A 144179-nucleotide genomic window follows, 5' to 3' on the forward strand; every position below is an offset into this window, starting at 1 on the left:
CACTAGCTTTTTAGTTGTTTTTCTAGGATTCTCTAAGCAGACCATCATATCATCTGCAAAGAGAGATAGTTTAGTTTCCTCATTGCCTAGTTTAATTCTTTCAATTTCTTTTTCCTCTCTAATTACTACCACTAACATTTCTAGTACAATATTAAATAATAGTAGTGATACTGGGCATCCTTGCTTATGAATACAATGACAAGATAATCTTTGCAGTAATAAAAATAGGCCTAAATAATTAGAAAAATATTAATTACCCACAATATAATACCCAATACGATAGAAATGACAACACTAACTAAATTGATTTACAATGAGTGCAATAACAATCATACTACCATGGAAGTACTTTATATATCTAGAAAAATAATATCAAAATTCATCTGGAGAAACAAAAGGTTAAGAATCTCAAGAGAAATAGTGAAAAAAAAGTGGGAAGGGAGGGTGTCCAGCAAGTAACAAGTCTCAAACTTTACAACAAAGCAGTAATTGCCATTCAGAAGTAGTTTAAAAAAATCTGGGGGTTAAACAAGGAATTAGGTTCACAACATTCAGAAGCAAAGACATAATAGCATAGTTTTTGATAAACCCAGAGACCCCCCCTTATTGAGTAAGGACATTATTTGACAAAAACTTCTTAGAAAGCTGTATAGAAATTTGGTTTAGACTAATACCTCACATACTATGCTCCAAATGGATACATGACATAGCTAAGAAAGGTCACATCATGAATAAATTAGAAGAACAAAAGGGAAAAAATTACCTTTTGTATTTATGGAGAGGGGAAGCATGTGTGACTAAACAGAATATACAGAGTATTGTAAAAGAAAAAAATGACAGTTTTGAATACATGAAATTTAAAAAGAAGTTTTACACAGAAAACAAATCTAGTGCAGCTAATCTTAGAAGGGAAATAGCTTAAATGGGGAAAAATCTAAAAAATTTCTTTGATAAAAATCTAATTTCGGGGGCAGCTGGGTAGCTCAGTGGATTGAGAGCCAGGCCTAGAGATGGGAGGTCCTGGGTTCAAATCTGTCCTCAGACACTTCCCAGCTGTGTGACTCTGGGCAAGTCACTTGACCCCCATTGCCTAGCCCTTACCACTCTTCTGCCTTGGAACCAAACAGTATTGGTTCCAAGACAGAATGTAAGGGCTTAAAAAAATCTAATTTCCTCAATATATAAGATATTCATTCAAATTTATAATAAAAGACATTCCTCAATTACTAAATCGTCAAAGGATATGAACAGGTAATTCTCAAAGGACAAAATGTGAGCTTTCTATAGCCATATTTTAAAAGTTATAAATTACTAATAATTAGAGAAATTCAAATTAAGACAATTTTGAAGTTTCATTTCATACCCATTAGATTGTCATAGCTGGCAAAAAAAAAAAGGAAAATGGGAACCACTGAAGGAAAATTTTGTAGGAAAGCAAGAATATTGATGCATTGTCCATGTCAGAAATATCGATTCATTGTCCTTGGAGCTATGAATTGGTCTCCTACTCCAAAAAGCATTTTAGTACCATGCCTTCCAAATTATTAAACTGTGTATGCCCTTTGAGTCATCAATACTATTATTAGGCCAGTGCCTTAGAAAACTCAAAGAAAGAAGAAAAATTACATGTACATGCACACACAAATAACCTTTATTTTTATTTGTGACATTTAAATCAGCTCTTTTTATAATAGCAAAGAACTGGAAACTAAGGTGGGGGAGTCCCATGAATTGGTTAATGGCCAAACAAATTATGCTATATGAATATAATGGGAAAAGTATATGCTATAGTAAATGAAGAAAGTTAGAGTTCAGAGAACTGTGAGAAGACATATGAACAGATGCAGTGTGAGATGAACAGAACCAGAACAACTTGTGTCACAATATTATAAAAATAAAAATTTTGAAAGATTTAAGCTATCTGATCAATACAGTGAACAACCATGATTACAGAGGACTGATGATAAAGAATGCTAGCCACCTTCTGATCAAGAGCTATTGGACTAAATACATTTAGAATGAGATTTGCATTTTTGGTATGGCCAATACCAATATGGGAATTTGTTTTGCTTGACTATACATATTTGTTACAAAGGCTTTGTTTTTCTTTTTTCCTTTTCTAGCAGACCAGGAACATGAGATAGAGAGAAAAATAAATGCTTATTAATTTTTTAAAACAATCTAATTTTTTTTTAAAGCGTTTGGTTGTGAAAGGGAGAAACAGTAATTGCTGGAAGGGCTGGCAGAGTAAGACAAAGTTATGCCTTTTTTTTTTTAAGGATTGGGTTTACTTGTACATACCTGGAGGCAGCAAAGAAAGAACTGATAAATAAGGAAAAGCTGAAGATGGCAGAAAGAGGGAATGAATATTGGAAGAATCTGGAGGGAAAGGGAACCAGAACACTGTTGACCATAAAAGTGCCACCTTTTCCTTTGAGAGAGTAGATTGAGGGAAGCCTTATGGGCTTGAGGAAAACAGACATCTGGAATAATTGCAGGAGTGCAACTGAGAGCCAACCAAGGAAGATATAAAAGCTGATCAGTGGCAGTCAGTGAAGGCTCAGCTGAGATCAGGTAACATGAATTTATAGTTGATCACACAGGAAGGAAGATGCTTGATCCCCAGATATTTTCCTTGTCTAGCTGGTAAATTTGTTTGGCAAGACTGTTTGGTGTTTCTGTCTTCTGGAATCCACTTCCTGAAACTTCAGCTCCAGGTGTCGAATCCCAAGGTCATTGGTAGCTATTTCTTTCCTATATGCTCCCACATGTAAAATCTTTCTTTTGTACCTCCTCACTAATTGCCAAAACTTGGCATTGTCTATATTACCTCAAGCTTGCGGGCCATTGACCTGGGGAAGCAATGTCTTTGCCCTCAGTTCCTCATAATGAGAACAACATATCTTTATACGAATTCCTAAGCTATGTAGGCCTTCCCATCCTCCCTTGTGCTTCTAGTACAATTTTGTGGATGGAATAGTAGAATTGGAGTCAGAAAGACCCGAGTTCAAATTATAACTTGGGACATTTAATGGCTGAATGGCCATGAGAAAATCATGTAACATCTCTGAGCTCTACATTTTCATTTTTAAAAATGGGCACAATCATACCTGTGGTATGTACCTCACAGAGCTATTATACGTATCAAAAGAGAAAATCTAGTATGGGTGTGATATCATACGTGAAGCATTTTGCTCTTAGTTCTGGTTCTGCTATGGAACGCCCCCACCTTCAAGATTTGACTCTCACTCTGTTATTGCTGGCTGAGCTGAGCTGACACATATCTTCCAGAGTCACAGGGCATCAGTCCTTGCTCTCAGCTACTGGTGCCAGCTGCTTCTCTGTCTTGGTCTGCCTCACTCAATTCTTCCTCTTCCCACCTCCTTCCGGAAGAGTATAATAAAGGATAATGATGATTTTTGTTGTTCAGCCATTTTCAGTCATGTCTGAGTTTTGGGGGATTTTCAGGATTTTCTTAGCAAAGATACTAGAATGGTTTGCCATTTCTTTCTCTATCTTATTTTACATATGAGGAAACTGAGGCAAACAGGGTCAAGTGACTTGTCCATGGTCACACAGCTATTAAGTGTCTGAGGCTAAACTTGAAATGCAGCTCTTTCTGACTCCAAGTTCAACACTTTCTCTACTGTGTCCCCTAGCTGACCATGATGATAATAGTTAACATTTATATGATGCCTTAATGTTTGCAAAACACAATGTAAATATTATCTCATTTGATCCTCACAACTCTGAGAGGTAGGTGCTATTCTCTTCAATTTAGAGATGAGAAATTTGAGGCAGAGAAAGGTTGAATGATTTTCCCAGAGCTCCACAGCTAGTAAGTGTCTGAGGCCAGATCTGAACTCAAGTCTTCTTGACTCCAGCCAAGAGAGATTGGAGGTCCTAGGTTCAAATTTGACCTCAGATACTTCCCAGTTGTGTGACCTTGGGCAAGTCCCATTGCCTAGCCCTTACTGCTCTTCTGCTTTGGAACCTATAAATAGTATTGATTCTAAGATGGAAGAGAAGGGTTTTTTAAAAAAAAGAGTTAAAAACAAGGGTATTATGGAAAGTTCTGAGTTAAAGCTTCAGAGGTAGATTCATAAACGAAGCAACACTGAACCTGAGCCTTAAAGGATGACTAGAATTTTAATAAATTGAAATGGAAGAGTGGAGGTTTTCATTAAACAGAGAATCTGTATGGACAAAATCACCTATGTGAGATAACAGGATGGTTAATTTTCATGATTAAATGGATCAAAGAGTTAACCTGTTTGCACAATCCCAAAATGGATTCTGGGAGTTAATTACTGATCCCTTGCTTCAGTAGTTTTCAATGGTGAATGCACTGGGAATATAGGGCAATGAGGAGAGTCCTGTCCTTGGACAGCCAGGCTTCCTCAAGCACATGACACTGAGACTCTGGAAACCTGGGCAAGATGGAACAGATCTGCAGAGAGCAGTCCTACTGTCTGAGAACAGGGCCTCCGTCTATTGTGTCACAGATCCAGTCTTAATCCCCCGAGAAATGCAGGGAGCAGAGACAAGACTCCAGGCTTTTTATTTTGTTATTTACAAAGCTTAGCTAAAGGTGCTGCTTAATGCTCGGCTTCAAACGCTTGAAAGAAGAGAAGTTTGAATCAGTTGTCAGGGCTGGTGCTTCTGGCAGGCTGCAGGTTCTCTCCGTCTCTGGAGCAGAGAACTTAGGGGAAGGAGACTTACTCTACATTCCCAGTGGAGCTTAACTTGCAGAGAGATAGCTGGGTTTTGAGTGAGAAGACCTAGGTTCTAATCCCAATGCAGAGACCCTGGGTAAATCTCCTCCTCTCTCTGGACCTCAGTTTCCTCACCTGTAAAACTAATCGGCCAGTCAAGAAGCATTCTCTAAGATGCCTTCTCACTTAAAATCTAAGGTCCTGTAACTGATGAATGAGTAACAGGTCAGTGATCTCAGAGGGGATTATGAAAGATGAGTCAAGAAAAAAGCCTAGGAATCAGAGTACCATGGTATAGTGGGAAGAGGATTAGATTTCCCAAGACCTGGATTCAGGTCCTGACTTTTTACTACCTGGGGCATGTAGGTAGCTCAGTGAATAGAGTGCCAGACCTGGAGTTGGGAGGACCTGGGTTCAGATCTAGCCTCAGACACTTCCTGACTGTCACTTCATTCCAATTGCCTAGCCTTTAATATTCTTCCATCTTAGCACTGATACTAAGACAAAAGGAAAGCGTTTTTTAAAAAAGAAAAAAAGTGTAAGTCTGAGAATCCTCAATTATAATATAGGGATAATATTCACTGACCTCCATGGCTGTCTACTTCACAAGGTTGTTGTGAGCCTATAAAATGTTTTGCTGAAATAAGGCACATAAAAGTAATGGACTATATTCTATCAATCCTGTTCCCCTGCTACCTGCCACTACCAGTTAAAGATTAGAATAATGCTCTCCCAACTTTTATATTGGGGGGAAGGCAAGGAAGGTTGCCCTTTTCCCTTTCTAGAAGCAGATCCAATCAAGGGGAATATCTGAAGCCCTGAAGATATTCTTTGACCTCCACATTCCAGCTCTGTCCCACCTAGAGAGAGATGAAGGTTTTTGGCTAGGTTTGTACTTGCTCAGAATAATGGGAAATTGACCCATTTCAGACAAGGCAATAATCCATGTACTGGAGATTTTCATATACATTAAGAACAATCTATAAAATTGTAGGTATTAGGGTAAGATGGTGAGGGTATGTGGAAAAGGGTAAGCCTTTTCCCTATGAAAGTGGGGTCTAAGGATAATACTCATTTGACAGATAGAAACACTGTAGGGGGGAAAAGGGTTAATTATATTAAAAGGTTGGAGTGGATTATATTTAAAATAGGGTCACCAGGAATTTAATTTATTCTGAAGAGATTTATTTACAATTTATTTACAAAAAATAGAAAGTAAGAGAATAAGAGAGAGAATAGGGTAAGATAACTAGCCTAAGCACTAAGTAATTTACTCCTGGCCCCTGGCTCAACCCAGGCAGGAAGAGTTAGTCCTTAGGCCTCAGAAAAGCTGAGGACCTCCAGAAGTCTTTCTCAAGAGGCTAGTCTCTTCAGAAAAACCAATATGGAAGGAGTCAGCCTTTCACTCACCACATCTCAGGTCCAGTCAGCAGATTCTCCACCAACCTCCACTCCAAAGAAAGAACTCCACTAGAACTCCACTCAGGAAGTTTGTCACTCCCTTTTAAAGACACTTTCTCTTGCATCACTTCCTGCACTTTCCCCTAATTCTACGTTTACCAATCACAGTTGAAGTCCTGCTTTAGGACTGCCCAGGAGGCAGTCAGTCGATTCTGATTTGTTGATCCACTATCACACATGTGGGTCACAGACCTTTCCCACTCAAGTGTAAATGGGGTGTTTACTTCTTTGATGATTAAATTTTAAAATGGGCAGATCTTCCCACTCAATTTTAAGTAGGGTGTTTACACTTTTGGTGATTAAATCTAAAAATAGGCAGGGGTTACAATTTAATCTTCACAATCAGGGGAGAGTTAATTATTTTCATTTTCACAATCAGGGAAGAGTTAAATTTAATCTTCACAACACTGAGGCATGCAGCAGAAAAGTGAGGCCAAAAGAGCAAAGCCTGGGTTTTTTCATGTTTTATACTTTGAATTTGCTATGTAGGTAACTGAACTTGAGGAAATAGAAGGAGGAGATGCGAAAAGCACTAGATGAGTTCTATTTGACCAAATGAGGATTTACAAACTCATCACCATTCTTTTCATTGACAAGCTCTTTCTATATTGAAGAGTCTTTGACAAAACAAAGGAAAAACTGGATGCATGTAAAGAGTTCATTAAGGATGCCAAGATATTCTCATACATCACTTTTAAGGAACTATGAGTGCTTAGCCTTGAGGGGAAGGAGGAAGAGACAATTTAAAAAACAAATTCTAAAAATTCTTTTATGTGTAATTGGAAAAAATAAAACATTTTTAAATTAAAGAAAAGTGTTTAAAAAGATGCTTTGTTCTGCTTAGCCCCATAGGCAGAACTAGTAGCAATGGGTTATACCTTCAATGTCAGTTTAATATTATGAATAATTTCTTAACAATCAATACTATCCAAAGCTTAATGGATCACCTTGGGAATAGTAGATTCCCTCTTACCAGAAGTCTTCAAGCAAAGGCTGGTTGTATGTTGTATGAAGGAAACTCTTTCCCAGGAATGAGTTAGAATATATGGCCACCAAGGTCCCATACAACTTTGAAATTCTGTGATTCTGTGATAAAAATTGTCCTCTGAAATCAAATCTCTGATCCTTCTCTTCAACAAGTCTGGCTGGCAAAGGTGCCATGAATATTCATGAAAGAATATATTTATGTTTCTTGACATCATCATCAAAGATTAGGAATATATTGAAATTTTATTTTAACTTTTTGAAGAGACTATTAATATCTCTAGCATATAGGGAAAGAACTAAATCTGAGGCTTCATTGGTTTAGGTATAAATTTACCATGACTTACAGTCTTTAGAGAATGCCTAGAGAACTGTGAGGTTAAGTAAATGTTGAGCATAGTAAACACTCAGTTACATAAATAGTATGTGTCAGAAAAAGGAACGTATACCATCATTGATTTCCAGGAGGTAGTGAGTTCCATAAGGTTGCTATTCCTTGAATGAAAGAATAATTCCTTTTACTTGACACATATTTCTAAAGTTTTAAGGGGTGCTTCCTTCTAATGTTCTGGGATTTGGGGAACAAGTTCACTCTGTTTTATACATCTTATTATTTTATAGGTTTTGTTTGATATTGAATAAGAAGGCAAAATATGGAGTATCTTTTATTGTGGCTGTTTTTGTTTACTATTTTTACTCTTTTATATTTTACATTTTTACTTTGAACTTAATAAACACATAAAATGAACATTTCCATATACAAATTTGGATAGACCATGAATCTCTATTATGTATAATTTGCTTTTAAAAAAAGTATAAAATAAACTCAAAATGGAACTTTCAAGGTTGTCCTGTTTTTCTGTTTCCTTCTGAAGTTCCTTCTGTTCTCTTTTTGCATTTAATAAATAGCCTTGATGGGGGATGTGGCAAAATTGGGACACTAATGCATTGCCAGTGGAGTTGTGAATTGATCCAACCATTCTGGAAGACAACTTGGAATTATGCCCAAAGGGTTTTAAAATAATGCAACAATACCACTACTAGGTTTGTATCCAAAAGAAATTTTAAAAATGGGAAAGGATCTGTTTGTACAAAAACATTTATAACTGTGCTCTTTGTGGTGGCCAAAAATTGGAAAATGAGGGAATGCCCTTCAATTGGGGAATGGCTGAGCAAATTGTGGTATATGTTGGTGATGGAATACTATTGTGCTCAAAGGAATAATGAACTGGAGGAATTCCATGCAAACTGGAATGACCTCCAGGAAGTGATGCAGAGTGAAAGGAGCAGAACCAGGAGAACATTGTACATAGAGACTGAAACATTGTAGGATAATCAAATATATTTGACTGCTACAAAAAGCAATGCAATGATCTAGGACAATTCTGAGGGACTTATGAGAAAGCGCGCTATCCACATCCACATCCAGAGAAAGAACTGTGGGAGTAGAAATGCAAGAGAAAAACATGATTTGCTTGTTTATATGGGTATAGGATTTGGGGTTTTGGTTTTAAAAGATCACTCTATTACAAAAATGAATAATGTAGAAATAGGATTTGAGTGATAGTATATGTATAACCCAGTGAAATTGCTTGCCAACTTTGGTAGGGGGGAGGGGAGAGGGGAGAGAGACAAGAAGAATCATGTAACACATGGAAAAAATTAAAATATAAAACCTAAAAAATAATAATAAATAAACAAACAAATAGCTTTCCTTTCTTTCTTTTTGGCAACATTAAGCTAGCTCCCCTGTTCCCACCAAATTTAAAAGAAGAGAAAAACACACTTCTTGTAACAAATTTACATAGTCAAGCAAAACAAATACATATATTTGAGAAATCTATGTTTGAAAATGGACCCTGAAGTTGATCAATGATACCTCTGTCAGGAGGGGGGGGCAACATGATTCACCACTGCTCCCGGTTGTTCATTGCCTTGGTCAGAGGTTTTAACACTTTCAAGGTTGTTCATCTTTACAGTGTTATTACTGAATTACTTTTCTCTCCATCAATGGATGTCTTCCTAGGTTTTTCTCAATCTTTTGTCACTTAAAGAAACCCAAACTCTTACCTTCTGTCCTAGAGTTGATAGTAAGTATTGGTTCCAAGGAAGAAGAGCTGTAAGGAGTAGGATTGGGGGTTAAGTGACTTGCCCAGGGTCACATAGCTAGAAAGTATCCCAGGTCAGATCTGAACCAAGAACGTCCCAACTTCAGACTCCATTCTCTATTCAATGAACCACATACCTGTCCCCTTTGTCATTTTTATGTTTTGATAATGTGCCATGACATTCATATACTATTTTGTTCACTCATTTTCCAACTCTCTTGCTATTGTTGGTTGACATGTTAGCTTGATTCCAGGTCAGATTTATTTTTTTCCCTTCCTAACATAGAGGAGGGGTGGGAAGGAACAGGACTCAATTGACCATCTTTACCCTATGTTTATTTTCAAATGGAAAAATCTCATTTTATTGTTGTCATTACTACTGAACTTTTCTTGTCTTTAAACTTTTACTTACATAATTTTAGTGTCCCTGTGGGCTTGTACACAGCATCTCCCATGTATATGTCAAAATTAGGCTGAAGGCCATGAAAGAAGTAACAATAGAAATATAGCAAGTGTTTATAGTGATAGGTTTTTTTTTCTTTTTTGTTAAATGAGCATTTGATTATTAAGATCAAATGAGAGGGACAGCTGGATGGCTCAGTGGATTGAGAGTCAGGCCTACAGATGGGAGAAATCTGTCCTCAGACACTTCCCAGCTGTGTGACCCTGGGCAAGTCACTTAACCCCCATTGCCTAGCCCTTAGCACTCTTCTGTCTTGGAACTAATACACAGTATTGATTCCAAGATGGAAGGTAAGGGTTTAAAAAAAATGAGACATAAAATGGGTAGATAGGTGCTTAGCGATAGTGTTTACTACTGTCATGTCTTTTTAACACAGCCATTCTTCTGATGATGCTCTTCTGGGAATGGCCGTAAGTCATGGAATACTATAGTACCCATACTTCTAGTATTCTTTTTTTTAATTTCCTTTCTCCCTAATTACATATAAAAACAATTTTTAGCATTCATTAAAAACATTTTTGAGGGGGCAGCTGGGTAGCTGGGTGGATTGAAAGCCAGACCTAGAGATGGGACCTAGGTTCAAATGTGGCCTCAGACACTTTCTAGCTATGTGACCCTGGGCAAGTCACTTAACACCCAATGCCTAGCCCTTACTATTCTTCTGTCTTGGAACCAATTGATTCCAAGATGGAAGGTAAGGGTTTTAAATAAAACAAACAAAAAACATTTTTGAGTTTTAAATTCTCTTCCTTTTTCCTTCCCTCCCTCCCACTTCTCCCTCTTCTTTGAGACAGTAAGTGAAGTGGTGCACTTCACAAAATGAGTCCAGACACCAGAAATTTAAATTAATGGAACCAATATTTATTTGTTAATCTATTGATTAATAAACATACTTACTGGCCAGGGCAACCTTCCTAGTGAAGGCTGCACCAGACTGAAATTACAAGGCAGTTTTTATAGGGTCCAAGATACAAAGCAAACAATGTTCATTAATGAGACATAACCTTGATGAAGCAAGCAAACCTTATCATCTAGAAACCATAATCATTAATAGTGTGGGGTACAGGGCATTCCATTATATATCTTATCCTAGATTGGCTACTTGTTACTAAGGTAGTTACTTTCTCATGGATTCTGACTGTATGTTGTTTGGGGTCTGAGCTGACTGACCTTCACAGGAAAGCTCATTTCTGATTTCTACTTTCCTCAGGGAAAAATGGATTTTCTGGTCAATGACTCAGTTTACCTTATTTCATAAAGAATCTCATATAGATTTAAATGTGTAATCATCTAAAACATTTTTCCATATTGGTCATTTTGTGGAAGAGATCTCAAACACAAAAAAGGAAAGAAAGAAGAAGAAAGAAAGTGAAATATAGTATATTTTGGTCTGCTTTCAGACTCTATCAGTTCTTTCTCTGAAGGCAGATGGCATTTTTCATTGCTGAGAATTGCTGAGTATTGCTGAGAATAACTAGATCATTCACAGTTATTTATCAAAAGCTATTGCTATTATTGAGTATAATGTTCCTCTGGTTCTGCTCACCTCACTTTACATCAGTTCATGTAAATCTTTCTAGGTTTTTCAAAAATCATCCTGCTCATCATTTCTTATAGCACAATAGTATTCCATTGTAAGCATATACCTCAATTTGTTTAGCCATTCTCCAATTGACTCACAATCTCTCAACTTTCAATTCTTTGCTACCATAAAAAGAGCTTCAATAAATATTTTTGTATGAATAGGTCTTTTCTTTTTTCTTTTCTTTCTTTCTTTCTTTTTTTTTTTTTTTTTTTACTCTTTTTGGTTCACTAGTATTCTTGCAATGTTAGGAAAACTCCTCCCCCAAATACTGATCATTTCCCCATCCTATTCTCCCTGATGTGGATATATGGGATATGGGAGAATATGGATGAGAATAGGCAAGCATAAATGGGTTGCAATCTCCTTGTTGAAGGGGATGCCCATATCAATAAGATCACTTGCCCCCTAAAATATTGGAGTGGATATTGGCTTCTATATTGGCTATTTTTAAAAATCTGAGGCATATTTATATCTCTCCACACATAGACACACACATAATTGTGTGTGTATATGTATTTCCTTTTGCAACTAGCATAGTTTGTGCACAGATTAGAAATTTAACAAAGTTTACTAATGTCTTTAGTAGTGTGACTGAATCTGGAGAGGGCTAAGTGACTTGGGACCATTTCAGCATGTAGGTATAGAACAAAGGGCTAGGAACAAAAGTGGCCATTATAAAAGACTAGAATTATGGAAAAATGGGCTGAGGAATGGGTCTTCCCATATAACTTGTATTGTGCTTCTTGATCTTGGACTGACCTCTCCACTCCAAACCGATTTTCCTTCTTCTCTCAGCCCCTGGGAATTCAGTCCTACAAAGGAATCCTAGGACCAGCCTTTCCTGACCTTTTATGTTCTCAGGAACCCCAATTTGGCTTTAATGGGGGACTATTATCTTCCTTTAGGGTAGAAGCCTTATCCAATGGAGCTTCAAGGATCTCTGGTAGCTAACGACAGCTGACTCCACTTCACATGACAAATCTTTTCCCTTCCCAGATTTAGAACAAGAAGAAGGCAAATGGTGAGAAGGAACCAGCCATTGCTTATTATTCCCCCAAGGCAGTGGACTGAGGCTTTGGGAAAGAATCCACAATAAAAAAAGTTTGGCCTAAATAACTGGGAGTCTGCTCCCATGCTAGGGCCACTTCTGAGAGCTCAGCAGCTGTGCTCTTCCTTCCAGGAAGGATGCTCTGGGGCAGGGGAACATGGGGCTGTGAATGGCCCTTTGTTAATTGCCAATGTCAGTTTGGTTTGAAGGATCTACAATCCTCTGGGGCTCAGAAAGTCAAGGATTGTTCCATTTTTTCAGCATGGCTCTCTGGATGAGGCAGGCAGAGACTTGCCTTGTCTATTCAAACATCCGCCAAGCACCCAGGAAGGGAGGAAGATGCCACTTTATTTAGAGCTTGCCTTTCTGCTGTCAGTGATAGAGTGAATCAGTTGGAAGCACCTCCCTGTCACCTCTAGGGCAGACTCTGGGAACTCTCAATATTTGGCCCTGGGTGTGTCCTGCAGACTTTCTGGTCCTGCTGGGAAGATTTGCCTTAGTTACAACCCAATTTGCATTTTTATGGCTTTTTACTCTTACAAAACACTTTCACATACATTATTCCAGCACTGAAAGTGGAGGCAGAAGACACAAGTTTCACAGTTTAAAAAATAACTTTCCTCCAGATACTGGACTTACTCAGTATCCAGAAACTCAGACTCTTCACCTACTAGATCCCTAGTTAGGTATATTTAAGTGATACAGTGGCTAGAAGATTGGACTTAGAATTAGGAAGAATTGATTTCAAATCTTGTTCTAGATATTTGACTAGCAGGATGACCCTGGAAAAGTCACTTAACATCTTCAAGCCTGTCTCCTCATCTGTAAAATGGGGATAATAATAAACAACCATCTCCTAAGAATGTTGGGAGGACCAAGTGAGGTGACATGAAAAGCTATTTGCATATCATAAAGCACTATATTGTTTTTGTCATCATCATCGTTATTGTTCTGTGCTTTGAAGAAGGAAAGAAAGTAGCCTGGCCAATCCTTTCCAAGGATAAGACTCTCCTGCCTTCCAACCCTGAGCAAATAACAATAGCTAGCATTTATATAGTGTATTATGATTGGAAAGTACTTTATAAATATCTCATTTGATTCCTAAAACAACTCTGGAAGGTAGTTACTATCCCCCATTTTATAGATGGGGCAACTGGTTTAGAGTAAGGTTCAGTGACTTGCCAGGGTCACACAGCTAGTATCTGAGGCCAGATTTGAAGTCAGGTCTTCTTGACCCCAGGTTCAGTCCTGTACTGTATTTGCATTACCCAAGGACAGAGGTTTCAGGATCCATAGATCTCAGAGAAATGATTATGCTATAGTAGCTCAAAAAAACCCTGAGGAAGCAAGTCATGAAATTCACTTGTAAATCAATAACTAGTCTTAAAAATCAATCATAGAATTCTAGTGACGCATGTTTAAATGACATTTTAATGACCCAAAAAGTAACAAAAATATAAAAGATCGGGGAACAAGGACAAACTGTCAGTGACCTTCCTCTTCTAGGTATAGGGACATGCTGGTTATGCAGCAACTCACCAAGGAGGAGAGAGTCAGGCAGTTCTAAGGAAGGGTTCTAGGCAAAAAAATATTGGAAGTAGAAATTGTTGTTCAACCATTTTCCAGTCAAGTCTGGCTCTTTGTGACCCCATTTGGAATTTTCTAGGCAAAGATACCCTAGTGGCTTGCCATTTCCTTCACCAGTTTATTTTATAGACAAAGAAACTGAGGAGTGAGGGTGGAGTGACTTGTCCAGGGTCACACAGCTAGTAAGCATCTGCAATCAGATTTGAATTCAGGAAGAGGAGAGTCTTCTTGACTTCAGGTCTGGCACTCTACCCACTGTGCCAACTAGCTGCACCCCAAATGGAAATAAATATGTATAATTCCATGTCTATTAACTACACACAAAATCCTACCTCAGACATGTGTTACCTCTGTGACTTAGGACAAGTAATTTTTCTTCTTCAGGCCTTAGATTCCTCAATCGACAAAATGAGGGTGTTGGTCTTTGAGGTTCCTTCTACCTCTAGAGGTATGATTCCCCTATGGCCCTTTTGGTGACCATGCTTCTCCCCTTTTTATGCTTTAATTGATAATGATAATCAGGGCATAGCTTATTTCCATCTATCAAAGATGCCTCATTACCTAAGGCTACAGTTTGCTTTACTCAGTCAACTGTTGTTGTTATTCTTATTTTTTTAAATCAATGAATCAGAAGAAATAGAATAAAAATCCCAGATGACCAAGGGATAATGAAGAAATGTTTGGCAGTGTTGAGAAGGCTGAGGGAGATACCTAGGAACTTTAATGTAACAAAGAGAGAAAAAAAGTAATTAAGAAACAAAATATAAGATACCTTGTAGTAAATGTAACAAAGAAAAAAGATAGAAAGAAACTAAGGAAATAAAATACAAGATATCTTATAATGTAATCAATGTAACAAAGAAAAAAGACAGAAATTAAAGAAATAAAATACGAGATATCTTGTAATAAATGTAACAGACAGAAAGAAATTAAAATATATATCATATTTTATTTCTTTAATTTTTTCTATCTTTCTTCATTACATTTATATGTGCAATATATATATATATATATATATATATATACATGAATGTGTGTGTATGTGTGTGTGGGGGGTATCCCTTCCATATTGCAGCTTTCCTCATGCTGATTTCAATATATATTGGTTTGGCATAAGAAATTAAATGGGAATTTGGGGGGAGTTCTGTGGAGACCACAGGCAGCATGATGACACGTAAAAAATTTAGAAACTCAAAAATGCATGAAATATATGTATAGTATTGTATAATATCAATATATTTTATGTTTTAATGCCATAGACATAGTAAACAGTAAAAGAAAAAGAAAAATGTTTTTGTGGATTTTCCAGATCACCATGGCAATGTACCCTTAACCCATGTGATATGGAAGGGATATTTTTTATACATATTTCTTTTATATATATATAGTTTTGAAATATTTGTGCATATATAAATATAATATTAATAAATATATAAATAATGTTATATATATCTTTCAAAACTAAAAAAAAAGTGGTATAAAAAGTATTATCCAGGAAATGAATGCTCCCAAAAGGAGGCTGGTCAGCCCTGTAGGAAGAGGAGGGATAAGAGATGCAATGTGTCAGGACCCACAGAATGCCAGAAGATGCAGAAGAAGGCCTCTATCACGTTGGGGTGATACTCTATGGAGTTTTTGTGGAGAAGGATGAATGGGTCTCCATGGGCTGCAATATGACCTGGCGGAGGGGTGATAAATTAGATTCATTGAAGTAGAATCTGACCTTCTACTCACATTGCACCTGCACCAGAATTAGGGGACAATCACAGGGATTACCCAGTTGGGCTTCATCAGAGGCCTAGATGCCTGCCATCATTCTATTCATTTTTTTTAACTCAGGAAGGATCTGTGACTTTATTGATCTGGGTCTCCTTTTCATCAGTACGGATTGCTACCCCTCACTTAGATGAAATTTTTTGGTCTCAGTATTCTTTCACATTTTTTTTTAATTTACTCTTTTCTGTCTTAGAAACAGCTCTAAGATAGAAGGGCAAGGGCTAGGCAAATGGAAGTTAAGTGACTTGCCCAGGGTCACACAAGTAGGAAGTGTCTGAGGCTAGATTTGAAGCCAGGTCCTCCTGCCTCCAGGTCTGGCACTCTATCCACTGTATCACCTAGCTGCCCCTCCTTTACATTCTTAAAAATGATTGAGGACTCTTCCATAAAAAATTTTGTTTAGGTGGATGATACCTATTGATGTCTACCATATCAGAAATTAAAACATCTTAGTTTTATACCTTAGTAGTATACCTTAGTATACTAAGGATGGCTAGGTGATGCAGTGGAGAGAGTGCTGGGCCTGAAATCAGTTAGAATCCTGAAATTCAAATATGGTCTCAGACACTTCACAGCTGTGTGACCCTGGGTGAGTCACTTAACCCCCACTGCCCAGCCCTTACCACTCTTCTGTCTTAGAACCAATATACAGTATGGATTCTAAGATGGAAGGTAAGGGTTTTAAAAAATTATTTTGTATCTCTTTCATATATTCTTACCTATGTATTTCTTGTCCAACCAACTGGACAGTAAGCTCTTTGAGGGTAGGGTTGGCCTTTTTCACTTTCTTTGTATTCCCCATGCCTAGCACAGTGCTTGGCAAATGGCAGACATTTAATATATGCTTACCGATTTATTGATTGTTGGAAAAATTCATCAGCCTGGAGATGAGTCTCACTAAGTTTGCCTAGGTTAGTCTTAGAAGAAGCAGCTAGGTGGTATAGTGGATGGTGCTGGACTGGGAATTGGGAAGATGGGAGTTCAAATCAAGCCACAGAAACTTACTAGCTTTGTGTTCCTGGGCAAGTCATTTATCCTCTGTCTCCCTGTTTCCCCAACTACAAAATGGAGATAATAACAACATCTCTCTCCCAGGAGTGTGGTAAGGCTCCAAGGAGATATTTGTAAAGTGCTTAGTCTCATTCCTGGCACATAGCAGGCACTGAAAAATGCCCGTTTCCTTCATCAGACACCAAATAGGGAGGCTATCCCTGGGATATGAATGATTTTCTACTCTCCACTTTAGTGAAGCTCTGCCTACATATAATTAATTCCAGTGCAGATGAGATTATTGTAGAGTATTGTTTGCACAGATCTTGAAAACATCCAAGACCTTGTTGGACCTACAAGAGCTTGTGTTTTGACTTTGCTTAGAAGACTTTAGAAAATGAAGGTGTTCTCCACCCCAGGAGGAGGCATCAGAGTTCGACTTGAGGAGACACTGCTTTATTTACTCCTTTTTAAATGAATATCCACTCACGCAGACATATTGGCACGGAGATGGATGGCCTCGAAGGCCAGGCTCTAGTGCCTTTCTGCCCTATGTCTCTGAGCAGATCTTTTGACTTTTCTGCTCCTCACTTCCTTCACTCATAGAATGGGTTCAATTCAGCTATCCTAACTACTTTTATCAGTGTTGTGAAGACCTCAATTCCTGTTCGTGAGAGAGTTTCTAAACACAAAGCCCTCTTCAAATGAAAGGGATTATTATTAATTAAAAATAGGGCTATTCACTACTTCACTAATTTTCCCTCTTCTGCCATGTTGGCTTTCTCATTCCCACACTGGGGCTCAGTAAGCTAATTCAGTTTTTTAAAAGAATATAATTGAATTTCTGTGGCTTTGGTTTAGTATTCAGTCTGTGCTGTAAAATATAACTTGACTATGACAAAATAACTATATTTTTCATTGATGTGGGAATTTCCTCCATTAAGATCTCCCTGAAAATGAACATGGTATAGTAGAGAGGGAAATAGTTTTATAATCAGGAAGGTCTGGGTTCAAATCCTGCCTCTCACACAAGAGGTGTTTGACCCCGAGCAAGTCTATTAACCTCATAGACTCTCTGGGTATGCCAAGACTCTCAGTTATAGATCTGTTGCTTCTCTGACTTAGGTGGATGGTTCCCCTAGAAGGTGGGAGTGTTGAGGAGTTCCCCCAAAAAGATGAAATCATGGATCCATATAAAAATTACTCAACACTTTTCTACCTTGGTAAATTTTGTGAATTGTTGTTACTAGCACAGTCATTGCCCAGGGGCGACCCTTTTGATGAAATGTCTCTCTAAAAAAGCTAGTAGGGGTCCTAAGAGGATTTTTGTCCATGACTTCATCTTGCCGGAGAACTAGGGTCAACTCTGCCACAAGGAGGTACCACAGGAGGACTCTCGTGGAAATAGGAACCTACTAATTCTGAGAGCAACAGACATGTGCCATCTAATAATACAAAATTATTTATTAGTAAAAAAAAAAACAACCTGAAAATATGTTATACAGAAGAGTAAGATAAGTGAAAGCTTTTCTTCAAGGGATCTTAACTGTAAGTGTACAAGGCAGGAGTGTGGCTATGGTAAGATTAAGAGGGCTTATTGCCGATGGCTAAGTTAACATTAGGATATTTTTTAAAAATCCAAAACATCAAGAAAAAAAAAACTGAAGTAGTGATGGTGTGAACTGTACTCTTGTGACATCCATTCTTAGACGGTATTTTTTGAGGTGTTACCTAATGAGTAGAAAAATGTGCATGTACAGTACTCCAAAGAAATCCTGATCCCATTAACTGTAGCAGATGTCACAATCTGCTTCCCTTCTATAGAAATCATCAGCCACAGCTGTTGGCAGGGAATGGGAATAGTCTATATAGTCTGTATCTGGATATGAGAAGTACTCTGAAACTTTGATGGTATCCAAGTGCTCTGTCTCACATGATGTGCAGTAACAAATGGAGGAAGAGGAGGAGGAGGTGCAACGGCTGTATTGCAGGTGAGAGTGGAAATGATGATAAGAATACTCTTCTGAGGGATACCCACAGTTCCTGGTGTCCAGGGAGGAGGAATAGCTGTAAGTCACTGGAGCCAGTGAAGGCTGCTGAGGTGGGGAGTAACTGTAGTCCAAAGGGCTGGACAGAGTTGATGAATCTGAAGGTGATCCCGGTACCTGGAGAAATATAAGACCCCAGGGAACAAAACACTTGTTAACTCAGCCACTATGAAACAGGTTGGCCACAGTGGGCTTTATATAGCTTAGAAAACAAAAGTCAGGGGAACAGAGGAAAGGGATAAAAATCACAAAAATGATTTTCCTTGTTAGCTATATACTTTCATTACATCATAGTCTAAATGTGTTTGTCCCACCCCTGACAAGGAATTGGTTTCCAGATAATTTTCGCTTCACTGGCTTCCTTTGTTATAACCGTGTTTCATGTGACACTTTGTTCTTTAACCACAAACCCCCATCGTGTTTCAGTTTACCTGCAGAATGAAGTCTCAATTCTGTCAGGCAATAAGTTGCATATATTGCTGCTGGCTTGCTGGATATCACAGAAAATTTGATGCACAGAGAGTGCCACTTCCCTTACTGGTCATCTTTCAAACTCCTAGAGGATAGGATGGCAGACCCAATGGCCCCATGGGGTAGTATTTAGCTCACCAACTGCAAATGCTCAGAGTAAAACGAAAATTGCCACACACATCCTAGCTCAACCAAAAGCTTGGCCCCCATTGGCTATGCAAAAAGTGTCTTCTGAAGACTAAGAGGCTAAGTGCAGTTTGTTATCAATAACTTTCCAAAATGGAAGGTGAACAGATAACATGTTTTTCAACAATACAATTCAATATGAATTTCAGGGCTTCACAGAGCTTCAAACTCCCATGGTCAATAATTTGATTCCAAATCCTGAAATAGTAAATACCTCTTTTTTTTTAATTGAAGAATATGTTTTTTTAAATCTAAAAGTCTGAAAAAATGGATTTCTCACCCTGTTCTGAGACTGATTGTATTTACTACCTTTTTCCTTATCTGTAAAAGGATAGGGCAGACTAGGCTTCTAAAGTACTCTCCAGCTATAACACTATGATCCTCTAGCCCCACACTTAGGTTATATATATCTTAAAATATCAGATATTCTTCAAGTCATAGAATCCTAGCCAAAGTTTCATTATTCCCACTATCGGTCTTTCCAGAATTAATCAATTCTCATGAGAATTGTTGAGCATTGCATGTCTCGAATAAAGAGTAAAAGTTTAGTAAATGAACAAAAAATTGGTGATTCCAATGATGAAAAAGTTGGGTAAAATGACAGTCCATCCTTAATGTAGACATAGCCTACATCTTAATTTCCAGGAAGTATGGTGTAAGTATGAGCTCAACAGCCTGTGCTGGGTTTCCTAGGAATCAGTGTACATTCATTTAGTCAACATGTTATGGTGAAAAAAGATTGCCTTAAATACCCATTTTAATGCCACTTCTCAATTTGGACACTAACTTCACTGGGATGCAACTAGCTGGATTAGGCTTGAGAACCAAGTGATTACTTATGCATTCAAGATTCTAAAACCGTGTGTGTGTGTGTGTGTGTGTGTGTGTGTGTGTGTGTGTGTGTGTGTGTGTGTGTGTGTGTGTTTTTCCTCCACTGGTTTTAGATTGTTTTTTGCTACTTTCCTCTTTGAATTTCCTTGTTGAAAGTATTAACATGATTTTTCAGGAGATGATGCCAATTGTTCCATTACTATTGAAAAGACAGCATCAATCAAGTGAAGGAAAGAATAGAGATAAATTACCAGGCTCTGGTTAAAGCAGAATGGGGTAGCTTGAAAGCTGTCTGGGAAACATGGTGGGACGCCTTGTGTGGAGCTGAGTGAGTGGTCCTGGAGTGTCTCTGGTGGAAGGTAGGATTCAAAGATCTGGTCAAGGCAGTTGGAGTTTTCTTCACAGGACACACAACTGGAAAATTGTTGGGGCTGAAAATAGTTGGGAGCAGAAGAAATAGGCTCTGGTTCAAAATGTGGAGCTAGGAGGAAAAGAGACAGAAACTTAATTCAAGGTGACATTTGTAGACTCTAGTGGGATTTGGTTGTGTGTTTGTAAAGTTTATAGAAGGGTCAATTGGCTGAAAAACAGCAGACTGAAGAATAGTTTTTCTGCTGTTTGTAGGCTGTTTTTACAGACAGTGCAGATCTCAGAAAAGTGTCACTCTAAAGAGGTAGCATTGCATTGTGAAAAAGCACTGTATATAGGGTCAAAGGATCTGGGTTTGACTCCCAGGTATTATTACCCATATCGAATGAGATAATATCTGTAGAATCAAGGAATTGAACAAGATGACCTTCCAGGTCCCTTCTAGGTTTAAATCCTTCATCCTATAATTGATTTGACTGAAAACATGAATGGACACACCCCATCTGATTGTCTTACAGGAATGGCTCAATTTTCCCTTCACTGTGCCTTTGCAGAAAGAATTTCACAGTCCTAGTTACAGTAAATGTAGTTCTAGAACTCAAGCCAATTTTTGAAAATAACTTAAGAGAATTGTCTATGGTTTCAAGAAACTTCTAACACTGTTAAACAATGAGCAATGGTGAAGTCACAACGTTACTACATTTTTCATACCTAGCTACAATATGGAATATCAAATGGATTTTTATACTCCTTCAAATGAAAGAAATTGAAAACATAAATGGGTATTGCTTATCTTAAGTCACTAAACATGAAAATGGAAATATTTTCTGAAGGAACATAGCATTCCTACAATTGTGTAATTAGAATGAGAACTTCTAACTTGACAAAGTGCCAAGGAGAAAATAACACTGTAAAGCTTTAAAATTGCTGCATTTTCATCGCCAAATGGATTCATCAAATAGCAATTATAAATCTTAAAATTCTCTGAAAGGAAAGGATTAAGCTGTCAATCAAACTGATCTCAAAACACAAGTTGGATTTAAAAAAAAAACATCTTGAGATTTGTCAACATTATTTCATGTGACATTCAGACCCAGGAAACTATGAACAGAGGTTTCTGCATATATGACCTACTACAACTCTTGAATGTGGAGTGGAATAAGTAGGAGTGTTTATGTAATAGTTATTCGGATTGGGCTGAGAAGACTTCCAGCTCTTTGAACTCCCTGCTGTGGAAGAGAGAGGAGAGGTAAAAGAGGAGAGAGAGAGAGAGAGAGAGACAGACAGACAGAGAGAGAGAGAGAGAGAGAGAGAGAGAGAGAGAGAGAGAGAGAGAGAGAGAGAGAGAGGAGAAGAGGAGGAAGCCTCTGTTGGGTAAAAACTAAATGAACAGCAGAAAGAGCATTATCCTAGAGCCTGAGGATGTCCTGTATTCCACTTAGTGCACTGAAAAAGATAACAAGATTGCGAATACCAAAACAATGCTATATCTTAACTAGCTTTAGTTACTCCCAGCTGAGAATCTGGAATAAATGGGGGAGAACAAACTGTTTTTGACGCAAAGCCTGAACTGTCCCTAGATGGGGACAAAAATATGTACTTGTTTGCTTGTTGCATGCTCACAAGGATTCTTTGTGCCCTTTTCTAGTTCTGATTGGTTGAATTCTAGTTAAATGGCAGTGCCTACCTTAACCTCGAATCCAGCATTAAAAGATCTGTGAGGTGGACTCTGGAAATAGGCTGGGGAAAATGGGATGCTGTTTGAACTGACCTGCAGAAGAAGGTGAGACGGCTTCTGAAAACTGGACGCTGCTGCTCCGGGACAACTGCCAAATCGAGAATAGAGTCATTAACTAAAATGAAATAAATTGTTTTGATAAGGGGAAAGATAAGACATTAATAAATGAGGTTTTCCCCCTGTAATAAGGTAAGTCCTATTTTTTCTCTCTGACTTTATAGTAGAGAACTAGGGACAATGATTGTGTTATTTGATTTAATTTTCACTTTACTATTCTTAAGCCCTATGATTAGCCCATAATAATTCTCTTTGGGATATAGCTGATAACTAAGTTTTGTTTTTTTTAAGGACTGAAACAATTTAAGTTATGAAGACACAGTAATTGGTGAAAATCCAAAACAGAGACTCTTACATTCAAGTGTTTAATTGAAAATGTTTCATGAATGGGATTCATTTGTTTCAGAAAGTAGATGACTTATGAAACACTGATTTTGTCCTTTTAAAGAATCTTCTCATATTTAATGTATTGTTTGAATGCTTTTGAGCTTTTATTGGAAGAGGGGGAAACCCTACTAATTCTGTTCTCTCTTTAAGAGTTACAAAAATTCGCACTTTTCTCAATATTCATCCATTTCTTCATCTATTCAATTAAAAAGCATTTCTTAAGTATCTACTGTTTATAGGTCCCAGTGCTAGGTTCTGGGGGGAGATATCTATGAAATGTCCCCAGATTGCTGATTTTGATTTACTTAAGGCAGCATGCAGCTGAAGAGGCTGTTAAGAAGGTATATAAATCTTAATTAATTGGAGAGAAACATGACAACTCTTGGTAGGTTCTGCCGTTTTCCATTAAAGCTGCGGCACTATCAAAATGATTCTGTGGTCATCCCACTGTTCTTTCTAACCCATTTAAGGACAAATGAATTCAGAAATTTCCAGCTGGATTAGTAATTTAGCACTAATTCTCTTCTGGTTTCAGGTGATAGCTTTAAATTTTAAAGGGACCAGCACAGTTTTGGGTTTCAGGAAGGGAATTCAGGCTGTAGCCACTACTCCAACACACTCAGCTTCCCGGGAGGTTGTGCAATCAGCCGAGGCTGAGAACAGGAGGTGGTACAAACTTTGAAAATGATCCATGTCGTAATGTCATGAACCAGGAAGCTGGAAAGATTTATCAGCTCTTTATGCAAATATTTGGCTGCTGCTGGAGGTCTCACAAGGAGTGGGTTTAAAAAAAAAAAATCTCCTTCATTGTAGAGTTCTGATTAACCCCTTTCCTGTCCCACTGATTACCCCATTTGTCTATTTTTCTACAGTTTTATCTCACTGAGGTCAAATAACAGTACTCTATTTGATATTACCTTCCTCTTCTTGGTTTACCTCCTCCTTTGCTCACCTCTTTAAAAAAAAGTCAAAGAGGGGCAGTTGGATAGCTCAGGATTGAGAGCCAGGCCCAAAGACATGAAGTCCTGGGTTCAAATCTGACTGCAGACACTTCCTAGCTGTGTGACCCTGGGCAAGTTACTTAACTCCTATTGCCTGGCCCTTCTCACTCTTCTACTTTGGAACCAATACATAGTACTGATTCTAAGGTGGAAGGTAAAGGTTTAATAAAAGAACCCCTCTTTTCTCTTCCAAAATGACACCTGTGACAAAGAAATCTCATTGTAAATCTCATTGATTTTGAGCTGGAAGGGACCTTGGGAAACATCTAGTTTAACCCTCTCATTTTACAGACAATGAAACTGAGGCTTGGGGCTGAAACGGCATGCTTCTTGTTGATAAAATAAATGAAAACTCTCCCCAAAAACTGGACAGGGAAAAAATAAAGATAAAAATACATCTTTGGATAGATAACAACTAAAGTTTCCTCTGTGTGTGTGTGTGTGTGTGTGTGTGTGTGTGTGTGTGAGGCACCTCTGCTTTGCTGCAAATATCTATTTCACAATCCTGACGTGTTCATGGGTTTCATCTGGTGTTCTCTGGTTCTAAGATATTAGACTCAAGCTTGTTATTCCATTCCTAGCAAGCTTCCTCAAACTTTAAAACATAACTATGATTAAGTCTACTTTTAAAAATTAAGACATTTTCCCATTGATTTATAAGCATTAATAGTTATAATGCCACACAAATGGCTAGCAACAAAATATGTTCTATATTGTTACTATTCAGTTTTGTCCAACTCTTCCTGACCTCATTTGGGGTTTTCTTGGTAAAGACAATGGACTGGTTTGCCATTTCTTTCTCCAGGTCATTTACAGATGAGGAAACTGAGCCAAAATGAATTATGGGTCTTACCCAAGGTCACCCAGCTAGTAAGTATCAGAGGTTGAATTTGAGAAAAAATGCTAGCCTATATCATAGAACTCAGGAAGATGAATCTTCCTCACTTCCTGTCCAGCAGTATTCACTGTGCTACTTAGATGCTCAAGTGCCACCTAGTTGCCCCCAGGGCTTTCTATAGAATTTGACAAATGCAGCTCTAATAGGTCCTAAATTCTGAGGAGACATTCAGAAATAATTCTGTGAAAATTGCCTCTCTAAAACCACAGAGCCCTATATTGCTGCATAAAGTCCTTAGAACTCTGATTTCTGCCAGCTGTACCAAAGGGCAGGTGCCTCTGTGGGAGCTGTCCCTCTTCTCCAATCTCTTTGCCTCAGGGGATGGATTTTTTCTAGCTGGAGATCATAGATGGAAGAAGTGTTTCTGCCCCATAGCTGCAGGGGCATGAACTGATGTCATCCTTCAGGGAGTAACCTGGGAGGAGTAGTTACTGTTCTGTAAGCACTTAATTAGAAGCATATTTATACTCTGGCACTTTAGAAGTCTAATAATAAATAGACAGATAAGCTAAGCAGCTGAGGAGATGAGAGGATAAGTGATACAAGAGCAACAGTATGAAAATGGCTACATAGACAGGCTAGACCTTCCATCCTCCCTTTCATGGGTAGGGACTGGGCAAATTATTTCACTGCTCAACCTGTTTCCACATGGGTAAAATAGGGACAATGATACTGACAAAAATCTTCTTCAGAGGAATTCTTAGGCAAAAGGGCCTGGTAACTTTAAAGTGCTCTAGAGTATCATTATCATTATTATTCCTGAAGCAGGATAGAATAGCTAGTATTTATTTTGTGTTTTGAGATTTGCAAATCATTTTACAAATATCTCATTTGAGCCTTAAGACAACCCTGGGAGAAAAGTGCTGTTGTTATCCCTATTTTACAAATAAGGAAATGAAGGCAGATAGAGATGAAATGTCTTGCCCAGGGTCACATTGCTAGTAAATATCTGAGGCAGAATTTGAAATCAGACTTTGATGACTGTTCAGGTGCTCAAGGCACCACAACCTTTAGCTGCTTCTAATCAACAAACCACATAAAGCTCATCATTCTGTCCTCCCATGTACATTGGTACCTTAGATGGGCCAAACAACAGGAAAAAAGAAAAGAAACAAACAAACTTGAAAAACTCAGCTGCTCTACTTCTCTGAATCCTTTCTGTCCTTTATAATATAGAGGATTTCAAGTAGAACTGGGCCCTATTTATTAAATCCATGGAATAGTGAAAAAACAAAAACAAAACCAACTTGATTTAGTTAGATGACTTACATTTAAATCCCAGCTCTGCCACTGACTCTGCTCAAGTCACTTAAGTTCTCTGGGCCTCAGTTCCTTGTCTTGTGAAATGAGGTATTTGTTCTAGTCAATCTCAGACAAACCGTCTATATCCAAATTTAACACACTATGAAATCCCCTAAATAGCAGTATTTATCAACCCTTTAATTCCTGCCTACCTAATTCTTTATTCTTCTACAACCATCTCTGAACTAGTGGTGACATCATATATTAATGGCAAACAGTTAAGTGCCCTGGTGTGTCCCCAGGACACACCAATTTGCACAGACTTAGACAAGACTTTTGAAGTGACTGGTCAAAAAGTCTCGGTGTAAGCAGCAAGAGCTCTGGTCTTAGGGTCCAGTATATTAGTTCTGTGACCTTGGACAAGTCACTTAACTTTTCTGGGTGTCAATTTCCTAATCTGCAAAATGGGAATCATAATCTCTGCCTCACCTACCTCATGTGGTTGTTGTAAGGGAAAATGCTTTGAAAAAAAACATGAGTACTCTGCCAATGAAAGGTATTATTATTGTGTTGGCTGAGGTCCTGCATACAGAGGCAGAGCTTCCCAGTGTCAGGTGTTGCCTTCAAACAAATTAAATAAATAATTATATTTCAGCAAAACATAGGAGCCACTCTATGCTGGATGCTCTCCAAATATTTCACTGGCACTCACTCCTACCTAAACCTTGTACTCAATGTTGTTCCAGTGAGCACTACTTAACTGCTGTCTAGGCTCTCTTAGAATCAACTCCCAGATTTAATTGTTATTCCCAGAAGCCAATGTCTAGAAAGAGACAGAAAGTTGTTGTCTGTGCCCTATGGACATTCCGAAGAGGGGGGAAAAAAAAGATAGAGTAGTTGCAAAGCTCTTGTTGGGAAGGGTTAATGGGTCAGAGAAGGATTAGGGCCTAGGCTAAGCTAACCATAGCCCAGGTTGTAGACTGCTCCCCACAAACAACCCTCCACTTCCCTCACCACACATACCACAAGCCACTTTTTCCCCATGTGGTTTTAGAAAAGCCAAGTGGTCTCACAGGGCTAGTTTCTCATTTCCCACTGAGGATTCTGGGTGCCACTGCTCTCTTCTGTTAGAATCACACAGTTTTACCAAGACTCATTCTCTTAACTATCCAAATCCAATATTCCCAAATGCTGGACTGCCCAAGGTATCATCCTCATTTCCTAAAAGGAGTTACTTTTCAAATGAGATATGGACATTCTGAGTTGGCTAGTCTCTGTTAATGTGGTTTCTTCCGGACCTGAGGGCTCAAAGAACTGATGGTTGAAAAGTGAATGACCTCAAAGATCATATTGTAGGAGAATCAGAGGAGAGCTAGCAATTGTTCTTGGCAAATTACTGTTTTTTGAAGGATGATTCTTGAAGGAAATAATAGGTAATAGAAAGAACTCTGGATCTGGAGATAGTGGGACTTGAGTGTAAATCCTAGATCTGTTATATAACTTGTGTGTGACTTTGGCCAATTACATAGTTTAGGAATTTAAGATAATAGTATTTGAACTGGAAGGAACCTAAGAGATTATCTAGTCCAATCCTTGCATTTTACAGATAGAGAAACTGAAGTGAGATTAAATTGCTCAGAATCCCACAGTGACAGAAAATGGATTTGTACAAAGGTAGTCTAATTTTAAATACCTAAATTCTTTCCATTTAATCTGTTTCCTCTTTTGCCTAATGAGAGTGTGAAGGAAGACTGGGTAGTGTAGTGGAAATTGTTCTGGATTTGGAATCAGAGGATATGGATTTGAATCTGAACTCTGAACCTTAAACCCTTTGTGACTTCTGGCCCTTGGCTTCCTTATCCATGAAAATTTGAGGAGTTTAGACTAGATGACCATTAAGAGGGTATTCAATTCCAGATTTTTGATCCCTTGAACCTAGATAGTTCTGATGCTCCCTTACAGCTATAAATTCAAATTGGTTAGTTTTGGGGAAAGACTCCTTGGCAATATTACTTGGCCAGAAACTGTGGCAGAGAATGAGTACAGACTGTCTTATAAATATCCTCACTCAAGTAGATTAACTTGTTAGCTGCTGAATTAACTAAAAAGAACCAGGACTAACCCTAAAACACCAATATTGGCTCAACCCCTGGGAAACAGAAGAGCAACATTTTCTGCTGCTTTCTATTGCCTCCTTCCGGTGAGTATGGTAGATAGCAGGGTGTGGGGAAGATCCAGCATGAGTAGTAGCCAGGAACTCTACATACCCTTCTAGAAGGAAGGGCAACTAGGGCAAAGGATGTTCTGTTGCTAGAATCAAGACAAATTCTGAATTGAAATCCCTGGTCTAAGTGATATAACACAATTGTTGGACTGGGGACCAGAGAGTCTGTTTCAAAGTGAAGTGAAGAATTTGTGCTTACGGTTCCCCCTGATGCTGCTTGGTGTGCCCTCCTCTGTTGCAGCAGCTCCTTCACTGTGATCTTCACCCGGACCCCTTGATACACCTTTGGTTTTTCTGAAGGAAAGTTCATTAATCAGTGCCGAGGAAAGCCTCTTCGTGATTAAGGGCAGATTTGGAGATGGGGGTAGAGCAGGAGGGAGAATCTAAATATGATAGAAGATATCTAAAAAATGTTATTCTTAGGCTAGGTAGGCTAAAGAGACTAGTTTTTGCACCTACGATTAGATAGGCTACAGAGGAATCAAACCAAACAGGTGATGTATCTCTCCAGCCATTCCTTCTCTTCTCTTCCCCCTCATCATTTCCCCTCTAGCCACTTTCTGTACTAGGAGAGTTTGACTTTTCCTGTGCTTTTTCAGAACTGGAGCCCTAGGTCTAGTTCCTAGGTCTTGATCTCCTCAGGGGGAAAATCCACTAATCTAGAGAAGAGGGATTTAGCACATCTGCAGATAAGGCTGACCTTTGACCTCACCCTAGAGTGATGCTCCAATTTTGTGTCATACTCTGGACTCCAGTCTTGCCCTAGGGGGCTGGGCACAGTCCAAGGAGCCTCCAGCTCTCTGACCTAGGCTGTTTGTGGTGAGCCAGCCCTGGGGCAGAGCAACACCCAGATGGGGTTATATCAACTCTGCTCTAAGGCCGGCTTGGGAACTGGACCTACACGGAACCCTGGAAAAAAAAGCCTTGGGTGCTCCCTCCCTTCTTTGATGATTCTTTCCTCCCTCCTCTCTTAATTGTTTTTCAAATTTCGCTCTCCTTTATGCGGTTGCTATGCCTTCCCGACTCTTCAGCTCTTCCTCCTCCCTCCTTCTTGTCCTCTCTCCTCCTTCTCTTTTTGCCCTCTCTTCCTCCCCCTCCCTTCCTCTTGCAGGCTTGTCTCCACCGCCGCCACCTCCACCGCGCCCGGGAGCCTAGAGGTGAGCTTCGCGGACCCGAGTCCCTGCCGTGGCCCGAGAGGACCGGGGACATCGGGCGGGTGTCAGTCTTCCAGACTGGGTGCAGGGAGCAACGGGGAAAGAGCCTGGGAACTGGGCGCCGGGGAAGGCAGGAGCTGGGACCAAGTCCATCCCCTCTGCTGACCGGGAAAAGCCGCGGCCCCGCGGGAGCCGCTGCTGGGGCCGCAGCCCCAGCCGCAGCTTCAGTGAGTAGTTGGACTCTGTGCCTGGGCGGGAAAAGGCAGGGTGGACGAAAGGCTTAGCCACGGCACTAGTTAATTCCCCTAGGAAGTCCTGGGCCCCAGGGCTCTGCGCTAGTTAGGATCGGGCTCCAGGGGCCTCCAGGCTCCCGAGCGGGCCGAGCGCTTCGGCCCCTTGACTAGGGAGTACGGGCTTGCAGCGCCTCGCCTGGTCATTACGGGGACCACAGCTGGACAAAGCGGACCCCCAAGTTCGGCCCAATCGCGGGGGCAGTTTCCCAATAAGGGAGGAAAGGGCAGCATCCGCTGGAGGAATGAATGAGGGCTCCCAGGTTGCTGACTGTTATCCACTCTTCCGCCCTGCGCCTTCCTTCCCTTCCCTGCGCTGCTCTGCTCTGCGCTCGCTGCGCTGCCCTGCCCTGCCCTTCGCTGCCCTCCTCAGCTCGGCCCGGCACCTCGGCGGATCCATCGGCACAGCGCGGCGAGGCGAGAGGGGACCACCTAGGAGGTAGTCTGGACTCGCAGTTTAGTTTAGCTCAGCTCAGCTCAGCTCAGCTCGGGCTGCTCTGCGCTGCGAGTCTCTAGCTCCCCCCCGCCGCAGGTTCAGGGCAAGCAGGTCTGGAGCTGGAAAGTCCCCGGGGAACGAGCCCGGAGAAGCTCGGGGGCGGGAGTGGGGTGGGGGCGCAGAGGTCGTAGTCAGAGAGGTACGTCTGCCCCACTCCGCCCCCAGTCTCTTCGAGGCGGCCCCCGAGAGTGGGCGCCCGGGAAAGCAGCCCCGGCAAGAGGCATGACCTTACTTCCCCGCTGTCCCTGACATGCACTGACTACTTTCTCCCTTTCTGTCCTACCTAGGTAAAACCAAAGAAATGTGACGGGGTCCCAGCACCCCGGGTCCCCTCGACCTTTCCCCCCGGAGCAGCTGCCCCAGGTTACCCGACATCCTGTGGAAGCAGCTGGGACTGTGGCTGGATGCTGCAGCTGCAGGAAACTCAGCTTCGAGGCAGGCTCCTGTGCTGGGAGAGAAGGAGAAGATGCAACATTTTTAAAGTTTCACAAACCCTCTGGCTGCACTGGCCCCCCTGGAGCTGGAGACAAACCGAATTAATGTTTTATACCTTCGGGTATAGGTTTGAGTTTTCCCCCCCTCATGCCAAGTATTTAAAACCTCTAGAAACCCATGATTTGACAATCAATGATTGCGCGATACTTTCAATTTGAATATTCAAAGGCTTAACAAAATGGACTATCTTCTGCAGAAATCCTGCACACAGAAACCCTATGGAGGGTCCCGAGAAACAGAGGGTGACATTCTGGAGGGTCCTGCACCCTCCTTTTACTTCATTTTGAGTGTTTTGCCCAACTTCCCACAAATAGAGCCTATGTCCTCAAATATACTCCATAATTCGGTCTGGGAGACAGGGCCTGGGCCCCAAGTGTCCTAGCCTGCCACCCAGGACCACACTGAGTCAGGCTGTCTGGGTAGGGGCCTGCTAAAATTCACTACCCCAGTTAAAGGGCAAATCACAAGACTGGGGGGAGTCAACATGGTTGCTAGTGAGTAGAGTAGGTGAGGGAGGCACTTTGGGTCACTCTCAAAGGCCTCAGGTCCAGCCCAGGCCACATCTTTGGTCCTCGTCTCCTTCCTGCTCCTCCTGGCCCACGTGTGGGCTTCCCTCCCCTTTCCACCCCCACTCTCAGCCTGGGCCTCAAATGCCATAGTTTCAGCACAGATTGCTGGCCCATTAAGACCCTTTGCTCCTCCCCATGGAGCTAGGGATGTAGTCTGGCCTCGCCCTCTTGTGATTTGCTGAGATTGGTGTTTCTGGATTATAAAGTGTTCTCTCTTTTAGCCATAACTCTCTGAGCTTTGTCCTCCTAGCTTCATGTGTCTTATATACCAAGGAACATTAGATAAATTTGGCTCCCGTTTACTTCATCTGGGGGAAAAGTGACAAAGATTTCTATTTCTATCCTTATTTTTCCAGTGTGAGCTAAAGGCAGCTTTCTCAGAATTTTCTAAGCCACCAGCTGACAGTTGTTGGTCTCCTCCATGAGATTTAGATCAACTTGACTCAACCACACAAGAAGACTTGAGAGGCAGTAATGGCCCCAGGCCACAGGGCTTAAACAAAGAAGTGATGAGGTTAGCCTTGGGCTAAATTCTACCAGTCTTAGGGAGGTTAGGAGGGTGAGAGACCGCAGGGGTGGAGGATGAAGGATAAGAAGGGACAGGGTGGAGTTATCCTTGTAAACAAGCCTGACAAATTCCCACCAAGAATCCAGGAGTTGTAGGCCACAATTAACCTCTCCACTCTGGTAAAAGCGTAAGCACTGGTTGCTGAATGTCTGCTAAGCAAATCAAATGTAGATAGCAGAATGTGGAGATGGAGATGGAGAAATTCTGGGTATGCCACCAACATGGCACTTAAGGACTTGGGCCTTAATTTGAGGTTTGCCCCCCTTGGATTTATGTCATAGGAATAGGGACCAAACTAACAGAGATAAGGTAGGAGCTGGGAAGGAGTGTGACACTTTTTAGCAGTGGGGACTTTGTGTAGTGAGTTCAGCCTGGCTCATCCATAGCTAGAAGGTACCTCTCTTCCTAAATGCTTTCTTATCTCAGGCTTCATCAGTGTTGAGCACTGTGGACCAGATCTCTTAGTTGGAGGAGTGAGCACTGAGAGTCCAGGTAATCAAGTTCTAGTCAGGTTTCCCCTCATCCAAATTGTAACTTGGGGCTATTCTCTGAATTTGCCAATAGAAACATCAGCATCTTCTCAACAAAAAGAGCCTTTGCCTTTCTTGTAATTTCTCTGCTTTTCCTATTGGTTTCTTCATTTGTAAAATGAAGAAGTTGGATGAGAGCATCCTTCAGGAATCTTCTAAGAACATAAATACAAAACTGGAAGGGACAAATTCTCAAATCCAGCCCTCTCATTTTACAGTAGTGAAATCTTGGACCCATAGAGGCTCAAGAATGGAGTTGTCCCAGAGTATAAGATTCTCTGACTGCAAGATCAGCAAGTTTCCTCCTGCTCAATCCAATTTCTGTCTCTCTCTTTCTCTCTCTTCTCTCATTAAACTTTTATCTCCATTTCTTCCTACTTTTTCTTGTTTTCTTTTTTCTGCCTTTATTCCTGTCTCTGTTAGCATCTAATCTTTCTCTGTCCTTGACATGAGATGCTGCTTTGGGACTGATTGCTGGGTGATCTGAAAACCTATTGCTCTTTTATGATGTGGGCTCTGAGCTTCAAGGAAGAAATTGGTGTGTCTATGCTATTTCCTTAAAAAAAAAAACCTGACATGTTGCATGGAAGTTATACATTCTATTGAAGAGAAATCACTAGGTCTTGCTTGAAACCTATTCAGGGAGCTATTGGCCCTTGCCTGGCCTGAATCTGTGACAACTGTAATTAAAACAGTCAAATGATGTCCTATCCCTGTGACCTTTGTGGCATAGGGACTTACTGACCAGTTAGCTTATCTGCTGTTGGTTCAGAAAACAAGATATCCAGGCGTGAGACCAGGATAGAAGGGGATTTTCCCCCTTAGCATGTCTGGGAATTTGTTTGGCTGTAATTGTTTCTATAATTGGTTACATAGTCATCCCAATGTTACTAGAATGATAAATAAGCCTTTAGGTGTGAGAGAGGTGTTAGTGCAGGGGAAGGAAAAGCCTTTCTGCTGGAGCAGAAGCCCCAATATTGAGGTATCCTAGAGAAGCAAGCAGTCACTGGCTTAATATTGCCATTGGAGAGGTCCTTAAAAGACCAGAAGTGAAGTATCCAGGATGCTGGTTCTATACTTGGTTCAAATCCTGCCCCATTGTTTATTATTGGTGTAACTTTGGGCATGTCCATGGGGCCTCAGTTTCCTTATCTGTAAAAGGAAGCACTTGGACTAGCTGGTTTCTAAAGTCTCTTCCAGTTCTGGATTGATAGATTTATAATACTGTGTTCCAGTCATATACTTAGGGAAGTTTTTCTTCATTTCTTATCTGTTAGTCATAAAATCTGTGAAGGTGTGTGGAGATAAAAAAACAAACAAACAACATATGCTGAAATGGAGAGGGAGCGTGCTGTTAATAAATGTGGGTGACAGGAAGATTGCCAGAAGTGTGCTCAAGCTGCAGATTCTGCTCTGAGTAGTAGGGCTAACTCAAAGTACTTCGAGGCACACTTACTCATCTGTGAGTGTACGGCTACCTCTAGTGTCCACAAAGAGTCCCTGTTACAATAGACCTCTCAGCCCTTAAGGCTGTTTTTAAAAGATTTCAGAAGACTTCATGGAGAGAGTTACACTTTATTTCTCCAGCTTGCTTTGAAAAAAAAACTTAAAAAAGTAGAACCTTGGAGTCTGGAGATCATTTGGCCCAACTTCTTTCAATGCAAGAGTCCCTTCTGTGACATCTGTGATGGTCAGTCATCCAGACTCTCCTTAAGTAATCAAGATCTCATGCACAATAGGAAGGATGGTGGAACAGGAGAAAGCATTGGATTTGAATCCTACCTCATTTCCTGTGTGATCTTGGGCAGGTTGAGGATTCTTTCTGGGCTTCAGTTTCTTTATCTGTAAGATGAGGAAATGGGACTACATCTTCGATCCCCTGTAGCTCAACATTTTTGACCTATGGGGGTTTGAAATTGGCAGGATGCTTTACCTATATTGACTCACTTAACCTCACAACAACCCTATGGAGTTAGTGCTATGGATCTTCTTATCTCCCTTTTCACAGGTAAGAAAACAAACCCAGACAGCTTAAGGACCTTGTTTGTGGTTCCATAATTAAGAAATGTCAGAGGTAAGATCTAAACCAAGGTTTTCATAACTTCAATTCTAGCAGTCTACCTTTCTCAGGAGTTGGCCACCCCCAGTTATTTTCTTCTTTAGGATGAGATTTACTTCCCTATAACTTCTACATGTTGGACCGAGTTCTGGAGCAACAAAGAATAATAGACTTCTTTCTAGATCAGCTGTCCCCTATTCTGCAACTATCCCATGTATGACCTGACTTCAAGACTTGCAATCATGTTAGTCGCCCCCTTGTGGATGTGCCTCTATTGAGGCATCCAGAATATGGCCTGAACATCCTGATACTACTATGTGTTTCTTGTCAAAACTTCAAATTCAAGTCTAACAAAGCAGTGTACTACTTAATCTCGTGTGATGATGTCCAATTGTTATGTGCTGATGATGAAAAAAATGCATTTGCTATGGGAAACATGGATATTCAGATTTGAGATTTAAGAGTTTTTAAAAGTAAGTCATGGGGGGCAGCTGGGTGGCTCAGTGGATTGAGAGCCAGACCGAGAGATGGGAGGTCCTGGATTCAAATTTGACCTCAGATGCTTCCTAGCTGTGTGACCCTGGGCAAGTCACTTAACCCCCACTGCCTGGCCCTTATCACTCTTCTGCCTTAGAACCAATACCCAGTATTGATTCTAAGATTAAGGTAAGAGTTTAAAAAAAATAAGTAAATAAAGGTAAGTCATCATTCAGTCCTCTCAAGCTTTGCAGCACACTCTACATTGTTTTAATGTAAGTAAAAAAAATTAGTTTGACAAGTCATTAAACCAAAGAAAGTGATGAAGTTCTGGACATATTATAAACAACATCACTAGACCTCTAGAATAAGAATTCTTAACTTTTTTTTTTTAATGTCATGATCCCTTTTGGGAGTTTGGTAAAACTTATGGACCCCTTTCAGAATAAATGTTTCAAGTACATAAAATAAAATATGTAGTATTACAGGGGATACAGTAGTTGTCCTAATTATACTGAAATAAAAAAATTCTCTCTCTATATACATATGTATGTGTGTATATATTTATAGAGATGTCAGTCTATTTATCTCTCACTATCTGCCATCTATCTGCTGATCATCTATCTATCTGTCTATCTATCTATCTATCTATCTATCTATCTACCTATCTGTCTATCTATCTATCTATCTATCTATCTATCTATCTATCTATCTATCTATCTATCTACCTATCTATATACCTATTTATCTACTTCTCTTGTCTGTCTATCTTTAAGTGCACAGATGTTAGGTTATGAACCCCTGGTCTAGAATGTGAGATTTGGTTCGTCCATGTATTGCCCAGCAGTCACCTCATTATTCAGGTTTGGTTGATGTTGTAGATTGAGTGCTGGCCTTGGAGTCAGAAAGATGAGCGCTCTAGTATATTTCCTGACTTCTATTTGCTATGCAATCATGGGAATTCACTTGGCTTCTCAATGTTCCCAGGCAAATTTCTAAGACCATTAAGTCACAGATGGTAGGCGGTATAGTGGATATAGGCAGCTAAGTAGCTGGCTCGGTAGATAGAAAACTGAATTTTGAGTCAGCAAGATTGTTCAAATCCTATCTTGGACACTAACTTTGTAACCCTAGACAAATCATTTCACTTGCATCATTTTTCTCATCTGTAAAATGTTGATAACAACAGCACCCTCCTCCCAGGGTTATTGTTAAGGATAAAGTGGGATGATATTTACGAAGCACTTTGCAAACTTTAAACCATTATATAAACCCTAAAAAGTATTATTATTATTCAAGTTATTGATCTGCATCAATCCTGAAGTGAGTTTCCATTCATGGAATTGCTTCATACTGATAACATTTTAGAACCAGATCTCTCTTCCTACACCCTCAAAAGTAATTAGTAGAATTGGAACTTTGGACAGAACCATAGAGATCAGCTAGTTTTTCTCATTTTGCAGATGAGGAAACTGAGGGCTAGAGACTAATCTTTTTCATAAAATGTTTTTTATGTTTTTCCTAACATGTTTTATGTTTTTATGTTTTTCATAAAATCTTTTTCATAAAACCAGCAGGCAAAAGAATTTCCCCCCATGAGACTTTCTTGGTCAGATGGATGATAAGATATTATTTTGACCAATGAAAACAGTATCCACTGCCTACTGCCTACCAGTGCCCAAATTCACTTAACTAAATCAGTTTATGTCTACTGAAGGTAGGTTATGCTACCTAAGACATTCATTTTGGAAAGTCATATTTTATTTATTTTTCTGAACATTAAGATGTTTCCTGATGATATTTAGCTTAGAACAGTGCCCAGCACATAGTAGGTACTTAATAAATGTTTATGGATTCATTGGCTAAGACTAGTCCCATTCCTTAATCTTTTCTGTCTGTTGGTACTTGGGATGATATAATGGATAGATAACCTCAGAATCAGGAAGAACCATGTTCAAGTCCTGTCTCTAAAACGTTCTTGCTGAGTGATTCCAAGCAAGTTATTTACTTCTCAGGGCTCTGGGCAACAAACTCCCAAATACTGTAAATTGTAGAGTATGTACAAGTGGCATTGTTGGGGCTTCCCAATGGGCAGTTTGCTATCAAATTCACAAGTCTAGGTCTCTACTCCTCAAATCATGAGCTTAGATATAGATATCACCAATGTTATGGGTAATAAACCTTCATAATTTACCTTGAAATAATATACATTTAACAATATATCTTTAAACTTTTCAAAAATGTAATATTTATAATGAAATTTGCAGAAACTTTTACATGAGAGCATTTCTAATGTTCTAGCCTTAAGTGTGTAATCCATGTATCACTTCTATTACTATTCAGAGGTAATGCTGAAATTTGAAAGCTCTTCCTTATAAAACTTTTGGTACTAAGTTATAGGATAGCAAATGATTGACTCCACATGAAGCAACTTTCTGTATTCTTGTTATACACTTTTATTGATTTGGCTTCTCTGAAACTTTCAACTAGAAATGTATTAACTGCATTTGAATGGAAAAATCCCAAATTCTAGTTAATACCAACATTAGCAGTTTTATTCTAACATTAGCCTTGAAGATTAGCTAGGGTGAAACCTTAAGAAAACTTTTTAAAGTGGCCTTAAAGAAAGCATTGCCTTTGCAGTGGCAGTTTAATATAAGTGGCACAAATTGTGGCTCTTTCTTTGGGGTTCAATAGTAGCTGGGCCATTCTGGCTCATGTTCAGATTGCCATAAACATTATCAATGAGTAAAGTCTAATTTCAAGCACAATCTATGCAAATCATTACTATAATGAGGGAGATTTTAGTGTGCCTTGTGAATTGTCTCATTACTTTATAGTCACAATTCATACATCATTTTGGTGTTTAACTTTTTTAATGGCTACCTGGCTGGGCTTATTCCATAACACAAGATATTTTGCTATGCATTTTCATGGATTATACAGATTATTCACTAATATTCATAGTTATACATTATTTAAAATGGATTATCAATAAAAACAATTCAGGCGTATGTTCTCTCAGTGAATTTTCTTAGCTTTCCCCCTCACTACAATAGCATATTCATTCAGATAATAGTAAATCAAAATAATCTTTGAAAAGTTATTTATTAAACATATGAGGTAAAGGTGTGGTTTTCTTCTCTCATTCTTTTGGGATTGTGGAACATTGTGGAGAAATACAAACACATACAATGAGGTATAGCAAAGTCACTCCTATGATCCATGGGAGGATTATCCACACTGTATCCGTTGTGAGGGCAAATCTTGCTTTCAACTTGGCATCATCATTTAATTTGCTTATTTTAGTACTTTAACATCATTATCTCTGTTTACTCTTAATCCTAAAGGTAGTTCTAATCTAATCAGAAACTGGAATAGAAGGGCAAGGCCCTTTATTCAGAAACAAGTAATTACAACCCCTTCTCTCCAGGAAGGTGTGTGAGGAAACAAATAATTACAACCCCTTCTCTCCAGGAAGGTGTGTGAGGCAAAAGATTGGAGGAAAGAGAGACAGAGACACAGAGTGAGACAGAGAGGGAGAGAGACAGACAGACAGAGAAGGATGGGGGAGGAGAGAGAGAGAGAGAGAGAGAGAGAGAGAGAGAGAGAGAGAGAGAGAGAGAGAGAGAGAGAGGAGATTAATTTTTCTTATGATGTTTTGTGTCCTTGGGATAGATTCATTCCTGGCATCAAAAAGAACAATAGTCTCCAAACTTTTTTTTGTTGCACAAGTAAAACATTTTTGAGCATTCATCCCAGTATATCTACATTGACTGATTTATAATATAGATGTATTACTATACTAATAATTATTTCCATTAAAATACACAAAATAGAAACTTTTAAAAGAGTGATATAAAGATGAAATATTTGCTCCAAGAGTCAATAGAGAGCCACTGGTTAGTTGAGCAGAGGAATGACATGATTACAGCTGTACTTCAGAAAACAAAACAAAACATTTTGGCAACTGTGGAAAATGGATTATTGAGGGGAGACAACCAATTAAAGGCCATTGTAATAGTTCAGGTAAGAGGAGATGGGAAAGGGGGGTAGCTGAGAATCTCAGTAGATTAAAAGCTAGGCCTAGAGACAGGAGGTCCTAGGTTCAAATTTGACCTTAAGACACTACCCATCTGTGTAAGCCTGGACTTAACCCTTTATCAATGATTCTAAGTCCAGGTACTATCCCTATAAAAGAACTGACATCTAAAAGTACCACCTATTCCTACCCAGTACCTTTTTATGCTCTGGTCCAATTATTAACCCCCATTGCCTAGCCCTTACCACTCTTCTGTCTTGGAACCAATACACATATTGATTTTAAGGTAGGAGGTAAGAGTTTAAAAAAAAAAAAAGAGGAGAGGAGGCCCTGGACTGGGGTAGTGATTGTATGAGTGAAGAAAAGGTAAAGAGAAATGGGAAAATGGGAGAAAAAATGGGAAGAGAAAATTAATGAGATTTGGCTATGAATTGGATATAAAGGGTGAGTGGGGCTGAGAAATCCAAGATGACACTGAGATAGTGACAACTTTTGGTGCTAGGAAAGATACACTGTGCCCTTTGTAATAATAAGGATGTTTGGGAAATGGCCTGGTTGGGAGGAAAGATAATTGAATAATATCTTGGATCTAGGTGATAGTCCATCTATGTTTGTTTGAATAGTGTCACTGACCCACTCAACATGTACTCTCATCCGGTACGTGGCCCATCCTTTCAGTGGCATTTATTCTAACTGCTAAGTGATCAAAGGAGGATTGGGAGGCAAGAGTTAGAGGTGGAATTTTTCCAGTGTTCATTGTGTAGTATCTGTGAGTTTAGGTTATAACTGCCTTACAGGGCTGACCCTGGGTGGAATGGCAGAGGTGTGGTGGTATTGGAAACAAACTTCCCAGATCAGTGGGATCTGACCTTTTTTTTTTTCTATCCTCTACTCAGTTTATCACACTTAGACTTGGATTTAGACTATGGCCCTCTTTAAGGAAAGGGAGAAAGGGAAAAGAAATAAGCATTTTTCTAGCTCTGACTATCTGCTAGGCACTGTGAGAAGCACTATACAAATATTATTGGGTTTCCAGGTTCTGCTTTGGAACCATTGTAACAGAAAAATGGGACTTGAATGAGAAGGTGGACAGAGAAGGTAGACAGCTTTCTTTTTCATCATCATCTTTTAAGTCACTTTTTGAAACACATTTTCAGAGCAGGGTTGGAAGAGGGGTAAAATTTTATAAATTCCAAGCCTATCACATATAGCTAAGATTCAAATATATGTAATTCAAAAACATTCCAAAGCTAAATATAATTTTTTTTGCAGGAGTATTCACTATTCAGAACATCTGTACATGATTGTTCTCCTCTTTTAGAATCTTTGAGAATTTGCTCTATAGGCTTCCATTTTCTATATGCTAGTTCTGGAGACAGAAAAAACAAATTGGACCAGAGCATAAAAAGGAACCGGGTTAGGAATAAGTGGTGCTTTTAGATGTCAGTTCTTTTATAGGGATGGTGCCTGGACTTAGAATTTCATTGTAAAAGGGAATTTCTCTGTGAGGAAATGATTGCTACCAATTGAGTGTGGTACCTTTTCTGCAACTTATAATAGTCTTAGATGTTTAGCATTCTCAAAGGCTAGAGGCTTGCTCAGGATCACAAAGTCAAATTAATATAATAGCAAAGTTTAATTTGAACCCCAGGTCTTCTTGACTCTAAGAACAGTGCTTGACTCACTATTCCAAGATACCTCTCTCAGTTATGTTGTGTTCAATTCAATAAACATTTATTAAATGCCTATTATGTGCCCAGCATTGTCCTAAGCAGTAGGGATACAAAAAGAGGCAAAAGATAGTTCCTGTCCTCAAGGATTTTACAACCTAATGGAGACGACAACAACATGCAAACAAATATATACAAAGTAAGCTAGGTACAAGGTGAATAGGAAATAATTAAAAGAGGGAAAGCATTAGAACTAAGAGACACTTTTAGAATAAACTCCAGTGCCAACATCCATCTTCAAGGATCAAATATAAATTCTGGTGTTTAAAATCTCTACAAACTGGCCCCTGCTTAACCTTTTAGCCTTGTTATACATTACTCTCCTTCATGGATACTATGGTCAAGCTAAACTGTTCCTTACCCACCAGACTCCATCTTTCATCTCTAAGCTTTTTTCAAGCACCATCCCCAGTACCTGTAATGTTCTCCCATTGCCTCATTACCTCTTGGAATCCCTAGTTTCCATCAAGGTTCAGTTTGCCCTCTCTGCCTCCTGTGTGAAGCCCTTTTTGATTCCTGGCTCTACCCTCCAAATTCCAATGACTTCTCTCTCCCCCATCCCCTATTTCCTTGCATTTATTTTCTATCTATGGGTGTTTGTGTGTTTTTGCCAGTTGGATTGTAATTTCTTTGAGATTAGGAGCCCTTTCACTTGTTTTGGTATTTCTAGTACTTTGTACAGTATCTGGTACACAATAAGTAGTAAGTACATGCTTGCTGATTGATTGATATGCTTGAGTGATTGGAGAGAACCTACCTCTATTCCAAAGTTTGTGCACTTATTTACCTTGAGTCCAGTTTCTAACAATGTGAATAATATGTATAATTATGAAACTGCTGCATGATTACATTGTAAATAGCTTGAGTAAATGGCTGCAATTAATTTTCTACAGATAAACCAATTTCTAGAGTTAGCTGGAGGGAGGCAAGGAATTGAGTGGAGCAAGGAATTGCTCCTTCCCTAAAGACCCCTGAATCAATAAGCTAGACAGCTTAGAGCAGTAATGGCAAACTTATGGTACAGGTGCCAAAGATGGCACAGAGAGTGCTCTCTGTAGGTATTCAGCCACCCTCCCTCCCCATCTCCCCATTCCCAGAGTTTGTTACTAGAAAGAGAGAGGGGACTCAGGCAGAGCTGTTCCCTTCCCCCTCTCCAGTGTGCCTGATGACATTTTTTCACATCACCTGCTCCTCCACCCTGCTGCCCAATGGGAATGCTTCCTCTCTCCTCTGTGTGGGGTAAGGGTGGGGTCAGGGCATGCCCAGCATGTGAAGGGGGGCATAACACACATAGTCTGGGGGTGCTGGGTCTGCTACTCTGTCTCTAAAAGGCTCACCATCACTAGTTTAGAGAGAGACCAATTCCTTTCTCTCTTCCAGCTGGGGTAAAAGGAGGCACTGATAGACAGTTATACCCTCCCCTAGGTGTTCAGAGGAAAGAGAATTGGGTCTCAATCCTATTTGGCTTGGAGGAAGGAAGTCTCCTTTCCTATGTAGAGGTCATTTGTGCTCCTTCTCTTCACTTTAATCTTTAAAGAGATCTATGTTCTTTGGGTCATGGTGCTATAGGTAAGGTATTCTTTCTAATAAAGTACTTGTGTATCCTTTTGGCCACCAGATTCTCCTAATCCTCTTTCCTATGTAAACATTTTGTTGTGTCCCACTGACATCCTAACTCTGTTCTCTGGGTTTTCTCCTGCTGAACAACATTCTTTTCTGATTACATGATTCTTGTTTTACTATTTCATTGTTACGTTCAGTCTCTCTATTTTCTCCCATCAGGGCTACAATGCTTTAGTCTAACTAATGTTTATGTAAATCAAGGAAACAGCCTTCTGGTCTGGTTTCTCATCTGGATGGGTTTCAGAGCTCAGTTCTATTTGTGACTACACTGAATATAGTTGCCAAGCCATTAAAAAATTCACCTTGAACCAAGGGGTCCTTTAAAACTGTCCCTTTAAAGCCATGTTGCATGGAAACTACCGTTTGAAATGGGGTATCCTGCCTTAGATCTGATGTCTTCTTTTTTAAACGTTTACCTTCTATCTTAGAATCAATACTGTGTATTGGTTCCAAGGCAGAAGAGTGGTAAGGGCTAGGCAATGGGGATTAAGTAACTTGTTAAGAGTCACATAGCTGGGAAGTGTCTGAGGTCAGATTTGAACCCAGGGCTTCCCTCTCTGGGTCTGGATCTCAAACCACCAAGCCACTTACCTGCCCCCTCTTTTTTTTTTTTAATAGAAGCACACTCTCAATTTCAAAGATATCTTAGGTGTGAGGCCCCTTTCCACTTGGGCAGATCAGATGGCCCATAATTCAGTATGTAAATGAAGCTCCCAGAGGCTAAGTAACTCCTTGATGATCACAAAAACATCAGAGGCAGAACTGGAACCTAGGTTCAAAGCCAATTTCAAACAACACTATTTTATATTAAGTGACATGAACTTCATAAGTAATATAATAGATTGCACATGAAAATTAGGATGTTGTATGATCTGTACTGGCTTTGATGCCTATTAAAGAAAATATTGGTGTCAAGAACTGGTTTTACACCTCACTTTTAAGTTTCTGAGTTTACAGTAGTAAATTTTTGCTGGAATGCTATTTGTTTTACAGCAGAATTCAATGTGCAGTAGGCCTTTCTTGGAAAATAGACTTTTAGGAATGCCCAAAAGGCCATCACCTGCTCCAGCAGCCTTATGACACAGGTCATGTGGGTGGCCTGCCAGTGCTCCCGGCCTTGGCATCACCATAGAGCAGCATCCCTCTGCTCCTGACTTTCTGGGACTCTTTATACCTCCCCCCCCCCAAATACAATGACTATATACCTTGAAAATTAGTCTTTGAATGACCTGACAGATCAATGTTTGAAAACATATTTGGAGGCCTTTTTTCTTCAATAAGCTCTGCGACATTCATAGGAGCCCCATACCCCATTCCCATCGTCCTTTGCCCAGGACGGAGTCTCCTGGAGAGGGGCCGTGTCCAGGGCCTCTTCGGAAGAGAGCTGAATCACCTTGGGAGGGAAGTCGCTAGTCACTGTCATCAGCGGGGCGAAAGGGTAGGAGGAAGGCGCGGGGTAACCTGGGCTATAATGCAGGTCTTCCAGGGCATGCAGGGAATAGGCCTGAGCCCCAGGGAGGGCGGACCCCCAGCTGGAGCTTCTGTGATGGGAGGGGCTCCCAGACTCCGGCGAGACGCAATTTGTGCTGCTGGCCAGTGTCTGCAGCGGATCCGGAGACCCTATGTCGGGCTGGTTGAGGCTGTCAGCCACTGGCTGCTCCCATGAGTCTCTCTGAGGAAAAAAAAAAAATTAGAAAAGTGGCTGGATATTGTCAAGAAATGGAGACACGCTTTCATATCTAGGAATTCCCCACCAGAAAGTAGACTCAGCTTCTTTATTTTGCCCTGCTGGCCATTTTAAGGCTGGCTTCTGCCTATCAAAGTTTATTTCACTTTCTAGTTTACATTTGGACTTACTCTCCACATGCTATTCTTTTCCATCCCTCCCAGAGAAAGAAATAAAGAGCACAAGGAAACTTTTCCCTGATAGTCTCCGTATATTGTTGTGTCCCAAATCCTTGATGCTGAACAGAAGGGAAGGCCAAAGCCAGGCTTTCACAGAACCAGGTGGCCTCCAATTCGAGTAAGCCTTGGAAGGTCTCAAAAGAGACCTTTCCAGCCCAGCCCAGCCCAGCCCACAAACCCCAACTTTAATGCAGCCTAAAAGTAGACTAGTAAAAATTTCTTCCCTTGGTTCCTGGAGGTTTTTCAGTCTTTTAAGAATGCTTGGTTAGTGGAATTGTGCGACTAAGGGAAGGGGAGGGAAAGAATATGATTCTTGTAACCAAGGAATAATATTCTAAATTGACTAATTAAATACAATTTTAGAAGAAGGAGGAGGAGGAGGAGGAGGAGGAGAAGGAGAAGGAGAAGGAGAAGGAGAAGGAGAAGGAGAAGGAGAAGGAGAAGGAGAAGGAGAAGGAGAAGGAGAAGGAGGAGAAGGAGAAGGAGAAGGAGAAGGAGAAGGAGAAGGAGAAGGAGAAGGAGAAGGAGAAGGAAAAGGAGAAGGAAGAAGAAGAAGAAGAAGAATGCTTGGTTAAAGTGGGCAACTGGGTATCTCTGTGGATAGAGAACCAAGCCTTGAGAAGGAAGTTCATATCTGGCCCCAGATACTTCCTAGCTGTGTGACCCTGGGCAAGTCACTTCACCCCCATTGCCTAGCCCTTCTATCTCTGAACCAATACACAATATAGATTCTAAGAGGGAAGGGAAGGGTTTAAAAAGATTAAAAAAAAAGAATTCTTGGTTAAGATGTAAATACCACTGAGAGCTTAATACTCCAAGCCTTTATCAGAGTTTACACCTTATCAGGGGCATACTCAGCTAGAAAGAACCATGGAGGTAGGCAGTGGGACAGGAACTGGTCAGGGAACTTCAGAATCCCAAAGGAAGGAGAGATGTTGAAATGAAAGACAGGTGACCTGTTTCGTAATTTTTACTGCTATATGGCTCATATGCTTTGCAGGCCAGAACTCCCATGTTATTTCCTTGAATATTTGGGGGACACATTTGAATTCTGTCTTTTAGTTCTTGCATCTGTAACATAGGGTGAAAAAGGAGATAGTGAGAGTGAAAAGGTCTGTACCTGTGCTTTCACTGGTTTAAGGAATTCCCAGATAACTTCATCTACCAGTATAGGTGAGTATCTTCTTTGCAGTCACCCCTAGGATGCTGGAGGAATTTCCCATTAAATAGCCTATGCAAGAACACCAGCTAGACTTTATATTAATTAATTAGTTAGTCCTTATAGTCTGTATTAGAGAGATAGTTACCTACAGTCCTGACTGGTCAAGGTAGCAAGGAGGACTTAAGCCCTTGTTTTCCAGGTTCCAAGATTGACTCTCTTCTATTCCACACTGCCTCTTGAAATGAATTAAATCTGGGGCAGCTGGGTGGCTCAATGGCTTGAGAGTCAAGCCTAGAGATGGGAGGTCCTAGGTTAAAATCTTTTTTTTTCTTTTTCTTTTCTTTTTAAATTTCTCTTTAAATACTTTCCCCCTGGTTACATGATTCATTTTCTCTCCCTCCCCTCTTCCCTTCCCCCTCCAGGAGCTGATAAGCAATTCCACTGGGTTATACACCTGTTATCACTTGATATCTAGGTCCAAATCTGATCTCAGACACTACCTAGCTGTGGGACCCTGGGCAAGTCACTTAACCCCCTTTGCCTAGCTCTTACTGCTCTTCTGCCTTGGAACCAATACCTGATAATGACTCTTAGGTGGAAGATGAGGATTAAAAAAAAGACATTAATTTAATCACTAAAATCCATTCAATATTAATATAGTGACAACATAATGAATCAGCATTTGTCTACAGGATGAATCTTTTTTATTCAGGTCTCTCTCCCTCTCTCTCTCTCTCTTTCTCTCTCCCTCTCTCCTTCCTTTCTTTCTTGCTATTTGTCTTAGAATCAGTACTGTGTATTGATTCCAAGGTAATAGTTAGGCAGTGGGGATTAACTGAATTGCCTAGGGTGATACAGCTAGGAAGTGTTTGAGCTAGATTTGAACTCAGGACTTCCTGTCTCTAGGTCTGGCTCTCAATACACTGAGTTACCTGGCTGCCCTTGAAACAAATTTCTAAGAAGGGCTTTCCCCTACTGAGCATCATAGCAGTCATGTTAGGCAGTGCCATACTATAATCTCCCTGCTTCTGCTGCTGCTGCTGCTACCTAAAAACATTTTAGAAGCTGTACCTGGACTCGATGGGCATAAAGTCTCTTGGTAAAAGACCGACTTCCCCATCAGCTTCACCCTAGTCTCAGTGAATATCTGAATTTGATTGCCAACCAGGTGGGGCCAATCTCGAAATGCGTCCGGCTGTGAACTCTCTCTCCAAGAATCCCAGAATACTCACAAATACGAAGTGCGTGGAGTCACTCGAGAAATGTGGCTGCAGGAGTGGCGGGGGCAAGGGCGAACCACTGAACAGAGAGCTTGTGTTGGGGGTTAGAGCCGATGGGCGATAGTCTCCATAAGGCTCAGGAAAGTAGGATTCCAGGATCGGTGGGTAATTTTGCACTGTTGAGGATTCACAGGAAAAGGGTTTCGCCAGGGTTGATGGGTAGCCGTCATTGGAAAATGGTTTAGTGTTGTGGAAATCCGAGTCCGATAAAAAAGATCTTCTTACACCATAGTAACCTGATGTTGCAGGTGAACCTGTTGCTAATTTTAAAATAAAACAAGCCAAAGAGGGGAAAACTATTAAGTCTTAGTGACAAGAGCTGGTCAATCACCTCTGGCTCTATTGCACCTTCTGGATCCACCCTGATACTAATACTAAACATCCATGGCTAAGTATCCTGGAAAAGTGCCAAGTTGACCTGAGATACCACTCTTAAACGCCTTGATCAACTATCTTATTTATTCTTCTCTGAAGTGTGATTTCATCAGATACTACTTGGGAAGTCTAGCAGGTATATGCTTATATTTCTCAACAATCTGGCTCCGACCTATCTCTCCGATTACGATTTTCTCTCAAATGTTTTGTGTCCCATTCACAATGGAATAATTGCTATGCCTTTTTGAGTCTGTGACTTGGCTGGTGCCATTCACCCTGCCTGAACCCACTCCTCTTCTCTGTCTCCACAAATCTCCACTGATTAAAATCAAGGTCTGTCTCCCATCTAGCTTTAAGGTTTAGCTTGGGTGCTCTACTCTCCAATAAAACTTTCCTCACTTCTCTAGTCAGAAATAATGTTCTCTTCCCTCAGTTTTTCATAGTATCTCTTTGCACCTTGTTTTTGATTTTATTATATTTAGATTTTCCTGGTAATTTGGTGACTGTCTCACCTCTACTCTTTGGAGGGCAGGGATAAGGGGAAGAACCATGTTTTTTCTCTCTAAATTTTTATGCATGGGGCACCTCCAGTACTGCCTTCCCTCACTCAGAGTAAGTGCTTGATATTTGTTATTTCATTGAATTAATCAACTTTCAATTCCTCACGCCCAAAGTGTACACAATATTGGCCTACAGAAATGGACACGAAGGAAACAAAACAAAATAAAAATGCCCTTAAAATGATCTTTAAGTTTCATGAAACTTTCTACCTTCTCTGGACCTTCTATTGCCTGCTCCTTCTGTACAGGTCATTGTTCAAGCTACCTTTGCCTTTGGACAAGGAGAAGGGTTGGATTCCAGTTTACGTGGTTTTGTATTTAGCCACTCAAGAAATATTAATTAAATAATCTACTTTGTGCAAAGCACGGTGGCCACTTGATGTGTGTGTGTGTGTGGGGGTATTTGAAAGCACTTAACACAATGCTTTGCATGGACATTCAGTAAGTGTCCATTGTTGGTGACAGGGGCAATTGGGTAAAAGCTAGGGCTGGTATTTTCTGGTCTTCACTAAGTTTACATTGTCTGCCTCCCTCTAGTGGCTAATATGTGATCCTTCACCCAGGTCAGACAAACAGAATGTAAAGCCTGGGACTTTTTAAGAGTGAGAGAAGGGGCAGATAGTTGGCTCAGTGGATGGAGGGCCAGGCCTGTGCTCAAATCAGGTCTCAGGCACTTCCTAGCTGTGTGACCCTGGGCAAGTCACTTAATTCCAATTGCCTAGCACTTACCTCTCTTCTGCCTTAGAACTGAGGAGACAGACAGAGAGGTTTTAAAAACAAAAAAAAAGTGAGAAGGCTGGGAAGAAGCTAACAGGAGCTAAAGGGACAAGAAATTCAATTCAATTCAACAAGCATTGTGTTGTAACTATACTATCATCTGGGAATACAAAGACAAAAGTGAAACCTGTTCCTGCCCTCAAGGAGCTTATAGTCTAAATCAGAGCAAAGATGCCCAACAGAAAAGGAAATACAAACTATTTACAGAGCAGTTTTGGGAAGGAGGGGTGTGAAGAACTAAGAATTGTGGGGATCAGGAAAGGCTTAGTTTGGAGACTGTACTAGAGCTGTGTCTGGAATGGAGATGAGGAATGTAAGAGGTAGAGATGAGGAAGGAGAACTTTCTAGGCATGGAGAACAACCAGCCTATGCAAAAGCAAAGAGAAGAAGGAAGGAATATTACATACAAGGAGCTGTAAGAAGGCCAAATTGGCAGGAACAGAGAGTGCATGAAGGGGAAGAATAGAAAATCAATTTGGAAACCCAGTTTAGAGACAGTCTGTGATGGACACCAAATGCCAGAGGAGGAAGTAGAAGATGAATAGAGTCACATGTGAAGGAAGGTTAGATGGCAAAGAAAATGTTCAATATTACTTTCTAACTCTACAGTTCCTACATTTGAGAGAAAAGTCACATTCTCAAAGGTAGGTAACATGCTGCTTTTTTTTTTTTGCAGCGGAGGGGTGATGGATTATCATCCCCAAATACACATAATGGAAAAAATAAATACTCTGCTGACTGAGATATATTAATTAATTCAGTGCAGAATCACGTATCCTCTCAGAAACTGTGGCCCTTTCACAGAAGGACAACTCTGACAAATCTATTATTCCATTTCTTTTTTTTTTAACCCTTACCTTCCTTCTTGGAATCAATACTCTGTATTGGCTCCAAGGCAGAAGAGTGATAAGGGCTAGGCAATGGGGGTTAAGTGACTTACCCAGGGTCACACAGCTTGGAAGTGTCTGAGGCAAAATTTGAACCTAGGACTTCCTGTCTCTAGGCCTGGCTCTCAATCCACTGAGTCACCCAGCTGCCCCCTCCTTTCTTATCCCAAGTAGAAGAAGAGGCAAAGTAGAGCTAGAGAGGGAGTTTTCAAGCTCTGAACACCAATTCTCTTTTTGTACCTCATACTTTTTTTTTTAATATATGTTAGCCTTATCTTTAGCATTCATGTGGAAACTCTACAAGGTCAGGGATCGTGTCTAACATGTTCCTATCTCTTGCAGATTTAGAGATCTAGATTTAGAGAGGAATTTGAGAGATCATAATCTAACCTCTTCACTTTACAGCTGAGGAAACTGAGGTGCAGAGAGGTGTGGTATATAATCTGTCCAAATATTTACAGGCAGTAAATTGCAGTCCTGAGATTCAAACCCAGGAACTCTGAAGCAGAATGAAATTAGAATTCTCCAGAAAAACTGTAAGAATGGCATTGTAATCCATTCTATTCCATTTTAAGTTCTGCATCCAAAAACTTCTAATCCTGCCATAAATTGGAAGATTGCACTTACAGCCTTTGTGTTAAGGGTGATATTCCAGGGAAAAATCTTCACAAGTGAACATAAAATCAATAAATAAAGCTGTGTTTTGCACAACAATATTTAGAGCCATGAGGGTGGGTAAAGCCAAGAATGGAATATGTAAATCATGTTCCCATGCCCTCATATCCAAATTTTCAAATCCTGGATAGAAAGATCCTACATACAAAAAAGAAGATAATTCTGATGTTAGGCATATAGTAATTTTCAATTCTCCTTTTATTTTAAAAACCCTTACCTTCTGTCTTGGAATCAATAGTGTTCATTGGTTTCAAGGCAGAAGTGTGGTAAGGGCTAGGCAATTGGGGTTAAGTGACTTGTCCAGGGTCACACAGTTAGGAAGCATCTGTGGCCAGATTTGAACCAAAGACTTCCTGTTTCTAGGCCTGGCTCTCAATCCAGTGCTTTTCTTAAAAGGAAAGAAAACATGTTAAGATTTTTAGATGAAATGAGAACTGGTCATCAGTAGCCATTTCAAGGTTCAAAGAGACAGAAAATGGAATCTGGGAATTCAGGATGAAAGACTTTCATTAGACCTTGGGTTCCCCACTGAAACACTTTTTTTGACTTTGTCATTGGTACTGATGGTATTGACACTACCATTCATTCATTTAATAAACTTGTATTAAGTGTTAACAATGTGCACACCATTGTATTGGTAAATCTCCAATGTGTAGAATTCTCTACCTTTTGAAATGGTGGTACTTTGTTTTACTTTATCCACAAATTTTATTCATTTGTTTGTATGTTTGCATGTTGTGTCTCTCCCTCCCCCATACCACCTTTGGGGGACCATAAACTTTTCTGGGACAGATAGATTTTGTTTTTGTTTCTCCCTTCCCCAACACAATATCTTTTCCATAGTAGGTGCTTTAAAACATTTGTTGAATGAGATTGAATAGTTCATTGCTGGTGGTACAGACATAAAGCACAAAACAGACTAACCCCCTCAAGAAGCTTATATTTTCCTGGATGATGGAAGCCTGTCTCTCAGAAGGATTCTAGACAATATGGAGGTTTGAATTTTATTCACTTCTTCAGGAATGGTCTATGAAACTCCATTATTACAGATAGATTATATTTTCCTCTCTTTTCTAGTTACTGCTTCTTAGACTAATGGGATGTCAGCTCCTTTACAAAATTCTTTAGAATGTGTGCTAAATCTGTCCTCTAGGTACTTGTGAAGGGAATGGGAAAAGTTTGTCATTATTTTCAAAGATCTAATTGCTGAATGGATTAATTAATCAGCTTTCTCTAGACCAGGGGTTCTTATCCTGAGGTTTATAGACCAAAAACAGGTCCATCGATATATTTTGGGTGGGGAAGGGGTCTGTGATTTTGGCTTTAATTTAATTTTTATTGCTAAACCCTTACCTTTTACCTTAGAACTAATATTAAAAGTTGGTTTCAAACAAGAACAGTAAGGACTAGGCAATTGGGGTTAAGTGACTTATACAGGCTCATGCAGCTAGGATATGTCTGAGGCCAGACTTGAACCTAAGACTTCCCATTTCCAGTCCTGGCTCTCTATCCACTGAGCCACCTCACTGCCCCATGAACTTGTTTTTCAAAAAAATTGAGAACTGTTTTTCAATATAATTGGCCTCCTTTGCAACCTGTATATTTTATTTTAAGCATTTAAAAGCATTATTTTGAGAAGGAGTCCATAGGCTTCCTCAGGTTTTTAAAGAATGTAAAACAAAAAAAGTTCAGAAGCCTTACTCTAGACAAAGTCTGATTATCCTGAAAAGGGTGCATGCTTTCAAGAGAGTATATAAAGATAATAATGAATATACTAGACTATGTGTTAGTGACTATATATTTTAACATAACTATTGCACAAAACAATATTATTATTTAGTGTTGTATGATGTATATGCCAGATGGAAGTCAGATTGCCTGATTTTAACCAAAAAGTAAATAGTTGATGGAACTGTTTGTTGTACTCACCTGGCATCTGGACAAACGGAGACTGAGAGGAATTGGTACCACCCTGGAAAACAAAGACAGTCGGAATGTGTTCTCCTGCCTTTCCAAAGTACAAGCCAAAAGACTGCAGACATTTTGCAGTTTTCTTTTTGAGAAGCTCTGAAGGTACAAATTTCAAGTATTATAGGGGCAGGTGTAGCAAACAGAAAGAACTCAAGCTCTCAAATGCTAACAATGGTTCCAGGAATGTGAAAATAGAAGAATTTATCTTTTGTTATTTATTGTTTACTTTCTTATCTTAAGAACTATGAGTGGAGACTCTGGTTCTAAGGTACAGGGATAGGACTGTGAAGTGAAAATATGGCCCTTTAAGTTAAGTTCAAGGGAGGTGACATGCAATAACTGACAGCTCAAAGATGTGTGTATATATGTGTGTGTATGTGTATGTATATACTTCATTTGAACCTCACAATAAAATGATAAAGGAGGTACTATAAATATTATTTCAAATGTGGAGACTGAAGCACAAAAACTAGCCCATGAACAGCCTGTGTAGCAGAAACACTCTAAGCCCCAGGTTCAAGAGGTTTAGATTCTCTTCAAAGTTGAAATATTATCATGATCATAATCATAGAATTTAGTGCTGGACAAAGGAACAATCTCCCCTCTTTGCCACCACCCACTACTGACCAACAGCCCAATGATCAATAAATGAATCAGTCTCCAGGCAGTTTAACCTAAGAGCTCTAGCCCCATTCCCCTCATGCCTTCCCACCCACTAGCCATTGTCTAGTGTAATTCAGTAAGTTTTTCTTTTCCTCCTTCCTTGCCCATCATCATCCTCCAATAGTTCCCTTCACATCTACTGAAGACCTGGAAAAGAAGTTCTCACTATCAAAGTCCTTGGCATCATCAAATGACTCAATACCAGAAATATTTATGGTTGCATTAAAGAAAACAAAGTTAAAGAGGATGAAAAAACTATCTGCCTTGTCTTGTACCTTGAAGACCACTGGATCTTTCCTTCTGACTCATGAAATTTCCTATTCCTATTGTCTCCCTTTTGAAAAGGTAAATTCCTTGAGAGCACTGTCTTACTCTTTATTAAAATCTCCAATGCTTGGTATAATATATGTTTCATTATTAGTAACTGCTTTTTCATTCATTTATCCATCCATCCATCCATCCATCCATCCATCCATCCATCCATCCATCCATCCATCTATTCATTCCAAAGAAGCTGAGGCCCAAAGAGAAAGTCTGCTTTTGAGTTGCAATGTCTAATATTCTAGTTCTGAGTTCTCAGCTATGATGTTAGTACTCTGGAAACTTCAGCATAAAGTTCTTTTCAGTACAAAATTATCAAAGACCAGAATGGTTTAGTATCTTATTAACATATTACATGGAAAGACAGTAATAGACCAAACTACAATAGCATATTTACTTGTTTTCTTCACCAGTCTACCTACCACAGTTAGTTAGAAGAGACATTCATACTCCTTAAACGCAACCCTTTTTTCAGAAAGTTTGTACTATACAAAGTATAAGTGGGTCATCTGAAAGATTATTATGGCCAAAATTTTAAGAATCCTTTCCTTTTTCTGACATTCTTATTGATTAAGAAAATTCTATGTGGAAGACCTCCAAGAACTGATGCAGGGCAAAAGGAGAAGAATCAGGAGAATACACAAAGACTGATACACTGTGGCACAATAGAACGTAATGGACTTCTCTACTAGCAGCAATGCAAGATCCAGGACATTTCTGAGGGACTTATGAGAAAGAACTCTATCCACATCCAGAGAAAGAAATGTGGGAGTAGAAACACAGAAGAAAAATAACTGTCTGATCACATGGGTTGATGGGGATATGATTGGGGTTTTGATGTTAAAAGATCACTCTACTGCAAATATGAATAACATGGAAAAAGATTTTGAACAATGATACATGTATAACCCAGTGGAATTGCTTGTCAGCTCCAGGATTGGGGAGGAGGAAAGGGGAGGGAAAGAACATGAATCATGTAACCATGGAAAAATATTCTAAATAAATTAAAAAATATTCTGTGGCTCTCTATTACCAACAAGATTAAATGTGAACTCCCTTTGGACATTTAAAGTCCTCCACAGCCTGCTTCTAACCTATCTTTCCAGACTACTTTAATATGATGCTCTCTCTGACATGCTATGCGCCAGCCAAGCTCCTCTTGTTGTCATTCCTCTCATATAACATTCCATCCACCACCTCTGTGACTCTTGCTTAGAAAGCTCTCACTCTTTGCTCTGTTGCCTGGAATTTCTAGCTCCTTTCAAGTTACAGTTCAAGTGTCATATTGCACATGAGGTCTTTCATGACCCCTTCAGTTGTTAGTGTTTCTTCCCAACATATTATGTATTCTCTCTGTTTCTGTCTCTTTCTATAAGCATATACATTACATATACACACATACAGTATGAGCATATATATGTGTATACATATTTACAGATGTATATGCATATTTGTGTACATATAGTCATTTATTCATTCATCTACTATTCTTTTATTCATTCATTTGTTTATCAGTGCATGTGTTTTCCCCAAGGTAGAAAGAAAAACTCCTTGCAATTTACAAATGCCTAGTACCATATCTGGTGCAGAAGAGAAGCAATAAATGATTGTACAACCCCTTTTTAATTTAATATAATCAAAATTATCCATTTTATATCTCAAAATGTTCACTATCTCTTGTTTGGTCATAGATTCTTCCCTTCTGCAAAGATCTGACAGGTAAACTGTTCTATGCTTTCCCAATTTGTTTATGGTATCACTCTTCATGTCTAAATCATTTTGCCTTTACTTGATGTAGGGTGTGAGATATTGGTTTATACTTAGTCTCTGCCATACTGTTTTTAGTCTTCCTAAAAAATTTTTGTCAAATAGTTAGTTCTTGTCCCCAAAGCTAGGATTTTTGGTTTTATCAAACATTAGATTGCAATGGCCATTTACTACTATATATTTTGTATGTAATCGATTACATTAATCCACCATTCAATTTCTTTACTTTTAAAAAAACCTTTATTTATGTTTTAGAATAAATACTAAGTATTTATTGTAAGGTAGAATGTAAGGGTTAGGCAATTGGGCTTAAGTAACTTGCCCAGGATCACATAGCTAGGAACTGATGCCAGAGTTGAACCCAGATCTTCTTGTCTCCAAGTCTGGCTCTCTTTCCACCATGCTACCTACCTATCCTTCATCCTTCTACATCTTAGCCAATACCAGATTGTTTTGATGATTACTGCTTTATAGTACAGTTTGAGATCTGGTATGGCTAGGTCACTTTCCTTCACATTTTTTTTATTAATTCCCTTGATATTCTTGACAATACATGATTATTGAGTTTAACCATACATTGGCAGAAAGAGGATGAAAGGAAGAGTTACTGTGGTTACTTTTAATAAATAGATGGGAAGAGCAGGAGTATGGGATTAAAGTATCCTTGATTTAGAACTGGAAGGGACCTTTGATGTTGTTCAGTTTAACCTTTCCATTTCAGAGATGAGAAAACTGAAGCTGCAAAATAAAGTAACTTGGCTAAGGTCACAGAGGTAAGAAGAAGAATGTGTGGATATGGGAATCTCTCTGCATTAGACACCCCTCTGAACCTTTATCTTATTTATTTGATAACGGTGGGAATAAAAAGGGTAGAGTTGTCATGAGTATAACCATGAAAAGGTGACTCTGTTATGCTTCCCTGGTGAAAGAAGAAATAAATATCTATACTGAGGCTCTTGGATTCCATTACTAATAAAAATACACTATTTGAGTGAATATCATCTCACTTCCACCTCTTCTCCAAAAAAGATGATAGCAACACATCTGACTGCCAAAAGAGCTGCCCCAAAATGATGCTGTTCTGAGACAATAGTCTGTGCCATTGAGACTTCTTTTCTTTTCATTCATTAACTCCTTTTCTTATCCTCATCACCTTCTTGTCTGCTTTCTTAGCGCTTCTTCCTCTTCCATGGTTACATTTACTGATTGATAACTATATTGACTTCTAAAATTGCAATAACTAACCCAGCCTTCTAAGAATAATGAATTTCATTTACTATTTAATGAATCTTAAATCTTGAATGTAGAACCCTATGCTTTCCTATGTCCATATACTTCCTTGCTATTTCTTTCTATTACAAATAGTTGTGGAGGAAGCTAGAAGGCTCAGTGGAAAAAGTGTGAGGCTGGAGATGGGGGGTCCTGGGTTCAAATTTGCCCTCATATACTTAACCCTGATTGTCTAGCCCTTACTGCTTTTCTGCCTTGAAACCAATATCTAGTATCAATTCTAAAATGATTAAGCATTTTTAAAAAATGGCTGTGATAGTTTCTCTTTTCATCTCCCTTCTTGCAATGTTTGGGGAAAAAAAAGAGTAGAGAATGCTTTGGTGATTGGAATGACAAAGATTATTTTCCACTTAAAATCAATATATCTTATGTGTATATATTTGTTTGCACTATATCTCCCCCATTAGACCTTAAGCTCTTTGAGGGCAGTGATCATGCTTTTGCTTTTCTTTATAGCTCTAGCATTTAGCACAGTGACTGGCACAAAGTATAAACCCTTAATAAATGCTTGTTGATGGGCTGACAATAACTTTTCAGGTGGCCTGTTCCCATGGAGCCCAGTTTCAATTCAAATGCTACACTGACTATATAACTATGCTCTGAGTAACAGCATAAATCCCCTCTTGCCTTAATTTTGTTCAAGCATGAAGTTTTCACTTTCACTCTATTCCTCAGTATCACAAAATCATCTTTGGTAGAGCTGGAAGGATAATAAAGTTCAACCTCTTTATTTTATTTAAAAACAAAACAACAACAACAAAAAAAACCCTTGCCTTTCATCTTAGAATCAATACTGTGTATTGGCTCTAAGGCAGAAGAGCAATAAGGGATAGGCAATGGGGGTTAAGTGACTTGCCCAGGGTCACACACCCAGAAAGTGTCTCAGATCAAATTTGAACCCAGGACCTCCTGTCTTTAGGCCTGGCTCTCAATGCACTGAGTCACCCAGCTGTCCCTTTTAGTTTATTTAAAAAAGCCAGACAAACTCATCTTCTGTCTTAGTTGTAAGACAGAAGAGTGGTAAGAGCTAGGCAATCAGGGTTAAATGAATTGCCCAGGGTCATAGAGCTAGGAAGTGTCTGAGGCCAGATTTGAGACCAGTTCCTGGGCTCCAGGCCTAGCACTCTATCCACTGTGCTACCTTGCTGTCCCAGTTCCTTTATTTTAAAGCTAAGACCCACACAGGTGCCATGTGTTCCTTAAGGTCATATAAGTGATGCCATCACAGGGTCATCAATCCAAGTCTGCCTTTTTTGGCCTATAAAGTTACCAAGCATTGTGGCAATTAGGTTGATTGAATGTTAGCATTAGTTTATTTCTCAAGACTCAAGTTAGAAAATCCAAGGTTTTTTACTTAAGTGTGAAGGGAACAACACTCCCAAGGGAACAGTAAGAAAGTAGTAGGAAAAGCAGCTTATTTTTTAGTTTGAATAATAAATATATTGTGGTGGGATAATATGAATGCCTGCTTTTATCCTCTGTGCTCTGGATGGGCTCCCTCAGACCTTCTGCACACCTAGGTTCATCTTATAGGGATGTTAGTTATCCATTTAAATAATACACTCCCTAGAGAAGTCATTGGTGCAGGACAATTCAGTCTTGTACTGGGGTATTCACCAAGTCTATTCTTCTAGTGGTCCAACAGAAAGAACACAATCTAGGAGACACAAGTACTATGTTCTATCCTGGCCCTTCCATTATTTAATTATCTTAAAACAAATTCCATAACCTCTGCTCTCTGTGTTTCTATTTCATAATTTGTCAAAATGGGAACAATAATACCTGACCTACTTCACAGGTCTACTGTGAAAACTGAATAAGATAATCAATAAGAACACACTTTGAAAAAAATGGAGAGTGCATACATTTAAAAAACATTTTAGGGCTAACCTGACAGCAAAGGAAAGTAAGTAATAAATGTTGGAGGGGATGTGGCAAAATTGGGATACTAACGCATTGCTGGTAGAGTTGTGAATTGATCCAACCAGGCTGGAGGGCAATTTGGAACTATGCCCAAAGGGTGCTAAAAGACAGTCTGCCCTTTGATACAGACATAGCACTGCTGAGTTTGTACCCCAAAGAAATAACAGGGAAAAATACTTGTGCAAAAATATTTATAGCTGTGCTCTTTGTGGTGGCAAAAAAAGAAAAAGGAAAATGAGGGGATGCCCTCCAATTGGGGAATGGCTGAACACATTGTGGTATATGTTGGTGATGGAATACTATTGTGTTCAAAGGAATAATAAAGTGGAGGAATTCCATGTGAACTGGAACAACCTCCAGGAATTGATGCATAGTGAGAGGAGCAGAACCAGGAAAACATTGTACACAGAGACTGATACACTGTGGTACAAGTGAATGTAATGGACTTCTCTACTAGCAGCAGTGCAATGATCCAGGACAGTTCTGAGGGACTTATGAGAAAGATCCACATCCAGAGAAAGAACTGTGGGAGCAGAAACAGAAGAAAAACAACTGCTTGATAACATGGGTCGATGGGGATATGAGTGGGGATGCAGATTCTAAATGATCACCCTAGTGCAAATATCAATAATATGGAAATAGGTCTTGATCAATGACACATTTAAAACCCAAAGGAATTGCACCTTGGATACTGGAGGAGGGTTGGAGGAGGGAAGGGAAAGAACATGAATCTTGTAACCATGGAAGAATACTCTAAATTAATTAATTAAATAAAATTTCCAAATTTAAAAAAAAAAAACATTTTTGGAGCATCTAAGTGGCTCAGTGTATAGAGAGCAAGGCTTGAAGATGGGAGGTCCTGGGTTCAAATCTGACCTCAGATACTTCTTACCTCCATAACCCTGGGCAAGCCACTTAACCCCAATTTCCTGGTCCTTACCAATTCCTTACTTAGTATTGATTGTAAAACAGAAGTTGAGGGCTTAAAAAAAGATATTAATGAACAAGAAAAAATATCTCCTTTTAGGTAACAAGGATATAGGCAGTGGCTACCTGGTCCAAACAGACTGGATACTCTAGGGATCTATTTTCTTAACTGAAATCAGTAGTTCTTTCTCTGGTGTAAATGTCATGTCCTTTTTGAGTACTTTGTCAATTTTTGATATGGATGATATCAGGGCAATAATGGCTTCAGATTGTCTTATACAATATCGAAGAAATCTAAAGACTGAGTTAGTGTAAGGATTAGACAGGGATTTTAGTAGAAAGATTTTCTAGAACTGGAAACTTATTTGGTTGGTTTAGGAAGAAGTGGTTTAGAAATTAGCCTTCAGAATGAGGAGTAAAAGTGATGAGAATCTGGCATCATATGCACATACTAATTTTTAGAATCCTGAGAAGGGAAAACTCATATGCACATCAGTTTAATTCTTGTTTGAGCATTCACATTCACCCTTGTACACCTCCACCTCCATCCCTTTACCCTACACCCACCTATACCCATACTCCACACATACACTCATACTCACACAATGCACCTCTTCAAATTCTAACCCTAACACTCTCTCTAAAATCGATGGCAAAATGAATACTGACTGGCACATCACTTTTGACCAAGAAAGATGGTATATAATTTTCAGTTTGCATACGGCAAACAACAGGATCCTGCAATGCCAGGTAGCCAAATTTAGAGGTTTATATTTGAATGAAATTTGCCAGCCTGCAACTTCCTGTAGCTAACCCAGCAGCTTCACAGCTGCCCCAAAAGCCCCTCCATGAAAATGAGTTAATTTGAACTAATAGGTCACTGAGGTTGTAAAGTGATAAGATTAGGAATTTTCCTTGTGCACATTTGTGCAGGCGTTTTTATGGCCCTGTAATATCATTTTTTTATGTGTGCCAACTTAGATGGGTGCTTATATTGAAATGTATTAGACTTCCTAAATATTTTTCAACACAATTCCAGAATAAGATTATTTCCTCAGTACTTTGAGATGCAATATTAATTACATGGCACAGGAAGAGTTTCTGTCTAAAATTACAGATGCTACCATTGTTTTTGATCCAATAGCAACCATAGCCATTTGTGTCTTCTTAGTGTCAATTGTCAAGGCAGTCAAAGCTCCTTATGGATTTTTAAAAAAAAAGTTTTTCTTGCTTGATTTTTCATATTCTCAACATACCTTTGATAGAGAAAGGGACTACTACTATGATGTTGAACCCCCTTACATATTGCAGATTTGAATATATCACATGTCAAATAATAGAATGAAAGAAGTGGAAGAACCTTAGAGTTCTTTTTTTAGAATCAATACTAATTCTACAATTCTAATACTAATACTAATCGGTCCTATGACAGAAGAGTAGTATGGGAGTTAAGTGACTTGCCCATTCTTTAGACTTTTAAAAATATTATGTAAGGTGATAAGAAACCATTAATTATTACCCTCTATATCATACATAGCTAGGAAGTGTCTGAAGTGAGATTTAAACCCAGGATCTCCCATCTCTAGGTTTGGATCTTAATCCACTGATTCTCTTAGCTGCTCCCCTTAGAGCTCTTTAAAGAGAACATCTTTTTTATAGAAGAGATGACAAGAATATAGACAGATTAGATGACTTACTCAAGATCACAAAATTATCTAGTAACTAAAATCCAATTTTCCAGATTCCTAGGCTGATGACTTTAGTTTACCTGCAAAATAAATACCCTTACAAACCCATAGACACATATGTATATGTGGACACACACATAAATGTATGTAAAGTAAAAGACTCAAATTATTATATAATATGATACTTTTATCCTTTTGATACTAATATATAAGAACTAGACAGGAAGGTGTGGTGACTAAGATACCTCAGTACTCTAGTGAAGCCAAGAACCATACTCAAGCATTCCAACTTGTTTCAATGTTCTAATCATGAGCCAATTCTTTTTTCTTTATAAGGTGATCTACCATCCATATTGCTCTAATGCTTGGCAACTTTCAGTAGCTCCCCTTTACCTTTAGGATAAAATAAAATTGTTTAGTTTGGTGTTTAAGCCTCTATGATATGACTTTGACCTGAATTTCTAGCCTATTTCCATATGATTCCTCTGGACTTGATATACCACATAGGGTGGACGAGTAGCTATTCATAGCTATTCAACTTGAACTTGACATTCTCTCTCCTGCTACTGTGCAGGAATCACTTGCACAAGCTATTCTCTCATATCTGGCATACATTTGTGCATGTTGCTCTCTCCTGTTCACCCCCACCCCCAAAGACTGTCTCCCAGAAGTCCCATTTTCCTTCTTTCAAGGCTCAGATTAGTTGCTAATTGCTCCATAAAACCCTACTTGATCCCTCTACTCCTAGTCCTTAGCATTCTTGAGCTCCTCAAGGTATGTTTTATTGATTTATCTTATATGAGCTAGGTGTTTTCCTCTAATTGTCTTAACATTTGGGAAGTGTCAGTGTATAGCTGGGGCTGACCATCTTTTGTGTGTCTAATTCTTGTTACCTGATTATCTTGTTTCCTTTTCTTGTCCTAAATGTTCTTGTTAAGTTCTATGAAAGTCAGTTCTTAACATATTGATGCCTCCTTGGATCTACTCTATTCATTTCTACTATCCCCTCCTTTGGGTTATTTGTAATTTCATTTCTGTCAAGGATGTTCAATGTTCAATGTTCAATGATCCACAGGCCACAAAGTATCAGTGGCAGAATATTAGTGTTAATAATGGTCTTAATTCTTTATTTATTAAGAATGATTAAAATAGGTTCTTCATAGTTAAATACATTTGTGGATTTCTGTGAATCACCAAGACTCTGTCTGACTTTCCACATACAAATCAGCTTGATCTCCTTAATTCTGAGCCTCATTATCTACGGGCAGTACCTGTTCCTCCTCCTCCCTCCTCCCCCAACATAATTTGCGCTTTACTTCCTCTGTACTTTGGCTCTCAACATGCTCCTCACCAGAAATGTCTTTCATTTATTGCTATAGAGGGGATTTCCTTTACATGAAGAAGTTTGATTTACATATTGGTGGACTAACTCCATTAAATGACCATCCAGCTACATCTCAGAGTCTGGACCATATGTGTTTTTCAACTATTTTGTTTTTAAGTGTAGAAGATTAGATTGATCTCTATCTATTTCACTAGATTTCAGTGATATATTCCAGTGATACAGATTTCACTATACAATCCTGGAAGTGAAGATGAAAAATGTTAATTATTGTTAATAATATTTATCTTAATGTCCATCACTATCAACAAAGAATCTTTCCTGTTTTTGTTTGTAGCTAGGATAGGCTAGGCTAGATTAGGATAAATAGGCTGGGATAAACACCATGTTCAGAACATTTTGCAGAAACCTGTGAGTCTCCATGTTCTAAAACTGGAAAATGATACTATTGAAGGTGTTTAAAAGTATGCAGAAAGGTTAATACATGTAATATGCATTGCTGAAACATTCTTTGGCTGGAGTGAATAGAAATTATCCAAGAATAAGGTGTTAGAATGAAACAATTAAGTTTACTCAACCAAATAAGAAATACATATTGAGTACCATTCATATATAAGGAGGTCAGATAGGTAGTACAATAGATGAAGTACCTGACCTGGAGTCTTCCTGAGTTCAAATCTGGCTATACTTACTAACTGTGTGATTTTTGACAAGTCACTTAATCCTGCTTGCCTCAGTTTCTGTATCTGTAAAATGAGCCAGAAAAGGAAATGGGAAACTACTTCAGTATCTTTGCCAAAAAAAGTCCAAATAAGGTAAAAAAAGAGTCAAACATGACTAAAACAACTCAACAACAACAAAATCATATACAAGGCATCGTGGTAATATAAAGACAAATAAAACAGTCTCTGATAATATAGTTGGGGAGATAAGTATGAAAAGATAACAAAAGACCAAATATGATAAGTGCCAAATGAGTAGTAGAAACAAGTACTATCTAAGTTCAATGGAAAGAAAGATCCTTTTGAACTGATTTGGACAAGGAAAGCTTTGTGGGAAAAGTGAAATTTGTGCTCTTTTTAAAAAGTTTTTTTATTTAATTAAGTTCGAATATTTTCCCATGGTTACATTATTCATGTTCTTTCCCTCCTTTCCCCCCCACCCCCTTCCATAGCCAATGAGCAATTCCATGGGGTTTTATTTCCATATTATTATTTGCAATAGAGTCATCATTTAGAGTTTACATCCCGAATCATATCCTCATCTAGCCATGTGATCAAGCAATTGTTTTTCTTCTGTGTTTCTACTCCCACAATTCTTTCCCTGGATATGGATAGCGTTCTTTCTCATAAGTCCCTTAGAATTATCCTGAATCATTGCATTGCTGCTAGTAGAGAAATCCATTACATTCAACAGTACCACAGTGTATCAGTCTCTGTGTATAATGTTCTCCTGGTTCTGCTCATTTTGCTCTGCATCAATTCCTGGAGGTTTTTCCAGTTGACATGGAATTTTAGCACAATAGTATTCCATCACCAACATATACCACAATGTGTTCAGCCATTCCCCAATCGGAGGGCATCCCCTAATTTTCGAATTTTTTTGACACTGCAAAGAGTGAGGTTATAAATATTTTTGTGCACATATTTTTCCTTATTATTTCTCTGGGGACAACCCAGCAGTGGTATGACTGGATCATAGGGCAGACAGTCTTTTAAAACCCTATGGGCATAGTTCCAAATTTCCATCTAGAATGGTTGGATCAATTTACAACTCCACCAGCAATGCACTAGTGTCCCACTTTTGCCACATTCCCTCCAATATTTATTACTTTGTTGTCATGTTAGCCAATCTTCTAGGTGTGAGGTGGTACCTCAGAGTTGTTTTGATTTGCATTTCTCTAATTATAAGAGATTTAGAACACTTTTTCATGTGCTTGTTGACACTTTTGATTTCTTTATCTGAAAACTGCCTATTTGTGTCCCTTGCCTATTTATCAATTGGGGATGGCTTGATTTTTTTTGTACAATTGATTTAGCTCCTTGTAAATTTGAGTAATTAGACCTTTGTCAGAGGTTTTTGTTATAAAGCTTTTTTCATAATTTGTTGCTTCCCTTCTAATTTTGGTTGCATTGGTTTTCTTTGTACAAAACTTTTTAAATATAATGTAACCAAAATTATTCATTTTACATTTTGTAATATTCTTTATCTCTTGTTTGGTCTTAAAATCTTTCCCATATATCTGACAGGTATATTATTCTATGTTCACATAATTTACTGATAGTTTCCTTCTTTATATTTAAGTCATTCACTCATTCTGAATTTATCTTGGTGTAGGGTGTGAGATGTTGATTTAGACCTAATCTCTCCCATACTGTTTTCCAGTTTTCCCAGCAGCTTTTGTCAAATAGTGGGGTTTTGTCCCCAAAGATCAGATCTTTGGGTTTATCATACACTATTTTGCTGAGGTCATTTACCCTAAGTCTATTCCATTGATTTTCTCTTCTGTCTCTTAGCCAGTACCATATTGTTTTGATGACCACTGCTTTATAGTACAGTTTTAGATCTGGTACTGCTATGCCCCCATCCTTCACTTTTTTTCATTAGTTCCCTTCATATTCTTGATCTTAAATTCTTCCAAATGAACTTTGTTATAATTTTTTTTCTAATTCAGTAAAAAAAGTTTTTTTGGTAGTTTGATAGGTATGGAACTGAATAAATAAATTAATTTGGGTAGGATAGTCATTTTTGTTATATTAGCTCATCCTACCCATGAGCAATTAATGTTTTACCAAATATTTAAGTCTAATTTTAGTTGTGTGGAAAGTGTTTGGTAGTTGTGTTCACATAGTTCCTGTGCTTGTCTTGGTAAATAGATTCCTAAATGTCTCCTATTTTCTAGGATTATTTTAAATGGAATTTCTCTTTCTAACTCTTGCTGCTGAGTTGTGTTGGAAATATATAGAAATGCTGATGATTTATGTGAGTTTATTTTGTATCCTGCAACTTTGCTAAAGTTTTTTTTATTATTTCCATTAGCTTTTTAGTTGATTCTTTAGGATTCTTTAAGCAGACAATGTGTCGAGTCTTCAACAAGAAGTAGACTTTCAGTTGGAGATAATAGTGATGGTTCTGAGGTAGGAAAGTACAAATTGTGTTTGGGAATAATTTAGTTAAAGCAGAGAGTTAATAAGGAGTATTGTGTATCTACCCTAATTTTTTCTTATAATTCTAAAGCTTTAAATTGGTTTACATAACTTATATTAAGCATTACAATTTGAGATAGGCATTATTTTCATTCTAGATAGAAGACTGAGGTATGGAAAAGTTAACTGATTTGGTTTTTGGTTCTAGAGCAAGAACTAAAAATGAGGTTTCTATGATGCTATGATGCTGCTGCTGTAAATTAAAAAGGATATTACCTTAACTACCTTAACATATATACTTCCCTCATATTTGTTTAAAGATATGATCATTTTTTAATATAAGTATAATTCTTTACATATATTCCTTACAATTACAATTTAGTCTACCATTCTATCCCATTAACTAGCCCTTTGAATTCTTTTATCATCATCTTAATCCTCATTTGGCTTAATATCTATGCTGAATTTGGCACTGCTGACCATGAATTCCCTTTCAAAACTGTCCCTTCCTGGTTGTGTGAAGACAGCTATACTCATAGTAGAGCTATGCATTGGTCCAATCATCTTGAAATAATGGAAAGGAGCTGACAAAAATATCACTTACCCTGAGACCTCACTTCTAAGCATTTTACTTCTTTTCAAAGACAGAAAGGTCTGATATAAACTCAAATATTCATAGTGGCACTTTTTATAGTTGCAAATAACTAGAAATTGGGGAGTAGTTAAACAAATAGTGGTATGTGAAAAAATGACCCATTACTTTGCCATAAAAAATGAATATGAAGAATACAGAGAAGCATGGGAAGACTTATATGATCTGAAGCAAAATGAAGTCATTAGAATCATGAACACAATACATGCAATGAGTACCAAAATATCAATAGAAAGTAAAACAACACAAGAAAATGCAGGCTGTATACATTTAATGATTAAACTTGACCCCACAAAATAGTGAAAAAAGTGAATCTGTTTATCTTTTTTTTTTTTTTTTGCAGAGCTGGGGGATTTTAGATGTAAAATATTATGTAAGTTGCTGATGACAGTTAATTTTGCTGTCCTGCTTTCACTCCACCCCACTCCCCTTTTCTTTTTTCTTTTTTTCCTACAGAGGATGTCTCTCTGGATAAGGGCAGTAGAAAGGGGTATACTGGGAAATTCAGATGATATAAAAATAAGTGCTATCAATGAGAATTTAAAAATAGAATAAAATAAATAAAATGTTTTCCTCCATGAAATATTCTCTCTTCTACCCCATCTCTCCCTCCTCTGGAGTAATATAGTATTTTTTATCACAACTATATATTTTTAACATTATATCTTATATTACAATTATTCACATATGTTTTATCTCCCCTACTACAAGTTCCATTGATCCTTCACACTTAGTATATATTAGTATTCAATAAATATTCATTGAATGTAAGAAGCCTACAAAATTAATTTCCTTCTGCTTTAGCTATCCAATTCCCTAAGACAATTTTAATCTGGGGCACCTGCTTTATCTTATGCTTCACTGGGAGAGGCTTACAGAATTCTCAAATTCAGATGACTTCTTGAAGTTTTACCATGAAAATTGAACAGTCATCTTGGATTGAACATATAATTATTTTCAGGGCATCTTAGTATGTTTTCTGTTAACTAAAATACAAAATGAAACACATTTTTGGGGGCAGCTAGGTAGCAAAGTGGAGAAAGAACCAGACTCAGTCAGGAGGACCTGATTTCAAAGTTAGCCTTAAATACTTCTTAGCTGTGTGACCCTTAACCCCTATCATCTACTTAATCCTTAACCACTCTTCTGTCTTGGAATTGACACTTATTATTGATTCTAAGTCTTGGTATCGATTTTAAGACAGAAGGGAAGGGTTTAAAAAATACATCTTGCTGTTCGGTCTTTTGTGCCTTTGGAACATGGCTTGTGCTAAAGTCAATTAGGATGACCAAAGGCACCCTGAATGCTGTGCAGATCAATCCCATACTTTTTGCTTGATACTAAGCTGGTACAGAGTTTCAGCAGTGTCAGTTGGTCTTGTTCTTACTGTTTCAATGAAAAACTGATTATTTTTATGAGATGTGTGAAAGAATTCAACACTGGAAAACAGTTTTAATTTCATGATATTTAAAAATTGATATGATCAGGAGAACAGCTGAGAAAATAAGCTGCTTGTGAAAGTTTTGCTTTTTGTATTTCTGTGGTTGTGAGGGAGCAGGTGGTTGGGTGGGGAATATGGCAGCAGGGAAAATGTGGTTCTGTTTTCAGAACAGTAGGACAGAGCAGTCTTCCTAACTTCAAACAATGGGCTGTTCTGGATAAATATGCAATGAAAGAATCAGGGAAAATAAAGCATTCATAAAAATGAATGGGAATAATGTGGTCTGTACCAGGGCCACTGGAGTTTATGAGGCATTGCTCATTCAGAATGGGGTTTTGCTTTGTTTTTTTTTTTTAATTCCTTTTCTCAGTCTTCTAAAGGAGTAAAGTTGGCTATTTTAGTGATATGATATGCAAAGTGATATATTCTGACCATGAGCCAAAGTAGTTGGTGAGGCTCCCAGGTTAGACATGAATTCTCTTTATCACACAATCTATTGAAAACTACAGAAAAGAGGCACCTCTTCAACATAGAGATCAAAGACAAGCATCTTATGCCAATGGGATGGTGACCCAACCAGCTAAAAGGAAACAAACTGCAATTTTTATAGAAGATTTAAAAATCACTTTGTCCAAGCATAGAGATCTTAGATAACTTTTGAAATAAACATTAAAAAATTAAATTATTAACAAAGTAGGGGAGATATCAGTTGGATAACCTGGTGACTGAGCTCTTCTGCAAGCATGTAAATGTCATGGAAATACTTCAAAAGGTCTGTGATTTCATCTATTACTGCTGCTGATACAAATCATAACCACACATACCTAATTATGAAGTTTCATGAGTTGCTGTGGCCAAATACACTAATCACCTATGAACAATGTTATAGTGATGAACCTTTCCAAACTTAGGCTGCTCCTCTGATGGAAATCTGTGGCTGGGATCACAGATTAAGATTTTTCATTTTAATGAGACATACTAGATCTGAGCTCTGTTGGAAAAGTCTTTGATAAGTTTACACTGGAATACAACCTTACTGAAGCTTACCCATGCACCTGTTCACTGAAATAAAAGTTGTGAAAGTAACAGGCTGAATGAGTCTGAATGCAGATGGAAGAATATAATTTTTCACTTTATTTCCTTCATAAGTTTTTTTTACCATAAGTGATGTGTTTTCTTTCACAACATGATGAACATGGTAATATGTATTGCATGATAGCACATTTAACCTATATCATATTTCTTTCCATCTTGGCAAGGGAGAGGTGAGGAGAAAGAAAGAACATGGATCACAAAATGGTATAAAATGATTATTAAAATAGTATCTACATGTAATATGGAAAATAAAACTATAATAAAACATTTAAAGTAACAAGCTAGAATGTACAGTCATAACAGATGAAGAGATGAAAAGGATGTTTAGAATTTTCTTATTCCAGATTTTTAAAACGCCTATTATGTTATTAACTCAAATACAACATTAACTTTATTCTTGCTCCTTGGACAAGTCACTTGAGTTCTATGGACCTCAATTTCTTCATCTGCAAATTGAGGGGATGAACTAGAGTTAGAACTTTCTAACTGTAAATCCAGGAACCCTTTGATGTAGGTTTTTCCTATCTTTCTATGCCTTTTTAGGCTATGGATCACAGTATGTCTATTCTTTCCTTTCTATTTAATTATGATGTTCACATTACATATATTTTTAGTTTTGAAGATGATTACAATAACCATGAAGTTGATAGTTGTTGCAATCTGAGCTATAACCTGACAATACATATAGCTAATTATCGATTTTTCAAAGGATGATTGTCTGATTTCTGGCTTATCCAAACCACTGACTTCTTAGGGCAAATAACTACTCACTACATGTTTAAGGTATGTTGGTATTATAAAACTGTAAATGATTTCTAGGAAAACTATCAAAGAAGCACCTAAATGATATGGTATCATAAAGAACCTGTGAAGTGAGCGGATTTTATAACCTCAGCAGGAAAAGTATTTATTTCTCAGAGTTCTTAGTATGTTAGACTTAATATATTTTTGAATTAATTGAGAATATCTAAAGGTTATGAACAAATATTTTCCAAATGAAGAATCACAAAGTATCAATGATCACTCAAAAGAATAATTCACCTTTCTAATAAGATACATGCAAATCAAAAGAACCTTGAAGTTTCATTTCACTGCCTGAAAATTGGCAAACATGACAAAAATGGCAAAGTCAGTTCGTTAGAGAATTTTTAGGATGATAGGCACAATGATACATTAAAAAAGATTTTTAAACCCCATACCTTCCATCTTAGAATCAATACTGTGTATTGGTTCCAAGGCAGAAGAGTGGTAAGGGCTAGGCAATGGGGGTCAAGTGACTTGCCCAGGTTCACACAGCTAGCAAGTATCTGAGGTCATATTTGAACCCAGGGCATCCCATCTCTGGTATTGGTTCTCAATCCACTGAGCCACCTAGCTGCCCCCACAGTGGTGATGGAGTCATGAATTGATATAACCATTGGAGAAAGCAATTTGGAATTCTGCAAAAAAGTAAAACATTGATGTCATTTAACATACATTCCATTCTTGAATTTGTACCCAAGGGCATCATTGATAAGAAGAATGACCCAAACATTCCAAAATATTACAACCCTGTTTATAATAGCAAAGAACTGGAAACAAAGTAGATGCCCATTAATTGAAGAACAGCTAAACATAATGTGGTATATGAATGTAATAGGATAAATTACTGTGCTACAAAAATGATGAACATGATGAATAGAAAGAAGCATGGAAAGATTTACACAAACTGATGCAGAATCATATAAGTAGCATCAGTGAAAACAAAACACACAATAACAAAAACAAAGTGAAAGGAACAGCCAGATTCAAAAATTTCAGAAGTTAATGTTGCAAAATTATAATGAGCAAGCTTGGCTCAAAAGAAGAGATATAAAAGGACACTACTAACCTGCTCATTTGGGGATGTGGGAGGTCCATAGGTGTTGTTCAATGTACATTTTTAGAGTTGTGCTGATTTCTCCCTCTTTTTTTGTCTTTAAAAAGTGTTATTTGAGCTGTGCTCTTTGTGGTGGCAAAAAATTGGAAAATAAGGGAATGCCCTTCAATTGGGGAATGGCTGAACAAATTGTGGTTTATGTTGGTGATGGAATACTATTGTGCTCAAAGGAATAATAAAGTGGAGGAATTCCATGGAGACTGGAACAACCTCCAGCAATTGATGCAGAGTGAAAGGAGCAGAACCAGGAGAACATTGTACACAGAAACTGATACACTGTGGTACAATCGAATCTAATGGACTTCTCCGTTAGTGGCAATGCAGTGATCCAGAACAACTTGGAGGAATATATGAGAAAAACCACTATCCACATTCAGAGGAAATACTGTGGGAGTAAAAACACCTAAGAAAAACAACTGCTTGAATACATGGGTCGAGGGGATATGGTTGGGGATGTAGACTCTAAATGAACATCCTAGTGCAAACAACATGGAAATAGGTTCTGATCAAGGACACAAGTAATACCAAATGAAATTGTGTGTCAGCTGCAGGAAGGGTGGGTGAAGGGGAGGGAGGGAAATAAAGTGAGTATTGTAAAAAAAAAATTAAATTAAATAAAAAAAATAAATTGACCCGAAACGAATAAAGGTTCATTCTTCAAATTTAAAAAAGTGTTATTTGTCATATGAATTGGCTCTCTGGGAGAGATACTGGTGAAAATATAATGATATAAAATCAAAAGATGTTAATAAAAATTAAAAAGAAATTAATTGGGGGTAGGACACAAATAGGATCTTGGTGGTCTACATGAAAGAAAGAATAAGCTTTGAAACAGGAAGAGACAGAGACTGTTTCTAGCAATTAGAGGGAGTTGATATAATAAAAGATATGAATGATCATAAAGATTACAGGATAGCCAATGAGATTTCAGGAACAAATAATATCAAATAAAGCTGCTTCTGCACAACTGCTCCTTTTCTTGTCCTCAGACTTGTCTCCTTAGAATCTACCTTTATGTCAGATAAGAACTCCAAAGTCCTCTTATAATCTTCCCATATTTTTCTAAGTTATATTTTTCTTTTAAAAACATTAAAATTCAAAAAAATAGTCACATGATACCAAGATAAGAGCAAAATGTTTATATGACCAAACCATAAAGGAAGATATCATAAGTAAATTAGAAAACTATGGAACATATTAACTATCATATTTATGAATAGGAGAAGAATTTATGAACAAACAAAAGAGAGCATTTTAAGATGCTAAATGGATTATTTTGATTAAATTGAATTAAAAAGTTTTTGTACGAATAAAATGAATATAGCCAAGATTAGAAAAAAAGCAGAAAAATTTGGGAAATTTTTATAGACAGTTTCTTGGATAGAGTTCTCATATCTCAAATATATAGAGAACTGTTAGATTTGTAAGAATATGAGGCATTCATCAACTGATAAATGCTCAAAAGATATGAACAGACAGTTTTTGGATAAAGAAATCAGAGCTATATACAGCCATATGTATACATGAAAAGTGCTCTAAATATTACTGATTATATAAACAAGAGCACATTATACACAGCAATAGAAATATGTCTATGCTTACTTCCAGAGAAAGAAGTGATAAATAGAAACAAGCAAGACATAGTTTTACATATACATATGTCTTTTTGTTAAATGATGCCTCCCCTAATTCTCTATGGGGAGGGAGGAAGAGAGACAAATGGGAATTTTAATGTAATAAACAAAGAAATACATTGATTAATTTAAAAAACTACTAAAAAAACTCAAAGTTTTCTTGAATTAAGAAGATAAATAATTACTAATTAGATAAATGCAAATAATAATAATTCTGAGATGTTACCTTATACCTATCAGACTGGCCAAAATTATAAAAGGGCAAAATCATGAGTGTTGGAAGGAATGTATAAAAATGGGATACTAACACCGTGTTGTTTTTTTTTAGAGCTGCAACATGCTGTATTAGTTATTGCATTCCGTACCTCATTAGGGTCAATGGAATTGAAAACTGATCTAACCATTTGGGGAGCCATCTGGAATTATGTCCAAAGAGTGATAAAACTGTATATATGCTTTGGCCCAGTTATATTGCTATTAAGTCTGTTTCCCAAGGTGATCAAGGAAAAGGGAAAAGAACTTATATGTTCTAATATATTCATAGAAGCTCCCTTTGTGGTGGCAAAGATCTAGAAACTGAGAAGATGTCCATCAATTGGGGAATAACTAAACAAGTTGTAGCATATGATCGTGATGGAATACTACTGTGTAGTAAGGAATGATAAGTGAGTTAATTTAAAAAACATGGAAAGACATACATGAATGAAGAGTGAAATGAGTAGAGAACATTATATAAAACAACAGCAATATTGTTTGCAGAATAACTGTGAATGTCTACCTCTGCAGAAAAAAACCGATAAATAGAAACACATATGAGATAGTTTTATATATACATTTTTTTCTTTTCTTTTGTCAAATGAAGCCTTCTCAAGTGTGGGGAAGGGAGGGAGGGAGATGTCTGGGAACTTTAGCAAACAAACAAATTAATAAATTAATTTAAAAAAAGGAGAAAAAATAAAATCACTTGAAATGGGCTTATACAGCCATCATGCCCTCAGTCATTGCTCTGAATTAAAAAAATGTCCCCTCAGCAATTCATTTAAGGGGTATTTCTTTTTCTGATATCCAGAAAAGACAAACTCTCCTCAACATTTAATCTGAAATATTGTTGCTTCTAATGTTGACTTTATCAGTTTTCCTTAAACAATTTTTTCCCATCCCTTTCAGTACACAAACTTTACATAATACAAAAGGGGCAGTACCTTACACTAGGATGCTGGTTTAGAAAATTATGTGAAAGAGTTGAGCTTTATGAAAGGATAGAAACAGTCTCTTCCTGGCTAATGAATAGACTTAGGAAAACAGAATCATGTAGTTTCTGAAATAGAAGAGGTATTTCATCCCGTAAAACATATTCCTTGAGGACAGGAATGATTTCATATTTGTCTTCAACACCTAGCATTGCACCTTGAACATTGTAGCAGTCCAGCCCATAGGTATTATGGAGAGACAAGGATTGTGAGTGAGCACATGGCCATCCTGCGCATGGCAATGAGCTCTATTCCCAGGGTGGCTGAAGTTTAGGCGCGAAACCTTGCTTCCTCCTGTGTCACTCACCTGAGGATAATAACCCCACCTTCACCTTGTCATAAATTGCAATTATCCAATGGCAATACCCTAGGTAACTCATCCCTATGTATTGAGGCATCATGTAACTGATCAATATGTATTGAGCTCATTTGTATATCAAAGAGAATAGAAGAAACGGGACACAGCCAGCTCTACCACTTGGAGGACATCGACAGGTTTGCAAAGGAGCAACTTCTCCCCTTTCTCTCTCCTCTCTATCTTTCTCTTCCTGTCTCTCTCTCTTTTCCAATGCTAATACCTAGCGTTATCTAACTCCTTTAGTTTCTAATCTCCTTTCCTACTGAGCTAGCATTATCCTCTGACCAGTGCAGTGTTAAATTGAGATCATTGGGTGGAATAGCCTGGATAGTAACGCCCAGTGGTCGGAGCAGGTTGTGGCTCCCGAATATCAATAATTGATTACTGACTCGGTTATTTACATCTCTAAAGCCGGCTTGTCCACGCCCTTCACGGAATCCAAAACTTCTATCCTGTTTCTATTTTCCTTCCTTGAAACCTCTCCTGGGCTGGGAGGTTTTAAACATAATAGGTGTTTAATAAATGTTTTTTAATTAAATTAAATCTAGTTCAACCAGTATCTAAACAGGATTAGACTAAAGAAATAGATCAGAGAGCATGTTAGAATTCCAAGGCCACGTAGGCATCTCTTTTAAGAGAATTTAGAAGGATTTTTCTGTAATACTCAGTGTAGGTTAGCCTTCAATAAAGGATCTCTGGGTATTGAACTATAAGTATTTTCTTTACCTAGAAGAATAGGCACCAAGAAGGAGTCACTAAAATTTAAGTAGCTATATAAGAGAAGTTACAGCCTATTCCAGGGAAGGTGTCATACAGGGTGATAAACTTAGAGGTAGGTTCTTGAAGGAACCTCAAATCCTATAAAACCTGTTAGGCACCACAATGTGCTCCTGATACTTAATAAAATTTGTGTCATCATAGTGACAAGATCTAATCCTTGAGTATGTCTGTGAAAAACATGGAGGAGTTATTGAAAAAAATAAGGCAAAATTTGGGTATGTTTTTGACATGGTGTTGAGCAATTTCTGAGTGGGTAGATAGAGAAGAAGAGAGAGTACACGGAGAGAAAAAATAATTGTATGATCAGTTGTAAACCCTGACAAATAATTTTGGAGTCACTACAGTAGGAATCTTTTGCCTGGATTTATGGGAATAAAGAAGAATGGATACTGAGATTTCTGGATTATATCTTGGTATGTCTTTTTCTCGTGTTTTGAAATTCATGCAGTTTTGGGTTTCCCTGAAATAATATGTGCACTACAAAATAATAAAGACAGAAGCCTAACAGGTATGGATGTTAAAAACTAGGAATTACTATTATTATTATTTGCAATGGAGAAATACTGGCAAATCAGTACAAATAGATGTAGAAGGATACTTCTCACTACAACTACTTCTAATTCTAAAAATGTTAGGTAGAGCAATAAGACAAGAGTGGAATTAAAAGTATAAGCATCAGCAGAAAGGAGACAAAATTATCTTTATTTGCAGATGACATAATTAGAAAAATTCCATTGAATCAGGGAAAATTAATTGAGTTGGTAAATAATTTCAGTGAAGTGGCAGAATAATGAATGGATGAATGAATATCGTATTGGTATAATTTTGGGTCACCAGGAGTTTTTTCATTGGCAAAGGGAGCACTCAGGAAGAAACCAATGGACCTAGAACATGGATTGGGGAATGTGAGTGTTGGAATTGGGTGAGAGTCAGGGGAGAGGTAATAAAGACCATACAAAAGTATAAAAAATTATGGAAATAATTCCCTATCCATGTGAAAAGTTTAATATGGGCAGTGGAAAGACTGAGATAATAAACATGGTAACTCCAGTTATATATTTGAAACTTGCCTAAGGCAGAATTTATAAAATGGATTATCAGAAAGAAATTATTTTCTGCTGCAGGTGGCAAGGCCAAATGTTTAAGACTGAAGGGTCACTTTACATGGTTTAGGCTTTCAGAGAAAGTACTGCAGAACAAGGATAGCCTGTGTTTGCAGTGTAATTGCCAAGGGACATCTATCATCTCAGGACAATTTTGGTAAGAGCCACAGGGGAGAAACAAAACTTGAGTATGACAATAACACAAATCATTATTAGGAGTTAGGTGGGCAGCTTTAGTTTCAGGAGCATACCTGTATTGCATTAACCCAAGTGTCTGTTTTCAGTGAGGAACTCTAGAGCCTTAGTACCTTATTGGTACTATCTGGGCAGCCCCTGCCCTGATATATGAAGCATCTTTCTTCCATGCCATAACATCAAGAGTCTGACTTCAGAATCATCCAAAGAACAGGGCTACTGATACCCAAAATAAAGGAAACAGTACCATATCCCATAGTATCCTATGATATGCAAGGGAGAGCCCATCAGGTGTAAACCCAAAATCTTAACAGTGGGAAAGGAGTGGCAGTAAGCTCTGGGTGTTTTTCAGCATCTTATAGCAGCAATGACATAAAGAGATGAATAGGTTTTGATAAAAAAAAAAGACTTGGGCTTAAAAGCAAGTAGCAAATGAAGAATTGGAGGAAATGTAGTTCTTTTAGAGAATTAGAGAAGGGGTAGATCATTTAGTACATGAGCTAGTGTACCTGGTGAGGAGAAAAGCTGAACAAGTCATGGTGGAATTTCTAAAGAAACACTAACAAAAATAAGGGGAAAGAAAGCAAAGAAAATTGAGAGTATTGGGGAGGGAGAAAGAGAGTGTGTGTTGTGGATACAAGCATATAAAACTATGAAGAAGGGGCCCTCTAAGCCTATTGAATATGGAGAAAATTTTCTTTCAGTTATTATGAAATACTCTTTAGATAGTATGAGTTAGATTTTACACATGTATAAGAGGGTGACTCTTCTTTCTGGGGATCCATAGGATTATCTCTTTCCCTAGGGGATCTTGAGAAAGGGAAAAGGGAAATTTTGTAAAGGTTGAGAATCCCTTAATTCTCTAACTACTTGAAGAAAGAATCTTCAATTGAAAAGTCAGTGATTGAGCTAGAGGACTAGGAGAAGCACCATTCTGGACCAAGAAGAATCAGGCTGAAAGGAAGGGAGATGGACTATAGTTTTCAGATATCTGTATGGGAGGGAGAATATATAACTTTTCACAATTGTTAAGTATCTTTCTTAGTAATAAGAAAGCCATCAGTATATAACCTGATCAGTGTGTGTGTGTGTGTGTGTGTGTGTGTGTGTAATATGATGGCAGAAAGATCTTCCCCACAGATGTGTTTCTGATGAAATTTGGAATGAATGAATTTGTAAAAAATCTTCCTTGACTTAAATTTTTTATCTCTTTGGCCTTCTTATTTTTTCCTTTTTAAACCCTTACCTTCTGTTGATACTAAGTATTGATTCTATGACAGAAGAGTGGTAAGGGCTAGGCAATTGGGGTTCAGTGACTTGCTCAGGGTTACCCAGGTAGGAAGTATCTGAAGCCAAATTTGAACCCAGGACCTTCTGACTCCAGGTGCTATGTTACCTAGCTGTCCCAGCTATGAAATTTTTCATCTCTAATCTTGGGAAACTCTGACCTCTGTGTTGTATATTTCTCTTAGACTTGTGAATAACAAAAATAAACAACTAGCACTTAAATAGAGCTTTAAGGTTAGAAAAGCATTTTCTAAATATCTCATTTTATTCTCATGACAACCTTGGGAGGTATCTTTTCTATCTTTTTTTCATCTTTTGCAGATAAGGAAACTGAGGTAGAAGGTTAAGTGAATTTCCCACAGCCACATAGCTAGTGAGTTTCTGAGACTAGATTTGAAATCAGATCTTCCTGGCTCTAGATGTAGTACATATCCACTGAACTACCTAAATACAAGTGAAAGACAAGAAATCATGCTATCAGAAATGATTTTTTTTTTTTTTGCTATTTGTAAAAATTAAATAAAAACACTTACTAAGTGTCTAGTATAGGCATAACATTCTGTTAGGTGCTGAGGGAAATAAAACACATGACACAACAGATCTTGTCTTCAGAAAACATATATAGAAATAAAACACTGATAATTATAATATAAAATATACCTGAAAATTACAAAAGAAAGAGACAAAGTGATATGATGAGATCAAAGAGACATTACTGATGGGAGAAATCAGGGAAGACAATGTAAACCAAAAAAATGGCATGAGTTCACTCTCAAGGAGCTTACAATCTAATAAGAGAGACAACATATAAACATATACAAAACAAGTTATATTAGGGATAAACAGAAAAAATTAACACAATGAAAGTACTGAAATTGAGGGGTTTGGGGAAGGCTTCCTGTAGAAGATAGAATTTTGGTTTGCACTTAAAGGAAGCTAGGGAGGTCAGTTGCCAGAGAACCTGAACTTTGTAGTAATCAGGGAGAGCCAGAAAAAAAGCCCAGAGCCCAGAGATGGAATGTCTTATTTGTAGAATAACCAGGAAGCTAGTGTCTCTGGATTGAAGAATATGTATCTGGGAGTAAGGTGTAAGAAGCCTGGAAGGGTGGGAGAGGGTTAGGTGTTCTAAGGACTTTTAATGCCAAATTGAGCATTTTTATTTACTCCTGAAGCCAATAGGAAGCCACTGGGGTTTGTTGAGTGAGGGGGTCATATGATCAGATCCATGCTTTAGAAATATCGCATTAGTGGCTTAATGGAGGATAAATTAGAATGTAGAGAGATTTGAGGCAGGCAGACCCACAATCAGGATACAGTAATAGTCCAGGTGTGGGGTGATGAGAACTTGCAGAGAGAAGAGAAAGTATAGGAGAGTCATTTCAAAGATGAAACAGCTTGGCAACAGCTTAGATATGGGAGGGTGTGAGATTGTGAGGACACCAGGATGATGCCTAGGTTTTGAACCTAGAGGACTCTCTAGAGTAGTAGGGAAGGTAGGAGGGTGGGAGAGGTTAGGGAGAAAGATAATGATTTATATTTTGGACATTTTAAGATGTCTTCTGGATATCCAATGTGAGATATATGAAAGGCAGTTGAAGATTGGAGACCAGCAAAGAGTTTCTGCCAGAATCAAGATAATGACTGGAAAAGGATTGATGAAAGAACTAGGAATGTTTAACCTAGAGAAAAGAAAGAACAGGGAGGGGAAGATATACATTTGAATGATCATCATATGGAAGAGAGATTAGATATATAATCTAACCCACTTGGCTCCAGAGAAAGGAACTTGCAAAAATAGATGGAAACTGTAGGAAGTCAGATTTAGACTTAATATAAGGAAAATTTCTTAAGAAATGAAACTGTCCAGGAGTGAAATGAGTTGTCGGATGCTGTCCTCAACACTGGCCATTGACAAGTAGATATTGAACGACCAATTGTTGGTCATACTGTAGAGGCTGTCCAGGTGATGTTTGGACTAGATGATGTTTTCTGATTGAGATTTTTTTATTCTGAACATTGTCAATACTTGATATGATTTTGATGGATTGTGGAACAATTTTTGAGTATGTGGGGACTATTATCGTCACAAGTCTTACTCTGTTACCTAATGCTTAGTCTGCAAAAAATTAGATACATGTAAAAATGTTGGCTACTTTGTTTGGCAGCACAAAAAGCTCTTCTCCCTACCCCCTTAATATGCTTCCTCTCATCAGATTAGAGTGAATGATTGCTAGGTAAACAAGGAAGCAGCTCCCCAATCCAGGGACAGAGGGGATAGCGAAGGGATTGTAAATGGGACCCAAGATCTTCAAATCAACCTATCTGCCATTCACTCCAATATACTTTCTGCTCACCTTGCCAGTCCTAGCACCTCTGCCTTTTATTGATGCCTAAAGGACAACTCTCCTCAGCTTTAGCTCCTTGCCATCAGGTAAGGTTGCAAGCTACCATCATTTTGCCCTATACTTGGGTCATTTAGAGCAGTTTCAGAGGGTGCTCCATCCTGACCTTCCATTAGTCTCCTTTAGCTTTCATTTCTCATACTTCTTGATCTCTCTGTCGCATTTGTCACTATCACCTTTTCCTCCCTGGATCCTCTCTCTTCTCTAGGTTTTCATGACAGTGTTTTCTTGGTTCTCTTCCTCTTTACCTGTCTGCCCTTTCTTTTTCCATCTCCTTTGCTCTATCTTAATCTAAGAGTAACTTCCAAAACTTTGTCCTGGACCTTTGCTTCTTTTTTTTTTCCTATGGTATCTCACTTGGTAATCTTATCAGCTCCCATTGATTCAATGACCACATCTCTGCAGATGATTCCCATGCGTGAATACATAGACACATACACACACACACACATTCAACCTTAGTCTCTCTTGAGATCCAGTCCTCCATCACCAGATATCTATTGAATATCTTGAAGTAGATATCTGTTAGGCATCCTCAAACTCAACACATCCCAAACAGAACTCATTAGCTTTCCCCAAATCTCTTTGAAATTCTCAGTTACTGTAAAGAATCATATAGGTCTCTTAGTTACCCAGGATCACAGCCTCGTTGTCATTCTTAACTCATCACTCTCATCCCATATTTGGCAATCCATTGCCAGATCTTTTTATTTTTACTTCCACAAAATTTCTCATATACAACTCCTTGGCTCTGTCACACAGCCCCAACTCTAATTCAGACCCTCAATACCTTTTCCTGCACATTTTGGGTAAATGGTTTCTATGCTTCAATCTATCTCCAATCCATTTTCTTTTCAGCTACCAGAACGAGTTTCCTGAGTTATAGATCTGACCATATTACTCCCCTGTGTCTATCTATCTATCTATCTATCTATCTATCTATCTATCTATCTATCTATCTATCTATCTATCTACCTATATTCAATAAGCTCTTTTTGCTCCATGTAGATGCAGTATACTAAAGTAGAAAAACATTAGCTATGAAGTCAGAAGACCCCTGGTTTAAAAGCCTGCTTTTGGTCACTCATTAGCTGTGTGACCTTGGACAAATGACTTCATCTCTCTGAGACTTCATTTATTTATCTCTGGTTGATTCTAGAAGGCAATTTGGAATTATGCACAAAGGGCTTTTAAAGAATGCATGTCCTTTGATCCAACAATATCACTACTGGGTTTGTATCCCAAAGAGATAAAAAAAGTGGGGATGGACCTGTTTGTACAAAAATATTTATAGCTGCACTTTTTGTGGTGGCAAAAAATTGGAAAATGAGGCGATGTCCCTTGATTGGGGAATGAATGAATTATGGTATATGATGGTGATGGAATACTATTGTGCCATAAGGAATGATGAACCAGATGATTTCTTTAAGAATTGGAAGGACCTACCTACATGAACTCATATGGAGTGAAATAAGCAGAACCAGGAGAACATTATTCACAATAACTGAAAAAAAAATAGACTTTGCTACTAAAAGCAATACAATGAGGACAATTCTGAGAGACTTATGAAAAGGAATGCTATCAACATCTAGAAAAAGAACTTTCAGAGTAGAAATCCAGAAGAAAACATATGATTTGTCACTTGTTTTTATTTTTTAAAATTTTAATTTAATTTAATTTAATAAAAAATAAAAATTAATTTTTAATTTTTATGGGCATTTGGGGTTTGATTTTAAAAGATTACTCTATTACAAGCATGAATAATATGGAAATAGGTTTTGAGTACAAATGTATAACCCAATGGAATCACTTGTCAACTCTGGGAGGGGGAAGGGAAGAGGGGAAGGGGACAACATGAATCATATATACATGGAAAAGAATTTTTAAAAAATCCTTGTAGAATAAGATTTACAGAAGAAAAAAATAAAGTGAGGAGGTTGATGAATTGATGTCTAAGGCCCCTTTCAGTTCTAAGTACCAATAATATAATTTATTGTTTAAAAAACTCTTATCTTCTGTCTTAGAATTGATACTAATTATTTGTTCTAAGAGAGAAAAGTGGTAAAGGCTAGGGAATGATGGTTAAGTGACTTGTCTAGGGTCACACAGGTAGGAAGTGTTTGAGACCAGATTGAAACCCAGGTCCTCCACATTACAGGCCAGGATCCATTCACTGAGCCATCTAGCCACCCCTACTAGGAGTTTTCTGTTATTGCCATGATCAAAAATAAAGTCCTCTGTTTGACCTTTAAAACTCCCCAGAACCAGGCGCCTTCTTCCTTTTCCATTATATTTTATTCCCTTATACATGCTCTCTGAAACCAGTTATACTTACCTTCTTGCTATTTTTCACACTCAACATTTCCTAATCTATCACCATGCTCTTGCAATGGCCATCCAAGAAGAGAGAGATCCTTGGGATGCTCTCTGTTCTCTGATGCACCCCAAGTATCCTTATTGCCTTCCAGACTCAGATCTAATCCTACCTTCTGCAGGAGGCCTTTCCTAGTCCCCCTAGCTACCATTCCCTTTCTCTCTAAGATTACTTTCCATCTACTTTATATCTGAGGCATCTAGGTGGCGCAGTGGATAGAGTGCTTGACCTGAAATCAGAGACTCACCTTCCAAAACCCAATCTGGCCTCAGACATTTACTAACTGGACAAGTCACTTGATCTTGTTTGCCTGAGTTTCCTCATCTGTAAAATGATCTGGAGAAGGAAATGATAAACCTTTCTAAGATCTTTGCCAAGAAAACTCTAAAAGGATTCAGGAAGAGTTAGACAACTGAACAACACTCAACTTCTTTTTTGTACTAGTTTATTTATAGCACATTTCTTTCGTTAGGATGTAAACAGAGATTTTTCCCCCCTTTCTTTGTAACAATTCTTAGCACATTGTCTAGAACACAGTAAGTACTTAATAAATGCTTCTTGAGGAGCAGATAAGTGGCTCAGGGAATAGAGAGCCAGACCTGGAGATGAAAGGTCTTGGATTCAAATGTGACCTCAGACACGTACTTAGCTTTGTGATCCTGGGCAAGTCACTTAATCTCAATTGCCTAGCAGTCATTACCACTCAGTTCTGCCTTAGAATTGCATCATTTCAAAGACAGAAGGTAAGGGTTTTAAAAAATGCTTGCTGATTTACTGATTTGTTGACTTCTCTCTCATGACTGTACTTTCTAGAGGCAGCTAGTAGCTAAGTGGATAGATCACTGAGCCTGGTGTCAGGAAGACATTAATTCAAATCCAGCCTCAGATACTTACCAGCTGTGTGACTGTGAGCAAGTCACTTAGTCTCTGTTTACCTCAGTTTCTTCAACTGTAAAAGGGGGATTATGATACCTACCTCACAGGGCCATTTTGAGGAACAACTGTGATATTTGCATGTATATACTTATCCCTCCTTCCTCTTTCTTCTATCTGCTACCACCAAAGATGATCTCTTTGAGATTAGAGGTCCTGACTTTTCTATTTGTATCCCTAACACAATGCACATAGCAAACATTTAATAAATGCCATTTGTTAGTTCATTCACTGTTGGAATGAGCAAGCTACAAGACCTAACAAATAAGGAACTTCAAAGTAGGGCTAGTGGTAAGGATATACTCAGGGAAATGGATGATCTTAAAAAAATAGGTATGTCATATGTTGAGAAAGTAGGATGATAGATGGAGAGCCTCTGTGCCACCCCCTCCATCTTTATAATGTCTAGAAAAAGTGAATGCCCCAGGCCGTTGGGTAAACTATGAACTTAGAAGATGTGAATATTAGTAATGATAACAATAAATATAGTAAGAGTCATGTATAGGTTATTATCTGCTTAATTGTAGATAATATCCAATTTGATATTACAGATTAATTTAGGGTTGAAACATATAATATGTCTGTGTGTGTGTGTGTGTGAGAGAGAGAGAGAGAGAGAGAGAGAGAGAGAGAGAGAGAGAGAGAGAGAGAGAGAGATCTATTTGAGCATGGAGAGAATGAAGTTGAAAGAGTGGCCAATGGCCAATTAGCAGTTTGGGAGCCCTAGAATGGTGGGCATGTGTGTAGATTTATGGGATCATTTTTTGGAGGGGCAGATGAGCCAATTGTATGTAAGTGACGGTGTAAACTAAGACTTGAGAAGAAAGGTTCCCATTGAATTGGATGACATGCATTTAGTAATGTTTATGACACAGGTCCCAAGTCCTACATTTAATATCAGGGCTTAATCAGATATCAGCTCTGTCTCATTACTTTATTACCTCTCTTCATTCCCTACCTAAACCAAATTAAATAACATGATTATTTCAACTGTATCTATGCTTCTTCGAAGTATATCTTGGGGTTAGTAGAGCTGGAGTATTCTACTAGTACTTTGAACTCTAAGACTATTATGTAACTTTGTATCATGGTGTCTCTCTCTGGGAGCAGTGTTAGCTTGACAGATATGCATATCTGATTTGTACAGTTCTGAGCCCTAAGTAATGTCAGCACATGAAGCCCTACCTCTCCAAAAAACTCTCAAAGAAAAGTCAGAAGACTTAGAGTATGTGTGTGTAGGTGCATACATGTACTTGCTCACACACGTGGGCACTTAGTATGTATCCCTCAGGGAAACAAGATAAGGGGACATATATGAATGTTAATGCCCTCCACCTGGGGCATTTACTTAAAATGCTTTTTTATATAGGAAGTATAGGTAAATAAATTAGTAGGATGATGAGTCAGCTACCAAGTCTAGTCTAGGATTTGATTCTCCTAGTTCTCATTTTCTGCCAAATGTTGATACATATTCCCCCAAAAGGAAATCTCAGATAAAAATGAAATTTTGATTGTAATTTCTCTTTAAATATTTGATTTCCCAGAATAAACATTTTAGTTTCTCATCTAAAGGTAACCACTGATTTTAGTGGCTCATTTTTATTTCACTAATATATAAAGGAAGGTGGAATTAGTGGGTTAGGAAAAAAAAAACTTGGATTTTGGGATAATTATTTTTAAAACTTTATTACAATTTTATTTTTTATAACCTTTATTCTAAAACAGATGAGTGGCAAGGGATGTATAAATGGATTTAAGTGACTTGCTCAGGTTCACCCAAGTGTCTGAGGTAAAATTTGAATCCAGATCTTCTCAACTCTAGGTCTAGCCCTCTATCTACTGTGCTATCTAGATGTCCTACTTTGATATAACAATTGTCCTTTCATTCTGCTATTTCATCTTATGATTAATAAAGAAAACCATGAAGTAATGAACCCTTCTCAGAAGGCATCTCTGGATTTGAACTTAGATCCTTAATTATACCACATTATTTCTTGTCAAGATTAATTTTAATCCTAATTCTTTTACTAGGTGATCTGAAAATTTAGTGTGCATGCCATCCTTTCTTTATTCAAGTCATTGCTTAAAACATTAAACAGCACAGGATCAAGGGCAGATCTCTGGGTCAGTATGCTGAGGACATACTGTGAGACTATCATATCCAGGAAAACTGCTATCAGAAAATTTAAGGAAGGAGAGTTCAGTTGTGGCTTAGGGGACAAGTAGTCATTAAGTCTCTATTTGAAGACCTCCAGTGATGTGGAACTTAGAACTTCAAAGGCAACTCATTCTATTTTTAGATACTAAATTGTTATGAAGTTTTTCCTTATTTCCACCCCAAATCTCTCTGCCATGTCTCCAGCCATTTTGCCTTAACCTTCTCACCCTCTTGAAGATTTATTACACTGACTAATGAGTGAGTGTCTCACCTGATCCAGTATTTCAGGTAGGTCCTATCATACTTAACTTCCTGCTCATCTTTTAGTCAGCAGCTGTGCTCCCCAAACTTGAAATCATCCACTGAAAACAACACTTTAGCTTTGGAACTCCTGTGCTTGGGTCCTGTTGCTCTGAATAGTGAGTTCCTCACTGTTCCACTCTTTTATATGGAACCTATCCATGTTTTTCTCTCATAATGCCAGAAGCCCTGCCACCCAGACAGAAGCCTTGACCTCCATATACTTCTGCTGTTCCACTCTGTAGCTGCTGTCATTTCTAGAATTCTAATCTAATCAATATTGTCATATCTACAAAAAAAAGTCATTCCAAACTAATCCTCTGTTTTATCACATCTTGGCCATTTTCCAAATCAAATGCCTCTTCCTGGGTATCATTTCTGTATAAGGGTTTTCTTCCCCTAAAAGAATGTAAAATCCTCGAGTGCAAGCATGGTACTTAGAGCATAAGTACCTAATAAATGTTAATTAACTAATTCCACCTTAGTCCTAATTCTTCCTTCTGAAGTCAAGTAAAATATGCCAGTACCTTTTCCATATGATAGTTCTTTGAATGTTTAAAAGACAGTTATTGTGGGGGCAGCTAGGTGATTCAGTGGATTGAGAGTCAGGCCTAGAGACAGGAGGTCCTGGGTTCAAATTTGACCTCAAACACTTCCTAGCTGTGTGACCCTGGGCAAGGCACTTGACCCCCATTGCCTACCCTTATCACTCTTCTGCCTTAGAACCAATATATAGCATTGAGTCTAAGATCTTGGAAGTTAAGGGTTTAAACATTTTTTAAAGACAGTTCTTGTATCCCTTTCCTTACTCTTTCTCCCTCATAAGTCTTATCCTTTTGGTCTATCCAAATTCTACTTTTTTTAAAGGCCATTGTTAAAGTCTCACATCTTATGAAGACTACCACAGTCCACAGTAATCTCTCAATTTCATGCTAATTTTTGATGAATAGTATTAAATTTAGGGTTTGAAAATGACAAATTAATTCTGATGATGCACAGAAGTTGACAGAAGACTAAACCAAGGGAAGGAGTCAGCAACAAAACTTCTGGAATAAACTGTCTCTATATAAAGGAGACCAATTTGATTATATCACAAAGACTTTTTGGAATGCAACTATAATAAAGCTTTGGAAGGCTATAATGTTGTTAAGTCATTTTCAGTGGGATCCAAATCTTCGTGACCCCAATTGGGGTTTTCTTGGCAAAGATATTGGAATGTTTTAACATTTCCTTCTCCAGTTCATTTTGCAGATGAGGACTGAGGCAGAATTAAATGACTTGCCCATGGTCACACAGCTAGTAAGTATATGAGGCAAGATTTGAACTCAAGAAACTGAATCTTCCTGATGCCAGGTCCAGTTCCCTATCCACGTTGTCACGTAGCTGCCCCTTGGAAGGTCACACTTTTTTTTTTTTAAAGGAGAGGATGGAGGGATGGGGTTGGGTAATTGGAGCATCATTTTGTGTTGAGATGATTTATTCACACACAACCCAGAAACTAGAGGAGGGAAACATAATATAGAGAATTTTTGTGAAGATCAAAGGTGTAAGAAATAGAAATTATATTGTCATCAGTATAAATGATAGACCACCTGGATTGAAAAAGGAAATTGGTAAAAAGTTTGGGAGACAAATTATAAGCCTGACACAGAGATATGATATAGTAGTGACGAGGAACTTTAATTTTTCAAACACCTCCTGGGATTTTCTCTTACTAAAAAAAGAGCAGGTAATAATTTCCTGATTAACCTAAATGAAAATTTCATCCTAAAAAAGTTAGAAGAACCAATAAGGAGAGTATCAACTCTAGATTTGATTCTTTGTTTTTTGGGAGGAAGTAACTGCTAAGGTGAAAATGATGGAAACTTTTGGGGAAGTAAACAATTCAAGTTAGAATCAGTGAAAGAAAAGAGAAGAAATTTTAGAATAGCATGTTAGGTTCCTTTGATTATGGGTGAAGGACTTATACAATGCAGAAAGACATGTTTTTTGATATGGACATTTTGTTGATTCATTTTGCTTGACTATGTTAATTTGTTACAAAGGGCGAATTAACAAAAAAAAGGCCACTGTGACATTTTTCTTAAATGCACAGAATAGAAGGAAGTTCAGGTAGGTGCTCAGAAAAGCAGGATAGTTTTGAAAGTTATGAGAATTTATTATATAATTTTTTTAGAAAGAAAGTGGAATGAAATAGAGATTCATGATATTGTGAAGAATACTCTTTTGTGTCTTCTGTGGAAATGCTTTTTATGGGTGTTAAGTTTTGGTATTTAAGTGATAGAAATCACTTTTTTTTTTGTTTTGGAGAGAGAAGAAATGTTTTCTTTGTCCTATTTCCTAAAGTTCCAGAGAAATTAGATGCAATTAGAAATTATATCCTTTGTCCACATATATTCCCCCTTTCTAATTCCCAAGAAATCAAAATGCAAATCACAGAGATCAATATTGCAATGTAAATATTTTATGGTTATTAAGGATTATATATAAATTAAATTGTTGTAGAATGGCAGCAGTTGGATATCTCATTTAACAAACCATTAACTAACATCCCTGGTGGGATGAAAGGCATTTATCAAGACAGGGCAAAGAGTTAAGCACATCTGTTCTACAGTTAGGGTTTACTAAATTCTAAACAAAGATCAAACAGCATGACTAGACAATAAATGCATGACATTCATTTGCCTGCTGTTCAGTGAAATGTAATATATCTTTCTGCATTCATGATTTTTTTCAAAGCAATTAGAAAAATATAACAAACAAGGAAATCTGGCTGATACTATAATCTTGCTTATATATTTTGAATGGGATCACTAGATGGTTTGAATATGAAATTGAGGGAAACATGAAAAAAATTTTAAGTGTTATTTTAAAGAATGGAAACATAGTTAAATGTTGCTGTCTGTTTAGATGCTGAACTTTAGAGGTGGAGGACAGAAGTTTGGCCTTGGAGTCAGGAAAATTGTGGTTTAGGTCCTGCCTCTGACAAACACTAGCTGTGTGACCCCATGTAATCACTGAACCCCAGGGCCCTAAGCAGTTCTCTACTTGCTACACATGCACACACAGAGCAAGTATAAAAAGGATTGATCACACTACCATGTTTCACAATGTGTATGTATGCATACATACATGTCTGTATACTTATATATGTACATATTTATTTTTATATCCCCACAATTATATATTGATTTTTACCGATCTCCCATATCACTGTTAAACACATTTCACTCTGTAACATAACGTGGCTAATAAATAGAGCCAGGATTTGAGTGGTTTTCTAACTCCAAACCCAGTTCTCTTTTTACTATACTTGGCTGCCACAATCCACCTTGTTAACATATGTCCTTGATTATTTTTTTTGTGTGGACATTATCTATATCTTATAATAGTGTTCACAAAGCCCTACTTGATGGCTTTATCATAGTCTACCTGGGTTTTTACTTGATGGTCAGCAGAATGTTCTACCATACTGTAAAGACTCTGAGGACTATCTTGGCAAAGCATAGTATCTACATTCTGAAAATCAGCCCATGTAAATATGGAGATGACTCACATGTAACTGAATTTTTTTTTAAAAAAAGGAGTAATACATTCAGGGTGGAAAGGGATACTTACTTGAGAAAGAGATAGAAGACATGTGAACAGAAACCAATTAGAATGATGACTATAAGTGCCTCCCCTAATACCAAAGGAATTCCATTAACCCCTTGGTTTATCCTTTTTTCCTTTATATGAAATTGGTATATTTGAAGATACCTGGGATCTGCTTACCATAGATTAATACATTTTAAAAGGCTCCAGCTCCCTTTGTCTCCCTTCGCTTTAAACTTCACAGATACTAACACTTGATGAGCCACTTTGGTCAGCCTACTGTTCAGAGCAGAGCTAACTAGAACCAGACAGAAGTGGAACCTAAAGGGAAGATTTCTGAAACAGTTTTCTGTGTATAGTTTTACAATTGACTTCTTAGACAAAAATCTAAATTGATCCTACTTTAGAATAAAAAAGTAAAATTAAGAAAATGTGACATGAATGTAAAATAGCTACAACTTAACCTTTTTAAAGAAGCTATTGATTCTCCACAATGGCAAATTTAAAGAAGGAATAGATGTTCACATGTACTACTGCCATTTCCTATGAAAATTTAGCCAGTATAAGTTAATCACCATAAGAAGGTCAAAAGCACCTACAAACCATGTAATTCTCCTTGAAAAGTGAATGACTTGGCATCTGGGAGCAACACTAGTTTAGAATATAAATTCAATTGCAAAACCTTATGGAAGAATTTTGGACAAGATATCTGCTTGAGTGGAAGCAGGTGCCCAACTCCCCCTTCCCTACTCTAGCAAAAACCTAAAAATAGCACCAAACTAAATAATGCTTAAGAAATCGAATGAGAATAACTTCCTATACCACATAACTGCACAAAATGTCACCCAGAAGCTCATGGACAACAGAAAAGGAAGTACATTTGAAAGGCCAGCACCAGTGCAGAGAAACAAGATGAAACTTCCCATTGTGGCCAGAAACAGACTAGGGAATCCACCACAAGGAAACCTGGGTGGCTGGAAACCCATAGTGTGGACCATGTAAATAAATGTAAGTGGAAGTAAGGACTGTGGAAATAAGACCACACAGTGAGTGGTCTGGGATTGGACCTCTGATTTCATTTATATAGTGACCATTGTATGAAAAAGCAACCTCAACATTTTTTAAAATTAAAAATTATTACTTTTGGGAGCAGCTGGGTGACTCAATGGATTGAGAGCCAGGCCCAGAGACAGGAGGTCCTGGGTTGAAATCTAGCCTCAGACACTTCTAGCCATGGGACCCTGGGCAAGTCACTTAACCCCCATTGCCTTTACCACTCTTCTGCCTTAGAACCAATACACAGTATTGATTCTAAGATGGAAGTTAAGGGTTAAAAAAATTATTACTATTTAATGAAAATATACTTTATTAATACAGGCTGGTACTTTCTCTGAAACATAACACCTTAGAGACATGGAAGAATTATGTGACTTGCCTAGGATCACACAGCCAGTATGCGGCAGAGAAAGGACTTGAGCCTAGGTTTTCCCAAAGTCCTGTCTCTGTTCACCATGTTAATACTCTTGGATATCATGCTATATGTTCTATTGGATGGATTCAGTTGGTAGATAGTAAAAGAAAAACATGACATTGAAATTGGAAATCTAGGTGACCTGAGACAAGATCTTGAAGTTAAATCCTAGTTTATACTGTAAATGCAAATATACTTTAGCAAATATGCTGTGCTTTGTCATTGAATATATTTCTGTGGATGCAGCTGCTGTGTACCAATGTGTTCTTTGAAGTTCTTTCCGCACTGATTTATTTACTTATGCTTGGATTTCCTTTGGTCACATGTATTGTAGTATTTTTTATTTGAGCCTAAAATAATTTCTCTTTTCTCTGAGTTTCTATAGTGCATATACAACACTATGAGTTAGTGGTGTGCTAAAACCCATGCCTCCTGACTCCTCATCACTATCACACAATATACTACTTTACTGCGTACCATCTTCTATTGTTTTCTAATTTATTTTCTGTCTGCCCCCAATAAGATTGTAAGTTCATTGAGAGCAAGAACCATATTTTTGAAAATAATAAATGTTATGGACTTTGAAAAGCACCCCCAAAATGAATGTAAATCTTGAAATACATATTTATCATTGAAAGGAAGAATCTTTATAAGTACCTACGATGTGTCAGGCATTATGCTAACTGTTTTATAAATTTAGTCTTATTTGATCCTCACAATAACCCTGGTAGGAAGGTACTATTACCACCCCCTTTTTATAGATGAAGAAACTGAGAGAGATAGCAGTTAGTAACTTGCCCAGGATCACATAGCTGGTAAGTGTTGGAGGCCAATTTCAACTTGGGTCTTTCTGGTCCTAAGGGAAGTATTCTCTCTTTATACCTAGTTGGCAGTTGGCTGAAGAAGATGGTAGGGCAGAGTTTGGTTAAGAGGAAATGTAAAAGGGTTGATCTTGGCGAAGGCAAGGACCACTTCCACTGGACACAAGGAAAGGAAAAAAAATAATGTGTGTGTGTGTGTGTGTGTGTGTGTGTGTGTGTGTGTATGTGTGTGTGTGTGATTTAGGGGGTATACATGTAGAAAAGGAGAGAAGAGTTAGTTTATAGAATGAGTTCTATTTTTTCAGTAAATCAGACACCAAGGTTCTCAACTACGAGGATGGGGAAGGGAGTGGTGTGGGAGACTTAAAGTTTGGAACAGTTGATATGAGGAGTGGGATAGAGAGTATCATTGAGGGAACAGCAAAATAATTGTGCTGTTCCATTGAGGGCACAATTAAGATTAGATAAGAAATATTTGTAAGGGACTTAAGTATATGTGTGTGATTTTTTCTAGATCTGTTCAGCATCATGTGAATAAAAGGTAAGAAATGGATGGCAGAGTAATCCAGGGTTGAAGTTTGCTTGAGTAGAGAGGCAGGACTTAGGAACAAGGGATTCAAGAGCAGAATTAAAGCTCAACTAGATAACTAAAGGGTTGATATTGGGAAGAGAGAAAAATGAAGCCAGCTATCAACTGTAATGATGTCTGGCACATAATGAATGCTCAAGAACTGTTACTGACTTACTACTTACTTGAGTACTTTGGAACTAGATTAATTGATTAACTAATTAGTTTTTTTAAACCTTAACTTTCTGTCTTAGAATTGATAATAAATATTGGCTCCAAGGCAGAAGAAGGGTAAAGGCTGGGCAACTGGAATTAAGTGACTTGCCCACGGTCACACAGTTCTTGAGGGTCTGAGGCCAGACTCGAGCCCAGGACCCCCAGACTCCAGACACTCTAGCCATCGAACCACCTAGATATTCCTTCCTGATAGTTTTTGTCAGAATGAATTTTTCTCTGTAGTAACTGGGTCTTTGGTTTATCAAAGACTGTGCTACTGTATCTGTTTGTATCTCTACATTGGGTATCCAAATTGTTCCATGGATATCTTTCTCTCAAAGTATCAAATAGTTTTAATGATTACTGCTTTGTAGTATAGTTTGAGATCTGATATTGATATCTACTTTAAAAAAACACAGTATATTGACCATTTGAGTAATTCATATATTCCTGTTTTAAAAATTCAAATAAACAAAATAAAGCACTTGGATACATTGGATGGCAACATAGAAGTATTAGGAATGTGTACACACACACAAACACACACACATATGATTTAAGGTTTTCTAGCTTTGGCATTCACCACTAATATTTCTATGCTGAATTCAGATGTCACAGAACAGATTTCTGTAAGATGTCTTCATATTTTTAGCAAAAGTATCAGAAATTCAGCATCATTGGCATCCAATTATCTTTGATAATGATATTATAGCATATTTAAATTCAAAATCAAATCATCTCCTCACTGTGTATTAGCACAATATCACAAAAACTCTTAGAATGCTAGTCCAGATCTAGGCAGGCTGATCAGAATGAATTGGCTAATTCAGAGTTATCAGACATGTGGCACTCTGTGGCTCCCAAGTCAGATTCAAATGTAACTGGGAAAAAATGTAATGGGGAAAATATTCAACAAAACAAATAAAAATATAATAGAATATTACTTAGCTAAGTAATTTAGATGCTATCCTCTAATTACCATAGCTTTTCCTGCTTGAGGTTTATATCATAAGAGAAACTGTGAGATAGACTAAAAGGTACCCAACAATTTGCATCATGGCAATTAATAAACCTATAAATACTTATTGAACACCATGTTCAATATTGTATTTAGGTGACATAGTAGTAATAGAAGCTGTAGATAAAACACTGGACTTGAAGTCAGGAAACTAAGAATTTAATTCTACCCCAAACATTCATTAGTTGTGTAACTTTGGCCAAGTTATTTAGTCTTTTAGAGCCTCTCTCTTTTTTTTTTTTAAACCCTTACCTTCTGTCTTGGAGCCAATACTGTGCATTGGCTCTAAGGCAGAAGAGTGGCAAGGGTTAGGCAGTGGGGGTCAAGTGACTTGATCAGGGTCACACAACTGGGAAGTGTCTGTGGTCAGATTTGAATCTAGGACCTCCCATCTCTAGGCCTGGCTCTCAATCCACTGAGCTACCCAGCTGTCCCCTAGAGCCTCCCTTTCTGCATCCACAAAAAGGGAATAATAATATTTATAAGACCTGTTTCATAGTTTTATAGGGGAAAAGTACTTGCCAAACCATAATGTGCCATGCAATACAAGTTGTTGTTATAAGGACTTTTTTTGATGCTGGTTTTTAAATGGCATTGTTTTTGTCTTAAAGTGTTTGCAGACATGTGATAGATACCGAAAAATACTTTCCAAAATGACATGAAAGATAATAAAAATGAATAGATTAGGTACACAATACAAAGTAGTAAATGACCATAGTAATCTAGTGTTTGATAAATGCAAAGATCTATGCTTTGGGGGCAAAAATTTATTATTTGAAAAAAATTACCAGGAAGGCTGGAAAGTAGCTTGGCAGAAACTAGGCACAGAACAACGTCTCACATAGTATACAAAAATAAGATCACAATGAGTAGTTAATTTAGACATAATGATCAATACCATCAATACATAATGATAATTTGGTACCTACGAGAGACAGAGGTACCAATACCATCAATACAGAATGATCAATACAAGCAAATTAGAGGCTCATGGAATATCTTATCTGTCATATCTATGGATAAAGAAATAATTTAAAGACAAACAAAAGGGAGAGCATTATGGGATATAAAATGGATATTTTTGATTAAATTTAAAAGATTTTATACAAATAAAACCAATGCATCAAGATTAGAAGGAAAACAGAAAACTGGAAAAAAATTTATAGGAAGTTTCTCTGATAAAGGCCTTATTTCTCAAATTTATAGAGAACTAAGTCAAATTTATAAGAATGTGTTATCCCCCAAATAAAAAAAATGGTTAAAAGAGGCAGTTTTCAGAAGAAATCAAAGCTATCTATAGTTATATGGAAAAAATGCCCTAAATTGCTATTTGATTAGAGAAATGCAAATTAAAACAATTCTGACCTATCTATCAGATTGACTAATATTCTAGACACCTGGGGTTAAGTGACTTGCCTAGGGAAATATTTTAGGAATTTTAGTCAGGAAATATTTTAGGGCAGACTTGAACCCAAGAACTCTAGTCTCCAGGCCTGACTATCTATCCACTGAACCACCTAGCTGAGACTTCCTGGTAGTTTTTGTCAGTGTGATTTTTTTTTCTCGTTAGAAACTGGGGCTTTGGGCTCATCAAAGAGGATTCTACTGTGTCTGCTGTGTCTGTTTGTTTCTCTATATTAGTGCACTCAAACTGTTCTGTGGATTACTCTGTCTCTGACTGTCTTTTTCTGTCTCTCATAGGTACCAAATAGTTTTAATGATTACTGCTTTGTAGTACAGTTTGAGATCTGATACTAATAAACGTATTTTAAAAAAACTATATACTTTTTTCACTATTTTCTTGAGATTCTAGACTTTTTGGCCTTCCATATTAATTTTATTATTTTTTAGCTCTACAAAATAAACTTTTGGGATAATTATTAGTATAGCACTAAATCTATGAACTAATTTAGTTTTGTCATTTTTATTATATGGACTTGCTCATGATCAATTCATATTTTTCCAGTTATTTAGGCCTATATTTCTGAAAAGAGCATTTTAGAGTGAGATTCAAATTCAAATTGTCCAGGTGAATCTTGGCATATAAATTCCCCAGATGTTGTATGATTTTTGTAGTTATTTTGAATAACATTTCTCTTTTTAGCTCTTCTTTTTGTGCTTTTTATTTTTTATTTTTATTTATTTATTTATTTTAAACCCTTACCTTCCGTCTTGGAGTTGATACTGTGTATTGGCTCCAAGGCAGAAGAGTGGTAAGGGCTAGGCAATGGGGGTCAAGTGACTTGCCCAGGGTCACACAGCTAGGAAGTGGCTGAGGCCAGATTTGAATTTTTTGTGCTTTTTTAATATGCATGTATATCCCTGTATACACACACACACACACATACACATACACACACAAATATAAGAGTGTATGTGTATGTATGAATGCTGATGATTTATTTGGATTTATCTTGTATCCTGCAACTTTCAATTATTTCAATGATTTAGCTGATTTCCTAGGGTTCTCTAAGTAAAATATTATATCATCTGCAAAAATCAATAATTTTATTTTGACTTTATCTAAGCTTATTTCCTCAATTTCTTTTTTTAGGTTATAGCTTGAATTTCTGTATTATATAGTAGTCACTAAAATGGGTAGTCTTGCTTTACGTCTCATCATACTGGAAAGGCCTCTCTCACTTTTCAATATTACCTACATTTGCTCTTGACCTTAGATAAATAGTATTTGCTATAATAAGAAAATGTTCATTTGTGCTATGATTTCTAGCATTTTTACTGTAAATACATGTTGAATTTGTTTATAATACTTTTTATTAGTTATATTGACATGAGTTATATTTATATTCTTCCTGATGAGGAACTAACCCTGCATTCTTTGGATAACTCCAACCTGGTCATACAGTAAAATCTGTGTAATTTATAGTGGTAGCCTATTTGCTAATATATTATCTAAAATTTCTACATCAGAGTTCATTGGGTATTTGTTTGTAGTTTGCTTTCTTTGCTTTGTCTTACTGTGGTCTAGACATCAAGACTCTATTTGTATCATAGAAAGAGATTAGATAGGTGCTTTCCTTTGTTATTATTGTAAACAATTTATATACTATTGGAATTAACTGTTCTCTTAACGTCTAATAGAGCATTCAAATGTGAATCCATTTATAGCTTACATGATTTATTTTTCTGATATTCTCCAAGTACGTACTCTTTCATATTAGCATATAATTAAACAAAATAAATTTATAACTACCTTTATTTACTCTTCAATTATGCTTTTTTCATTTTTGATATAAACAATTTTTTTCTTTCTCTTAAAAATCATATTAGGTAACCAGCTCTGCAGGTATTCCTTTTACACTGCAACTTTCCTCATCACAGTTTCAATATATTGCAGGCACCACAAGATATTAAATGGAAATTTGGGGGGAGTTTTGCAGAAGCCACAGATGACACACAAAGGTCAGCAAACAACACAGAAAAGGTTAAAATCTCCAGAAAAACAAAAAATATATGTATAGTATTATATAACATCAACATATTTTATCTTTTCATATCATAGATATACATGATTTCTTTTTTCAAGTTAAAATTAGTAAAAAGTTAAAATTTGTGAAAAGAACATGAAAGCCAAAAAATTTTACATGGATTTTCCAGATTGTGAGGGGCATTGCATCCCTAACTCCAACAGTGTGGAAAGGATACCTTTTTATATCTTTTTCTCTTTTGTAGGGAAGTGTCTTTATTTCAGTTTAATGGATTTTTGCTTTCAACTTCATTAATCTCTTTATAAATTTTCATAATTTCTACTTTGCTGTTCAGTTAGTGATTTTTACTTGTTCCCAATGTATTGATTGTTCTTTCTCTCTTTTGGTGATGAAAGCTTTTAGATCTTCTCAGAATTGCTTTACCTGCATCCTATAAGCTTTAGTATGTTATCTCATTATTGTAATTTTCACTAATGAAATTTTTAATCGTTTCTATATTTTATTCTTTGTTATAACAGTTCTTTATAATTATGCAATTCAGCTCCATTTACTTTCAAATTTTTAAGGGCCCATTATTGATTTTAATTTTTATTGGATTATGTATGATCTTTAAATGATGTTTAGTTTTTGTTTTTCTATTTTAAAAATGAGTTTTAAAATGAGATCTCCATGTCTTAATTCATGGTCAGCTTCTTTTAAGGTGATGTATATAAATCCCTTTCTATTCTCATTCAATAATTGCCAGAGTTTTATTGTTTCTATTTTTTCAAATTTTATTCAAATCCTTGTCTTGTTTTTTAGTTTATCTTTTAGTTAGATTTAAATTCAAAAGTAATACCTTAAGGCCTCTCTCCCATGAGTATAGTATTACTATCTATTTGCCCCTCTAATTAGATTAATTTTTCATGGGATACCTGTTCCCTCACCACTTCCCCTAGATATTTACTGTTCATCTTATACATCTCTATTACACAATAGTGATTTCCCTGTCCTTCCTCTTTCTTCTACTTCCCCCTGTCCTATCAGGTCCCTTATCTTGACTTATAAGACCACTGAGACAGAATAAAATGACCTATAGACCCTCTGCCATTTTAACCTTTCTCTATGACTTTTAAAGATGTTAGAGTCCTGAGAAAACATGTGCCTCTTAGTTTCCTTTTAGTCAGGTTATATTAGTAAACATTTATTAAGCACTTAGTATATGCCAAACATTGTACAAAGCAGCAGGAAATACATATACAAGCAGAAAGACATTTTCTAACCTTAAGAAGTTTACAGTCTAGTAAAGGATAGACAACATATGAAAGGAAGCTAAAATGCAAACTGGGGGGGCTGGGTTGGAGAAGGTACCATTTCAAGGGCATGGTGGCAAAATCTAGAGAATCAAAGAGTAGAGCCCTGACAGGAAGGAAGATGTGGCTGACCTGGGCTCCTTTCTTAAAATGGAGATTTTAGGATCAGTTAATCAGAGGAAGGAGCTACAGTATCAACGTATACTTCTAGTCTGAGAAGGACAGTGGTGATGTGAACTTTTAGAGTGAAGAGGCTGCAGTGGCATGATAGAGAAAACCTATACCGTCAAGAGTAGACAGGAATAAAGACATGCCTAGCTTGGGCTATTTCTTTAAAATTTCACATGTAAACAATTCTTCTCCACACACTACCTTTTAATTATATACATCTTTCTGTGTTTTTCTTGGTGCCTACATTTCTATTTCCAAATTGTAGGATTATACTTAGTTTTGTTGGACAGGTCATCCTTGGTTGTAAACTTTTATCACTTGTCTTTTGGAATGTTATATCACACATTCGCTTATTTTTTTATTTTATTTTATTTTTGTGATAGCTGTTAAGTCTCAGCCATTGTAGCTTCTTTTTGGCTGTGTAGCATTTTTTTTTCTTTGAACTGTAAACTCTGTATTTTAACTATAATGTTCTTGGAAATATTTTTTTTCTTGAAGTGACAAGGTAGTTTTACATTTTTCTATTTTCACTTTGTCCTCCGGTTTTAAAAGTTCTGAGTAACTTTGATTTAGAATTAATTACCAGAATTATGGTATCCAGTTTTTTTTCTGCTTATAGTTTACAGATAGTCTAATAATTCCTAGATTGTCTTTCCTTTACCAGTTTTCTAGGGCAGTTGATTGTGATATATTTCTTAGGTTTATTCCTTTTTAAATGTTTCTATTTTGTGTTTATTCTTAAATTTGTTTTTGACATTTTGAAATATTGTTGATAAGGAAATATGTTTTGGTGATAATACATGTATAACAGATTGAATTGCTTGCCAATTCTGGGAGCAGAGAGGGAAGAAGGGTGGGAGGCAATTTGAATCCAATAACTATAGAAAATTTATATGGAAATTTATTACATGTAATTGGTAAAAAAGAAAATAAAAATAAATATATTGTTGTGGTTTTTTTGTCTATTCCATTCTAATTTTTAGGATATTCAATTATTAAGTGAAATTTTCCACCATCTTTCCTAAAGTGTCAGATTTCTTTGCCATTCTTTTCTCCCTAGTTTTCGAATTTTGTTTCCTTTGTTTCATTTCCTCCAGATACTCCTGAAGTTCCCTCTGTCCAGGGCATTGTTTTTCTTTGAGGATACTTGGAGTTTGTGGGGTTGCTATTCATTATCCTTTTGTAGGTTATTAATAATAACCAGGTTCTTTCTTCATGGTTTTTAAAGTATCCCTGGATTTATTTAGCAGGAAGCATGTATTTGGGTCAAATTCTGTAACTGAGTAGTATGGGCAGTGCTTGCCTAGTCCTGAGTATAGTGGGCCAGGGTAGGCCCCTTCTTTAAGAGAATTTGGAGCTGTTCTGGTGCTTGGCTATGCCTACATGTTCCCTCTTGTCACAGAGCTCTGGGACCTCTCCCTGCTGTAGACTCTGCGTGAGGTACTTTCCACATACTGTTGGTCTTAAGGGTTACTCCTATTTTGGACCCCCAGTACAGTCTTCAAGGATTTCTTGGGAAGGATTTTGCCTCAGCTTGATTTGGACCAATGCTATTAAGTTGGCCTTTTCACAGAGCACTCCAAGGTTGTTCATTCACTCTCTCTCTCTCTGGCTTCACATTGTAATTTTATGGGTGAATCTGCTTTCTAACAAGTTGCATTCTACTAGGTTTTGGGGAAGGATTGGTCAGGGATTGCCACACTGTATTCATGCAGAATGTTCTAGTCACTCTTATACAGTCCCTGACCTCAGAGAAGCTTTGGGCTTGGTTGGGCTTAAGTAGTATAGAGTTCTGCCAAGTAATTCTGGCATTGCCGGAGGACTCTAGGGACCTCTTGCTCTGCTCTCTGTGCTTGACTCTTAATCTGGCCTGACTTGTCTGCTACAGATCTCTATAGGACTGCAAGAGTTCTTCTGGAGATCCTTGCATTGGGTGAATGTTTCTTGAACTTATTCTTCCTGTCATTTGGTAGAGTAGTATATCTCTAGACCTCAATGGAGTATTTCCCAAGGATCTGGGTTCTTCTGCTTCCTAACATGAACCAACCTTTCCAATTGCTTCAGTTGTATTATTTGTAAAATGAGAGAGGTTGGTTATGATGGCCCATCTCAGCTCTAAATCTATGATTCTATAAACACTGGGCCAGTTCCAATAAGATGAAATTCGATAGATATGTGTACAGTCTTATCCTTGCTTCAAAAAAATAAACTTAACAAATATAATGGGCAGTATAGTGTAGTGGAATGTCTTGGGAGTCAGAGGGTTTGGATTCAAATTTCACTTGTAATGCTTATTACCTATCTTACCTGGGGCAATCATTCTTATCCTCTCGGTAAATGAGAGAATTGCACTAGATGACTGCTGAAGTCTTCTCCAGCTCTAAATCTATGATTCATTGATTTTGTGTTCCTTTGTGTGGCTATAGAGTAGAGTAGTTCATTTGAACAGGATCTGGGTATTTTAATGGACTTCAAAGCTCTTAGTCAACAGTGTGATGTGTTATCAAGAAAAGTAATGCAATCTTTGGCTGCATTAAGGAAAACAAGTTGAGAACATGGAAGTAATTGTCTCATTGTACTCTGTCTTGGTCAGTCTGAATATGGAGTATTTTGTTGCATTCTGGGAGGCATATTTTAAGAAGTTCTCTGACATGATGGAGAATGTCCAGAGGACAATGACTATGATGGTGAAAAATCTCAAGACTGCCATATAGGGGACTAGTTGATGGAAGTAAGGATGTTGAAATGGATAAGAGAAGTCTCAGGAGCCATAATTGCTTTGCAAATGTTTGAAGGGTCATATCATGGAAGAGTATTGTTCTATTTGGCCCAAGAGAGAAGAACTAGTAGCAATGGGTGAAAGTTGCAAGGGGAAAAAAATTTAGACTTGATAACAGCTTCCTTCCTTCCTTCCTTCCTTCCTTCCTTCCTTCCTTCCTTCCTTCCTTCCTTCCTTCTTTCCTTCCTTCCTTCCTTCCTTCCCTCCCTCCGTCCCTCCCTCCCTCCCTCCTTCCTCCCTCCCTCCCTCCTTCCTTCCTTCCTTCCTTCCTTCCTTCCTTCCTTCCTTCCTTCCTTCCTTCCTTCTTTCCTTCCTTCCTTCCTTCCTTCCTTCCTTCCTTCCCTCCCTCCCTCGTTCCTTCCCTCCTTCCTTCCTTCCTTCCTTCCTTCCTTCCTTCCTTCCTTCCTTCCTTCCTTCCTTCCTTCATCTTCCTTCCTTCCTCCCTCCCTCCCTCCCTCTTTTCCTTTTTCTCTTAAATCCTGGGTTCCCCTATCTTGCCAAGGTTGGAAGTGTAGGGTCTACTTACTGACCTGGACCTCCTTTTATCAGCTTAGGAGCTTTGACCTGCTTTGTTTGCTTAATCTTTACCCTCTCCCTCACTTTAGGTTCCCTGGGGGCTCATTAATAATGCTGCACTTTAGGGGGACATCAGATTTGCTTAGTTCATTGTACCTCAGGGTGCCTGAGCTCTAGAGTTCTGCTAGCTTCAGCAGCATTAGTAGCTGGGATTATAAGCATGCTCCACTATGGCTGACAAGAAAATTTTTAACAATTAGAACTATCCAAAGGTAAAAGGATGCCTCATAAGGTAATGGGGTTCCCTTTACTTGAAGTTTTCAGACAAAGGCTGGATGATATTTTCATGGCTATGTGTAGGTGGTTTCTTTTTTTTCATACAAATTGGACCAGATGGCTACTGAGGTTCCTCCCAATTCTGAGAAGTTCCAGAGAAATAAATTCCTAGGTGATGAAAATCCAGACCAAAAATCTATTGTGTTATGTCTTTTTTTTTTTTTAAACCCTTACCTTCCATCTTGGAGTCAATACTGTGTATTGGCTCCAAGGCAGAAGAGTGGTAAGGGCTAGGCAATAGGGGTCAAGTGACGTGCCCAGGGTCACACAGCTGGGAAGTGTCTGAGGTCAGATTTGAACCCAGGGCCTCCCTTCGGTAGGCCTGGCTCTCAATCCACTGAGCCACCCAACTGCCCCCTGTTATGTCTTAAAGAATATATAATTTTTTAATAATAGTAACAATGAGTTCCCTTTCTCATTTCTTTAAAGACCCAGGGTTTCTTACCTGGTTAGTGGGGATAAGAGGAAGCCCCTTCAAACTAGGGAATTCTGGTTGCTGGAATGAAAGGCCTCTGCCAAACTGCTATGATTTGATGAACCTTACATACCTCCTGCCCTCCCCAACTCTATGTTTTTTTTCTTCTTATTTTACCTTCTGTCTTAGAATCAATACTATGCATTGATTCCAAGAAGAGTGGTAAGGGCTAGGCAATAGAGGTTAAATGACTTGCCCTGGGTCACACAGCTAGGAAGTGTCTGAGGTTAGATTTGACCTTAGGACCTCCCATCTCCAAGCCTGGCTCTCTATCCATTGAGACACCTAGCAGTCCCCACTCTGTCTTCTTGTTGAGCCTGTCAGCAATCCCTGGAAGGACACACTAGTGGCAAAAAATACCTACTTACTCTTTCTTTTCCCAACTGAAGTGAGGATCATAAGGATGAACTTGAGATATTATTCAATGCAGGCAGAATTGTCTCTGAGGGTCTGCCACCATTATAATGGGATTTTTCTATAATTGGTGAGACTTGCTCATTAATATATATTTTGGTGATAAAAGTAATATGGAATGGAAAATAGAGTGCTGGGTAAGGAGTCAGGAATCTGGACTTAAAACCCCCTTCTGACAGTTATAAGCCAGGTGCCCTTGGGTAAGCCATTTTACTTCTATGTGACTCAACTAATTCCTTAGAACTTGTCTAGGAAAGTACATACAGATTGTGATCTACAGGATAGAGGGAATACCCATGCTAAAAGTTTCCCAAGTTGCTGAATACTAATACCATATCAATAGAAATGATCCCTATATTCTTACATAGTGAAGTATTTGTCAGGGGTATTGTTTATTGACTGAACCAGTAGTAGATTAAGCACTGATTGGAGTCAGGAAGACCTGAATTCAAATCCAACCAGAAACATTTACTAGCTGTGTAATATTGAGCAAGTCACTTCATCTCCTTCAGGATCAGTTTTCTCATCTGTAAAATAGGGGCACTAATAGCATCTACCACCCACGGTTGTTATGAGGATGAAAAGAGAAAATATTTGTGAAAAAAAAAAACCACTTTGCATATCTAAAGGTGCTATACAAAAGCCTTATAATATTATGGTTATGTATGTATTGAGGTAGATAGGGGATGAACGAACAGGAGACCATACATCAAAAGCATAAAACAACCTAAGACTGCATTTACAAGTTAAATTGGAACTTACATTAAATCTTGAATTACTTGGTTGTCTGGACCTTTTTTCTGCTAGCAGATCCTTGACTGTGTGTTTCACTCTGACACCTTGATAGACCCTCTTGCTGTAGTCTCCTGGGACTTAAACAAATAGTTCCACATTAAAACCAAGGAAAATGAACTTGGCCTTTGGATAATGATTTTAAGACAGAAATGCTAATGCGCACAAGAACTAAAGCCATCACAGAATATTTTAGTTAGATGAGAACTAGGAATCCTCCAGTCTGATTCAGGATTGAGAATCTTTCTCCAGCATTCTATATTGTTGGATATCTCTCCTTGAATACCTCTGATTGATATAAAAGTCAATATCTATGAAGTGGTTTTGTTCCATCATTGGGCAGCCTCTGAATAGAAAGTTTTTGGTGTTGAATGGAAATCTGATTTCTTTGTATTTTGTAAATCTTGAAATTTCTCAGACTTGTGAATGTTAAAAATTTCCACATTGAGGAATCCTCCATTGGAACAAATTCCCTACTGGAAACATTCCCCATTTTGATGTGAGAACTCGCCAGGATCAGAAATGGGAGGACCTCTACTCCACCCATACTTAAGATTGCTTTAGGGGGGAAAACTCCTTGCTATGGGAGGACCTCTACTCCACTGATACTTAAGACTGCTTTAGGGGAGAAAACTCCTTGCTAAACAATGAAAGTACTTGGACCCATGCTTATAATAAGGCAAGGAGTTCTTTGAGCCATGCCTGTTTTTAGAATTGATACAATGGGATGCTAGGTACCTATAAAGGTCGGGAAGGTTTTCTCTTGATGGGATTAGTCGACTCAGCTGTGTTTTCTCTGGTTCAGACTTACTGAGGGGATTAGTCGACTTAGCAGGAATTCAGATGGGCTGTCTTTTAGAAAACATCTACGGTGATTGGTAGATGGAAGAACTTAGGGGAGGTGACATAGGAAAAAAACCCCTATATAAGAAAAGGAATCAGAGGAGGCTTGGAAATCCTTGGATCCTTGGAGATAGAGGCTTGGAGATAGGATCCTTGGAGATAGATCCTTTTGGAGGAGGCCCTTTGAAGATCTCTTGAGAAGAAGTCCCTTAGGAGGCTGACTCTGGCTGGAACTCCCTCTGGGGAGACTCTGTTCCCCAGACATCCTTGCTTAAGACAAATCTTGTGGTGAGTAATAACTGACTGGTTTCTCTCTTAAGGCTTAGGCCTGGGTTGGCCAGACCTGCCCTGGGCTGACCTATTCTGTTCTCATTAATTCCTTTTCTCTCTCCTTCTCCTTTTCTTTAATTCCTCATTGTATTATTAATTAAATTCTCTATAAAACCCAGTTGACTTGGGCATATTCATAATTTGGGAATATATTCCCTGGTGACCACCTTATTATTTGATTTAAAACCCAAGACACTGTAGTGAAACATATTTTCTGAGGTCACAATTTACTCACCCACTCTTATATCTATCATAATTTATTTCATCCACCATTTTAACTCACTACACTTTTCAACATCAACCATTTTAAATCTAACAATTTCTACCTATTAGTCCTACCTACTTCTGTCTTTGAAGCAACTTCGAATTGGTCTGTACTCTTATAGAGAAAAATCACCTTCAAATATTTGAAGACTGCTATTATGCCTCTTGTCTTCTCTCTTCTATGTCATAAACATTTCACATTTCTCACAATTCATGGTTTCCAGACCCTTTAACAAAGTGTTGTTTTTGGAGTTTTGTTTGTTTGTTTGTTTTTGGACAGGATTCAGTTTGTTAGTGTTTGTGTAAACTTTTTTACTTAGTTAATAAGATATCAGTGGTTTGATGTGTCTTTAGCGTTCTATTACTACTTCAAATGAAGGAAAACTTAGGCTGATAGACCTGCAGCTGTAGAAATAAGAATATTACTGTCCTTATGCAGGAGAATAGTTTTTGAAAGCCCCAGGATGTAATTGTAGAAAAGAGGCCAATGAAAGTGGTGTTAAATTAATTGGAAAAGATAAATCCACACCAAGTGATCTCTTTGAGGTGTAAATTAGTCCCCTGAATGATTCAAAAGGACCATAAGTCAGTCAAAGAACAATAACTTAGCTAGCATTTATATAGCTTTCAAGTTGGTAAAATACTTTACATATGTTATATCATTTGATCCTTATAATAACCTTTTGAAGTAGATATTATTAGCTCCATTTTATATATTAGGAAACTGAGATGGAGAAAGGTTAAATGAATCATCCAAGGTCATCCAATAAGTGTTTGAAGCAGGATTTGATGTTGAGTCTTCTTCTTCTTCTTCTTTTTTTTTAAACCCTTACCTTCCATCTTGGAACCAATACTGTGTATTGGTTCTAAGGCAGAAGAGCAGTAAGGGCTGGCAATGGGGGTTAAGTGACTTGCCCAGAGTCACACAGCTGGGAAGTGTCTGAGGCCAAATTTGAACCTAGGACCTCCCCTATCTAGGCCTGGCTCTCAGTCCACTGAACTACCCAGTTGCCCCCTGAAGTTGAGTCTTCTTGATTCCAAAACTGATATTCTATCCACTATATCTACTTGACTCCCTACCAATTCCTTAAGGAGATAATTTTAGGTTATTTGTTTACTTTGGGCAATCTGAAAAACCAGAGTTTTTGAAAAATAATGTCAGCAACAAAGTGACAGTTTTGGGGGGTGCTATTGTGGTATAGTAAAAAGAGCACTAGACTTTAGACTGAGGAGACTACTTGAATTCTGACTGTGACTTTGGTCAAGTCATATCATCTGTATGAGCTTCAGTTTCCTCATCTGTAAAATGGAGATAAAAATACCTGCAATGCTGACATCACAGAGTTATTTTTTTTCAATATTCCTTCTCTCTTAGAAATGATACTGTGTATTGATTCTAGGATAGAAGAGTGGTAAAGGCTAGACATTGGGGGTTAAGTGACTTGCCCAGGATCACTCAGTTAGGAAGTTTCTGAGGTCAGATTTAAACCCAGGACCTCCATCTCCAAGCCTGGTTCTCTATCCACTGAGCCATCTAGCAGCCCCCAGGAATATTATTAAAGTCAAATGAAATAAAATTATGAAAAGACTCCATACTTTGCTCAAGACACTCCATCTCCCAGCTGTGAATTTTCCTCTTCTAAATAGTTTATTATTGCCTTATGGTTCTTGTCTTCTACCTCCTTATTTTCTGTTGTGCCTCAATCTTAGAAATATTAATTCCTCCAAGAGGTACAGAGGTTAGAAGTAGAATTGTAGAATTTTCTTGGTGGCTGTGATTGCATAGCTCATTACCATTCTTTTCTCTTTGTCATATATTTTCCTCCCAATTTGCCATGAAATGCCCTCTCTGGGTTCATACCTTTCTGGGTGTCAGTTGCCTCTAGAAGTTCCAATTCCTTTCTCCTGAGGCAATTACTGTCAATGAAGGCACACTAGTTTCTCTAAAAAATAATTCCTGTAGATTATACCCATTATAACATCCTCATCTCCCATTATGGAATCTTCTCTCCCATATAGTGGGAACCACTCCTATTGCTGAATCAAAACCACATCATCTCCTGTCAACTCCAGCATTGATATCTCATCCATTTTCCTGTAGGAACTCTTTTCCCTGAAACACTACTGGAGTTCTTTTTCTTTCATTGATTATTGTTGACTTGATCAAGGTACATCAAACTTTCCTCTCTATTTTCTTCCTATTCTGTCCTCTTATACACTCTGTGAATCTCTGATTTAGTACTTTCCACCCCCAGCCCCAATTTGATTGACCTATAGAATTCTGTTCATGGTGTTTTAGACCTGTTCCCCCACCATCAATTTTTCTGTTTACAATCTGCTTTCATCCTTGTCTTTTTGTCTCTTTTTATTTTATTTTTAAACCCTTACCATCTATTTAAGAATCAGTACTGTATATTGGTTCCAAGGCAGAAGAGCAGTAAGGGCTAGGCAATGGGGGGTTAGGTGACTTGCCCAGAGTCACACTGCTAGGAAGTGTCTGGGGCCAGATTTGAACCTAGGAACTCCCATTTCTAGGCCTGGCTCTCAACCCAGTTACCCAGCTGTCCCTCCTTATATCCTTTTAGAAAGAAATTTCTCAATTGGCTTGGTGTATTTAGTTGTTTGCAATCCCAGAAGTGTCTCAGGTTTTTTTTCCCCCCTATTTATCTTGTTACTTGTGCTTTACTTGATTGCTATACTTGTTTACCTTTCCTTTATTTCTGTTGGCTAAGGTGTCTAAAAAGCAAATAAAATGCCTATATCTGGTCTTCTTTATAGTAATACTTCCAATATCTCTTTTAAAAGATGGAATGTCTATCTTTTGTTATCTGTAGGCTTGTTAGGTATATCATCTCAGAGTGCATCTTGAGCTTTTGTTCCTCATATAGCATTATTGCATTCCCTCCTACTGTTACTGGCAGATGCCAAATAGTCTTGATTTATTCAAAATCCCTTTCCTTTATATTTGAAAGTCTTTTCCCCTGTATATTTACAGAATTTGTTTCTCTTTAGAATTGTTTAACTACTATGTGTATTGGAATTTGTGCAATAGGAGTTTTAAATTTTGATTTTAAAGCACTCTAATGGATTCTTTTAGTTCTACTCTGTTTTCTCTATTTAGATATTTAGGGAAGTTTATCTTGTATTATTTCTTCTATTATGTTTTTCAGGTTTTTTTAAACTTCTGTTCTCCTGAGAATTCCATCATCCTTATGCTGTCTCTATGCATTCTCTCTTTAGGACCAACATGTTTTTATTGAAAAAGAGATCATTTTTGTTTTAACATTATTGCTTTTTGCTTCTCTTCTTAAAGATTGATCGTTATCTTCTATGCATTTGTGTTACCAATTAATTGCTTTCTCTTTGGTTCTTTGGTCAGATTTGCCACTTTGGATTCAAGTTGTCTATTTTTCTGGATCTTGAGTGAGAAGTGAAGGCTGAAAATATAGATAAGAAATTATCTAGGTGAAGCAATAAGTGAAACTATCAGATTAGATGGGTTCTTTCAGAAAGCAAAAGAATAACAGGTCAAGGATTGAGACATTGGGAACACTCTGGGTAAGGGAACACAAGAGGAAGGAAGGTGTCATCAAGAAATATGGAGGAAGAATGGTTGGACAAGAACAGAATCATGTAGGGTTATGAAAGCCAAAAAAGAAGAGAGTTTTGGGAAATAATTGTGTCAAAAACAGAGCATCAAATGAGTGGAAATGAGGAAAATGAAGAAAGAAAATATCCCTTGAATTTAGCAAGAAAAAGATGAAGAAACAACTTCAATTAAATATTGGATATGGAAATCCAATTATAGAGAACTTAGGAAAGAATAGATGGTGAGAAAGTAGAAGTAATGAAATAACATCACTGAGTTAGTGGAGTGAGGTTTTTAAGAGAATATTAAGGGAAATATAGTAGAGAGCATATTTCCCTCTACAAAAAGTAGAGGAAAAAAATTTATTTACAATAACATAAGGCGAGTTAAGGTAAATAGTGACTTAATGAAATGTAGTTCAAATTGTTGTGTATGATAATTGGTCAATGAATTAATATTCATTAAGCATCTGCTATGGGACAGGCATGGTGCTAAATGCTGGGGATATAAAAAGAGGCAAAAAACAGTCCCAGCCATCAAGGAGCTTGCAATCTAATGAGGGAGACAGCTTGCAAACAAATATATTCAAAGCAAGCTTTTATAAGATAAATAGAAAATTAAAAGAGGGAAGTCATTGGAATTCAGATGGGTTAGGGAAGCTTCCTAAGGAAGGTGGGATTTTAATTAGAATTTAAAGGAAACCAGAGAAGTCCATAGTTGGGGAAGAGGAAGGAGAATATTCCAAGCACAGGGATGGCTTGAGAAAATGCCCAGGGATTTTCTCAGATACCATGAGGCATAGTATCTCTTGTTTGTGGAAAAGCAAGGAGGTTATTGTCATTGAATAGAAGATTATAAGGTATAAGGCAGGGGTCCCCAAACTACAGCCCTTGGGCCACATGCAGCCCCTGAGGCCATGTACCCAGCTCCCACTGCATTTCCAGAAGGGGCATCTCTTTCATTGGTGATCAGTGAGAAGAACACTGTATGTGGCAGCTCTGCAAAGTGCAGTGTCGCTCACGTACAGTACTACTTCTGGTGACATAATCCTTTGCATGGAGCCTTAGAATGAGGTGTGGGGCAAAGGATTACATGGCTGCACAATGGAAGACATCATCATGGTGAACAGAAATCTGGGGGAAGGGATTCCTCATTGTGTATACTGCTGCCCGGTTAGGGTTAGGTTTTTATAGTCCGGCCCTCCAACGGTTTGAGGGACAGTGAGCTGGCCCCCTGTGTAAAAAGTTTGGGGACCCCTGGAAAGGAGACAAGTAAAGTAAGAGGGGCTGTAGGTTATGAAAGTCTTTGAATTCTAAACTTTTTTTTTGTATTGCTCCAGTAGGCAATAAATAGGAAGTCACTGGAGTATATTCAATAGGGGGTTATGTGATTAGATTTATACTTTTAGGAAAATCACTTTGCTGACTGAATGGGGGATGAACTTGGAGTGGAGAGGGTCTTGAAGCAGGCAGATCCACCAGCAAGTTATAGAAATAATCCAGGTGTGAGGTGATGAGGACCTGCACCAGAGTGCTGGCAGTGTCAGAGGACAGAAAAGGACACATTTGAGAGATATTGCAAAGATGAAATTGCATGCCTCAGAACAGCATGGATATGGGACATGAGAGATAGAAAGAGAATCCAGGATGACTCCTAGGTTGAGAGCCTGAGGGATTGGGAGGATAGTGTTGCCCTCTATAGTAATAGTGAAGGGTTCTCTTTTGGACATATTGAGTTAAAGATGCCTATTGGATATCCAGTTTGAGATGTCTGAAAGGTAGTTGCAGATGTGAGATTAAAGACCAGCAGACAGATTGGGGTCAGAGAAGTGGATCTGGGAGTCATTTTTATTGAAATTGTAATTAAATCCATGGGTATTGATGAGATCACCAAGGGAGTGGTATAGAGGGAGAAGAAAAGAGGATGCAGGACAGAATCATGAAGGACACCTCTGATTAAAGGGCTTGATCTGGAGGGGGAACTGACAAAAGAGATAGAGAAGAAGAAGTCTGATAGGTAGGAGGAAAACCAGGAGAAAATGGTATTCTGAAAACCTAGAGAGAAGAGAATAATCAACAGTGCTAAAGACTGAAGAGAGGTCAAGTAGAATAAGGATTGAGAAAAGGCCACTAGGTTTGACAAGTAAGAGGAGATTATTAACTTTGGAGAGAGCATTCATGTCAGAATATTTCTCTTGTTTTTGAGACTTCTAAAGTCTCTTTGTCTTTTCTGAGAGGGAATGGAGAGAAGACAATATTATGTATTTTGACAGTTTTCAAATTATGTCAATGATCTTACTTTTGAATGGAGCACATTTTGTCTTAGCATTGTGTCTATTTAAAGAATCCGCACCTGCATAGATCAGGCGGGAGCTTAAGAGCTTTTATTCAAATATTCTAGATACACGCTTACATTCAGATCAGTTGTTGAGAAAACAAAGACATGTTTCCAGGCAGAAAGCACAAGCAAATTTATTAAGAAGAATAAAGTGATCCCTTAGAACTGAATTTTTTACTTTACCATTGTAATGACATGTTTGCCAAATGACCCATGATGAATGCACTTTTTCTTTTCTGAAACCTCACTGCAGTTGCACAAAATACAGCCCATGATGCATGAAATAGTCTTTCTGTTTAACATGCTGATGCTTAAAATTATATATAATACTATATAAGTAATCCAAAATTTTGAACAATTTAGTTTAAAACTAAAACCTTCTGAATGGCCTTTAGTTATTGGATATCACATATGGTTCATTTTATTGTTTAGTAACTATATTATTCAAACTGGCCTCAGGTACTTCCTGGCTAAGTGACCCTGGGCAAGTCACTTAACCCCAACTGCCTATTCCTTTCTGCTCTTCTGCCTTAGAACTGATAGTGTCAGTTCTAAGACAGAAGATAAGGATTTAGGGGGAAAAAAGAAACTATATTGTCTTCTTCCCTATAAGAAGTAGCAAAAAAGGAAGTTTAGATTTTTAAAGCAACAGATTTTTCCCATAGTTTGTAAAAATTAAATTTTCTTTCTATCTCTTTCTTTCTTTCTTTCTTTCTTTCTTTCTTTCTTTCTTTCTTTCTTTCTTTCTTTCTTTCTTTCTTTCTTTCTTTCTTCCTTCCTTCCTTCCTTCCTTCCTTCCTTCCTTCCTTCCTTCCTTCCTTCCTTCCTTCCTTCCTTCCTTCCTTCCTTCTTTCTTTCTTTCTTTCTTTCTTTCTTTCTTTCTTTCTTTCTTTCTTTCTTTCTTTCTTTCTTTCTTTCTTTCTTTCTTTCTTTCTTTCTTTCTTTCTTTCTTTCTTTCTTTCTTTCTTTTTCCAAGAGTGGTTGGTTGCCTTTTGAATAATATGACTGCACTAAATTTTTTTGCTATTGCCTGTGTGTATAATACCTCCAAGAAGCTGCTTCTTCAGAACCTCAAGGTACTTCAGTCCTAGTTTTAAACCTTCTAAACACTTTTTAAAAGGAACATTTTTATATTGAGTTGCATTAAAAGACAAAAGGTACAATTAGATAAATAGATCGTCTTTCTTAAATCCCAGTCCTCCTCAATGCTCAAATATTTTTCTTTAAATCAAGGCAGAACAACCTTTTTTTTATTTTTAAAATTTAGCTGCTGACTTAGTATCAGTTTTAAGAAAAAAGAATGGCAAGGGCTAGGCAGTTGGGGTTAAATGAGTTTCCTAGGGTCACACAGCTAGGAAGTACAGGACAACCTTGAATGATGAATTACTCTGTGCATAACAGAGCATTTCCTTCATGTTTTCCATTTCTTGGTCTATTAGAACCAAGATGAGTGTGTGGACCTAAATTCAGACTGAAATAGGAGTACAGTGCTGCTATCCAACATCCTGTATTCAAGCCAACTTGGACAGGAAGATGTGAATTCAAATCTATCTCTGACATATACAAGCTGTATGGTCTCAGACAAGTGCATTATCTTCCTTATCTATAAAATGCATCTAATAATAACTCCAGTACCTGCCACGGAGTTTTTGTAACATTCAAATGAAATAATTTATATTATTATAAAGAAAATAAAAAATGCTTTATGACAAGTTAAAGGGAAGAGAAGGAGAAGGAAGGGAATATGTATTTATTAAGCACCCACTATGTGACAGGCAGTATGCTAAGAATTTTATAAATATTATCTCATTTGAATCCCTCAAAACAATCTTGGGAGGTAGATGCTATTTTTATCCCCATTTTACAGATGAGAAACTGAGGCACACAAAATGTAAGTGATTTGCCAAAGGTTTATATAACTACTAAATGTTTGAGGCTAGATTTGAATTCAGATCTTACTGACTCTGCACCCTGAGATCTATCTACTATGCATACTAGCTGCATTATATATTAGTTATTGTTCCTTCTATTAATATTGTTATCATCACCATCACTGATACTTTTTAAAAAAAGTTATGTGAGGGATACAAATGAATCAACAGACAGGAACTGAACACTATGCTAGGGACTAGGGCAGTCCAAGAGAGAATAAACCATAGTTCCTGTTAAAAGTACCCTATTTACCTGTGCTTATTATTATAAAATGAAAAGCAGTCAATTAACAATGATTCTTTCAGTTAAATTAGGTAAGATTTTACTCTGAGTTGAACCTAACGTATGAATTCCATTTACTATCAGGTAAACCCAAACACATTTTTATGATTTGCGTTCAGAGAATGAACATTAATCCAGATTTTTCCTTATTTTACACACATTGTCTTTTTTAGGTCTAATCTCAAACAAGATATTCAAAATGCCTTTTATAAATATGGTTTGCTAGACTCAAGGCCAAACTTGAAGTAGTTGATTTTTTATTTCTATACTTAATTTTTACTATCCTTGAAAAAATATTACAGTTTCACTTTTATTTTTCACAAAACATTATTCTGACAAATTTATATTTCAAACTAAATAAATACCTGACTGAATTTATAGAAAGATATTTTTACATGTAGTAATAAAATGCTGCTGTGCTATTACAAAATAATCTAAATGACTTCTTTTCAGGTTCCTCAGTTAGAAGTTACAGCATTTCTTTTCCTTCATTCTAAGTATATGTATGTAACCAAAAGACATGAGGGTTCTTTAAAAAATTTCTTCTTTAATAACTAAGTTTCACTTACCACTTTCCATTTTGGGTGATGCTGTGAATTTCCTTCTTAGCAGCAATGCAAGATTCCTGAATAACCAGCATGCACTCTTTAGTGGACAGTGAAGGCTCCTCAAATTGCTGGCAAATTTCTGACTTATCCTAATGGAAAAGGCATTTTGACAAGGTACTGATGCTTCTGATGTGACTTGTTTTAGATTTGATTAAATGCAAATCTTTTGGTATGTTTCTCTACAATTTGCATCCTTGGTATAGATTACAATCAAAGGCATATTTTACTCTCTAAGACAATATTTTATAGAGCAAAGAAAGGTTTTTCTTAGACATAAAAGTCATTAACAGTTCATTAGAAAAGCGAAGATTCCATAATTTGTTGTACAAAAAAAGTCAGATCTATGCTATTTTCTAGCATCATATAGGTCTAGTTTTGCAAAGTGAAAAAGGGTACATATTCATCCTAGGGGCATTTTAGGTTAGCTGTTAACAAGTGAACAAGTACTTAGGCTAGAATGTAAAAACAAAATTTCTCATAGGTATAGATGAGGTGTAGATGATAAAATCAAAGATGATAAGGTCAGTAGATAGGATTTCAGTTCCTGAAAAGTTTCTACAATGTATCCTTAAAACATTAAGAAAAGGGAGAGGTGAACACAAAGAGCCAAGGTGGCTTCATCAAGCATGAGCCATGCCAGAGTAATATTATACATATATATATATTTATCCCTACTAAATTGGTAGATCAGAGGAATGCTGTAGATACGATTTTTCTAGATTTTAGCACAATGAAAGGAGTTCTGCAATTAATCGCTCCAGCGTGTTATTTAGCATTTTTATCAATGACTTGGCTAATATCCAGAGGAATGATAAAGAATCTTGAATTCTTGTCACATGAAGATAAGTTGAAGGTACAGGGTCTGGAGGAGAGAATACTTAGGAGGGACAGTATAACTATCTTCAAGTATATAGAAGGTTATCACATGGAAAAAAAAAATTAGTTGTTTTGCTTGGCCCACAGAGCAGAACCAGAGTGATGAGTAAAAGTTGAAAGGAAGCAAATTTAGGTTTTATAAAAAGAAAACTACATTAGAGAGCTATTTAAAAGGAGGTCTTCCAGAAATGACAGGATCAGTGATCATGAATTTTTGATCAGAAAATACAAAAGCATTTATTAAGTGCTAACATGCTAGGCCCCAGAAGCAGAAAGATAAAAAGTAAATGGTTCCTGCTTTCAAGGAGCTTTGGGGATAAACAATATGTATACGTATGTCATCACTATAGTATTATAGCTTGAGCACTAACACTGATCTTAGATGCTAACTCTAACCCTACCAACCATATTTCACAAAGATATTAAATGATTTGTACAAGGTCAAACAAATAGTAAGTGATGAAGCCAGGAGTCTGTCTGTGGCCTCAGACTCCAAATGTAGCTCAATTTTTACTGTATTACTGTCATTGAATAAATTAAGTCTGTAAAATTCTTGCAGACCTGATTTTCAATGCTGTTATCTATCTATCTATCTATCTATCTATCTATCTATCTATCTATCTATCTATCTATCTATCTATCTAGAGAGAGGGAGAGGCATTTTTGGCTTGATCAATGGTGGTCTCAGCTATCCCCAACCCCATTCCAAATGGCCTCTTAAAATTGAACTGTGACAAATATGTGGGTTGGTTCTGGGTTGCTGGAATTGGGAAGAAAAGGCAGCCCTTTATATGCAGTGAATTTGAGAGCTTTGAGTTATATATGCTGAAGAGAATTTCTTATTTTTATTTTTTATTTTTAACTCCACTGCTAGAAGGTTCTCTAAGGACTAAAGCAATTCAATGAAATAAATCAACAAACATATTAAGTACTCAATTAAATTATTCTGTGTTTAAGGCACTGTGATGGGCCACTGGAGCTAGGAAGCCAAAAAAATCTTTGCCATTATGGAGCTTACATTCTGAATTAACAAGTCCAGAGATAAGCAAACACCAAATATTCACAAAGTAAACATAAAGTAACTTAGTACCATGGAAAGAATGGTCAATTAGTGTCAAATGTCTAAAGTGTCCTGAAATAGTGGTCAACTCTGGTCTTTCACAGTCAAGAAGACCTGTCCCAGATACTTAATTACATGTGTGACCCTGGGTAAATTCTTTCACTTTTCCCTACCTCAGTTTCTTCATTTGTAAAATGGCAGTTAGATTGGGTGGCCTTTGTGGTCCCTTCCAGCTCTAGATCTAGAATTCAATGACTCCTCAGATCCCCCTGCTCCTCATCCTAAGGGGACCAACCAGAGTCCGGATTCTGGGGGAGAGCTTAGGGAGATGCCTACTCCTATAGAGAAGACAAAATGGATAGAAACAACTGTTAGCTACAGGTTTGGTGGGAGAGAGGAGGTTTGCTTCAGCTTAAGGTTAGGAACAGGGTCAGGAGCAGGATGAAGATAGCGTCTAAATTGCGAGCGAGGCCTTAGCCAATCGCGGGACATCTCCCAATCTTGAGAAGGCGGACTGGCAGGTCCGGCACAACCGGAAGCTTCATGAGAAACGTTTCCGGTGCGCACTGGCGGAAGATCCTGGCGACTTCCTAGTTACACTACATTGCACGCTTCTGTGGCTTCACCGCTGGAGCCAATATTCAGGTGGAGGTCTTCATTCAGACTTTTCAGTTTGGGTCAGGCTCGGGAGACGGAGACCCTCCCCGGTTTCTTGAAAAGCAGTTGGGCCAGGCCTCGGCTCGGGAGTAGTACGGCCTTAATGTGCTTGGGCCACTCCCCCTCGGCCGCCGTCTCCAGAAAAGCCCGCTGGCGTCCTGTATCTGGGCGCAGTTGTATAGTTAATGCAAATGATCAATGATGCCAAAGTTCCAGGATAGAGACATCCCATAGCTTTGCTAGTTTAAACACACGCTACATCCTCAAAACTGGTTCTGTTGCCTGGGCCGGCACTAACCATCAAGCCAGGCTTATAACCACTAGGGGGCATTGGCTCACTGGACAAACCCTGGACCCGAGTGTAACACCCTTGACCCCCATAAATGAATTATAATTTTAGGTTGCCCTTAGAAAGTTGTGGGTCCCTGTTATAAGAAACAATGTAGGGAAAAGAGAATTGGAATTAAGGTTGAATAAGAATGCTGGCCTTCTTCCCTGTGACCTCTTCCATTTTACCAGTAGGTCTAATTACTCGTCTGTGAAAGGAGAGGTTTGGTTTAGGTGATTTCCAATTCCCTTTCCGGTTATATATGCCCTTCAACCTAAGCCACAACTTCCCTGAAATAGTTTTCTTATCTGAAAATGGGGGTAAACCTACCCGACAAGGTTGTGGAGGAAATTGTTTTGCAAAGATATTAAATGATTTGCTTAGCCATTTCACACTCAGTAAGTGATAAAGCCAGGATTCCATTCTAGGTCCTCAGACTGGGCAGGCATGGAAGTGGGAAGCAGAAATTTCCCGAGTTCAGGAAATAGCAATATTCATGTTTGAAGTTCTCTAGGCAAGTTAACCTCTTGTCTGCCTCAGTTTCCTCATATGTAAAACATAACACCTACTACCCAAGGCAGTTGTGAGGATCAAATGAGAGAATAATTGTAAAGCACCATATAAAGGCTAGCTATTGCATAACCTCAAATTTAGGCATTTAGTAAATATTTCATGGTTTATTGATTCTTTCTGAAGAATGAGTGCTATGGTTATGGTGGCTTGATAAGACAGGCCAGAGTAGTTTCTTTGTGATATAGACATATATTTTCCCAAAAAGTTTATTTTTTTCTGAATAGAAAAGATTCTATATAAAACCTTGAATATTTATTTTACATGGCTTTCTTTTTTGGAGAATTTGTAATAAATTCTATGTGTTACTTTCAAAGCTGTTCTGCTTGTCTATTTCCTTTTGAACTTCTGTGGTTTTAAAAAATGTTTCAATAGTCCTCCATCATTTTTATTTTATTCATTTATTTATAACCCATTACTTTTTTGTCTTAAAGTTGATATTGATTCCAAGGCAGAAGAGTGGTAAGGGCTAGACTATTGGGATTAAATGTCTTGCCCAGTTCACACAGACTAGGCCAGATTGGAGTCCAGGACCTCCTGTCTCTAGGCTTGGGCCCCTATCCATTTAGCAATCTAGCTGCTCTTCATGGCATTGTTATTTATGAAGCTATATTTTCAAGAGTATCTAGGCTTGTTGTTATTGTTACTTTCTTTAGAAAGTGATGGGGGTGTTGTGAGTACTTCTTTGCTGAAGTTGAGGTGAGAAAGATTCTTTGATGTAACAGGAGCTATATATATGAAGTCTGCTCCCAAACCTCCTTCTTCAAACTAGGTATAAAGAAGAATGACAGTCCTTTCCCTCAAGAAGTATAATTATAGTAGGTGCTAGGTTTATACCCCAAGGAGATAATGAGGAAAAAGGCTTGTACAAAAATATTTATAGCTGTGTTCTTTGTGGTGGTAAAAAAAATAATTGGAAAATGAAGGAATGCCCTCCAATTGAGGAATGGATGAACAAATTGTGGTATATGATGGTGATGGAATAATATTGTGCTCAAAGGAATAATGAACTGGAGGAATTCCATGTGAACTGGAACAACCTCCAGGAATTGATGCAGAGTGAAAGGAGCAGAACGAGGAGAACCTTATACACAGAGACTGGTGCACTGTGGTACAATCGATTGTAATGGACTTCTCTGTTAGTAGCAATACAATAATCCAGAACAATTTGGAGGGATTTGTGAGAAGGAACACTATCCACATTCAGAGGAAAAACTGGGAGTAGAAACAGAAGAAAAACAATTGCTTGATCACATGGGTCGATGGGGATATGATTGGGGGTGTAGACTCTAAACAATCAGTAATATGGAAATAGGTCTTGATCAATGACATATGTAAAACCCAGTGGAATTGAGCATTGGCTATAGGAGGGGGGTGGGAGGCGGGATGGGAAAGAACATGAATCATGTAATCATGGAAAAATTTTCTTAATCAATTAAATATAATTTAAAAAAGAAACTTATAGTAGGAATCAGACAAGAGATGACACAAAGAACTATAATGCAAATATTATTAAGTGCCTAAAGAAGTACAAACAAAATGCTATGTGAAGTCCAAGAAAAATCAAGGCCATTTTCAATTAAGGGGTTGGAGAAACCAAGAAATACATTATTGGAGAACTGACATGTAGTTAATAAGTCATAAAGGATATGATTTATTTTTATTAGGACATTTTGGGTAGGGGGATTTATCAAAGGTATAGAAACAGAAAAATACAGGAGATCTTTGAGGGGATTGAGGAAGAAAAGTGATTATTTGTACAATTTGATTGGAAAAAAATATATATAAGAAGAGGTTGGAAAGGAAAGGTACAATAATGTTTTCCTGAAGGGTTTTGAGCAGAGAAATGTGGAAGGATAATCTGGCAGTAGTGTAAAGAGTGGCTTGGATGAGGGGCAGAGAGTAGAGATGAGAAGACTTACTATGAGGTATTTCAATAGATAAGGGAGAGGCAATGGTCTTAGGTGATGTCCCTGGAAATGAAAAAAGAGGTAATGAAATTGGAGGTATTGTAGGCATAACCTTCAGAGATGTAAGGTATGTTAGGGATTATTCAGTCCAAGTCATCTTCCATAGGGAGGTAGGAGGTAAGAGAGAAGAATTCAAGGATAACAGAACTAAAAACAGGGATCTTGCTATTTCCTAAACTTAGGATATTTCTGTTTCACACTTCTATAACTTTAAATAGACTGACCTTCATGTTTGGGGTGAATTTCCTCCTTACTTCTTGGAATCCCTGTTTCCTTTACAAGTCTTATCCTCTGGGTTGTTCTCAGTACTCAAAAGATCTTGAATTTTTTTCTCTCTGGAAATGTATCTTTTCTTTCCTCCTCAAGTAAATTACTTGAGGATAATGATTGCCTTTTCATCTTGTATTCCTAGTACTTAGCATAGTGCCTGGTACATGGTAAATACCTGATAAATACTTCTAAAAATTAAATTGCCAGGATCCAGAAATAAAATAGAGTTGAAAAGAGAGAATATAATCAGAATAGAATTCTTAACCCATGGATAAATGAAGAATGAAAAGAAAGCCATTATTGTGTTTTATACTTATTGGGGGTCATCTTTCACTTTTTACTTGTTGACTCTTCTTCCTCCACCCTATGACATTATACAATCTTTAGTTCAATCTTTAGTAGACCCTGCTTTTCTAGATTTACTTCCTATTACTTAACACAGAGGAAATAAGATCTATCTGTTTCAGCCAAATTGGTCTGTTTATAGTATCTGAAACATCTTGTTTCCTCTGTGTTATTACTGTTATTTACTCTGGTCTAGAATGCCCTACTTTATTTTGTCTATCCAAATATAAAACTCAATTCAAATTTGACATCTGAGATCCTTCCTCGAGTACTTTTCTTTAATATGTATAATCTAAAGCTTATGCTATTCATTTGCCAAAATTCATTTACTCTCCTATATTGTGATTTGTTACTGTATGCTTTCCCTCTATAATAACATTATAAGTTACTTAGAATCACATCAAAGTTGGAAGGGAATTTTGAAATCATCTAGACAATCCCTCTTATTTTATATGCAAGGAAACAGTCCAGGAAGATAATGTGCTTTATTTATACAAGATATCTCAAAAGTCTTAGTGCAATTTTAAGCTATTAACACTTAAACAATTAACATCATTAGGCTTTCATTTATTAAAAGTGCATTAGACTTTTGGAACATTTTGAAACCTCAAGGGTAGTTTAGACTCTTGGGTGATTATTGAGAAGGGATCCAGACTTTCCTCTAACTCACCCTGAAACTTAAGCTATCACCCTGTTCCCTGCAAAAGCTCAGTAGAAACATCCATACACAGAGTTCAAGAAGAATTCTTTCTTTGTATTTTCCATACTTCTTTTTCTTTTCTTCCACCTATTCCAATACTGATTCTTAGATATAAAGCAACATCTATTATCCATAATACTGAAGTCTAGACTAGAAAAGTTGTGAATCTCGTAGAAAATCTGGAAGAAGAAACTTGCTTCCTCCAATCAAAACTGTGAATGAGGTCTTGGGGGTTCTAGTCATTTTTTACCTGTCTTTTAAGTTCTTGAATGGACTACTGGAGAGTAGTCTGTTGATGATTCATGATCATTAGGAATAAGAGAGCAGAGAGAATGATTTCTGGGGTGGGAAATAATTTCCTTTCTGGTCCTCCTATTCAGAAATTATTTTGGAAGCTAGTTCTGCATAAGTCACCAGGTGACTCCTGAGTCCTGTTACCTAAGAAGGATCTCTATCCTTTTGCATGTACAGAGCTTCTGGCAAGTGAGAATGGAAAGTCTCTGGTCTGGGTTATAAGAATAAACAGAACAGAGATGAGATGCTAAAAGGTCTAACTGTGAAAGTGTGAAGAATAAAAGGAAGGGCTAATTGTGTTTTATACTACTTGGGGTTGTCTTCTACCTTTCATTCTTTGTTAAACCTCTCCCTCTAATATATAATCATTTGCCATGTTTTGACCATTCTATTTCATTAGTATTTCTTGTATCCATCCCCTTCTCAACACTCATACAACCACTATCCTAAGGTCCTCACCCTATCTTCCTTTGGTTATTGCAATTGCCTTCAAATTGGGCTCTAAATGTTTAAAGTATCTGTTTCATCTTCCTCACATCTTTTGAAGCGATATTCCCAAAGCATGGGTCTGAGCATGTCATACTTCTCAAAAAAAGCTCTAGTCATTCCCTATTGCCTCTGGGATGTAAGGATGATATTAGAAAGTAAGTATTGTTTTATTAGCTTAGGGATAAGAAGTAAAGTGGCTCCTTGAGAAAAGAACTGGAGTTTGAAGTAGAGCTTGTTAAGATTGTGTTAATTTCAACTGCTGACAGTTATAACCATTTTTTCTATGTCAATTACTCTCTCTGGAAGTTGGGAGTTGTTCTCTTGCAGTTGGCACAGACACACACTCAGAGATTCTCTCTCAGGGCTGGAGGAGGTAGCATCTTTGTCTCTCTCTCTCTGAGGAAAAGATCTGAAGGAGCTCAGTGTTTTCCTTTCCCAGCTAGGGAAACACTATTGAATATCTATTGTGATTTTATAGATTGTTTAACTCTGAGAAGACTAAAGAAAAACCTGGTCTTTGGTTTAGACTCTGAAGACTCAGAGTCCTGTGACAGAGGCTGGCACTAAAGAAAATTACCAAGCTGAAGAGGGTGTGAAATTGATCACCTCGACAGGGGAGGGGCCCCAGGAGTTAGGAATCCTGAGGAGAGAAGACTCTGGCTGGGAGAGGAGTTGGTCGTCCCTTTGGTCTCAGGAAGCTGAAGACAGAAGATGGATAAAGACTTTCTCTTGAGGGTTACCCACTTTTCCTGTTGGTGACTGGAAATCTTTTCCCCCCAACACTTCCCAATTAAAGGGACTTTCTGAAGAGAAACCTGAGCAGACTTTACCTCAGCTCCTGTTGCCCAGGAGTGAGTCAACCTGACTTTCTCTCAGGGGGCTTAGGCTGCCAAGGCCTGAGATCCCCACAAACTTGAGGAGGGAAGGAAAAGGGTCTTAGATAGAGACAGGGACCTCCTTTCCCCACTTTCCTCTTCCTATTTTTCCCTGCCTGTTATTCCTTTTGTATTACCTATTTGTGTTAATATTAAAAGTTATCTGTTCCCCAAGCTGAGTGTGAGTGAACAGATCAAGGGGAGACCTTTTGGTCTCGAGTAGTGGAGGGGGGACAAGAGGGACAAGAGTGAATTGGGGAGAGCAACTTTAGCTAAGGAGAAAAGGCAGAAGGGGGAAAATCTTCAAACCACCTCTCCTCTCTCTAAACCAACCTTAATATCAGCTGTGTCCCCTGAGCCCCCTTTGAGAGGGGTGGTCCCCACTCTTCCCCCCTCTCAATACTGAAAGTCTTAATTTTTTAATACAGTCCTAACTTGATTCTTGTTGAGATTCAACCAGCTAGCCTTTGCTATTTTATAATTTGAAAACTAAGTTAAGATTTGTAAGTATAATAACAGTAGTTTTTATTTAGATAGTCTAAATTTGGGTTAGTCAGATCAAGGAGTAATAGTGTAGCCTGTGAAACACAGGAGATTGTGGAACCAGCAAGTTTATTTGGGTGGATTTTAAATCCCTTAGAATTAGAAATCCTTTATTTATCCTTATATATTTCAATAAATACTTTATTGTTATAATAAAAGTCTCTTTAAGGTCTTGTGCCTGGCCCTGAAGGGAAGTTCACAATTGAGCTTCACTTCATCACTGAGGATGTAAACTTTAAATTACTCCACCCTACTTAAACCTTACTTTAGGGGAAGATAAAGTTGTAATCTCCTAATTGAACAATGAAGGTACTTAGTTCTCACCTTATAGTGAATCTAGAACATTAAGCTAAGTCTATTTTTAGATCTTAATACAAAAAGGTGTTAAGTAACTATGGAGGTTAAATTAATCACAAAAAGGTCAAGTAACTAAGAAAAGGTGAACTTAACAAAGAAGTGTTAAGTAACTCAAAAGTTATAATCTAATCAAAGAAGGTGAGAACTAAAAGTATGGGCAGTCCTGGAGAAAGCCTTTGATGTGATTGGTAGATGTGAAAGTTTAGAGGAGGAGACACAAGGATGAAAGGTCTATATATTTGGGATTTTTCATCTCTCAAAAAACACTCTCTTTCCTTTATTGGTGGTAGAGAGTTAGCTTAGAGGAGCGTGCTGAGCCTTTTGGCATCTTAGTGTGGCTACAAGCTATTGTCCAGTTTGGTGGTGAGTTTCTGGCTGAGTTTTCCTCCTTTACTTTCCAACTTTATCCTCTTAGAAGCCTCTAATCTTCAGAGACCTAGAGGCAGGGATTTTTAAATTCCCCCTGGCACAGGCCAGGCAGGAGAAATCCTATATCCCCTTCCTTCCTTCTCCTTAATTCCTTCCCTCTATATTAATTAAATTACCATAAAATACCAAGACTCTTGGGTATTTTATTTGGGATTTCCCCTGGTGACCAATTAAATCTAGATTTTAAGTCACAACTCTTAAATCATTTTAACAGTCTGGCTAATCCATGAAGGTTGTGACCAGGACCCTCAAATTTCTGTGAAATCTCTTTCATTTCTCTCTTTATTACTTGCTCAAGTCAGTCAGTTTTGTTAAACAGCTAACTCAGCTTCAAAGCACAGCTGCTAGAGCAGGTGAGTAAAAAACATTTTTACTTATCTCTTTTCTCCTTACTCTAAATAGGAATAAGGTAAACCTGGGGAGAGTTCTGGACCTTGTCCTGCTCCCCACGTGTTTTGTGAAACCTGCTAGGGAAATTTACAACAAAATAAGACCCTTGGCAGTAGAGCCAATTACTGACAAAAGGCAAAATTACAGGCAATTTAATGTTTGACTTGAGGAAATTGTGGCTACAGCTAGCACACAACTTACTTAACAACTGGCTTTTCAGTAAATACATTGTTCTTTTTACAGTACAAACATTGTTCTTTGTCTTTTTCATAGTCCCAGACTATGTGTGGCAGTGGATATACTCCACACTTTTCTTGGTTGGGATTTTAATTGTTGCAGCTGTAATATTGTATCTATTTTTCTCTAAGAGAAAACTGGAAAATACCATACATAAACTAGAGAATCAGATAAGAGATTCAGGTCAGTCTCCCCTTGAAAAACACATTTCCCAGTCAAACCGACCAATTGTTACTTTTATTACTCAACAAAATGTGGAACTAAATACTCGGTTTGAGTTTATAGAGGAAAGTTTGGGGGAGCTCATAGCTTTTATGAACAGCACTAAAAGGGACTCAATAACATCCCAGAATAAGAGTGACTTATCTCTCCATACTTCCTGATTATCAGAATCTCTGTCCCACCCTGCTCTGGACAATATGGCTCTTAGTTCACAAACGAGCCCCTCCCACACCCAACTTACTACTACCCAACCCATTCCTCCCTCCACCTATACTGACCACCCCAACCCCTCCACCATAAGTTCACATCTAAGTTCACACCCTGCTCCTGCCTCCTACCCTAACCCTTCTTCATCCTTTCCCCCAGCTACTGACCCTTCTTCCTTTGCCCCTCCTTCCCACCATGCCCAATTAATTTCCCATACTGCTCCTACCTCTCATCCTTCTGGCACTATGGGACAACAACAAACCCTCCCCTTCAGCATGCCCAACCCTTCCCTTTCTCATACCTACCCCATTGATAATGGAGCAAGAAGCCTAGAAATAGAAAAATAAGAAAATTCATATAGTTTATTTCCTTTAAGGGAAGTTCCAACTTTCAATAAAAATGTGAAATTGGCACCTATAAGACACCATATACCTTTTAACACTGAAGATTTAAATAAATTCAGGGAAGATCTTCCATCATTTGAGGAAGAACCAATATTAACTATAAAAAGATTGGAGAAATATTCAGAACTTTTGACCCCACTTGGATGGATGTTGAAAATTTATTAGAAAAATTTCTGACAAAGAGAGAGAAAAATAATGTCATCTCTCTGGCTAACCAGAAGTGAAGTAAGAGAGGAAATTATTGGGCAACTGAAGGTTCACACCGGAACACCAATGTTGAAGCAGATTATACAAAACTAAACCAGGCCAGAGAAGCATTATTGACAGCCATGAGAGCTTACTCTGATAGACCTGAAAAATGGTCAAAATTTGAAAAAACCCATCAAGAAATTGATGAGACCCCCTCCCAATTTATGGGCAGACTTATTGACGTAGGAAATACATATATGGACCTTGATTTGACCAGAGAAAGGGACATTAGGCAAGTACATAGGCAAATTGTTGAGAATTGTTGTTCAGTGGTAAGAGACTACTTTAAAATTAGCTGTCCTAATTGGGACTCTATGGATCTCGAAGAATTGAGGAGAGTAGCAACCTATGTTTATAAGGGTCATGCAGAAAGATGTGAGGAACACAATACATTAGTGGAAGACTTAAAGAAATTGAAATGTTAAAAGGAAAATGGAAAAATCGGGGAGAGACCATAACCCCTTTGCAGGAATCCACAGATAAATCATTAACATGCCTTTACTGTGGGAAGAGAAGCCATGTAATGATGTTCTATAGGAGCTGGCTACGGGAAAAAAGAAATAATAATAACTTTAGAAATAATAACCATAGAAATGACTATGATAATGATCATAGAAATCAAAACTTTAGAACTGATAGAAATAACTATAATGACTATAGAAATAAAAATTTTAGAAATCAAAATTATAGAAATAGAAATTGGGAAAATGACAGTGCTCAAAATGAGGAAAATGATAATACCCAACACAATGCCCAACAACAATATATAAAAAATGGAGCTCATCCATGCTATACTCTGGGTGAGAATCCCCATCAGTGTGGGGGATCCCAGAAAACTGCCCAAGCACCTTTATGAAGGTGTGAAGGGTGGGGCAAGGGCCTTGGAATCAAAGAGTGAAACCTTTGATTTTCTAGACCCTGATATTTTAATGCCAGTAATCCCTACACATGCCCCCCTCCCCATAGTAAGGAACCTCATGTCACTTTAAAGGTGGGAAATTCATACTACGATTGTCTTTTGGACACTGGGGCATCTAGGTCAGTGTTGGTAAGCAAACCAGATGCAAAATGTGACTCTATTGGCTCTCTAAATGTAGTAGGTATATCAGGAAAACCTTTAAACGTCCCAAAACTTTCTCCTCGCATGGGATCCCTAACTGTTGAATATTCTTTTTTTTTTTTTAAACCCTTACCTTCCGTCTTGGAGTCAATACTGTGTATTGGCTCCAAGGCAGAAGAGTGGTAAGGGCTAGGCAATGGGGGTCAAGTGACTTGCCCAGAGTCACACAGCTAGGAAGTGGCTGAGGTCAGATTTGAACCTAGGACCTCCCGTCTCTAGGCCTGGTTCTCAATCCACTGAGCTACCCAGCTGCCCCCTGAATATTCTTTTCTTTTAATGCCTGGAGTCCCCACAAACTTGCTGGGGAGGGATTTACTATGCAAACTACAAGCCACAATAATTTGCACCCCAGATGACTCCTTATCATTGGAAGTACCCGAGGAATCTTTAAAATTACTCCCTGTACTTCTCTCAGAGATCCAGGAGGCAAAAAGAGCCTCCCACTTTTGAAATACCTACAGATATACTGAAGTCTCTTTGGGTCACATCTTCAGATGTAGGCCTACTTAAATCTGCTGTTCCTGTGCAGATTAAAACTAAATCTAGCCCACCTCTTTCCATTCCTCAGTATCCCCTCTCAAAAGAGGCAATAGAGGGTATTACCCCAATAATAAACTCATTAATTGAACAGGGAATAATAATCCCTTGTAAATATGAATACAACATGCCCACACTGTCCGTTAAAAAACCAAAAATGGGGCCTGATGGCAAGCACCTCTATAGATTTCTACAGGATCTGAGGGCTGTGAACAACCACGTTATAAAGAGACACTCTGTAGTTTCCAACATAAATACTATTATTTCTTCTATTCCCAGCACAGCTACATACTTTATAGTAGTAGACTTGTGCTCAGCTTTTTTTTCCATACCCATATATGAGAATTTTATGCTTTCACCTGGAAGGGCTCAAATATACATGGAGTTGTCTGCCCCAGGGTTATGTGGAAAGCCTGAGTTTATTTGCACAAATTTTGAGCCAAGACACAGATAATATAACGTTTAAAAATAGCAAATTAATCAAATATATAAATGATCTACTCTTGGCTTCAGCAGACGCAGAAGCATGTCAGGAAGATAGTAAACATCTTCTTTTGGAATTGCACAAAAGAGGGCATAAAATCTCAAAGGATAAAGTTCAGTGGTGTCTCTCTAAAATAGAGTATTTGGGGTTCATCCTGACTGCAGGTGCCCATTCTCTTTCTCCCAAATGATTGAAAATGTTGAAAATTTAAGTGCTCTTACCACTAAGAAACAGTTGGGAGCAATTTTAGGAGCAACAGGGTCTTATAGACAATGGATTCCTTGCTATGGGGAAATTACTAAACCCCTTATAGCACTAACAAGGGATTCGGTCCCTGAACCACTGAAATTAGAGCCAGAACATTTGTCAGCTCTATCAGACCTAAAACAGACTATCCTGTCTGCCCCTGCTGTAGGCATCCCAGATTACAACAAGCCATTTACTTTCTATGTATATAAGGGAAGAGGAGTAGCTTCAGGTGCTATAACCCAGACTTTGGGACCTTCTCAGAGCCCAATTGTTTATTGTTTTGCCCAACTGGAACCAGTAGCATCAGGAGCACCACCATATCTTAGAGGAGTAGTTGCTACAATCTTACTAATGACAAAAACTGTTGATCTAGTATTGGCATGCCCATTAACAATTATGTTCCCACATGAGGTAGAAGCATTGTTGGTAAGACACAGAACACAGGCATTCTCAGCTCAGCGAATTACAAGGTATGAAATAACCTTGTTAAATAGCTAAAATATTACCTTGAAACGCTGTACAACTCTTAACCCTGCCACCTTGCTTCCAGATTTACCAACTTCAGGAGAGCCATTACACAGTTGTGAAACACTAGTGTCCATGGCAGAAAAGCCTCGAGATAATCTCTTAGACACTCCCTTAGACAATCCAGATCTGGTCTTATTTACTGATGGTTCTTCTTTTATGAGGGATGGCATACGCTACACTGGAGCTGCTGTAGTCACAGAATTTACACTGAGTGGTCAGCTTCACTGCCCTATAATATTAGCACTCAGGGAGCAGAACTCATAGCTCTGAAACACACCTATATAATTGCCAAAGATAAAAAGGCAACAATTTATATGGATTCTAGATATGCTTTTGGCATTTGTCATTCAGTCAGGATGCTATGGCTCCAGAGAGTATTTCTAACCTCAGCTGGAAAATCTGTAGCTAATGCAGAAATTATTAATGAATTTCTTTCTGCTCTCCAGCTGCCTGAAGTCCTAGCTGTAGTTCATTGCTCTGCCCATACAGGTGGCACTGATCTTGTCTCTAGGGGAAATGATTGAGCAGATGCCGCTGCAAAGCTAGCAGCCATAGAAGGGCCTGAATTAATTTTAACATTAACAACCACTGATGACTTAAATTCATCCCTTTCCTATAATGAAAAGGAAGTGGAAAAATGGAAACAAAAATTCAAAGCAAAACAGATTAATGGAGTATGGGTGACATCTGAAGGAAAACCCCTGCTCCCTAGAAGTTTCTATCACCAAATTTGCCAATCTATTCGTAAAAATGGTCACTTTGGCATCCAGGGCATTGTGGACTCTGTTAAGAGAGTATGGATAGCCCCTGGTATAACTACCATAGCCTCTAAAGTGTATACAGCCTGCTCTACCTGCCAAGCATATAACCAATATGCCTTTTGTGGCAAAGCCTTTGGTGGGCATCCTCTGGCTTACAAACCTTTTGAACATCTACAGATAGATTTCATAACAATGCCAAAGGCTGGACATTATAAATTTTGTCTAGTCATAGTAGATCAGCTGACCAGATGGCCTGAAGCATTTCCTGTGACCTGAGCCATAGCGGCTTTTGTTTCTAAGGTGCTTTTATTTTTTATTTTTTTCCCATTTGAATTAGTTTATTTAGTCAATTTAGAACATTATTCCTTGGTTACAACAATCACATGATTTCCCTCCCTCACCTCCACCCACCCTTCCCGCAGTCAACGTGCAATTTCATTGGGTATTATTTGTGTCCTTGATCAGAACCGATTTCCATGTTGATGTTTGCTCTAGGATGTTCATTTACAGTCGACATCCCCAACCATATCCCTTCAATGCATGTATTCAAGCAGTTGTTTTTCTTCGGTGTTTCTACTCCCACAGTGTTTCCTCTGAATGTGAATAGTGGTTTTTCTCATAGATTCCTCCAAGTTGTTCAGGATCACTGCATTGTCACTAATGGAGAAGTCCATTACATTTGACTGTAGCACAGTGTATCAGTCTCTGTGTACAATGTCCTCCTGGTTCTGCTCCTCTCACTCTGCATCAATTCCTGGAGGTTGTTCCAGTTCTCATGGAATCCCTCCACTTTATTATTCCTTTGAGCACAATAGTATTCCATCACCAACATATACCACCATTTGTTCAGCCATTTGAACCCAATTAAAGGGCATCCCCTCATTTTCCAATTTTTTGCCACCACAAAGAGAGCAGCTATGAATATTTTTGTACATGTCTTTTTCCTTATTATCTCTTTGGGGTACAAACCCAGCAGTGCTATGACTGGATTAAAGGGCAGACAGTCTTTTAGTGCCCTTTGGGCATAGACTAAGGTGCTTATGAAAGAAATTATTCCTTGCTTTGGCCTGCCAGAACATATTGATTCAGATAGAGGAAGTAATTTTACTGATTCTGTCCTAAATCAGGTATATTCTTGCTTGGGGATAACTCCCAAATTCCATGTTCCATATCATCCCCAGAGCTCACGCCAAGTTGAAAGAATGAACAAAGAACTTAAAACTATGATTGGCAAATTATGCACTGAGACATATTTAAAATGGCCTGAAATTCTCCCTCTGGCCCTATTTTATCTTAGAAGCAGGCCTAGAGGAGACCTACACATCTCACCATTTGAGATGCTTTTTGGATATCCACCTATACAGGCTAAGCCTTTCTCCCCTGCATATATATCACTATTAGGGCGAGATACTACTATTGCTTCCTATATACAGGAATTACAGCACAAACTGCGTGAACTCCATGAATCCAGAGCTACAGTACAAGCCAGACCAACTAGACTTTTCTCTTCATGACCTGAACCCAGAAGACAAGGTGTATATTAAGAATTTCCATCATATAGGAGCAACTTAGCCTTCTTGGGAAGGGCCATTCCAAATATTGTTAACTACTCCAACATCTATAAAGATTGGAAAGAAGGACTCTCGGATTCATTGCTCACATGTGAAGACAGCATCTTCTGTTGAGACTGATTGACTGCATCCTATCACATTCATTGGAGATAATAATCCATAGACAAGTGGATACTGTTTTAAGGAACACATTGAATTCCTGATCCCCCCCTCTTATTTTTATAATTGCTTTCCTTTTATTTTGATTAGAATATTTTATTTTTCCCCTTTATTTTTCTCATTTCTTGTACTAAAGGTACATACAATTAATATTAATTTTTCTGCATTAATATAAGTTTAATATATATACTTGCTATAATATCAATGCATACCCATAAACTTTTAAACTGTGGGAACATGCCATTTATTGATAAAATGTTATGGGACTGTGATTAATGTATGTGTCTGATTCTAGGAAATGGAATAAAAACAAGGAGCACAAACTTAACCTGAATAGTGCCAAAAAGAGCACACAGGTAAAAAACAACAACTAGTGTGAGTCTCAAGGTTGCGATGCTTGATATATGTTAAGTCATAGGACTTCCTTGTATCTACACTCTTTGTGAAGTACTCAGACAAGTGCCAAAGTTTGACTATCATCCTGGCTCCCCATATCCCTGAGAATGACAAAAAAATCAGACCAGGGAATGACCCCTCCCTATCAAAATAAAATTCTAGTTCCTTTTCTTCTTATATTATGGCAACTTATTTAAGTCTTATTTATTAAATCAATAGTTCTTTGACTTTCAATTTTATTAATTTCTCCTTTGATTTTTAGGATCTCTAATTTAGTTTTCATCTGGGGATTTTTAATTTGTTTACTTTCTAATTTTTTAATTTGTATGCCCAATTCATTGACCTCTGCCCTCTCTAATTTATTAATATATGAACTCAAGGATATAAATTTCCCCCTTAGTACTGCTTTAGTTGCACCCCATAGATTTTGAAAGGATGTCTCTTCATTGTCATTTTCTTCAATGAAATTATTAATTGTTTCTATGATTTGTTCTTTAACCAATTTTGGAGAATTGAATTATTTAATTTCCAATTAATTTTTGATTTGCCTCTCCCTATACCCTTACTAATTATTATTTTTATTTCATTGTTGTCTGAAAAGGTTTCATTTATTATTTCTGCTCTTTTGCACTTGTTTGCAATGTTTTTATGCCCTAATACATGGTGGATCTTTGTGAATGTACCATGTGCTGCTGAAAAGAAGGTGTATTCCTTTTTGTCCCTTTTTATTTTCCTCCACATATCTACTAACTAACTCATTTTTCTAAGATTTCATTCACTTCTCTTACTTCTTTCTTATTTATTTTTTGGTTCAATTTATCTAATTCTGATAGAGAAAGGTTCAGATCTCCCACTACTATAGTTTTTCTATTTATTTCATCCTTGAGCTCCACTAGTTTCTCCTTTAAAAATTTGTAAGCTATGCCATTTGTTGCATATATGTTGAGTACTGATAGTTCGTCATTGTCTATACTGCCTTTTATCAGGATGTAATTACCTTCTCTATCTCTTTTATCTAGATCTATTTTTACTTTGGCTTTGTCAGATATCATGATTGAGACTCCTGCCTTCTTTTTATCAGTTTATGCCCAATAGATTTTTTGCCATCCATTTACTTTTATCCTATGCATATCTACCTTCCTTATGTGTGTTTCTTGTAGACAACATATGATAGGATTTTGGTTTCTGATCCACTCTGCTATTTGCTTCCACTTTACAAGTGAGTCCATCCCATTCACATTCCAAGTCATGATTACTACTTGTGTTTTCCCCAACATTTTAGTTTTCTCTCCTTGTTCTACTCTTTCCTCTTTCATTATTTTCTTCTACACCAGTATTCTGTTTTTAATCAGTCCCCTAATCCCCACCCTTATTTTACTTTCCTTCCCCCACATCCCTTTTTATTCCTCTCTTAATTTTCTTTTGGGGTCTTTTTAAGCTACCTCCCATACTCTCCCCCCTTGAATTACTTCCCTCCCCACCCTCCATTTCTGCCTCCTCTCTTTTTATTCCCCTTTTGTTTTTCTAAAGTCTATTAAATTCTCTTCCCCCTCATTCCCTACCCCTTTTTTAACTCCCCTCCTCACTCCCCCCCCAAGTTTTCCCATCTCAACTTCCCTATAGGGTAAGATAGAGTTCAATACCCCAATGGTTCTAGATGCTCTTTCCTCTCGGAATTGATTCCATTGAGAATAAGGTTTGAGTATTACCTTTTAGTACTCTCTTCCTCTCCTTCTTATAGGTGTATTCTTCCCCTCCCTCTCCCATGTGCCTTTTTGTGTATTGTAGGTTATCCTAATTTTCTTATTCCTTTAAGTTTCTCTTGATGCCACCTCCCCCACTTCTTTCTTCTTCTTTTTTAAATATATGATTTAAAACCACTTAGTACCCCCATCTCTACCTATGGATAATTCTTCTAACTACTATAATAGTAAATATAATTTTTGACATTTACAAATAACATTTTTCCATATAGAAATATAAACGACTTGGCCTTATTTGAGGCCCTTAGAGGACAACAACAACAACAAAAGATCCTTCTCTTTCTTATTTACTTTTCATGTTTCTCTTGGTTTTTGGATTTCGATGTCAAATTTTCTGTTTAGTTTTGTTCTTTTCTTTAAAAATCTTTGGAAGTCTTCTATTTTGTTGAATGCCCATACTTTCCCCTGGAAGTATATAGTCAATTTTCATGGGCAGATGACCCTTGGTTGAAGACCCAATTCTCTTGCCTTTCTGAATATCATATTCCAAGCCTTGTGGTCTTTTAGCATGGAGGCTGCCAGATCCTGTGTAATCCTGATTGATGCTCCTTGATATCTGAATTGTTTCTTTCTAGCTTCTTATAATATTTTTGTGACTGCAAAAATGTGGGTTTCAAGACTGTGAATTGCCAAAAACTGTAAAAATAATTTTTAGTGTCTTTATTTAAATAAAATATAAATGGTCACCATGGGAAAAATTCCCAAATATGAAATACCCAAGTCATCTGGGTTTTATGGAGATTTTAATTAATGTAAATGAAGGAATTAAGGAATGGGAGAGAGACAGAGTAAGAGGAAATAATAGGAAAAGGCTAAGGCCTAGGCCAATGGCCTAGGCCTTTTCTCTTTAAGAGAGAAACTAAGTCAGTCTTTAATCACTCACCACAAGATCTTTCCAAGCAAAACTCTAATGTTCAGAGACCCAGCAGCCTCCTCTGACTCCTGACCCCCCAATTCAGCTACCAAAGCTGAACTAATTCGAACTCCCTTGAACTGGTTCAGACAGCTCCTTTTAAAGAGAAATTTCTCTTGTGTCACCTCCCCTAAATTTTCATGTCTACCAATCACAGTAGATGCTTTTCCTAGGATAATCCATTCTTAGTTTTTAGTTCTCACCTTCTCTGGGCAGATTATATCTTCTGAGTACTTCAACCTCTTTGTTAAGCTTGCCCCTTGCAAGTTGCCTGACCTTTTAGTGATTCATTTGACCTTCATAGGTACTTAGCACCCTTTTGTATTAGATCTAAAAATAGACGTATCTTAAGGTTTTGGCCTCACTATAAGTATGAGTTAAGTACCTTCATTGCTCACTAAGGAGTTTTACAACTTTATCTTCCCCTAAAGTATTCCTAAGTATGGGTGGAGTAATTTTAAAGTTCCCAATATATTCCTGATCAAGTACCTCCATTGTTTAAATGGGGAATAACCTTAACCATAACCTTAAGGTAATGTTCCAAGGTAGAGTTTGAGAAATTTTAAGATTCACATTTTCTCTGTAGCTTGGAAGTTCTTGAATTTTGTAATGACATTCCTAGGGGTTGTCTTTTGAGGATTTAGTGTGGCAAGTGATCTATGGACTCTTTTAATGTCTATTTTTCCCTCTTGTTGCAGAACCTCAGGGCAGTTTTCTTGGATAATTTCTTGTAGTATGGTGTCAAGGTTTATGTTTTTTTTCCAGGTTTTCAGGTAGACCTATGATTCTCAGATTTTCTCTCTTCTATTTTCAAGGCCAACCACCCTCTCAGTGAAATATTTTTGTGTTGCTTTCTAATCTATCATTTTGGGGGCTTTGCTTTATTAATTCTTGCTGTCTTGTGAGATCATTGGCTTCTACTTGACCAATTCTATATTTTAATGACTGGTTTTCAGCTAATATCTTTTGATTTTTCCTTTTTGGTTTGATCTATCCTGCTTTTCATGACTTCCAGCAGGTCATTCCTGCTCTTCAATTTGCTTATTATTTCATTTGATATCTGGGCTTCAATTTCCAAGTGTGAGATCCTGTATTTTAAACTGTTATTTTCTTTTTGGACTATTTCCCACTTTTCTTGCCACATCTCTTCAGTTTTTCTGACAATCTTGGATTTAAAATTTCCAAGAACTTGTGACCAATTTCCATTTTTTCCCGAAGGTTTGAGTGTGTTGAATTGTTGGTATTCTGTTGCCTTTCCTTTAGTCTGGGTTTTTTCTGTATAAAAATTATCAACAGTCACAATTTTCTTCTTCTTCTTTTTTTTTTGTATTTGTGGATTTTAGTTCCTGGTAGTTGATGGCCATTGCCTTGTTCCTTCCTGGTCAGATGTCTAAGTGAGGCATGTGAGTGATCTTTGTATTGGGCTCTGGAGAGGTTTTTGTCCTGAGGACACTTTTCCCCAGTCCTCAGCAGTGTCCAGCTGCTCTTAGGGGGCAGGTCCAGCCTGCAAGAACTTAAAGATTACCTTGCAGAGGTCTGGGTGTGGAATGTAGGCAGGTCTCTGTATTGAGCACTGGAGAGGTTTTTGTCCAGAGGCTACTTTTTGGGTCTCTGTGGCCTTTTGCTTTGAGCCTCCTCTCTCTGCCCAAGCTCTGTGCCTGCCCTATCTCCACATTTCCTCTGACTTCTGGGGTCCCTAGTCTTGCTGTTCTTACCTGCAGGTCTGGCCCCTGAAAACTTAGAGGTTGCCTGGAAGAGGTCTGGGTATAGGGTGTACAGAGGTCTCTGTATTGTGTACTGGAGAGGTTTTAGCCCGAGGACTTTTTACTATTCTCTCTGGCATTTTTGCTGTGAGCTACCCTCTCTCCCCAAGCTCCACAACCCCCTATCTCCATGTTTCCTCAGCCTCCCAGGGTTCTGAGTCATTTCTCTTAGAGTTTGTGTTGAATTCAGCCAGCCTCCCTCCTAGAACTTAGATGTTTGTCTTGTGCTGGCTCGAACTCTGGAAAGGTAGGTGAAGTGTGGGAGGGGTGGTGAGCTCACCCCTTGAGGGGGAAATTTCACCCACTTTTAGTGTGGAAATGCCCTAACTTTGCCTACCTTCTGTGCTGTGTCCTATCGTGGAATTCTTTTGCTCATTTGATCTTGGTTTTGTCTATTTGAGGCACTCTGTCTCAAGCAGTGGAAAGGAATAGAAGAGCTCTGCTCCTACTTAGTAGCCATCTTGACCCAGAAGTCCGAGTTAAACAGTTTTGAAAAGTTTTGAACTTATATTGGAATAGTTTTTCCATCGAAATATTTTATTTTTTTAAACTCTCCAAATTTATTTTTACAGGGATAAAATGCAAACTCCTCTATCATTGAAAGCCCTTTATAATCTGGCCCCAGTCTACCTTTCTAGGCTGATTACACATTATTTCCCTTCAATGGTTACATTCCAGTTCCTCACACATGACACTCCATTTCTAGTCTCCTGCCATTTCAAACTATATTCTTCATTCTTGGAATGCATGAGGTAATGAAATGTATCTTTTAATTTCTTTAGAGTAGGAGTTCCATAAGGACAGGAGCCATACCTCTTCCTTTGCATCTTCTGATATAGACTGCATTGCTATTTGCCTACTGTGGGGTCTCAATGTAACTTGGTCACAGACTGACTATGGGAATTCAGATTTTCAGGATATGAAGAGAAATAGCAAGAAACTACAGTTACTGGGCTATATGAATTTGGCATGAATGTTAAAATATAGAATGAAATACAGAACCCTTTAACTACCAATACAGAAACCTATAGAGTGAAAAATAATAATGATCATGTGATAAGAAAACAAGCTGGGGGGGCGGAGTCAATATGGCAGCGTAGAGGCAATAAAAGTCCAGACCTTTGAAAACCCTTCCTTACCAATTACAAACTAAATGCTCCTAGGGGAATGAAAATCAAACCTAACAAGACAGAGCCAAGGAACCCTCCTGCTGGACTCAACTTAAAAGGTATGCCTCCAAAAGGATTTGAGAACACTTGGGTCTACTGGGAAGGAAAGAAGGAAGGTCCCGGTACCACTCCCCCATATAGAGCACTAAGACTCCAGTGGCAGCTGTAACCTCTAGGCAGGCAAAGGCACCGGTCTGGAGGGAGTACTTTGCGGGCAAAGCTGTGCCAGGCTCAGAGCATCAGACAGGTGGTGGGAAAGCAGTTAGAGAAGAAGCACAGAGCTCAGAGCTGGCAGCCTAGTTATAGCAGTGGAGACACTCCATATTGGCCCCCCTGGAGGTTTTGGCCTCAGGACACATCCAGCTCTGCAACTCAGCTGGGCTTAATCTCATCAAAGCTTTCAGAGGGCAGGAAAGCTCAAGCTCCAACACCCCTCCCCCACAGACTGATGGACTTAATCCCATCAAAGCTTCCAGAACATAGGGAAGTTCAAGCTCCAACACCCCTCCCCCAAAGACTGCACTGAGAAATTTGCTGACAAAACTACAAGGGTGGAGGCTGACAGAAAAGCCCAAACCCACAAAAGAACAGAAAAAGAAAAAAGAAATTACAATTGACAGCTTCTATACAGGCAATGAACAAAGAACACACCGAACAGAGAATGATGAGGGAACTCCAAACAACAACAACAACAACAAAAAAACAGAAACCCCAGCGAATTGGACACAGGCTCTGGAAGAACTCAAAATACAATTCAAAACACAATTAATAGAGGCTAAAAACAACTGGGAAAAGAACTTAAAAATTAAGATAAGTCATCTGGAAACAGAGGCACTTGAACTAAAATAAAAAATAGTGTCTTGAAAGTCAAAACCAACCAGCTTGAAAATGAGGCAAAGAAGATGAAAGATTAGGCAAAGGAGATGAAAGATGAGGCAAAGAAGATGACAGATGAGGCAAAGGAGATGAAAGATGATCCCCAAAGAAAATCAGACCAGAAGGAGAAGGATGACAAAAAAGCAAGGGATGAAATCCAGTCTTTAAAAACCAGAATACAACAACTAGAAACAAGTGACTTGACAAGGCAACAGGACACTATAAAACATAATCAAAAGAATGAAAAAGTTGAGGAAAATATGAAGCACCTCATTCACAAAACAGAAGATTTAGGAAATCGTTCCAGGAGAGACAACTTAAGATTCATTGGTCTACTAGAAGACCATGACAAAAGAAAAAGCCTGGACATCTGTGACATTGAAATCACTTTAAAAGACTGATATATATTAATTTAAGGTCGCCAAGGAATTTAATTATATAATTCCTAAATGAAACTCTCAAGTCAGCTGCCAACTTTTTATGGTGTTTTAATTACAACAGGAGGGAGAAAATATGAGAGAGAGAGAGAGAGAGAGAGAGCTAGAGAGAGAGAGAGAGAGAGAGAGAGAGAGAGAGAGAGAGAGAGAGGAGAGAGAAGGTAGATATCATTCTTTTATATAAGTCCCTTAAAAATTTTCTGGATCATTATATTGCTATTATTGGCAAAGTGTATCACATTTGATTGTTCCAAAAAGTTGTTACGATGTACAATGCTTTCTGGTTCTGCTTATTTCACTCTGCATCAGTTCATGTAGGTCTAGAAAGCTCCTTCTGAAATCATCTTGTTCATCATTCCTTGTAGCACAATAGTATTCCACCACTGACATATACCACAATTTGTTTAGCCTTTCCCTAACAAAGGGACATCTCTTTAGTTTATAATTCTTTCCCACAAAAAAGAGAGCATCTATAAATATTTTTATACAAATGCCCTTCCCCATTTTTTTCAATTTTTTGGGAGACAGACATAGTAGTGGTATTACAGGATCAAAGGGTATGCATTCTTTTAATGCCCTTTGGGCATAATTCCAAATTGCCCTCCAGAATGTTTGGATCAGTTCACAACTCCACCAGCAATGCACTAGTGTCCCAATTTTGCCACACCCCCTCCAACATTTATCATTTTCTTTTTTCTGTCATATTGGCTAATCTGATAGGCGTGAGGTGGTATTTTTTAATATGCATTTCTTTCATCAAGAGAGATTTAGAACATTTTTATATGATTATTGATAGTTTTGATTTCTTCATCTGAAAACTGCCTATTGATATCCTTTTACTATCAGTTGGGGAATGACTTGGATTCTTATAAATATTACTTAGTTCTTTATATATTTGAGAAATGAGATATTTATCAGAGAAATTTGTTGTAAATTTCCTCCCACAGTTAGTTGCTTCCCTTCTAATCTTGGTTGCATTGGTTTTGTTTCTACAAAATCTTTTTTATTCAATATAACTAAAATTCTTCATTTTATGGCTTGTAATGTTCTCTTTCTCTTATTTGGTTATGAATTCTTCCCTTCTCCATTGATCTGACAGGTAACCTATTCAATGCTCCCCTAAGTTACTTATAATATTACCCTATATGTTTAAATCATATGTCCATTTTGACCTTAACTTGATATAGGTTGTGAGATACTGATTTAAACTTAATTTTTGCCATACTGTTTTCTATTTCCCAGCAGTTTTTTGTCAAACATTAGATTACTGAGATCATTTACCCCTAATTTATTCCATTGATCTACCCTTCTATTTCTTAGCCAGTACCAGATTATTTTGATGATTACTGCTTTATAGTGCAGTTTAAGATCTGGAATTGCCAGGTCACTATCCTTAACATTTTTTTCATTAGTTCTCTTGATATTCTTGACCTTTTGTTCTTCCAGATGAATTTTGTTATTTTTTTCGAGTTCTATAAAATAGTTTTGGTAGTTCTATTAGTATGGCACTGAATAAGTAAATTAATTTAGGTAGAATTGTCATTTTTATTTTATTAGCTTGACCTACCTATGAGCAATTGATATTTTTTGAATTCTTTAAATCTACCTTTATGTAAAAAGTATTTTGTAATTGTGTTCATATAATTCCTGTGTTTGTCTTGGCAGATAGATGCCCAGGTATTGTGTATTGTCTAGAATGATTTTAAATGTAATTTCTCTTTCTAACTCTTGTTGCTGAGTGTTGTTGAAAATAGATAGAAATTCTGATGATTTATGTGGGTTATTTTATATCCTGCAACTTTGCTAAAGTTATTCATTATTTTAATGAGTTTTTTAGTTGATTTCTGTGAATCTTAAAACTGCTCAGACTGTACTCTAGAATTGATTGAACAATGAAAAGTCCCTAACTCATACTTATAGTAAAGCATGAACCTTAAGCTACGTCTATTTTTAGATCTAATACAAGCCCTAAGAGAAAGATCAGTCAGTCCTTAATCACTCACCACAAGATCTGTCCAAGCAAGGATTCTAGAGAGACACCAGGCCAGCTTCATCTCAGCTGACTCCACCAGCTCAATCCTGAATCTAAAACTGAATGTGAATGTCCCTCCAACTTTATCTGAGCTCCTATTTAAAGGGAATTTTCTCCTATGTCACCTCCCCTAAGTTCTTACATCTACCAATCACAGTAGATGTTTTTCAAAGGACAGACCATTCTTAATTCACACCTGAGTAGACTAAACTTTTGAGTAATTCACACCTGAGTAGACTAAAACCTCTGAGTAAGTTCTCACCTCTTTGCTCCTTGTAAGTTCACAAGTTGCCTGACCTTTATAGGTACTTAGCACCCTTTTGTATTAGATCTAAAAATAGGCACAGCTTAAGAACTTTTGTCTTACTATAAGTATGGGTTTAAGTATCTTTCATTGTTCAGCAAGGAGTTTCTTTCCCTAAAGCAGGCTTAAGTAGGGGTGGAGTAGAGGTCTTCACATTCCTGATCTAAGTAGAGGTCTCACATTCCTGATATAAGTTCCTTCATTGTTTAAATGGGGAATGGTCTTAACCAAATCTTATGAAGTAGGGTCTGAGAATTTTTTAAGGTTCACAATCCAACCTTATGAAGTAGGGTCTGAGAATTTTTAAGGTTCACATGTGTGACACATACATACTACAAGTTGTTTTATATCTAGCAAATCTTGCAACCTTGGAGGAGATAAGTTTCAACAAATTCCAAAACACAAACCTCTGCACTGCTGATAAAAATACTCTTTTGGGTCCAAAATATCATCCAGAAGCCAGTATACTTTATGGAAAAGTCTCCCTCTTGGGAGTTATTCCAAGAAATGATTTTTAATTTTTTTTCACATTCCGTTAGAAAAACCTGGAGCAAATTTACAAAGTCTTTGTAAGATGGATCATATTGAAAAAAATGTCGGCCATCTTTTTCATTACCTCAAATAGATCTTCTTCATAACTGGGAACACTGCATGTCAATTCATTTATATCGTCTAGAGTAAAAGGTATATGGTGTCTTAGAGTTACCACATCCCTGTTGCATCCTATTTTGGGCACTTCCCTTAAGGGGAAAATAAATTTATTGGAATTAGGTAATGGTGGGGATACCAAGGCAGCTTGGGGAGGAACAGGTTTGGTAGTAGGATGACATTTCCTTGGGGGTGGAATTGGTCATGGGGTGGGAGAAGTGACAGGAGAGGATGAGTCATCAGGAGAAAGATCAGGGGAGATAAGGTTAGCTAAGAGTTGCAGAGCACAAGAGAGGTGGTTCTGCAACTGAGTTATAGGAGAGGGGTCTTCCATCTCTATTTCTGGGGAAATAGGATTTTGCTGTCTTAGTGGTTCAGGAACAGGCTTGTAAAAATCAGACATGTTTTGGATGGGGTCAGTATTTGCCATTGGACCATGTAAGAAGTATTTGAAATTGTCCAAATAAATTTTCATGTCAACCTGCATTTCGTCTTTAATTTTCTGTATGGTAGCATTTCTTGTCATAACATTTAGGAATAGAAAAAGAAAATTTCCCAAGAACATAAGAAGTAGGAGGCATTCTGAAACCTTAAGGTTCCCAACAGCAAAATTCAGAAGGCTTTCATGTAGAGTAGTATTTATGCTGTTTGGTGTTGTCATCAGGAAATTAAGAAAAAAATTATATATGTATGTATACATATATATATATATATATATATATACACATATATATAATTGCTTGTAATTCTGGGTTTTGTCAGTAGATGACACTACTGGCTAGGGGTTAAAGTCAGGGTTTGAAAATTAAAGGTAAGGGTGTGGTCCCTTTAAGGGTCCCCCGTCAGGGTAAAATGCTAGAACCAGGAGTTTCTACCTCCTGCTTCTACCAAGTGCTTCCAGGGAGCAGTTTCTGGACTGCTTTTTTGAATTGGCCTGGGGCAAAAAAAGGTTTTTATAAATTATCTTTTATCATATTTGGGCTGTAAAAGGCTCAGGGTAAAAAGGACCAGGTTTTTTGTTGTTGTTGCTGTTTTTGTTACTTTAGCTGCTCTTCCTGACTGATCTCCCCAGGTTTTACTTCTCACCTAAGTTAACCCTAGAGACAGTGGGGTTTGGAAAAAAGAAAGTAGATTTTTAGGAGTAAAAAGGCTAAAACTTTGTTAAATTTCAGCTTGATAATCACTCTCCCAAATACAAAATGAATTGCAGTTTTATTTTGTTTTCTCGGACATTTTTGGCTGTGAGATGAAATTCTGTTGGGGCAGAGCAGGACTACTTTCCCCCTTGAGATGGAGTGAAAGCTTTTCCCCAGATTTGGCCCTCACAGCTAGTTAAGAAACAAACCAGTCAGCCTACTGCCAGCAGGGTAGCTGAAAGATAGAATCCTCCTCAGGTGAAAACCTGAGGGTTGGCTAATTGGATTGTTTTCGAGAGGCAGAGTGGGGAGGGGGGAGGTTGGGAACAGCTTCCCCAGGTGAGGCCTCAGGGTCCTGCTGCTAAGATTAAAAATGGCTGTGCTATATTTATTTTTAAGTGGAAAGAGAAAAAAATTGAACTTACTTTTTACAGTTGTGAAACGTAGACTCAAAATAAGCTATTAAAAGCTGATTTAGGGGTAGTAAGAAAAGTAAAGTGTGACAAGGAAATCACTTTTAAAAGACTGATATATATTAATTTAAGGTCTCCAAGGAATTCAGCTATGTAATTCCTAAATGAAAACTCAAGACAGCCGTCAACCTTTTATGGAGTTTTAATTACAAACAGGAGGAAGAAAGGAATTAGAGATAGAGAGATAGAGGTAGAGAGAAAGGGGAGAGAAGGGAATAGGGCTTAAATACCCCTTCTGTTTAGCCTGGGCCAAAAGGCCCAAGCCCTTAGATAGCTGGGGCAAAGAAAGGAGATCAGTCCCTATTACTACTCATGTGACTAAAATGGAGAAACAGTCTCAGAGCCCCCACCTTCAGCTTCCTTCAGAGCAAGCTTCTCAGAGCACACTGCAACCACTCCGACAAACTCCTAAAAACCCCCACCCCCCGTCTTCAGACCCCCCTATCCTTAAGGAAACCATCCAAGTTCCCTCCCCTCAGTTCTCACATCTACCAATCACCTGTCCATCAATTTCCCTGTGCCAATGGAGGCTCTAGCTTAACCCAGGACCGCCCAGAGGTCTCTGGCTTTGCACATGTCTGTTGAAGGTCATATTTTAAAATAATTAAATCTTTGATCCTTTGCTACAGCCCTTCCTAAATCCTGTTACCCTGAGTAGGGTAGAGATTGGAATAATTAAATTTTGATCTATGCTGCAGCCCTTCCTCAATCCTGTTAGGACTGAGTAGGGTGGAGATTGATTCCAAGTATCTCCATTGTATCAATTCCAAAATCAATCATGACTCAAAGAAATTCCTGTTCTATGCTTAAGCATAGGTCAAAGTCCTTTCCATTGTTCAGCAAAAGGTTTCTGTCCTAAAGTAATCTTAAGAAAGGAGGAGGGGGAAACTCTCATGCCAATGGGGTTCACATTCCAATAGCCAAGACCCACTATCAATAGGAAATTTTTCAAGTATGAAATTTCCCAATGGTGAAATTTCCAACATTTATAAGTCTAAGAAATTTTGAGGTTTACAAAAGAAAAAAGTCAAGAAAAGTTAGGAAGCTTAAGGGTATTTGTCACAACCTTATGGTCAGCCAGATGTAAAGGGTTGAAATTGAGAAGGTTTTATAAAAGGTTGTACTGGATTATTCAAGAATAGGGTTGCCAGGAATTTTAATTACTTCCAAAGAGGTTTATTTTATTTATTTTAACAATTTATATATATAGAAATATAGAAAGAGTGAAAGTAAGAAAATTAGAGAAAGGATAGGTTAGATATCTAGGCTACACATTAAGTATTTTGCTCTGGCCCTGGCTCAACCCAGGCAGGGCTAATTAGTCCTTAGCCAGAGGGGCCTTGGCCTTGAGCCAAGGACCTGGGATGCAGGGAGCCTCTCTCAAGAGGGTAGGTCTCTCCTGAGATTAGTTCCTTCAGAAAATCCAGGAAAGGAATCAGCTCTTTCACTTAACATGTATCAGTCCAAAGGGAAGCAGTCTGAGATCTCAAGCCTGAGCTCCTCCATAGTCAGGTCAAAGACCAAAGAGATAAGAGCACTCTCACAAGAAGTTTCTTGGCATTTTTAAAGACCATTTCTTTTTGTTACTTCCTGTGATTGTCTTCATTTGATATGTATCAATTACAGCTAAAGCTTTTGCTTAGGCCTGCCTAGGGGGCAGTCAGTTGATTCTGATTTGTCACCCACTATTGAACATGTGGGTCACAGACCTGTGAGTGGGGTATATACACTTTTGGTGATTAAATCTAAAAATGGGCAGGGGAGAATTAATTTAATCTTCACAATTTATTCTTTGACCAGCCCATTTTGAAGAACCAAATTATTTAGTTCCCAATTAATTTTTAATTTGCCTTTCCATGAACCCTTATTGATTATAATTTTATTGCATTATAATTAGAAAAAATTATTATTTCTGCTTTTCTGCATTTGGTTGTGAAATTTTTATACCCTAGTATATGGTCAATTTTTGTATATGTACCATGTGCTACTGAAAAGATATATCCCTTTCTATCCCTATTAAATTTTTTCCAATTATCTATTAAAATCTAAACATCTAAATCTTTTCTAAAATTCCATTTACTTTCTTTACTTTCTTATTTTTTTTGTTAGATTTATCTAATTTTGAAAGAGGAAGGATGAGTTCTCCCACTTGTATCATTTTACTGTCTATTTTCTCTTTATACTCCTTTTGTTTTTCCTTTAAAAATCTGGATGCCATACCATTTGGTGCATATATATTAAGTATTGCTATTACTTTATTGTCTATGCTACCTTTTATCAAGATATAATTACTTTCTGTATCTCTTTTAATGAGATCTATTTTTGCTTTAGCTTTGTCTGAGGTTTTGATTGCTACTCCTGAATTTTTATCTCACTTGCATCCCAATAGATTATGCTCTAGCCCCTTACCTTTATGCTATATGTTGTAAGGATAATTTTATAGTTGTGACTTAAAAATCTAAATTAATTGGTCACCAGGGAAAATCCCAAATAATTAAAATATGCAAGTCAGCTGGAAATTATGGTGATTTTAATTAATATAGAGAGAAG

General features: G+C 37.8%; 3 protein-coding genes across 4 annotated transcripts; 1 reads left to right on the forward strand and 2 right to left on the reverse strand.

Annotated features, from left to right (window-relative positions):
• Nucleotides 1-18165: 18165 nt before the first annotated feature.
• On the reverse strand, nt 18166-28506 carry POU2AF3 (POU class 2 homeobox associating factor 3). The gene is made up of 4 exons (XM_003341271.3): nt 28369-28506; nt 22394-22448; nt 20505-20734; nt 18166-18882 (listed from the first exon to the last, which is right to left on the reverse strand). Exons 1-4 carry the CDS (start codon nt 28477-28479, stop codon nt 18502-18504), a joined length of 777 nt encoding a protein of 258 aa, XP_003341319.1. The 5' UTR covers nt 28480-28506; the 3' UTR covers nt 18166-18501.
• Nucleotides 28507-29169: 663 nt separating this feature from the next.
• On the forward strand, nt 29170-35348 carry LOC103094721 (uncharacterized). Of its 2 annotated transcripts, none has more exons than XM_007494856.3 (2): nt 29170-29550; nt 30397-35348. In XM_007494856.3, the coding sequence occupies exons 1-2, from the start codon at nt 29170-29172 to the stop codon at nt 30760-30762; spliced, it is 747 nt and encodes a 248-aa protein (XP_007494918.1). In that variant the 3' UTR covers nt 30763-35348. The 2 variants fall into 2 exon arrangements, 1 of the variants encoding a protein (XP_007494918.1); XR_467909.3 differs by having other exon boundaries at nt 29223-29326.
• A 2050-nt stretch (nt 35349-37398) lies between these two features.
• POU2AF2 (POU class 2 homeobox associating factor 2) lies at nt 37399-115514 on the reverse strand. The gene is made up of 6 exons (XM_056794423.1): nt 114948-115514; nt 112800-112927; nt 102624-102733; nt 51753-51795; nt 46502-46803; nt 37399-43874 (listed from the first exon to the last, which is right to left on the reverse strand). The coding sequence occupies exons 1-6, from the start codon at nt 114959-114961 to the stop codon at nt 43476-43478; spliced, it is 996 nt and encodes a 331-aa protein (XP_056650401.1). The 5' UTR covers nt 114962-115514; the 3' UTR covers nt 37399-43475.
• Between the last annotated feature and the right edge of the window lie 28665 nt (nt 115515-144179).

Source organism: Monodelphis domestica, chromosome 4, assembly GCF_027887165.1.
Source record: "Monodelphis domestica isolate mMonDom1 chromosome 4, mMonDom1.pri, whole genome shotgun sequence".
Lineage (NCBI taxonomy): Eukaryota > Metazoa > Chordata > Mammalia > Didelphimorphia > Didelphidae > Monodelphis > Monodelphis domestica.

Excerpts from the sequence above, each read along its gene's own strand:
- POU2AF3 (XM_003341271.3), bottom strand. The coding sequence starts at position 28,479 with ATGAACTTTCCTTCAGAAAAACCAAAGGTGTATCAAGGGGTCCGGGTG. Across the intron at positions 22,449-28,368 it reads AAGCAGCATCAGGGGGAACC|TTGTCCCGGAGCAGCAGCGT; the intron begins GTAAGCACAAAT and ends TCGATTTGGCAG. Across the intron at positions 20,735-22,393 it reads CGTCTCACCTTCTTCTGCAG|CTCCACATTTTGAACCAGAG; the intron begins GTCAGTTCAAAC and ends TTTTCCTCCTAG.
- LOC103094721 (XM_007494856.3), top strand. The coding sequence starts at position 29,170 with ATGCGGTTGCTATGCCTTCCCGACTCTTCAGCTCTTCCTCCTCCCTCC. Across the intron at positions 29,551-30,396 it reads CAGCCCCAGCCGCAGCTTCA|GTAAAACCAAAGAAATGTGA; the intron begins GTGAGTAGTTGG and ends TGTCCTACCTAG.
- POU2AF2 (XM_056794423.1), bottom strand. Across the intron at positions 102,734-112,799 it reads ATCACCCAAAATGGAAAGTG|TCCCAGGAGACTACAGCAAG; the intron begins GTAAGTGAAACT and ends TATTTGTTTAAG. Across the intron at positions 43,875-46,501 it reads ACTCCACGCACTTCGTATTT|AGAGACTCATGGGAGCAGCC; the intron begins GTGAGTATTCTG and ends TTTTTTCCTCAG.